At 36.6% G+C, this 102,413-nt stretch overlaps 9 protein-coding genes across 12 annotated transcripts; 3 read left to right on the top strand and 6 right to left on the bottom strand.

Annotated features, from left to right (window-relative positions):
* The first annotated feature begins 207 nt into the window (after nt 1–207).
* On the top strand, nt 208–3,186 carry myl10 (myosin, light chain 10, regulatory). Its single transcript, XM_079410908.1, has 7 exons — nt 208–260; nt 739–825; nt 917–992; nt 1,520–1,624; nt 1,847–1,925; nt 2,040–2,088; nt 2,232–3,186. The coding sequence occupies exons 1-7, from the start codon at nt 258–260 to the stop codon at nt 2,334–2,336; spliced, it is 504 nt and encodes a 167-aa protein (XP_079267034.1). The 5' UTR covers nt 208–257; the 3' UTR covers nt 2,337–3,186.
* Nucleotides 2,511–20,398, bottom strand: col26a1 (collagen, type XXVI, alpha 1). The gene is made up of 14 exons (XM_079410906.1): nt 20,017–20,398; nt 18,185–18,307; nt 17,959–18,062; nt 7,647–7,708; nt 7,442–7,571; nt 5,801–5,908; nt 5,605–5,724; nt 5,109–5,192; nt 4,969–5,012; nt 4,669–4,731; nt 4,529–4,564; nt 4,264–4,308; nt 4,089–4,164; nt 2,511–3,790 (listed from the first exon to the last, which is right to left on the bottom strand). Exons 1-14 carry the CDS (start codon nt 20,157–20,159, stop codon nt 3,672–3,674), a joined length of 1,257 nt encoding a protein of 418 aa, XP_079267032.1. The 5' UTR covers nt 20,160–20,398; the 3' UTR covers nt 2,511–3,671.
* A 142-nt stretch (nt 20,399–20,540) lies between these two features.
* On the bottom strand, nt 20,541–23,980 carry bcl7ba (BAF chromatin remodeling complex subunit BCL7B a). Its single transcript, XM_079410907.1, has 6 exons — nt 23,825–23,980; nt 23,148–23,223; nt 22,907–23,009; nt 22,630–22,803; nt 22,130–22,209; nt 20,541–21,803 (listed from the first exon to the last, which is right to left on the bottom strand). The coding sequence occupies exons 1-6, from the start codon at nt 23,914–23,916 to the stop codon at nt 21,717–21,719; spliced, it is 612 nt and encodes a 203-aa protein (XP_079267033.1). The 5' UTR covers nt 23,917–23,980; the 3' UTR covers nt 20,541–21,716.
* A 799-nt stretch (nt 23,981–24,779) lies between these two features.
* Nucleotides 24,780–29,438, bottom strand: LOC306865918 (transducin beta-like protein 2). 3 transcript variants are annotated; one of them, XM_079410769.1, is made up of 9 exons: nt 29,403–29,438; nt 28,952–29,272; nt 28,666–28,781; nt 28,127–28,311; nt 27,886–28,037; nt 27,655–27,781; nt 27,266–27,418; nt 25,989–26,370; nt 24,780–24,962 (listed from the first exon to the last, which is right to left on the bottom strand). In XM_079410769.1, exons 2-9 carry the CDS (start codon nt 29,073–29,075, stop codon nt 24,960–24,962), a joined length of 1,242 nt encoding a protein of 413 aa, XP_079266895.1. In that variant the 5' UTR covers nt 29,076–29,272; nt 29,403–29,438; the 3' UTR covers nt 24,780–24,959. The 3 variants fall into 3 exon arrangements, with proteins under 3 accessions (XP_079266895.1, XP_079266896.1, XP_079266897.1); XM_079410770.1 differs by having other exon boundaries at nt 24,785–24,962; nt 28,952–29,203; nt 29,403–29,419; XM_079410771.1 differs by having other exon boundaries at nt 24,800–24,958; nt 25,975–26,370.
* A 934-nt stretch (nt 29,439–30,372) lies between these two features.
* prdm15 (PR domain containing 15) lies at nt 30,373–50,429 on the bottom strand. Its single transcript, XM_079410133.1, has 24 exons — nt 50,365–50,429; nt 49,243–49,282; nt 48,987–49,080; nt 48,266–48,419; nt 48,036–48,188; nt 47,768–47,870; nt 47,443–47,691; nt 47,188–47,338; nt 46,562–46,683; nt 46,340–46,434; nt 46,126–46,213; nt 45,562–45,729; nt 45,263–45,357; nt 45,046–45,177; nt 44,736–44,879; nt 37,630–37,793; nt 37,466–37,545; nt 36,921–37,040; nt 36,657–36,788; nt 35,689–35,772; nt 35,428–35,603; nt 34,161–34,241; nt 33,833–34,036; nt 30,373–31,423 (listed from the first exon to the last, which is right to left on the bottom strand). The coding sequence occupies exons 2-24, from the start codon at nt 49,271–49,273 to the stop codon at nt 30,884–30,886; spliced, it is 3,360 nt and encodes a 1,119-aa protein (XP_079266259.1). The 5' UTR covers nt 49,274–49,282; nt 50,365–50,429; the 3' UTR covers nt 30,373–30,883.
* A 169-nt stretch (nt 50,430–50,598) lies between these two features.
* On the bottom strand, nt 50,599–63,273 carry c2cd2 (C2 calcium dependent domain containing 2). Its single transcript, XM_079410456.1, has 14 exons — nt 62,251–63,273; nt 62,020–62,115; nt 61,631–61,750; nt 58,765–58,863; nt 58,493–58,609; nt 58,135–58,252; nt 57,282–57,390; nt 56,926–56,990; nt 56,397–56,512; nt 55,979–56,135; nt 55,698–55,802; nt 55,393–55,520; nt 54,675–54,945; nt 50,599–53,122 (listed from the first exon to the last, which is right to left on the bottom strand). Exons 1-14 carry the CDS (start codon nt 62,506–62,508, stop codon nt 52,893–52,895), a joined length of 1,989 nt encoding a protein of 662 aa, XP_079266582.1. The 5' UTR covers nt 62,509–63,273; the 3' UTR covers nt 50,599–52,892.
* A 774-nt stretch (nt 63,274–64,047) lies between these two features.
* tex14 (testis expressed 14, intercellular bridge forming factor) lies at nt 64,048–76,474 on the top strand. 2 transcript variants are annotated; one of them, XM_079410454.1, is made up of 30 exons: nt 64,048–64,211; nt 64,479–64,670; nt 64,765–64,879; nt 64,976–65,141; nt 65,390–65,511; nt 65,833–65,917; nt 66,181–66,314; nt 66,447–66,563; nt 67,216–67,339; nt 67,430–67,608; nt 67,781–67,929; nt 68,031–68,221; nt 68,461–68,569; nt 68,696–69,237; nt 69,440–69,513; nt 69,658–69,749; nt 69,853–70,047; nt 70,350–70,447; nt 70,764–70,871; nt 70,998–71,097; nt 71,197–71,272; nt 71,594–71,745; nt 71,844–71,995; nt 72,991–73,171; nt 73,269–73,421; nt 73,500–73,581; nt 75,009–75,095; nt 75,234–75,313; nt 75,903–75,963; nt 76,121–76,474. In XM_079410454.1, the coding sequence occupies exons 2-30, from the start codon at nt 64,541–64,543 to the stop codon at nt 76,164–76,166; spliced, it is 3,900 nt and encodes a 1,299-aa protein (XP_079266580.1). In that variant the 5' UTR covers nt 64,048–64,211; nt 64,479–64,540; the 3' UTR covers nt 76,167–76,474. The 2 variants fall into 2 exon arrangements, with proteins under 2 accessions (XP_079266580.1, XP_079266579.1); XM_079410453.1 differs by having other exon boundaries at nt 64,056–64,211; nt 65,372–65,511; nt 76,118–76,473.
* A 4-nt stretch (nt 76,475–76,478) lies between these two features.
* Nucleotides 76,479–80,730, bottom strand: LOC306865703 (SKA complex subunit 2). The gene is made up of 7 exons (XM_079410455.1): nt 80,683–80,730; nt 78,846–78,935; nt 78,594–78,770; nt 78,244–78,318; nt 77,505–77,547; nt 77,243–77,375; nt 76,479–77,088 (listed from the first exon to the last, which is right to left on the bottom strand). The coding sequence occupies exons 1-7, from the start codon at nt 80,710–80,712 to the stop codon at nt 76,962–76,964; spliced, it is 675 nt and encodes a 224-aa protein (XP_079266581.1). The 5' UTR covers nt 80,713–80,730; the 3' UTR covers nt 76,479–76,961.
* Nucleotides 80,731–88,801: 8,071 nt separating this feature from the next.
* On the top strand, nt 88,802–101,205 carry LOC306865585 (sodium/glucose cotransporter 1-like). The gene is made up of 15 exons (XM_079410287.1): nt 88,802–89,090; nt 90,024–90,095; nt 90,851–90,955; nt 93,155–93,214; nt 93,433–93,537; nt 94,018–94,123; nt 95,437–95,517; nt 95,611–95,822; nt 97,789–97,924; nt 98,411–98,518; nt 98,620–98,770; nt 98,869–99,037; nt 99,529–99,744; nt 99,873–99,978; nt 100,269–101,205. Exons 1-15 carry the CDS (start codon nt 88,956–88,958, stop codon nt 100,481–100,483), a joined length of 1,977 nt encoding a protein of 658 aa, XP_079266413.1. The 5' UTR covers nt 88,802–88,955; the 3' UTR covers nt 100,484–101,205.
* The last annotated feature ends 1,208 nt before the right edge of the window (nt 101,206–102,413 follow it).

The following is a 102,413-nucleotide window of genomic DNA, read 5'->3' as shown; positions in this document are numbered from 1 at the left end:
AGGACGCTCCAAATGATCCCAAGATAGCAGAGCCCACAAACTCTGATCGCATCTGTCTGTAACAATAACTGGGGGGTGCAAGAGCTGGGCGATTCTCTATATGGCAAGTATTCTTGTATTGTTCCTCCTCCTTTGTCTAAACATAGAACAGGTGGGCCGTCAAGCCAATTGTGCCAATATATAGCTGGAAACCAACAATGTCTGAGTGTCCCTCAGGCTTTTGAGACCAAGAACAGAGTAAAGAGAAACTCTTCACAATGGTAGGCCTGCGTCTCTTTGCTTTTGAACTCTTTAACATAGAAATGCTGGTGCAAGTGAACGCTGTTGTTTTTCAGACTGAGAGAATGTCTTATTTTATGTTAAAAAGTACGTCTATGGACGGGTTTATATATTTGTATCTTTAAAATTGGACCATTTTGATTAGTTTTGCTTCCATGTAGCTTGATCTTTGTCATGAGAGCAACTTTGTTTTAATTTTAGTAAGGTTTAGTAATCATTGTCTGTTCCATTTTGTGTTGATTAAATTTGTGATGTACTTGAATCGGGACACTTTTTGAGAGTTCTCTACTTCTATTTTGTGCCATTTTTGTTCCATTTTGAGTGGTTAAAATGGCACAAACATCTTAGAGGGTCATGTAATTTCTGCATGAATTTTAAACTTTTATGTGCTTCAAAATTGCATTTAAAAAGCATAAGGCTGCAATTAAATAATCTAAACCACTTTTGCTTGCTTTCCAGGCACCAAAGAAGGCCAAGAAGAAGGAAGCTGCCAGCTCCAACGTGTTTAGCATGTTTGAGCAGTCACAGATCCAGGAGTTCAAAGAGGTTGGTCATTTCTAGGATTCACTTATACTTAAACATTTTACTCTAGCATATGTTTAGGGACTTACCTCTGTAAATCTGAATGCTCTTCCAGGCTTTTACCATCATGGACCAGAACAGAGATGGCTTTATTGACAAAAACGACCTGAGGGACACATTTGCTGCTTTGGGTGAGTGAAGCCACACTGAATGACTATATACAGTGTAAATACTGGAGACACTGAAGCTAGGTATCTGATACTTAAAGACATTTATCCTATTGAACTAACATGAGTATTGTTTTAAGGATTACAGTGGCCTCTCTTTAGACCCCTACTGAATGCCTCAGATTACAACACTATGTACCAGTAAAAATGCTTTATTTTATTTTTTTATAAATAAATGTAACAATTTTAGAAAAGGTTTAAACTTATTTATTTTATTTTTTCAAAATCCTAAAATCCTTTTATTTAAAGGTTTTATTTAAAAACCGACTTTCAGTGTGGCTTTTAATGTGGACATTAATGTAATTTTTCCTTCAAAATATGGCAATGCCCCCCCCCCCCGGCCTTGTAATCTGGTATCATAACTATTTAATTGCATTGAACATCTACGAACATTCCAGTTAACTCTCACTCCATTTGAACTATCATATCATACATCTACAACTATCATACATCTGTATTAATGTATATCTCTGTATGTGCATGTTTGGCAGGACGTGTCAACGTTGGCAACGATGAGCTTGATGAGATGCTAAAGGAAGCCTCCGGCCCTATTAACTTCACCGTCTTCCTCACCATGTTTGGAGAGAAGCTCAAAGGCAAGGTTCAAATTTATCAGAATTGAAATGATAATCATGCTAATGAGGTGCAAATAGTTGCAGAACCCAGCAGATATCAGGCACACTGCATACTGATATCTCAATCATATAGTTGAGCATCAGAAGCTTGGATTTTGAATGCAACTTCCCCAAGAAATGACATGTATTAGAGTATATAATTACAGAATAATCAATAATCTGTTACCTTTCTGTGACCGACAGGTACAGACCCCGAGGAGACTATTCTCAATGCCTTTAAAATCTTCGACCCAGAGGGCACAGGAATCCTTAAAGGAGAAGAGTAAGTAGATTTATGCAAATGTACAAATGTCTCAGCACATCAGCGACTTCCGACTTGAAACAATCTCATTGAAATGCACAGCATTTAATATATTTCTTGTGATTCTCCTCACAGAATCAAATATCACCTAATGTCCCAAGCAGACAAATTTACTGAGGCTGAGGTACTAGACTTTCCTTTCTATCTGTCTGAGATAGTGTCAGTTCAAAATTTTATTTGAAAATAAATAATTTAAGTGTACTATTTAATATCAAAATATATAACCGTTGAATGGATTTTAATCATGATTTTTCTAAATTTACCTAGGTAAGCCAAATGTTCACAAACTTCCCCTTGGATGTGGCTGGCAACCTGGACTACAAAAACCTGTGCTACGTCATCACCCACGGAGAGGATAAGGAACAGGAGTAAAAACTACATTTCCCATGTTTCTTCATGTTTGTTCATGTTCATTTGTGTGTTGTCTTCTCCTTAAGCTCTGTACCCGCCTTTTGTCAATAAAGAGATAAAAAATCAAGTTAGTCTAGTTACAGTTGTTTTAACTTGCTCAGATAATCATAGACTTTTCAAATAAATAAATATTTTCCCCATTCATTTTATTTATTAAAAAGAAATAAATCAAAAAGTCAAAGCAAAATACTAGCAATCAGGTTTTAGGTTCTCAATAACGTAAAACATCACCAACAAACATTTCTTTCTTAACACAACAAGAAAAAGCCCAAGATTCGGAAAGATTTCGCTCCCTCCCGAGGAGATTACAAAAGCTCAAACGCAACAATAAGCTTAAAGCCACACTGGCGTGTTGAACGGTGCTCTGCGAACAAGGTCAACAGGGCCTTTTGTGTCTCTCCGGATATTCAATGCAGCCCTATTAATAGCAGCCCTTGGTGCCTTCTGCCATTTGGGGTTTTCAGCGAGCCAATGATAGGCTTTATGAATAAAAACAGGTGAGCAGAGGTGTAAACACAATTTATTGCATTTTCTATGCAGACAAAGGGTTGAATTTGGTTTTAAAGTTCTATTCTAGTCTATTTTATGCTTGCTGTGAGTTTTGAGATGGGAATTGTTTTTATACAAAGCCACGGCTAAGGCTGCTATATATAATTATGTGCATGAGGGTTATTATAGGTCATCAATCAGAAAACAAAAAGGAAATGACAAGAAAAACGGGGCCTTTTTTGTTTTCTTTATGACAAAACATTTATTTTCAGCCTGAATGACTGCGGTATTAAATCATGCCACATAAAAACCATTAAGAATTGAATAGTGTCAAGAATGCTTTTTTTTGTATAATCAAGTATCATCTTTGTTGATTAATTAGCCCAGACAGCCTGCCCATCCAAAATCCTCACTTTTACTACAGTATAATAAAAGAAATGAACTACAGTATAACCAGACTCTCATAATTTACTCTTACAGGCTACTGAATACTTCAAACCAATAGCAAAAAGCCCACTTTTCACCATCCAATCATTTCCTAATAGCTAAAATAAAGGCCAGCCCTTGAAATACATCACATTGTGGAAGTAAAACGGGTTGTGAATGGCAATAAAAACATATTTTTGATGGGTAAATACAGTGATTGCAAAATGTAGAAAAAACTGAGCATAAAATACAAGTAAATAAAACAGAAAAGATCAGTGCCACTCTTATCATACTCATAATACATTGAGGGAACAGACAGGAGATAAAGACCTTGTGGTCACAAGTGTTTGTTATTTACTCTCCATACCCAACAGAGTCCAGCTACTCTCTGTCTGAGGCAAGAGGAGAGGAGGGTCTGGCAGCGCCACCATTTTTAGCACTGCCTGTTAGCATGAAGTCCGCCAGGAGATCTATTCCAGAACCGGAGTCCAACATAGTATCTGGGCAGAGCAACGAAAGGAAAGAAACAAAAATAAAGGGAAATTTGTTGCATGACCATGTGTCTAAATACAAGCAGTTGGCTGTATATTTTGAGTCCTCTGATGTCATTTTGCATTCTTAAAAGCAATCTATCCCCATGAAACCTCAAAGTCATTACTAAATAATTGCAACACACGCTAACCTCTCTGGCAGCAACTGCTTACGGCATGAGATCATAATGGTGCTCTGGAATCCAACCACTCTCTAGTTAGAACTTATAACTGGAAATCTAGATTAATATTAATCCATAATTCTCACCATGAATGCCGATCATGTGTTCTAGAATGAGAACCCTCTCGGCCAGAATCTTTAGTGCTTCCCTCAACTGCTGCACCTGCAAGAATGCGAGACTTTAGCATGTAACAATAAATCATCATAACTGCACAATCAAAAACTCCAAAACCTTCCCAATTTTTTAAGGCACCGGCCTTACCTCTGATGGAGTCTCTCCCGGCTCACCTTTAGGACCCGGAACACCCTATTCACAACATAAGAAAATAAGAATAAAGTAAATTTTTATAATAATACATTTACAAATAAATATATAACCTTAATTATACAAATTGATTTAGAATATAAATGCATCCATTTATTAAAAATTAGAAAATAAATTATGATAATAATAGGTAAATAAAACAAGCAAACAAATGAATGAATGAGCTGTGAAAACAGAAATCCAATCCACTATGTGCACTCACAGGCTGTCCTTGCTTTCCTGTTATTCCAGGTGGGCCCTTTGAAAACAGAGTAATGTAATCTAATTAGCTCACATAAAAACAACCATTTATTTTATCCAAAATGCAAAAGGCATCAGATTAGGATGCTAAATTACTCTTACTCTTTCTCCTGGATCTCCTTTGGGTCCCCTGTCACCTGGTGTGCCTGAAAAGCTTAATGCAGCCTATGATAAATATGAATTAATTGGTATACTGTGCCTTGCACATCTATACATGTTGTCCAATTATTTATTCCATACATACTGTAAATGCATAGCATAGAGCACATCAGATAGATAGATAGATAGATAGATAGATAGATAGATAGATAGATAGATAGATAGATAGATAGATAGATAGATAGATAGATAGATAGATAGATAGATAGATAGATAGATAGATAGATAGATAGAATGACTTACATTTTTCCCTGGAGCACCTGGGTGTCCAGGTGGTCCGGCAGGCCCTGTTCAGCATGTATGGATAGAAGATTAAGTGTGTGAAGAAATGGCTGGGTAGTACAAGATAGTGCTGTTATGTATGCTCTGAAATTCTAGCGTACCTGGTGGACCAGGAGGGCCGGAGGGCCCAGGAGGACCAAGAAAAGCCTGCGGGTCACGATAGGCAGCAAAGTCACTATCTTCATCTGCAACATGTAAGATATGAAGTGAAACTACTGAACATACTGAAGTGAAAACAAATCAGATGTACTATTATTCAGTGGGATATGGTGCTCAGGTTCTGCTTTGGGTTATCCAGACTCACGCTGATTCACAGACAGCTAACAAATGACTCTGATTAACTGCTGACAGACAGAAGCCAACCAGACCCTTAAACTGAGCCAGATCTCCGAGAGGTTTATTAAAGCTGATACTGTGGGAATGCTGTCATCTTATGGTCAAGGTGAGAATAACAGGTTGCTGCAGTTTTTGCAAAGACTGGATATAACAATAATTGAAGCATTTGACATTTTCTTTCATTTAGTTACACATTATTTTAATGCCATGAATTAATTAAAGTGATAAAACAGCATGTTTAATGTGGACTGTTGTACTCACACTGGGCATGTTGTTTAGCTGTTAGAGTGAAAACATCTCCCCTGATGGAGAAGGGCCCTGGGGGCCCAGGTGGCCCAGGAAGGCCTTGTTCACCTGGTGGGCCTTGTAGCCCTTGAGGTCCTGTAGAATAAACAGGGGAGCTCAATGAGGCAAAATGTTTGTTTTAATACTCCCCATCAAGGTAAGGAGATCATACCTCTAGGTCCTATAGGACCAGGTTTTCCAGAAAAACCCATATTTCCTAAAGGTCCAGGAAGCCCAGGGGGACCTGGCGGCCCAACAGATCCTGGTTGTCCTCTTGGTCCTGGAAATAGTTCAAGTGGTTTAAGTATGAATTATAACTCTGAATTCTGAATATGCATGTATGTCTATATATATATATATATATATATATATATATATATATATATATATATATATATATATATATATATATATGCAAACTGCCGCTCAAAAGTTTGGGATGTTATTTTGTGAAATATTATTGCAATTCAAAATAACAGTTTTCTATTTTATTATACTTTAAAATATAATTTATTTCTGTGATCAAAGCTGAATTTTCAGCATCATTACTCCAGTGTCACATGATGCAGAAATCCTTCTAATATGCTGATTTATAATCAATGTTGGAAACCGTTGTGCTGCTTCATATCTTTTTTGGGACCTGTGATATTTTTTTTAGGATTCTCTGATTAATAAAAAGTTGAAGAGAACAGCATTTATTTAATAAAGAAATTTTGTGTTACAATATACAATACTATTCAAAAGTTTGGGGTCAGTACATTTTTTCTATCTTTTTTTTTTTTTAATTAAGAAATTAATATTTTTATTCAGGAGGGATGTGTTAAATGAATAAAAAGTCATAGTAAATACTTATATTGTTAGAAAAGATTTCTATTTTGAACAAATGCTGCTCTTTGTAACTTTGTATTCATCAAAGAATCAAGGAAAAAAGTATCACATGTTCCAAGAAACAATATGAAGCAGCACAACAGTTTCAACACTCATAATAGATCAGCATATTAGAATGATTTCTGAAGGATCATGTGACACTGAAGACTGAGTAATGATGCTGAAAATTCAGCGCTGCGTCACAGAAATATATTCTGTTTTAAAGTATATTAAAATAGGAAACCAATATTAGAAATTGCAATAAGATTTCACAATATTACTGTTTTTCCTGTATTTTTGATCAAATACAGCCTTGATGAGCAGAAGAGACTCCCTTAAAAATCTACTGATCCCAAATTTATACGCGACTGTGTGTGTGTGTGTGTGTGTGTGTGTGTGTGTGTATATATATATATATTATATGTGACCCTGGACCACAAAACCAGCCTTAAGTGTCAATTTTTCAAAATTGAGATTTATACATCATCTGAAAGCTGAATAAATAAGCTTTCCATTGATGTATGGTTTATTAGGACAATATTTGGCTGAGATACAACCATTTGAAAATTTGGAATATGAGGGTGCAAAAAAATCTAAATATTCAGAAAATGACCTCTAAAGTCCAAATGAAGTTCTTAGCAATGCATATTACTAATTAAAAATGAAGTTTTTATATATTTATGGTGAGAAATTTACAAAATATCTTCATAGAACATGATCTTTACTTAATATCCTAATGATTTGTGGCATAAAAGAAAAATCATACAATGTATTTTTGGCTGTTGCTACAAACATACCCCAGCGACTTAAGACTGGTTTTGTGGTCCAGGGTCACATATGCACTTTTTATCTTATTTATCTAAATAAAATGTAAACAAATATTTAAAATGTATAAAATTACACATCCTATAAAAGAACAGTTACCAACAAATTATTTTCTTTTCACCTGGTCGGCCAATGGCATTGGGTGTTATTGGTGAGGGGTGTGTCCTGTCCACCTCATTATCAGCTGTTCTCTCAGGTGATTGGCTGGGCTGAGGGAGAGGGGGTGCCTCAGCATCTCTCAGTAACATTATCTGTTAAAAAAAACAAAATCTTACTATCTTACCACAACTAGTTAATACAAGAGGTTGCCTAAATTTCTGTCTTACCTGAGCTTCAACAACACTCAAGCGCTCTTTGATGTCAGCATAACCAGTACAGTTCATGCACTCTAAAAGGATGAATGCAAAAAGAGATGTCAAGGTAACATGAAGTATGAAAGCAGACAAAGGGGAATTTCTAACCATAAAAAAGTGATACAGCACAGAGTGAATGGATTAAGCAAATGCTATAAATCTCTCAGCCATCTGTTGTCATAAATCAAATCTATATGATCTTTTCAATCTAAAGCACGTTTTTGCTGTTTTTGCAATATTATAACTGTATACTAGTCAAAGTAACTGATCTGAATAAATTCATATTGTGCTTAAAATTCCAATGATCCTTCCAGAGTCACAGACTTGTACTTGTCCCAAAACCTAAGTGTGAAACCAAAATAACACTTGTATGATCAGACTTGCTGCTTTGTGAACAACGAGAATTTGTTAGAGACAGTAAATGAGTTGAATTACATTTTTGGTTAACATCCCTCCCAGGGGGAAGAATAAGGAACAGGAAAACCAGACGCTGGCAAGCCATGAATTTCCATTTGCATGGAATCCTAGTGAAGGGAAATATCTCACTCTGGGTTTCCCCAAAATTCACCTTTCTCATTTGAGAGAGATGCTCTTCATAGCGCTGGTCAGGGTGAAGACAACCACAAGGTGCTGGATCTCTCTATGGAAGAAGACAGATCTTCCAAGACAGCAGAGATTTGGGAATTATTTGGCGTGAAATGAGATGATGATGAATGGCAGGTGATCTCTAAGTGGTGACATTTGAAATGCAATACAGCAAATTTTTACCTAATGATGAGATTAGAATTTAAAGATCACCAGATGATGAGATCAGAACAATACACTAAATAAAAAGTGTTTGAAATGCAGTGACTGAAACAGGTTTACTTTAATGCACAGATTAATTGCCATTCCCATTTTACACATAATTTGATGAATGCTACCATTCAAAAGTTTGGACTCTGTAAGATTAAAGAAAAAAACAAAACCCTCTTATCCAGCAAGGACATGTTAAATTGGTCAAAAGTGACAGTAAAAACATTCATAATGTTCTTTTGAACTTTTTATTCCTGATAGAATCTAGAAAAATATGCATCACGGTTTCCATGAAAATATTAAGCAATATTAAACTGTTTTCAACACTGATAAGAATAAGAAATGTTTTCTTGTGCAAAATCAGCATGCTATAATGATTTCCAAAGGATCATGTGACACTGAACACTAAACACAATCCATATTTGCCATTACAAGAGTAAATTACATTTAAAAATATATTAGAATAGAAAACAGTTATTTGAAATAATAATAATATTTCACAATACTGTTATTTTCACATCATGTATTGTATTACGAAGGCTTTATGAGCATAACCTAAACCCTCTTTAAAAAAAATGTAGCAACCCAAAACTTTTACGTTTTTTTTTGGACATTGAATGTGATAAAATGTAGAACAGGACTTGATTTAATCAGGAACTAAACACAGCTTAAAAACAAATAAATCTACTAAGCAAAAAATCCTTAATTCATAGGAGTGGGTTGAAAACACAGAAACAGAAGATTACATTTTGAAAGACATAACCTGACACTGGTCAACGTGGGTAGTTAATCAACCAAAGTTAGTGCTTTTTTGACTGCTACTCCACCAAAACTGCACTTCTAGTTTCTTTCAATGAAACATTTACAACTACGTGCTTCATCATCTGCTCTCAATTGACTGCAATGGGTCACAAGCATGTCACAGTGTCATCAAAGGACAGTTTGGATGCCAGACCTCATGAAGGGTCATTAGCTCATTCCATAAAATGCGAAGGAACAAATTTGTCACTCTTCACCACAATATACACATCCACCAGAGCAGAAAAAGTTGATATGTCTATGTTTTTCTGGATGGAAAGACATAAGGATTGTATTAAAGGGTAATGCAAACTGCACGTCTGGAAACACCAGTGATGGTGAACACAAAGGATGTCATTCACTCTATATCTGTTTTGCTCAGAAAAACACTAATTCTGTAATATTTACTTTGTAGGGACTCCATGGCACTGGGTGATGTATGACAGAAGACTCTGTGCAAGTTAAACCGCTGCTGAAGTTTGGCAGGCTATGCAAACGCAGAATGAAATGTTCAGCTGTCTGACATGCCTCTTCTCCTCATGCCTTGGCCATAACGCACAGCTCTGCTGGAAACCGGACTGCTCTCAGATCAGTGGACAGCTGAACATAGGGGTATTCTGGAAAAACACCCGAATGATGAGCTGTAAAGAAGCACAGCACAATGGGATCTGCAGATACTGAGCCTCTATGAGTTTTGCAGATGTGAGAGGGGCTTTAAACTGGCCAATTTTGGAACTAGCACAACAGTTTTATTAAAACTGTCATGGTTAATAAAGTTATATAAACACGTGCCAGTGCGGACATCAGTGATGTATTGATGTACCAAACCAGAGTGCGACTTGTGTCTTAGGAAAAGTACAAATACACAAATCACACATGCAAGCTGACCACATTAAGACTCCACACCCATTAACAGCATTTTGGCAAAGACTGATGGGGCTTTCAGAGATTGGGAAGACACAAGATACTTTTGCATGTTCTCCTGGGTGAATACAGTTTATTGGTAAACTGCATTTCAGACAGAATGGGAATTAACTGTATTGTCAATTCTCTATATCAACATCATCAGCCTTGGCTTCTGCTGAATTCATTATAGACTTATTAGTAATGATCTTCAGTCTCTATATCTGCCCTCAAACAAATACTTTGGGCACATGCATTGCAGAAAGATTGGTAACTGCATGCCTTTCCTCTTTGAGATTTATTGGCTGGGAAGTTTATCCCCCTAAAGAGCATAGTATATATTGCAGACTAAATATATCTAATTTCAATGCACTTTCACGTAATTCCAGAAGTCTCCATTTACTTATTTGGTTTGTGAAGGACCTAACCTCTAATAAACTAGAGCCCCCAGGTGCTACTTAAAAAAAAAAACACAATAATTAAAATTGGATTCTTGTGGACATTTCATTTGATACAAAATATCACTGGGAGTTGCTGTCTATTGAAGATTGGAATACCATTGTGGATCTGTTACAGCTGTTGAGCCCAGCTGCAAATACCCTACCAGACCTTACAGCGTTGCTTTCTTGCATTTGTTTAATTTATCATGTTCATGTTTCTGATCTATTTACATTTGTGTTACCGTTTTTAGACTATTATGCATAATCTACACTCTCCTAATTGTAACCCTGGCCCACAAAACCAGTCATAAGTGTAAGTTTTTCAAAATTGAGATTTCTACATAATCTAAAGCTGAATAAATAAGCTTTCCATTGATGCATGGTTTGTTAGGACAATATTTGGCCGAGATACAACTATTTGAAAATCTGGAATCTGAGGGTGCACAAAAATCAAAATACTGAGAAAATTGCCTTTAAAGTTGTCTAGATGAAGTTCTTAGCAATGCATATTAATAATCAAAAATTAAGTTTTGATATATTTACGGTAGGAAATTTACTAAATATCTTCATGGAACATCATATTTACTTAAAGTCCGTGTAAAGTGATATTAAAATATGTGTTCTGAGTTTGTCACACAACAGAAAAAGGGTGTTATTAACCACCCAGCCAAATTTGAATGATTAAAAAACCCGCCAAGTAACTAAAATAAATGATCAAAATCTTTGAAAAATAAGCAGGACTCTCAAACGCTGGGGGCGTGTCCGCTGTCGGCGCTGAAACCACGCCCACTCGCGAGAAAGCGGCCGTCTCTCTAAAACCTGAATGGATGCTACTGATACTACCTCTAGTAGCTTAATTAGATTTATACAGCTATACAAGTTTGAGCGAGCAAGTTCGTTAATTAATTGTAGACGCGCGTCAGCGCTGCAGTGAGTTGAAACCTTCTCGTCTCAAAGCGAGCGCGGCTCATGGTTGCTTAGCAACGGCAAACACCACGAGAGCGCGAGCTCCGGTGCGCTTTGAAAGAAGAGAAAGCGGTAAAGCTCGCGTTTCTAGACGCGAATTGTGAACGCTCCATGTTTTTAAATTGTATATATTCTGCCACATATTGATGTCTCTGGGCTAAGACCCAGGTATCCATTCACCCTAGAACCGTCCCTGCTTAGAATCTGTATATCGAACATCACAGACTTTCAAAAAGAACTTGACCTCTCAGCAGTTATATAGTGTTAGGGGCGGGGCCACGCTCGGTGGCTCCACTGCGTCATCGAGCCACCGTTTTAGCCCCGCCCAAACAATCCTGAACACAGAATTGGTGAAAAACTGTTTAATGGTTTAACTCCACAATTCAGTATTACATAGTTCAGAGTCTTTGTAATGTGTTTCAGCAATACATTTCTAACATGTGTAATGTGTTTAGAGACAATTCTCAGAATTCTCTTTACACGGACTTTAATATCCTAATGATTTTTGGCATAAAAGAAAAATGGATAATTTTGACCATACAATGTTTTTTGGCTATTTCTACAAATATACCCCAGCGACTTAAGACTGCTTTTGTGGTCCAGGGTCACAAATGTACAAAAGCTGTCACTGAGGTGGTACATTTTAAAAGCTATTAATTAAATGTACCATTTAGGTACTGATATGTATACTTTAGGCATAAATATGTACCTTTAAGGTCCAAAAATGCATTCTTTATGTGTAAATAAGGTACATAAATGTACCTTTTGAAAGGGTACTGTCCTAGTGAGCTTTCATACTTTATTATTTCCCCTAAAAGTGTATGTTGTTCTTACACTGGCAGGAATCAAACAAGTTTGGGAGCCCCAAAACAGCCTGGTTATAAACTTTCTTCAAAATATCTTCCTTTGTGTTCAACAGAACAAAGAAATTCATACAGGTTTGGAACTACTTGAGGGTGAGTAAATGATGACAGAATTTTCATTTTTGGGTGAACTATCCCTTTAAACCCCCAAAAGGAAGTCAAAACTTCAATGTAACAGAAGTCTTGGTACATATATTAAACAGTAACAGAAAAGTGACCACAAAAATTAGATCACAAGTAAATCAGTTATAATATATATGAATAAATTTACGTAATTTACTGCATTCTTACAGATTAATTTAGGTACATCAACAATAAACAGAAGCAGTTTGTTAAAAAAAAAAACTGGCTAAGTAAAGAAACTGTTGGCAACAAAAGACATTTTGAGTTGCTTAAAGGCTAATTCTCACTTCACCCACAGACGTCGAGCAATGCAGACAATCACCAGATTACAGTATGTCACTTCTTAGACACTGCACATCCCGCCAAACAACGACTGAACATGTTCAGTCAGCGAAAACAAGCATTGGCTGATGCCAACAGACGCTGGCAGGGAGAATACAAAATCCACTGAACTTGTTTGTTGGCGTCTGTCTGTGCAGTGTGAATTAACTTTAAGAGGACAAAATGGCTTGAAATAATTAGTTATCTTCTTATATTCTTCATGGGTTAAATACAATTTTGGGTTCACTGCCATACAAGCTAACCTAACGAACAGGTAGACTTCATTGGCATGAGCATCTGTGCTCCACCGCAGAAATAAGATGATCTCACCCGCTACAGGCAGCTGAAGGGGCTGGAGTACACGCGTCCTCATCAATCATGAGATACCACACCACAGACATCCCATTTTCCCACAGCCACTCTCACGGCTAGGGGTACTGATCACAATCTCAATTTAAAGGAATTTGTATAGCAGGTGATAGATTTGAACCTCTGCCAGGCCTTCTGGAAACCTGGTATGGGGGTAGTAAGAAAGACAGCTGGAGCTGACTATGTATTTAGATATAGATAAGACTTTAACCAGGGCATTATGGGAAGTTCGAGTACCCAAGTAATTCTGCTGATGGGAATTGTTCCCATGAATGACTAATGCCTTTAGTCTAGCAATCAGGGTTTAGTGGTTGGGATCCAGGAACCCCAAGGGAGCCATAATATTATGTATTAATGTAAAATGAATCAGTTCATTTTCAAGACCCACAACTTTTTGTTTAGATTTCATTTTAAGGATAGAATTCCTCAAACCACTGTTATTTGCACTGTGAATATAAATTAGACTAATTAAGTGAAAAAAAAAATTAGAGCCGTGGAAAATGGTAAAAAAAAAAAAATTTAAGGAGACAATATATTTTACAAAATGTGTTTTCTGAGCTGTTAAAGTGCATATGTTGAATTTAGATAAAATATGCTTAAAAAATTTTAATATATGTAATCAGATGTGTAATATTTACTAAGAAATGTGCTTTACAAACGCATCTTAACTGAATTGAAAATATTTCTTCTCAGCTTCTCTATAATAACGCTAATAGTGGAAAAAGGAACCACTGTCTTATGCTGTATTATGCAAAAAAGACAAACTTTTCTCAATAATCATTTTATAAAGTAGTTCAATAGTTAGTTTCAGAAATTGTCAAATTTTAATGTTTTTATTATGTCTTATTTTATCAAGTCTATTATGTTTCATAAGTCTATAATGTTTCTGAATAGCTATTTTCTATTTTAATATACTTTAAAATGTAATGAATTTTCAGCATCATTCTCCAGACTTGATCCTTTAGAAATCCTTTTAATATGCTGATTTGCTCAAAAAAATAAAAAAATTAAACGATAATGTGTTATCAATCTTGTGTTATATATCAATCGAAATTTTACACCAAATCCAAAAACATAACCAAGTCTTATATTAGATTATTGAGGATTTTTGATTTGTTGCATGCTATCTCTGGGAGTTGCTGTCTAGTGAAAATTGGAATATGGTCATGGGACAAAGGATCTCTTACAGCTGTCGATCCCAGCTGCAACAACCCACCCACACCTCAACAGCTTTGCACCAGTGCATTCCTTGAAGTTTACTCCTTAGTCAAACATAAAGCTATCCTTTTCACATAGTCAAACACAGCTGATTAGAAAATCCATGTTCTTGACATACTAATATTTATTGAGATGAAGAGAGGAACTGGCCTCAATATACAAGGAATGCTTTAATGAACAAAACAAAGTTAACCTAGGGAGGGACAGCAACACAACGTCCAGCATTTCACTGACTAATCTAAAGGATGGGAAAAGATTTCTTTGTCTGGGATGCATTAATGAACAAACAACTTCATCACACTGGTATCTTTTAATACAAAGCACACAAATTTATGACACTGTACATTCCTGAAGGACAAAACATCACTAAAGTGGTTGAACATGACCTCAACTAGTCACAATTCTCAATAACTGTCAAACTGAGCTGAATAAACATTCAAACCACAACTCCAGGGGAGCATGAATCAGTTTAAAAGTTTCTTATTGCATTTCTGTTTACATTCATGGCTGGATTGTTCACTCTTATAGTTGGCTTGTTCTTAAAACCAAGCTTTGAATCCTGCCAGAAGATAACAGAGAAAGCGTAAGTCTGTGTGGTAAGACAGCGGTTTCAGTTATGGTCATCGGTCGAATACACACTGTTACCACTGGATGACAGTGAAGACCAATCAAAATGAAGTATTCTTATGAGCCGTTCACACAGAAAGCATAGTTGCAGTTTCTTATAGCTAGTAGAATGCCTATAGTGGACTATCAAAATAAAGTGTTTTATTTATATTTTTAGTTATGTTTTTATATATTTGTATATCTTCTTCTTGTTTTTATAACACTATACTTATCATTTAACCCTTGCATTAAAATATTTGTGTTTCTATTACAGCTGCTGCTGGAGTAAATTGGATATGCTAAAATAATATTTGCTATGATCTCCTATTTACCAAGCATGAATAGAAGTTTACCCTGCTAATGTTTATTTCCACGCTCCAAAACCTGGAAATATAAAAAGGCTCCATAATAAGTGAAATCAGACACAGCATTCTTCGTCGCCTCATTACACATGACAACTAGAAATGTTGGGATTTCACACAGACTGACTTTGACCTAACTTGAGCTGTTTGACTGAGTCACAATCCAAATTCCAAAAATATGTTCTTAAATAAACCAAACACAGAGGGGCCTGAGACCCGGGGGATCGACAGCCTCAGGCTAAAGCTATGAGCCCAATGGAGAGGGATGAAAGGGTGGGAGGAAGGAGGAAGGGATGGGGAATGAAGATTTCTGATTTATTTACTATGTCAGAGATCATGGCGCCCTTGGATTTGACCCAAACTAAATCATCTTCATCTCACAGGGGATGATCTGAAAAGAGACACTGCAGACGGGGGGACCATCCCCATCCAGAAAAACATGGGAAAGTGTGTCATGGGTAAACTATCCCTTTTGGGTTAGAAATTATTTGGACTCTTGTGACCTCTACCACAACTTACTGTACTATGTCAATTGAATCAAAACGAATCAAAGCACTGTCTCATTTCCTCAATTCAAAATATTTTCTTTCAGCTATTTATTTCAGTGTCAATTCTGTATTTACGCAATATATTTGAAGACCCAGAGCTGTGCTGGTTTTGATTATGATTATCTCTCAAGGATAGATACAGCAAAGTGAGTCAGTAAGTGATAATATTCATACTGAGATCTATGACTTTTGATTGAAATTTTGTATGGCAAATCTGAGCATGCTTTGTAACACAGTCTTACTTTCTCCTGGTTAATGTAGAAACATGTTTTTGGTGTTCATATAGCGAGAAAGGAAATACATCCTAACGGGGATATTTTTATGACACATTTACTTTGAGATTTCACCCAGATGCTTGATTTCCACAGTCAGACCAGCTGATGTCACTCACATTCTCACCCACACAATGAAAGTAAGGGATCTTTCCTTGTTGCTAAGAGATTTACATTTAAAAAAAGAACCACCCACCAGTTCGTTTTGGGCCACCAAGCCATGCCTAGTCAAATGTGAGTGGTGTTCGCCCCATGCAAATGTCTTGCTAGATGCTTGGCTGTTCTGGGTGGTTGCCAGGGTGTTACTATGTGGTTGCTAGGGTGTTATGAGTGGTAACTAGGGTATTCTGGGTGGTTTTTATCTAGCATTTAACTTGCTAGCATACACAAGTCAAAAAAGGCCAATCAATAAATCCCTATACCTAGGTATTCAGGGTGGTTGCAAGGGTATTGTTAGGAGGTTGCTAGGTTGTTCTGTTGGGTTTCTATTAGGGGCAGGGGAGGGCAGTGCCACCTCAAAAAACTGGATGAGAAAAAAAAAATTGTAGTATAAAAATTACAAATATTATCATTAAAAAGTGTATAAATCACTTGTTTTTCTAAAGAAACATTGCCCAACAGTCCGCGTCTCTCTCGCCTCCACTGAGCCCATTGAGTGTTAACAGACACCCTAAAGCGAGCCGTGAGTTTGGTGGGGGGTAATTGAGAATGAATGGGGGAAAGTCACGTGAGAAGAGGCAATGTCTCTATCGCAATATGATTGGATATGTTCGACTGTGATTGGTTCATGCAATAAATCCCGTGTTCTTGCGTGTTCCACAGTCTGAATAAACAATATAATGGCGTTAATAGGAAGACTAATTAAAAAAGAAAGTAAAACTCACACACTTAGATATAACAACTTTTACACGGTTACATCAAAATAAGACTTGAAATGACCCAAAAACTGTGGGAGCTTTTAGTAAGTAATCAGTAAGTAATCAGTAATTACATTTGAAAAAATCTGGGAGGCATCCTCATTTCAGATTGCTTGCTTACACAAGTGATCATTTTCAGTGTGTCTGAAATCGCGTACTGTTTGAGTAGGTACTACATTTGAATTAGAACCTACTTTGTGAGCGTTAAAAAAATAGTACATTCTATATAGTATGAATATGGGTAGTATGAATGAAATTCTAGTAGATGTACTACATCACCATGTTGTTACAGTCATGTGACCTACCAGCATCAGTTGCATCGCTTCACGGCCATTCATTCATCCTCTCTCCTGGCCTCATGGGATAGTAAAGTGTCCATCAAATGCATACTTCAGAATGATACAAGACGTAGTAGGTGATACGGGTACTGTTTTTCAGATCCTATGAATTCGGACACACTACTGTGTTTGCATATGATTTTTCACGTAGGATATAGTAGGAAAGTATTCCGATATTGGAGCATATGTTTTGGGTGTTTGCTAAGGCATTGCTATCCAGTTTTCTAAGTGGTGTTTATGCAGTTGTTAGGGTCACAAGTCAAAAGAGGCCAACCATAAAATCTCTATGATAATTATGTTATGTTTTGCTTGTCTTAGCAAACATCACTAATAAATGTCTATGTAACTGGCTCACAACATCTAATAATTCCTTTGTCTTACAGTCATTCAAATGATTCGGAAATGCTTCAGTGAACTTGAGATCAGCAAAAAATGAGCTCCCTCACCCTCTCTGCAGTCTTCTCCATGGAATCCTGGACAGCATCGCCATTCCAGAGAAGTGATTTTCCTGTAGGTCACTCTGTACACAGGTCTCACCAGAGTTCTGTAGCTGGGAAAATACAGAGAGGCAAAACACGCACGGAGTCTGTTAGCTGTCGTCCAAGTTAATGTGAGAGTAGATGGCGGAGTATAATCCAGTGTATACCATGAGATCATTTATTTTCTTTGTACCTGATGAGGTTTGAACACGGTCCAGGCCATCGGCAACTCTGAAATAGTCGCTGCACAACAGTCTCTGTCCCATTTTGTGTCTGGCATGAAACGGTCTTCTGTACTGTATACTGGCACCAGTTCCTTATTCGTTCCATGTTGAATAAATAATAACAATGAGAATAACAAAGACCAGACCAATCAGAATACAGCAAAGTCAAGAATTAAACTGAAAAAAAAATCCATGGAGAAATTAATGCACAAATTTATCAGACAACAAGGAAATGAAATCACGGAAAGTAAGAGATGTAAGTAGAGAGCTTGAGATTTCCTTTTTACAAAACTCAGATTGATGGCACTGCAAAGCAAACAGTTACGTGGCTTCAATAGTTTTAGGGTCATAATGTTTCTTCAAGAATCTCCTTCACTTCAAAAGCGGGATAAAATACAGCACAGTGGACTGAGAAGTCCTCTGAGAAACCCTCTCAGTGGCACAACCATATCTTTTTTCTTTTACCGCAGGAGACCGATTGATTTATTCTCTCGACATTCATATAACACCCAGAAGAGTCTGACAGACATTCTTGAAGAGAACTAAAACAAAAAAAACAATGTGTGTCTGCATCTGCATGCTTTGCTTCTAAACTCAATATGGGAAACGTCCCTTCTGATACGTCTCGGATGATTCAAAACATCCCAGGATTGTGACCCTGCACTGGTCATTTCATTATTCAAGTCATTATTCTTACTTTCTTCACAGGACAGACTGTGATGAGTTGTGACCAGACCACAGACACACAAGCTCCACATGTCTAGACTAAAGAGCTTAACCTCAACCGCACGTTAACTATAAAATATTGTGCAGCACTGTTTTTTGGGAAAATGAATGTTTCATTTTTAGCATAAATCATTTTGGCTTTGGTTTGGTTTATGCTTTTTCTGGGAACTTAAGCAGGGGCCTTAACAGATAGATAGATAGATAGATAGATAGATAGATAGATAGATAGAAAAACCATACAAATAGATAGATAGACAGACAGAGAGACGATAGATAGATAGATAGATAGATAGATAGATAGATAGATAGATAGATAGATAGATAGATAGATAGATAGATAGATAGATAGACAGACAGACAGACAGACAGATAGACAGACAGACATGATAGATAGATACAGACAGACAGATGAGACAGACAGACAGATAGAAACACCAGACAGACAGACAGACAGACAGACAGACAGATAGATAGATAGATAGATAGATAGATAGAAAAACCATACAAATAGATAGATAGACAGACAGAGAGACGATAGATAGATAGATAGATAGATAGATAGACAGACAGACAGACATGATAGATAGATACAGACAGACAGATGAGACAGACAGACAGATAGAAACACCAGACAGACAGACAGACAGACAGACAGACAGACAGACAGACAGATAGATAGATAGAAAAACCATACAAATAGATAGATAGACAGTCAGACAGACAGATGAGATAGATAGATAGACATGATAGATAGACAGACAGACAGACAGACAGACAGATAGATAGATAGATAGATATACCAGACAAATATATATATGGAATGACAGACAAAAACACAGACACAAAGTATGTATACATATATTAAGAATGTATTTAGTTTCAGAGATGTTTACATATGTACACATGCAGAAAAGTTGTTAGCCACTAGAAATAAAATTCTGTTGAATTAGATAATAATAGAATTGTTTAACTATTGAAAGTTTTTCGAGATCTTAATCCATAATTCTGCAATACAATAAGGCTTTAATCAATCAGTTCGATCAACCAGAGACATTCCAGTCGGTGACAGGTTTACCTGTTGAGTGTGTTTGCTCCAGTGCTGTGTTCAGACACTGTGTGCTGCAGTCTCACTGGAACCTGATAAACTGCTGCTGAAGCTTTAAAAGCACGAAAGGAAAACATGAAAATACAAAGAAGTTTCCAAAATCCCTCACACATGGTCCGACGTTTAACAGCTCTTCCCTTAGTCCCTGTGCTTTATCTGATGTTATCCTGCTCACACGAGCTGTGTTAAACAGTCACTGACTAGAGTAAAATACAATCGCCTCCTCTGGAGTAAAACGCTGGCTATGTCTCATAACCTATTTGGCTGACTATCTAGTACCTACTACATCATAGTCTGCATTGCCAAAAATGCTGCAGGCGTCTAGGTACTGTGTAATCTATATGCCAAAACCAATACAGGGAGGTCTAAAATACAACCAGAAGGGGAACATATGTATTTAGTTGATAACAGATATTTCAAACATTCAATGATGATACCTGAGGACATATTAATGTTATATAATATATTATATATTAAAAAATAAAAAATAAAATAGCGAATGTAAAACAATTTTTAATGAAAATTGTGTTTTAGCGCCACATGCAGGTCAAACGTAGGGTAACACCACAGATATTGAATCTCCATACATTTTATGTTTTGAAATATTATTACAATATAAAGCAACTGTTTTCTACTTGAATATATTTTAAAGTGTAATTCCAAGTAATGTAAAATGGTAGCATACATTATTATTTTTAAAGAATAATGACGACAATAAATATTGAAAATGATCTTGAAATGTCTAAAATTTTAATGATATTTGCATTAAATAACAATACGACTGCTTCATCAACTTCAATGTGCCCACTAGACCAGTGTGCAAAAAAATAAAAATGTGGCATAAGAAACAGTATTTTTAGGGGTGTCCAACAGAGACAAAAGAGTAAATGTTCAATTACTGCAAAAAATGAGAGTTGGAGGCACTACAGACCCTGAGACCAGTAAAAGCAGAAAATATAGATATCATTTTTAAGTGTAAACTTACAGAATTTGATTGAAGATCAAGCTTGTTGAGTCACTGTTTATTGTTATTAAAAGGGAATGGTGTGGTCTAATGAGCTTATCTGTGCATAAAGCGTGATGTGTTCAATTATATTTCAAGTACCCTTTAATCGTTTAACTCGTTATTTGTCTTTGTTTTGGAGGACATTTTCTTTAGTCAACATGAAATTAGTTTATGGCTTTCTTTTTTTAACAAGCATCACATTCTAATGACGGTAAAATAAAACTCTTAGCATTATAATAACTGTAACAGCAATTTCAACAAGAAGGGCTTTATAGTGATAGTACATTCATTCATTGTCCCTGTAAACAGGAATGTCTAGTCAATAGTCTGGCTTTTTTGGTTGTGGCCTATAAATGCTGAATTAATGCATCATTCAGGTTATGTCAGAATTGGTGTAGGAGATAACAATTCAGAGATTCGACTATGAGATCTTCAAAAATGAACAATAATTCTGACATGACCTGAATGGAAGCATATTGTGGGAGATGCAAAGATTTGTAAATCCAAAATGTTGTAAAGTGATCCCATGTGATAATAAATATAGTGCTTTTTTGATGTCTGGTCCATATTGTGTCTTTTGCAGCAGTTCTAGGAAGGTCAGTGATCAGTCTGGCTGATTATCGTTGCCCAGTGTACAGTGTGTGTGTGTGTGTGTGTGTGTGTGTTAGCTAAGAGGGGCCGCCTGGATGACCGAGACCTGCTCGGTACAGATTCTTTTCAGTGGTGGGGCTCCACAACTGTCCTCATCCTCCTGCACTCAGAGAAAAAGGAACAATGAATTATTAATTAGTTATTAATTTCACTAGTACAAAAGGTTTAATATAATATAAACAGTAAATAATAAATACAAAATAAATATAGTAAAATAAATAGCAAAAAATGTTAAAAAACATTAATTATATATTTTAAATATTATATATAGGTATTTATGTATTTTTTTGTTTCTGATATACAGCACAAAAAAAAAAAAAAATTAATTTGAAAGAAAGCAAGGTTCACAGCCCAAGGTAGAGGAACTGTCCCAGCATTCATGCTTTATTATGTAGAACCTCTGACTAGTTTTGTACAGTTTTGTACCGGAGCAGTGAGGGGTAAAAGATCTTCTTTGATCAGTGTTGGCGGCTCATCTGCAATCTCACTTGACTGCAGCAGTGGCTCTAGAAAAAAAAAAAAAGTTATAATTTTCAAAAGTGGGTCAACTGACGAAACGATTTCAGTGAACTTCTGTCAAATGTGTAGTTTTGGAGATAAGAGCAAAGTGTATTTGTTCAGATCACAATCACAGTGACACAAAGAGGGCAAACAACTCACTGGGAAATCTCAGGTTAATATGACTAAATATTTAAGCAGAATTCCTAAAATTACAAGCTTTATATACTGGATATACCTTTGGAAATGTGTAATATAATTATAAATGATAATATAATACATAAACAATAAAAATAATTAGTAATATAATAAAATATAATTACTCAGAGTGTAACATAAAATGATCATAAAAATGTAAAATATTTAAAAAAATAAATGAATGAATCTTTCAGCTCTGAGATTAACGTTAAACTTTCATAAAGTCTCACCTTCCATGATTTCTTGGCCGAGGGTGGGCGGCTGTGGGTCATCTGTACGGTAGTCTAGACTCTGAGGTGCAGGGCTGACCGGCTCACTGGGCTGTGGACTGGAGTTATTGCTGCTGTCTGCAGCTACTTTATGCTGGTACGAGTCGGACAGAGAACTTTGGTTGCTGTTTTCATCTGAAAAGGCAGGAGGCAACCAATAGAAGATAATAATTTGACAAGCAACACAATTTTGGAATGATTTCTGGGTGAACTACGCCTTTAAAATACAAATGTTTACCTTGAAAGTCTAGCAGTACAGAACAGGAGTTATCAGATGACTCCTCCGTGGGAAAAGTTTCCCGTTGCATCTCTCCACCCACAGACACTTTGCTCTTGTCCTTCTAAAATACATCAGGTTACAGATACAGTAAATATAGTGAAGGAGTTTGGAAAATCCTTTACAGATGTCGATCTAGTGTATGAAATTAACTCTCAATCAATTAAAACCAAGAGAAATCAACATCTCAGATGTGTCATACCTCCTTTGTGTCCACCACAGGAACCCATTTAAATATTCTTAATGACGTATCTCCAACTGTGACCCATTTCTTCTCCCTGAAATAGAGGAATTGTGTAACAGGTTTCCATATACATGACTTGAAAGCTCTATCAAGTTTCCATGTTAAAAATGCAACCATGCAGAAAAAAGCACTTATCAAGTTTCCAGGTGGAGAAAGTTTAAAGGCTGCTTTTTTCAGGACATGTGGGATTACAAAGTCCATTTGTTGATGAGTTGAACTCTATCCAATATCCCCATTTATTTCAATCACAAAAGCGCTTGGTTTTTGCTGGGCTAAACCCTGAGTGAATGCTTGGATTAGTCTTTTGCACAGTAAATTAATAATAGAATTAATAAATTACTAAACTAGTAAAAAAAATAAAAGAATAATAATATAATTTATTTAAGGTTACTGGCAGTCCTAAATACTACGCTTCTTCAGGACATGAAGAAACCTTTTAAAAGTCCTCTATAGACCCGCCTCTTTTTGCCACTTGTCCAATGAGAAAAACAAAGACAAGCGCGCTGCCATTGGCTGTCTCTTGTGTCAATCAAACCGCATCCTTTATAAAACTCCTCCTCCTTTCCGACTGAAGTTTCTCTTTTGAAAAACATTTCTCTCTTTGAAAGTATCTTGACGCCTCCCGTCATACTCACCATCTCCGTACTCTTTCGATAGCCGCCATCACTTTCTTAAAGTCATCTTTAGCGCGGCTTCGGGTCTCCGCGCGGACAGAGCGACCCGACATTTCTGAATTTTATCAGTACTCTACTGGAATCGTGTCGGTCTCGCAGTCTGCCTTCGCTAATCTCGCGAGAACTCACGACTCCACTTTCCAGAGCTTCTTGACAGGTCCCACCTACTTATCGAGGGCACAGGTGGCTGCTGTGGCTTTTCTTTGTTAACTTTAATATAAGATGAGTCATATATACCTCTCAACGACCGATGAGTAAAAAACTGTACTTATTTATAACTAAAATGCTTTAACATACTTCAAAAAGGTTATAGTTCACTTCAAAATAAAAGTCTTCTGGGTTAGTTCTTATTTATTGCTTTAGATGAATTAAGATATTAAAATGTGTTATAATTACTAAAGTTAATGCCAAATATTACGTTAATCTTTAGGACAGCAATGAATAAGATAAAATAAAAATCAAATATAAGCTTTTTTGTTTGACATTTAGATTAAAAAAAAGTTATTTAATCGTTTATATACTTTTTAAACTTTTAATGCTTTCGAAATAGCTGATAGTAAAGGTGCTTTGATGATAAAATATTCCCAGTTCAATATGCATAGACAACTAGAAGTAGATAATTATAAAATGTCAAATATAATGCAGTGTAAAGGCAAAACCGTGACTAAATATTTTAAAAAATTTAGTTATCAGATTATGATCTGTCTTTTGTCAGACAGGTTTAGCTCAGCTATGCTTATTTAGAATAAATGAATAAAAATATTTGTATAAATAACATTTGTTTTAATTTCCGTATGACTGCATTTAGCCTATGTAGGACACTATATTTCCCGTCAAAAGCGTAAACGTCACCTTTAAAGCCACAAAGAGATGGCAGTAGAAAAATCAGTGAAAGAGGAACAAATGTAATTGACAAACACTTAAAAACACCCAATTTATTCAATAAAATCAGTATGCTAAAGCAACTTAATTTTGAAACCAAAAAAAGAGAGACTAGATTTCCAGTGAAAACAAATCAGCTTTTAGTTCTTTGTTGCATCCAGCACTGTGTCCAGAGCATTCTGAGCATCTGTTATCTGCTGCTGGAGTCTCTGTCTCACTTAGGGATGTAACGGTATGAAAATTTCTCATCACGATTATAGTGACCAAAATTATCACGGTTATCAGTATTATCACGATATTGTTAAAATGTGCTGGAGATGTTCAAAAAGTACCGAAACATAAATCACTTCACCAAGTTTCATACTTAAAAATCAACAAACAGCAAATAAAATGACTTTTTGTTTGCATAATCACTAAAACAATAACATTACCAATGAGGTCTGGATTTTAAATGACAACTTGACTGACACCAGTTTAATAGCATGTTCAAATAAATAATGTAAATGTTCAAATAAAGCTTTGAAAAAGTTTAACATAAAGGTAGACCACACATTTCAGCCTTTAAAGAAAAGGGTTAAATTAAAATGATAATTAATAAATGATTATATGTATTTTACCTGCTCCATAAATAATTCTATATAGCTTATCTGAATTGTTTAAATGTACATAAGTTTGTTTTTCATCAACCGGTTAAAATTTACAGCAGGTCATGCAAATTTGGTCAATTTTTTGGCCAGACAGAAACTGCACACAGACTGAATGTAAATAAGTGTCTGTAAATCCACTCTCTGGCAGCAGGTGGCGCTTTATACGGAAAAGCTGAATTACAGCTGATTCCTGTGAACTCCGCGAACACTTCCTTTAGGTATTACATGGAGCAAAGATGAGAACAAAATGCCATCAAATCGTTTCTGAAGACAGTCTGAACCTTCAGAGGTACATTCATATAATTAATTCATTGATATATTAATTTGTATAATTCCCTTAGCACTCTTTTAAAACCTCCCAGCTTTTCCGCCCTATTTTCACTCAGAACGAAACTACTGTGCTGCTGTGCGCACGTGAGACTGTTACTGAAAACTCTGCTTTATGCCGGACAGTATTTATTTATCGCGAGTTGTTTAAATCACGGTAATCGAATACGGTTTTAATGATAATTAAAATATGAAACGGTAATACTAACCGCGGGGAATTTTATCATGATTTATCGTCAAACCGGTAATCGTTACATCCCTAGTCTCACTCCATCATTTGAGGCTTTCTTCAGCATGGTCTGCATGTCCTGGATGGCAGCGCGGTAACCGGTTACATTGTGAAAGACACGAATGGCACGGTCCCCACTACTCACTAGGAAACGATTGTTGATGTCAAACTTCAGGTCGGTTATCTCTTCGCTGTGAACACCGTGAAACTCCTCCTCTAGTTCACCAGTGCTGGTACTGTACATGGCTATATCACAACCATTTGATATGGCTACTACACGACCGTCAGGAGACAGGGCAATGCGGCTCCCCTCTGACACCTGACATGGCACGGTCCGGAGCAAATATGGGTCCTGCTTTTTCTTATACTCCACATCAGTGTCCCACAGCTTCCATGTGCCATCTTTGGACACAGTCACCATTCTGTAACAGGCAGTGATAGAAATGTTATTAAAGGGTTAGTCCACTCAACAAAGAAAATTCTGTTTTTTTTTTTCTCCAAAAATTCATGTCGTTCCAAACCTGTAAGACCTTTGTTAATCTTTGGAACACAAATTAAGATATTTTTGATGAAATCCAAGAGCTTTCTGGCCCTACATAGACAGAAACGCAACTGAAATGTTCCCAGTTCCAGAAACGTAGTATAGTTGTTATTTTTGTTTTCATTGCACACAAAAAGTATTTCTTATAGCTTTGTGAAATTACAGTTGAACCACTGATGTCACTATGTTCTATGTTTCTGGGTCTGGGAACCTTTCAGTCGCTCTATGTAGGGTCAGAGAGCTCTTGGATTTCATCAAAAATATCTTAATTGGTGTTCCAAAGATGAATGTCATAATGGGGAGTAATTAATGAAAAATTTAAATTTTTGGGTGAACTATTCCTTTAAGTACAGCCATCTAAACCCAATGAAAACTAAAAATTTAATTACGTTTCTGCAGTGTTCAGAAGCAAGTAACAAAATTATTAACACACCTTGATATCATGTTATTAAAACTGCTCACTAATTAATAAGTGTTGTTTTTGTTAACTAAAACTATTAAAATTGCTAATTCAAAAAAAAAAAAAAAAAAAAATGAAAAACTGAATATTTATTACTGAAACAACTGAATAGAAATACTGAAATAAAATAAAGCTAAAAATAAAAATGACAGAAAATGACTAAAATTAAAATAAAATATTTAAGATAATTAAAAATATTAATAGACGGCATAATTAATATGAAGTATTAATATATTATATACTTATATGAATTGGTTATGATTGCATTTATATTATTATATTTTTTGTTCAATGGTAAAAGATGAGATGATCTTGCCTCCGAGAGTCATTGGAGAAATCAAAGAAGTAAACCCCAGCTGAGTGTCCTTTAAGGTCAAACGCACGGGCGACCTCTTTGAACTCCCCTGATTTAGCAAAGCAAACCTCCCACACCTTCACATCAGGGGTAAAGCCACAGGAAGCAACAAACCTTATGAGAAGGAAAAAAATATATCTGCATTACATCCATATTCTTTATTACCACTGATGCGCCAATGACTCTTTGTGTTGCAAAGAGGGTTTCATCAAAGAAAGGACATTAACATATAACACATTTAACTACATTAAAAAATGTCAATTCAGATTTCACTAACATAAGTGTAGACAATAAAAAAATATATGATATAAGCCCTTTAAAGACTAGAAGTTATATATATAAAAAAAAACCTTCCACACGGTGACACAGCCACATGCGAGTTGGTCATCTGATTCGTGTTAATAGTAGATAAAACCTCTCCCTTTAGATCCCAGATCACAATGGTGGTGTCAACAGAGGCAGACATTATAAATTTGCCTGAAATCAGAATATACAATTACTATTTAAGTCTAATGTAAGCTTGCTTAGCCTATATTCATCCCATTTAGTTTAGCTGCTTTTAATTACTAGAATCCACCGACCTGTCTCGGCAATTCCGATGTTGATAACGATCCCCTTGTGTTTCTGAGGGAAATCCTCCGAGGCAGCTTTGAAACTGAATGTCCCATCATCCTTTTTAATCATCTTATAGATGCGAATGGTCTCTCCATTAGCCAGCCAAGTGATAAACGCTCTAGGGACAAACACAAACCAGTCAGCAGCAATAACAGTTACAGAAAACTGTTAGATTTAAACAGCATGTTATAATGATGCCAAGTGTACCGAGAGTCTGGGCTGAAGCGGACGAGCGTGGCATGGTCGAACTCCACATTGGCCCGCAAACACTTGTGATCTCGATCCAGGAAGTCTTTGGTGCTCCAGATCCTGATGGTACGATCATTCGAGCAAGACGCAAGGTATTTTCCATTGCTACTAAAATCCAGACAGGAGACATTACCGCTGTGATTCTAGAAAGGAGAAATGAAATGCACAGAAATATCAATATATATAACTTTGACATGCACCTAAAGACAACAGTTTGAAATCTTCACATTTGAAACAACTTATATATATTATACAAGTAAACAATTACAATTAGAACCATTATGAAGCAAGGTGTGTGTAAATGTGTTTTTTAAAATGTCATTTTTCAGCAGCCATTAATGCAACGTTATCTTCAGAAATCATTCTAATATGCTGATTTGCTGCTCATTTTTTTATTATCATAAATGCTCAAAATATTGTTTTATAGAAATCTTTACTGTAACACGCCTTGGCAGTAGACGTGTTAACTATATCCTCGAGATTTAAGCACGAATCACCTTTAGAGAGGAAGCCAGTAGCTGGTGAGAGAATGTGCGCTGCTGCGGTTTCTCCTTACGGGGGCGCTGTTGATGCTTCTGCTTTTTCGAAGAAGCGTTCTCTGCATTTTCCTCCACTGTAACAGTATCCAGCAGTTTGATTATGAAGACGTGACTACTTTAAAACATAAAAACTAAAGCTATTTAAAATATCGGCGTGCTAGTGTGAAGAAATCAACTTCAAAGTTTAAGTTGCTGGCAGGTATGTGTGAGAGAGGCGCGCGCACACACACACACACACACTTACCCGGTGCACTGGTGTCTGTCTTCTGCTCCGATAATTCGCCTCTGTGTTTGCTCACAGCCATAGCCACTAACACAACCAGCGCACCTATCAGTAGCGACAGTGCAAAGATCGCCGCAAACTCCATCTTGGCGAGATCTGTGCCACGTTTCCACTCCTGACACAAGACTGGCTGTGTAGCTGCAGATCTGTCTTTCTCTGTTTTCTGTAACTCGAGTCGCACTTCACTCCAGTGACTCGCTGGCAGCTTGACTGCTGCAACACATAACCGTGCTCTTCACTGACTGTGTGCTTCAAACTTCTCAGGCTTTACGCGACAGTCCCCTGTATTCGTTTTGAAAATAGCACAACTTGTTATAAAAAAACATGTGCATGTAATGAAACCTCAAAATAGGGCAGGTTTCTCATAAAATTAACTACATTGTACGGAATCTAGTAACATGCGTCTACTCACCACCGCGCAGCCGCGAGATTCTCTCCGTCGTTGTGGAGCGAGCGACTTTGGTGAAGTTCGCGCTGTTAGCGCCGCTAGTGGTTTGGAGTCGCAGCAGAGCACAACCTCCTCCGTTTTATTTTGGATCGTGGAGGTTTTTAAGATAATCAGGCTCGCACTGACACCACGTTTGTGAAAAGCCTGATGATCATGTTATACCCAGCACTCAATTTAATTAGTGGCCTGGTCTGGATAAAATGAAGGATATAAATATTTCTTCATTCTGTCATACATTTCCTTTGTTTTATTATTATTATTCTTCTTAATCCTAAAAACTTTTTCAGATTGCTTTCTATATTTATTGCATTTGATTTCAGGTGTTGTGCTATTCAGTTCTATTCTGTCAAATGCAGACATATAGATAATATATAAAATATTATTCACAATAATATATAAAATATTATTCACAACAAATTCAAAGATTTGTTAGCTTTAAAGAACATGCATTAAAAACCTTTTTTTTATCTGTGATTTCAGATGGAAACCAAATATTGGGGAATAAAATGTATTTTATCCTTCAGGAGTACTATTTAAATTTAATAGTATTTATTGAAATGAATTTTATATCACACATTTCCTTTATTTTTTGTTTGTTGGGGGGGTACAATATTTACATTAGTATATATATATATATATATATATATATATATATATATATATATATATATATATATATATATATATGAAGGAGTTCATTTGCAAAAACAGATAACTTAGTTTTTAACAGTTTTCAAGAGTTGGGTTATTTTGATTAAGTAATAATAACTAAACCAAATACAGCTAACTAACACAATAAAAACATGATAACGTAATAAAAACGATGATTTAAAAAAACAAAAAAGTGATGTTTTTGCAAATAAACTCTTCATATGAAGTGCTTTTCATTTATAGTCTATCCATTAATACAAGTTCAACACAAATACAACCCCTCAGAGTCCATGCATGCATTTATTAGGACAATCCATTTTTTTTAAAAAGGAAACCAAAACTAGAAAATATTTCCAGTCAGCACTTACTATACAATCTATCCATTTATTACATTTATATCAATTCATTCTTTTTGACATCATCAATCCACAGGTGCTACAGCATGACTTCATACAACAAATATAATCTGAGTTATTATTTAAAAAAACTAAGGTCCCTACTTCCTCTTAAATCATAATCAGACATTTCATGCATTCATTTAAAAAAAATTAAAAAAAACTAAAAAAAAAAAAGAAGATAATCACCCTCAGGATCTTAATAATTTGTAGAAATTGTCCAGGGATTTTTAATAAATTAACAAAAGACTTGCGCTGCCGTTATTATCACAGTCAGACTTTCAACAACGAGAAGTGCTCAATTAGTAACAAAACCTTCCATCATATTGGTCCTAATTCTTAACCAACTTTAAACCAAAATTAAACCTTAGTTATAAATTATATCATATACCTCATTTCTCAGTAGCTGAACATCTGTGGTGCTGCGGCGGTCTGTTGTTGGGAAGGTCCTGTGACCTGCGGCTGAATCTGATGCCTTTGTTCTGGCAGTGGTTGTGGCTGTTCTGGGGGGGCCTGAGAGTCTGTCTGGGTTTCATCTATGGTGGTCGCATGAGCTCCGTCGGTCGGTGCGACAGGCCTCCAGGTTAGAGCGGGCTGCTCCAGCTGGTGGGAGATCGGGTTGACGAAGGTAGTGAGGTTGATGAAATGCGCAACCGGTTGTGTAGCGGCAGCCCCCGTGGATCCCACCGCCTCTGACTGGAGATCGGCCGGCCGGTTGTGGAGCATCGCCGAGCCGCTGACAGCATCGAATGTCACAGTAAGGATGGAGCTGTCCAGGGTGAGGGGGCGATCGCTTGGAGCGAGGTGGCCGACAGCGACGGGCTGCAGGTTGCTGAACTGTGCAGGAGCGGGTGTGGTGATGGGGGTCACGGTGATGTTGGTCAAACTGACCGAGCTGGAGGTGGCTGGAGGGGCGCTGGGATCAGCCAGCACTACCACCTGTTTGTGTACATTGGACAGAGGAGGTTATTCTATATAATCGAATGAAACCACACTTAAAATCAAAGTTGGATTTAAAGTCATGAATTGGATTTCACAACCTATTTTTCTTTAAACATTTTTTTAATGGTCAAATATTTTATCACTCAGGAATTGATTTGGTCTTGGGAAACACTACATACATTGACCGATATTAGAGATTTATGTAATAAATTGACTTAAATTTAAATTTAATAACACCGTTAAATGTAATCTTTAGTAAATCTCAAAACGAATATCCATTTTTTACAGTTATGATGCCTAAATTAACTTAAACAATTGATTTTAGTGTTTAATTTTTTAATTATTTGGGACAATAGAATTTTATTATCTGCCAATCATCAGTTTCAGCCATTACATAAAAACAATTATCGGTTTATCATCAGAATGTTCATATCGGTAATTGAATTGTGAGATGTGAACAGGATCATGCTCAATATGACAGGGAGCAGCATTATGGAAGTGAATAATGTTCATTTTTAAATGTATTAAATAAAATTAATTTAATAATAGTTAAATGTAATCTTCAGCAAATCTTAAAACGATAGCGTTTTTTTATACTTTACATTGTTATTAATTATGATCCCCAAATTCACCAGTAGCATTTAAAAAATGGATTTTAGGGTTTAATTTTTTATTTGTTTAGACAAAATAATATAAAAATAATAACAAAAGTAATATAACAAACAAAAAAATAACTCTTAACTAGTTAACTAAAATGTGAATTAACTTATTTAGACACATAGTATAGAATTTTTATTGAATTGTGAAAATCATAAGACCGGCAATGTGGCATTAAAGGGGTCATATGATGCTATTTTAATGATCATTATTTTGTGTATTTGGTGTAACAGAATATGCTGACATGCTTTAATGTTTAAAAAACACATTATGTTTTTAAATACTGTACATTATTGTAGTTCCTCTATGCCCCGCCTCTCTAAAACGGGTCGTTTTCTACAAAGCCCCTCCTTCCGACAAGTGCAGTCTGCTCTGATTGGCCAACTGACACAGTGCATTGTGATTGGCTGAACACCGCAAGCGGGCGTTGGAAATGTAACGCCCCTTTCCATAATCATGAGCTTCAGCTTTAAAAGTAAATATAAAGACAGTTAATAATGTATCTATAGAAAAACAAATCCAAGGCACTTCTTCCGGTTCCAAAATGTTAAAAAGCATTTATTCAAACATGGCTCACTCTAGAAACATTAAAGAAAAATCGCTAAAACACTGCACACTGATGCATTTCGGCCACCCAGCCTTCCCCAGAGTGTGTCAGATACAAAATTGATATTACATTAGTATGATAGTACATTATGCATCTGTACATGACTCATATCCGCCTACTTTAAGAATCATTGGTTTGAAAGTTGGAACTGGATCTATTAGAAAGGGCGATTTTTACAAAGGGAAGCTTTTTGGATTTTCAGCTAAAAGCCACCATCTTTCCTGGTTTGAATGAGGAATTAAGGCCGTTTCTCAAACGGAAGGCTGCATCCTCCAGGGTTCACATTTGTAGGATGCATACATAAAGAAGATCTTATTTTAGAATATTAACAGTTTTGACCATTATTCTTAGTTAAGTGTTCAGAAGCACCAGATTGTCTTAGCAAAGCTGGAATTTACCCTTTTTTCTTGCCTTCGTGCATAGCCAGCCTTGTACTCTTCTAGGTTTACGAAACTGTCATCCATAAAATGCGTTGCACAAATTCGAACATTTGGGTTGTGCTGTTGTGTTGTAAACAAATCTTGACCAATGATTCCTGCATCTACTTACGGAAGGCCAAATAAAGTGCTTTTGCTTTCACATAGAAACACACAGCGTCTCCCTGACATGACTGCATCAACACTACTGCGGTTACTGAAACCACGCCTTCTTTCTTCGCTTGAACATTTGGGCGGCATTGCGCAAATATTTCCACATCGTGACGTAGACATGTGGGGGCGTGTTTTAATGAGTCGTTATAGCCCGGTCTGGATCAGCCTTCTGTTTTTGTGGGAGACTTTAAGCTTTGTAACTCGTATCGTATACATGCACAAACAGCTACATAACACACTAAAGCAGGGCTGTCCAAACTCGGTCCTGGAGGGCCGGTGTCCTGCAGAGTTTAGCTCCAACTTGCCTCAACACACCTGCTGGGAAGCTTCTAGTATGCCTAGTAAGAGCTTGATTAGCTGCTTCAGGTGTGTTTAATTAGGGTTGGAGCTAAACTCTGCAGGACACCAGCCCTCCAGGACCGAGTTTGGACAGCCCTGCACTAAAGAAAAGGAAAACAAGGAATCGCATCATATAACAAAATAAATAAGGGTTGATTTTTACTTCATGTTGACTTGGCAAAATGCTTGTAAATAATTTCTGATAGAACAAACCTGTTGAATGCTCTGCACAGCAGAGTTGGTTTCATCTCCCACAGTGGTGGAGAACTCAGTGGTTTTGCTGGTGAAGTCACCGTACTCGTCTGAATCAGACAGCTCAGGCTCATGAGGCAGGTGTTTTGCCCTCTTCTTGGAGGGATTGGAGTTCCTGGAGACTTTTTCTGCACTGAGAGTGCCTTTCTCCAGAGTCAGAGCAGGCTGAACAACAGCGAGAATCCAAATCATGAAAAAACACATTCAAATGTCTCTCATGCAACACTATCCTCCGTTAATTTTCATTCTGTGTCTATCATCACACAATACAGGCTGTTAAAAGACAAACCTGTGAAATACTGATGGTGGAGGCATCGACTGTTGAGGGTTCTTGAAGATCAAAGTCGCCCAATCGTACTGTCACAATCTGCTGAGATCACATGAAACTTTCACATCTTAGGTTTCCATAAGCTCAAAAATGTAAAAAAATATGAGATATGACAAAGTGAAATGAAAACATCCTTTAAATTCAGTGAGTATTTTGTCATTTCATAATCTTTCATTTTATTTTTCAATTCATTAGTTTTATTAAGTGCTGTCAAATGATTAATCGTGATTAATCACATCCAAAATAAAAGTCTTTGTTTACATAATATATGTGTGTGTACTCTGTATATTTATCATGTACATATAAATACACAAACATGCATGTATATATTTAAGAAAAATATGCTGTTTATAAATTAAATATATTTATATATAATATGAATTATATGAATATAAATGTATACATATTTCCATGTATACAAATATTTTCAAAATATACACAGCATGTGTAAAATATAAATATACACAGTACACATATACATTATGTAAACAAAAACATTTATTTTGGATGCGATTAATTGTTTGAAAGCACTAGTTTTATTTTAGTCTTTTTTACTGAATGTAATTTACAGTAAAATACAGTAAAAATATTATTGTGAAATATTATTACAATTTAAAATAACTATTTTATATTAGCACATTTCTTTGCTGCTTGATATTTTTGTGGACACTGTGATAGGCTAATATTCAAAAGTTTGGGGTAAGATAAAAAAAAAATACTTTTATTCAGCAAGGATGCATTAAATTGATCAAAAGTGGCAGTAAAGACAGCATGTAATTATTTTACTCACTAAGACAGCATGTAATTTATTAAACAAATACATTATTTATTTGATGAAAATGTATAGATAGATATTTTAAAAATTACCATTTTAAAAAATTTATAGTTTAGAATTGACAAAATAATGTATAAAATGTTTTAAATGTATAACAAGATTTATCAATACAAAATACATGAACTATGGTTGAATTATTTGATGTAAATATTTTTAAATTTATGTTTATACATTTTATCTGAAGTGACATTTTCTTCCTCTATGTTAAGTGCATTGTTAATATCTTGTCATGAATTTTTTCTCTCGTCATACATACCAGTGTTTTAATTAAACAATTTAATAATCATCATTATATCATCTTAATTCTAACTGACAATATCAAAAAAAAACTTTTTCCAAAAATAATTTGATCACTAATGTCATTAACCTTCGAGGCGTGTGGTAGTGTCTCACCTCGGGGTGTTTGCGGCGCATGTGGCGGTTCATGGAGGCGCGTGTAGAGACTTTGGTGCCACACAGGTGGCAGCTCTGAGCCTCCACCTTCTCATGGGTCAACTGCATGTGTTTCTGCAGCATATACTGCGTCACATACTTCTTGTCACAGACGGCGCAAGAAAACGTCTTTCCAACTGCAAAAGAGAAACAGATGAGAGTAAATATCTGACTGTTTTCCTGTAACTAAACCAAACTCTATAATAATTCATTAAATTGTACCTGTATGAATAAGCTTGTGCGTCTCCATTGTGTTTCTCTCACTAAACGTCTTCCCACACAGTTCACACATAAAGTCCTTTGTGCCTGCAAGAATACATTATTAGTGAAGTGAAGTGACATACTGCCAAGTACGGTGACCCATACTCGGAATTCGTGCTCTGCATTTAACCCATCCGACGTGCACACACACAGCAGTGAACACACACACACACACACAGCAGTGAACACACACACACACACACACACACACACACACAGCAGTGAACACACACACACACACACACACAGCAGTGAACACACACACACACAGCAGTGAACACACACACACACACACACACACAGCAGTGAACACACACACACACAGCAGTGAACACACACACACACCGTGAACACACACCCGGAGCAGTGGGCAGCCATTTATGCTGCGGCGCCCGGGGAGCAGTTGGGGGTTCGGTGCCTTGCTCAAGGGCACCTCAGTCGTGGTATTGAGGGTGGAGAGAGCGCTGGACATTCACTCCCCCCACCTACAATCCCTGCCGGCCCGAGACTCGAACCTGCAATCTTTGGATTACGAGTCTGACTCTCTAACCATTAGGCCACGACTTCCATTAGTGCTGTCAAATTATTAATCGCGATTAATCGCATCCAAAATAAAAGTTTTGTTTACATAATATATGTGTGTGTATTATGTATATTTATTATGTATATAAAAATACACACATATACAGTATATATTTTGAAAATATTTACGTTTATATTTATATTCATATAATTTATATAAATATATAAACATATAAACATGTGTGTGTGTATTTATATATTGATAATAAATATACACAGTACATACACATATATTATGTAAACAAAAACTTTTATTTTGGATGCGATTATTACGATTAATTGTTTGACAGCACTAATTATTATACTTTGAATCTTGTTTTGCAGTACATATCTAGACTGTTGCTCACCCGTGTGTCTTTTGTAATGCTTCAGCATGTTAACTTTCTGGGCAAATTTGCGGTTACACTCTTTGCATTCGTATTCTTTAATTCCTTTGTGCAGCTTCATATGATGCCGTAGAGCATGTTTTGTCTTCATGCCTGGAAAACACAGACAAATATATGTACTCATCCCATAAATCTGTTGCTTTTGGAATCATTTATGGTTAAAATTAAACCACAGCGTCTCACATTATTATGTATTATGGGATAAAGAGGGATAAGTGTCCGTACCTTTCCCACACTCTGCACACAGGAAGTCTCTGACGTTGTCATGGACTCTCAGATGTTCCTTTAGCATGTCTTTCCTGGCGAATGACTTTCCACACTGATCACAGCAATGGCTCTTCACTCCTGCGGTGGCAAGCGGGTTTAGCATTTGAACTATGTCTTGTATATAAAATTAAAGGGATAGTTCACCCAAAAATGAAAATTCTGTCATCATTTACTCACCCTCAAGTAGCTCCAAACCTGTATGAATGCCTTTGTTCTGCCGAATTTTGAAGAACGCTTGTAACCAGACTGTTTTGGGGCACCATTGACTTCCGTAGTAGGAAAAAAAATACTATGGAAGTCAATGGTGCCCCAGAACTGCACTGTTTCCCACAATCTTCAGAATATCTTCCTTTGTGCTCAGCAGAACAAAGACATTCATACAGGTTTGAAACTATTTGAGGGTGAGTAAATGATGACAGAATTTTCATTTTTGGGTGAACTATCCCTTTAATTACACTGCACTTAATTCTACCTGTGTAATATATTGGTAAAGCTAGACTCACCTGTGTGGATGATTTTGTGCCTCTCCAGGTTGCCGATGCTGTTAAAAATCCGACCGCACATGTCACACGGATGAATATATCTGCGAAGAAAGTAGTGGAATTTAACTCTGCTACAAAAAGAAACCTCACAAGGTTACAATCTGTGTTTAAAAGTTGTGTCTTACTTCTGCACTGCAGGATCAGGCAGGTGGTCTCGGTGGATGACCAGGTGAGCGTTGTACGTGGCCTTCAGAGCAAAACGGCGGTTACACATGGTGCAGTTGTAACCTTTTTCCTTATGCATGTCCATTATGTGTTTCAAGTAGTCACGACCCTTGGCGAATGTCACCTGAGAAAGTTGATAAAAAGTGGGGGAAACGGAGAATGTTTATGAAATGTAAATAAATGATTTTGCTAGGAATATAAAATCGCACTGATTTTAATGTTCTTTCTATTTAGCCATTAAAAGTTTTCTGAAGTGATTTAACTATTAATTTGTGGCAATACTAAAAAAATGTTCATGGAAACCTATGCATGATTTAGTATGCGTTAATATGTTTTATACATTTACACATTTCTTAAATTATAATGTGGAAGCATGTGACCCTGGACCACAAAACCAGTCTTTAGTCGCTGGGCTATATTTGTAGCAATAGCCAAAAATACATTGTATGGGTCAAAATTATAGATTTTTCTTTTATGCCAAAAATCCTTAGGAAATTAAGTAAAGATCATGATCCATGATATTTTGTAAATTTCCTACTGTAAATATATCAAAACTTCATTTTTGATTAGTAATATGCATTGCTAAGAACTTCATTTGGACAACTTTAAAGGCAATTTTCTCAATATTTTGATGTTTTGCACCAGATATTCAAATAGTTGTATCTCAGCCAAATATTGTCCTATCATAACCATACATCAATGGAAAGCTGATTGAGCTTTCAGATGATAAATAAATCTCAATTTAGAAAAATGTACCCTTATGGCTGGTTTTGTGGTCCAGGATCACATATGTTGTTAAATATGGCTGTTCATTTCTATTGTTTATATAGCGGTGCATATAAAATGAATATTTTTATTTAGATTATGACTGTTTTTTAATTCTTGCAATAAACATTTATTTAATTTGCAACAACTAATGAAATGATGGTTACTCATTAAAAAAATAATTTCAAAGCAAAAAAAATAAATAAAAAAATTAGACATTAATGCCAAAAGGCTGGAAATTTTAAGATGTCCCAATATTTAATCTAGGGATGCACGATACTGGATGTTTGCCGATATCCAATATGCCGATATTTTTCAACTCATTTTGGTTGATACCGATATATTTCCTTTTGTTTGGAAACAAGTCTCTCCTGTGCAGAAATGATAAGCAAAATATTTTTAATTTTGGTTAGTTTTTAACAAGAACTTATTTATTAGAATTAAATAAATAATAATGGAGGTTTTTTAACAGTACACCGAAGCTTTGAAAATAACTATAAATAAACTATATATCAATCGCTGCATGCCCCCCCCCCCCCCCCCCAGAAAGTTGCAGTGTTAACCCTAACATTTTATTTTAAGATTTAACATTTGTAGATGGTCTAAAACAAAAGAGTTCTGAAAAAAATCTGAAATTTTTTTAGAGCTCATGATTTGATTAAACATATTACACATTAATGAAGAAATCAGTATATATAAAACTATTTCATTTACAAGTGTCATGTTTGTGATTTTTTTATTTATTTAAAATAAAAAAAATTAAGCTATAGCTTCTGACCATTAAATCAAAACATACTCATTATGACATTATTTATGACATCAATTACTGCTTTATTTAATCAGAAACAGTCTAAATGTTATTTGCGTAGACTATTTAATTTTTAATTGAATTGAAAGTAGGCCAACAGCGCCCCCTACAGATTAAAACTCCTTACCGAATGGGGTTAGGATCCGGGGGATACACTGAACCCGTCATTCTGTACTGCTTTCACAGATCCAAAAGAGTGAATCTAATCGTCATTCAGACAAAACTTTGCTTCAAGAATGAGCCACACTGCTGACGTGATCGAATCACTAGCACACCCTGAGCACATGTGAGTTAACGTATTTCACTTATCGGCATAATGTTTCATATCAGGACGATGCCGATATTTACATTTAAAGCCATTATCGGACAGATCCGATATCGTATATCCCTAATTGTTTTTGGGAACGAAAAGTGAGGGTGAGTTTTATTTTTTGTTAAGAACTGTTTATTGAGTTTTATTTTTTGGAACAGTAGTACAAAACAAAAAGCAACTGTACAAATTTAAAACCCATCCCACCCCTTGGTAGACTTAGAAAATAAATAACAAAATAAATAATAAACACATTAATTAATATTAATAGCTAAACAAATAGCTAAACAAATTTAAACAATAAAATAATTTTTACAAAGATTTTAGAAAAGACGACATGACATTAAAAGCTGAATGCCATGAATTTACAGTTTTCACGTTAGATCCATGTATACGAGAAGTAGAGAGTTCCACTGAGATAATGTCCAACAAATACACCGTCCAGGTTCTTCTGTCCATTGTGTGAGGAGGATCCCAACGGTTGACTAGCAATTTTTTTGCTGCTGTGAGAGCAGCTAATAGTAAAGACCTTTGTTGGACGGACAAGGTGAAGTCCCAAAAGTCATTCATGAAAAAATGGCGGAGCCAAACATATCTCAGTACTCAACAAATATGATAGGTCCTGTGAGAGCGGAGTCCAAAAAGGTGAGAGAGAGGGGCACTCCCAAAAAAATGTACCTAAAACTCCTTGGGAACAGAGATTACACTTAGGAGAAGACGACAGATTCATATAAAAACGTTTCCTTGGAGTCACGTAAACCCTATGCAGCAATTTCCAATGAATCATTTGGTGATTAGGGTTTTTAGAAGACAATTTAAACATACCCCATACCTGATCGGAAAATAAAACATGCACATCCTCATTAAGATCCTTAGCCCAAACAGTAGTAATAGATAAAGGTTTGTATGAATGCTCAAGAAGAAAGAGGTAGATGACTGAAGCAGAGGAGGGAGATTCCTCAGAAGGAAGGATTAGTTTGTGCAAAGGGTCAACAGACAGTTGATAGTTCCAAGGCACCCCATACGCCCGTCGGGCCGATCTAATGCACAAATACATAAAAAAGGAGGTGCCTGGCAGATTATATTGAGTTTTTAAGATTCTGGAAGGATTTTAAACCACTATCATCATAGATTTCTCCCAGAGTGTTTACTTTATTATGAGTCCATTGCGTACAATGAAATGGAGTACTGCCTGACAAAAGGTTATTATTGTGGAAAATAGGCGAATGTCTATGCCATTTTGTAACTAGTTGTGAACATCTTTCAACATCCCTCCATGTGGAGAGGAGATGGGTTACAATGGGACCAAACCGAGATTTACACTGCCTAAACCGAACTCCCAGAAAAAACAAGATGCTTCAATTTATACGGATAAACAATAGATTCCTCGATTGCTCTCCAAGACCCTGAAGCGTCAGGATCAAACCAAACTGCTGAAGGGTGGAGGGAAAAGGCTTGAGCATACAGTCTAAAATTAGGGAAAGAAAGACCTCCATGTAATCTACATCGTTGTAAGGTAGTCCGTTTAATACGAGGACGTTTCCCATCCCATATATACCGTGAAACACATGCATCTAGTTTATTCCAGTAGCCAACCGGTGGAGCGAGAGGAATCATGGAAGAAAATAAATTAATACGTGGGAGAACATTCATTTTAATCACCGATATACAGGCCTGAAAAAAAGTAGGAAGACGAGACCAATTTTCCAAATCTGAGGATACTTTGGCTAGAATACCATTATAGTTTTTTGAGACGATTTCCTGCAGGGAAGGAAAAACATCTATCTCCAAGTACTTAAAAAGTTTTGAACCAATGGAACAGATATAGAAAGGGACATGGAATCAATTTTAGAATTGAGGGGAAGTAAACATGACTTACTCCAATTAATTTTAAACCCAGAGAGAGATCCAAAATGGTCAAATAAATTCAACACACGAGGAATAGAATGTGACAGCGTCTCCAAAAACAATAAGATATCATCAGCAAACAAAGAAATATGAAGATGAGTATTCTGTATAATTATTGGAGAAATAGTTTCAGATTGTCAGACCGCTTGAGCTAAGGGTTCCAAGGATAGGGCAAATAAAGGAGAAAGCGGGCAACCCTGACGAGTACCTCGGTGTATAAAGAATGGGTTCGAGCGAACAGCACCTGTGAGAACAGTGGCTGCTGGATTGGCATACAGAACTTTTATTATGAAACTCGATCCTAGACCCAGATGCTGTAGAACCGCCCATAAATAGTTCCATTCTAGCTGATCGAAAACTTTTATTTGAATTAATAATGATATAGCCTGCGTAAGTTATCCGAAGCGGAGCGAGATTTAATGAATCCTGTATGGTCATGATGAACTAGCCTATTCATAAATTTCTCTAGACGACGAGATAGTACTTTAGCATATAATTTAACATCAGTCCCTATCAAAGAAAGTGGCCGGTAACTAGAACAGGAAGTCGGATCTTTATCTTTTTTTAAGATAGAAGAGAATTTTCAAGAGAGAAATAACAGTTATATTAATAGATGGGTGAAATGAGCCTCGAGTAACTGAAAAATTTATCATATCTAACATGAGGGGGCCTAAATCCGAAATATTAGCAAACTTTTCACTGTTGCGTAATCTTAAAGCTAAAAGGTGGCTTGGTCTACTCCCTTGAAAATAATAATTCTGCCTGGATCTTTGGATCAGGAATTCTGCCCTGGATCTCAGTAATGAATTGAGTTCGGACCTAACCGCCATGATTTTACTGAGTGTATTGTCTGAGAAACAACGCTGATTATCTCTAGTCAGATTCTGGAGCTGTGATTCCAGTTCAACTATCTTTTTGTGTCGGTTTTTCTGAAGGAAAGAGGCATATGAGATTGAGTTATTCCTTATAAATTCTTTAACTGCCTTCCAAAGTGTTTGAGGATCATTCACTGAACCTTGGTTAATTTCAATAAACTCAGTAAATCTATTTCTTAACTGACTGCAAAAATATTCATCCTGTAACAATTTAGGGTTAAATCTCCATCTAGTTGCACGAGATGGCCGAGGGATCAAAGATAATCTGCACAAATTTCCATCATGATCCAACAAAGATAAAGCATCACGAACAGCTGAAGATAAAGAAGTAGAAATTAAAATATAGTGAATTCGCGAATAGGATTTATGAGTAGCAGAAAAGAAAGTGAAAGACTTAACAGAAGGGTTTAATAAACGCCAACTATCCACCGAGGATGAGGTTACACATTGCCGAAGTTTATCAGAACACAAAGCTTGAGAGTGTGATTCCTTTGCTACAGATCTATCTAGGATATGCAACATTACAGAATTCATATCTGCACCCAATACAATTTCAAAATCTGAAAACTTCAAGAGATAGGTTGACAAAACAGAGAAAAAAGTAGGGTCAGGAATACAATGGGCATAAACTGAGAGAAATATATTCCTATTCTCCACGATTGTTTTTATGTGTGTTATTCTACCATCTATATCACAACCTTTCAAAAGTCCTCCGGACCAATATTAGGACACCCTTGGTTTTAGTATCCGAAGAGGAGTGAGATACCACTTCATAAAACTTATTGTTACACCGGTGTATATCCTCCTCTTTCAAATGGGATTCTTGAACTAACACGATATCAATCTTTCTTCTTCGCGAAAAATCCAGAAACCTGTACGTTTGTGAGGGCCATTTAGTCCATTAATATTACAACTCAGAGTATTAAGGTCAGTCATAGGTATCAAACAGAATTACTGCATTATAAAACAAAATACAAGTTTGAAAATAAAACCAGTTGAGTCTACCATTAAACCACCCCCCACCCTCCCCGTTACCATTCAAAAAAACATAAACACATTCCCGTGAACTATGGCAGATCAAACCAAGAATAAACCTTGATCTGCCAGCACCCCTTAATATGGTCCGTGGCGTCAACAAAAACCTGCACATTACTGTAGCACCAACATTTGGCCCCATAGTCACATATTGACTAGGTAGTATTTATATTTAAACAAAAAAAATACATTTAAAAAAAATAAAAATAAAAAAGAAGAAAAGATAGAAAGAAAAGAGAGATGTAGAATACAACTAAAACAAATAAAATATCATAATCAGTAAGCGATACTGTCTGCACAATGAAATATGAATTAAGAAGTGAACATTAAAGTGAACAGTGAAAGACACAGTCACCTGACCATTTAGAGCATTCTTCTCCTATTAGACAGCAAATGTCCAGCTGAAGTTCCCTGGGAGTTGGTGGATGAAAAGGATCTGAGAAAAACTCTTGCTTCTTCTGGGGAGTGTAGCATTTTAGGTCCACCTTGTTTGAGAATGACCTTCAGCGTTGCGGGATAAAGGAAAAAATTCTGGATGCCAGCGTCTCTCTCATCTCCTTCCTAACTGGCGCAAATGCACTTCTTTTTGCGATGACCGGAGAAAAATCTGGAAAGAAAGACATTGTTGTTCCGTCGGAAGTTTTCACCGGGGCATGAAGTCTGGCGGCCTGCAGAATGAGCTCCCTGTCCGTGTACCGCAGCAGTTTAAAGATGAAAACACGTGGTTTTGCGTGATCTGAGGAGAGCCTTGTGTACACGCGATGCGCTCGCTCCACTTCAATCTCTTTGTCCGCCAGAGACGGGAGCCACGTTGGTAGCAATCTTTTCAAAAAGCCCATAGGGTCGTCCTTTTCGGAACCTTCAGGCAATCCGACCAGACGGAAATTGCTGCACCTATTGCGATCCTGCAAGTCCACAACCTGTTGCTCGAGCACGGCAGCGCGTCTATCGTGATCTGCAACATCTTTCTTTTGTTCTCTCATCTGCCCTGTAAGAAGATCCAGTTTAGAGCATAGCGTCTGAACAACTGACATAACTCGTTCTGCATCGCCGTCAACTCGGTTCTTAGAGTGTCCTCAAAGTGTGTAACAGTGTTTGCCATCTTGTCCACCATATCGCTCGCGGTAGATTTCTTCTTAATCGGAGATGCTCATGGAGACAACTACTGCTGTTTACGACTGTATGCCATCAAATAAAGCATCACCAATGAATAAAACTTAAAACAAAACGAAAAAAAATCAGCAAAAAGAGGCCAAACGTACGGAGCTCTACTCAAGTGCGACTAGGTTCATGAGCACGTCACGTCACTCCCTCCATCGTGCATCCCTAATTTAATCAATAATGACAGTGGCGTTTCCTCTTTACCTGACATTTCTTGCAGCTGTATTTGTGATGTTCAGGATCGTTCTTCTCATCTTCCTCATCAGAGCTATCATCACTCTCCTCCATAGAGATGCCAATCTTCTTAATGAAGTCTTCTCTCTCCTGCTCATCCATTAAGGCGATGTCCTGAAAAATATGCTTTTAGAACTCAAGTGTAACATCACAAATCACCAATTATATTTCCATTCAAGCATGTAAATGCCCCTTAACAAAAATGCTTTTGATGGTGGATCCTATTATTCAGCATTTCCTTCAGGCCGACTAGTCATTCAGACATGCCAATATTCCTCACCTTAAAGTGAACATGAATGTGATCTCTCAGCACATCCACACGAAAGAATTTGCGCCCACAGATCTCACAGGTGTATTTCTTGTCCCCGTGGGTTAGTAAGTGTTTGTTCATGTTACTCCGACAGGAAAACACCTTGAATAAAAAGTTATTTTTTTAAATTCTGTTTTGCACAGAACTGGTATCAACATATTTGGTGTCACTGATGTGGGAAAGCCACCTTTCCACAAATGGGGCACGCTGAAGGCTCCTTCCTGTATTTGCTTCCCTCCTCCCCATTCGCTTCAAGCTCCTCTCGTTTCATGTTCTTCGGGCCTGTAGAAAAGCAGTGGGTGGTGGAAACCATTAGTGCACACACAGAGGAAGTGACATAATGGTTGATGATCTCTGCTTAAAGCGAAGGGCAAAGAATAAGTTAATGAGGCCTAGAACAGATGTGCAAGAACCATCTGTTCAATGGTTGTGCTTATTTGCTGATTAGATACATTTTAAACGTTACCAGCAAACTCAAAAACGTACCAACAACATGCCGCCTCTGGTGGTCTTGCATGACATCTTTGCGGTAGAACATCTTATTGCAGATTTCACATGCGTAGAGTTTCTCTCCATGTTTCTTTTTGTGCTTGGACAAATTACTGTTGGTGGAGAAAAACCTCGAGCATATTTCACACTGGAACGTTTTGTCATCTGCAAAAAGAGGAGAACATATGAAACAGATGTTGTGCATGCTGTCAAATACATATTTTATGCATAAATATATTTCTAAAGTGTGTATTATAACTCACAAAGATTAAATAGTAAATGATTAGGAACTGTTCATTTAATTAATTACATAATACCCTAATTAATCAGTCTTATCTGTTTTTAATCAGTGAATTAAATCGACAGCACTAAAAAGTCAATTGAGCAATAAATCCAAAAAAGTTATATTACATTTCATAAAATTTAATAATAATAATTACTATTATTATTTGTTTATTTAACATTTGCACACAAATATGCATGAATAGTTTAGAATAACAATTTATGGTGCAATGCTAAAATGATTTAATGAATGTCATTAAAATGAAACTTCTTCTTTACCTGTCCTGCAGTTATGAAATCTTAAGGCATTTTCCACTCGGAAGGATTTCTCACAGGTTGAACATTTGTATCTGTACTCTAAGTCAGGCTAAAAAACATACAAATACACAATACAAAAACACAGATTCATGTAAAATGAATGCATCTAGCCATCTTTAAATACGATTTTATTAAATCAGAAAACAATACGTTATTGGTTAAAAATGTGCCATACTTCATTCTTGCTGTGTTTGTATGATATATGTTGTTTAAGACTCTCCTTTCGACTGAACATCTTGTCACACTCGTCACACTTAAAACATTTATCGCCTGTAAACGAAGTAAACAGTTTAGATGAACCATAAAGCATATGACACAAAATGATTCAGCATATGGCACCTCTAATAACCTCAAAAGGAGTGTGATAAGTCATTTCTCATGACGATGAGAGATTTACCATGGGATCGGATGTGTCGGTTGAGGTTGCTGCTGTTCTGAAACACTTTACTGCAGAGGCAGCACTGGTAAACTCTTTTATGATCACCTCCCTGCCGCAGAGATCGCTTCCTCATACCAGGTCTAACAGACAAATAGGATAAAGAATCAATCAATGAAAAAAATGAATTTATTTGATCAAAAATACAGGAAAAACATCAATAATGTGACATACTATTATAAACTATTTTCTATTGTAATATATTTTAAAATGTAACTTATTCCTCTGATGCAAAGTTAAATTTATGCATCATTACTTCAGTGTCACATGATCCTGATTTGGTGCTCAAGAAACATTTCTTATTATCAGTGTTGAAAACAGTTGTGCTGCTTAATATATTTGTGGAAACTTTTTTTCAGGATTTTTTAAAAGAATAGTAAATTCATAAGAACGGCATTTCTTTGAAATGGAAATCTTTTGTAAATGTATAAATGTCTTTGCTGTCACTTTTGGTCATTTTAATGTTTAATGCATCCCTGCTGAATTTCTTTAAAAAAAGGAACTAACCCCAACTTTTAAACAGTCGTATATATGTGCTTTAAAACACAGAGGATGTGGCATAAAGGAATTCTAAAGGGTGTCCTTACTTCCCAGTGGAGATGGGGGAGCGTGTCACCCGAGATGTTTTGAGTAGTGGGCCGTCTCCAGCAACCACCCCTTGGACATCCAGCACGGACAGGGGAACATCAGGAGCTACAGTAGTGAGAGGCTGCTCACCGGACGCAGGAACAGAGGCTTCTACTAGATGGGAGGTGAAAAAACCCTCATTAAAACAATTTTCCAAGTGTTAAGTGCTTTAATAACCTACTTTGTAAGTCATACCCCTAAAATTCCCACCTCACCTTGAATAGAATCAGCTGGTCCAGGTTTCTTTGTTTTTGTTCGTCGTGGCCTGCCTTGTTTTCTGGTTGGCTCTGGTGGGGTGGGGGCAATGTTGGCTGTGTTGTATTGGGATACTGCCTCTGCAACCTGCTGGACAGGTGGGTCTGCAGCAGGCGCGGGGGTTTGGCAAAGCAGCTGGTCCAGGACAAGAAGGGTTCCTGTTGGTGGCCCCTTTGCCAGAGGGACTCCAGGTTTGTTGGATACGATTTCTGAAGACGCAAAGGATGAATTACTTCGTCCAACAGAGTTATACTTCACATTGTACAGACTCTAAAGCACACATACCTGGTGGAGGTGGAAGTACAGGTGGCCTAAGTATACGCCGATCCATTTTTTTGGCATAAAAAGCTCCATACCAGACTCTGAGCTCTGTTCCGGGTAGAACATCCTGAGATGAAGCAAATGAGAGAACTATCAAAATAAATGAGCATTTGAAGTTTAATAACACACCATAATAAACTAAGCTGTTTATTATTAATCTGTAACCGTCCTCACTATATAATCATAGTGTTATGAATGGCACAGAAGTGACTGAAGTGTGGTGTCAATTCACCTGTGATGTATTAAAGTAAACTTCATCATCTTGCTGGTATGCCGTCAGATTCTGGTGTTTGTGGTCTGTGGCAGGCCGAACCAACATCATCCAGTTACAGTCGTCTTCATTGGACGTGTCAAAACAAACCACTGAGCCGTCCTTTTGAAATATCTAAGATACACAATAGAGAAAACTTTATGTATAGGCCCATTTGGATAGGAGTGGTATATTGATGGTCTATTGTTTACCTTTAAAGGAAATGCCCCCTCCATCTGAAGGCTTAGAACCCTCTTGGCCTCAAACGGGCCAAATTGAGTCCTCTTAACCAGCCGACTAAGCACGAACACACCTTCTTTGCCCTCCTCAGCCGACCTGATCTCCAAGCTATCTGGTAAAGACGACCTGGAACATGGACAATGGACAGTTTAAAGTTAATATATTATATATATCTAAAATGAAGAAAAAAAAAAATTCCGTATGGAAGCATTAATTTGACCAAACGTGACATTAAAACTTATATAATGTTACAAAAACATTCTATTTTAAATAAACACTATTCTTTTCCATTTTTTTTCCTGATAAAAAAAAAAGCACAACTTATTAACACTGATAATAATGAGAAATGCAATTTGATCACCAAACTTGAATATTAGTATGATTTGTAAAGGGTCATGTGACACTGAAGACTGGAGTGATGGCTGTTGAAAATGAAGCTTTAAATTCATATGAATAAATTACATTTTAAAATATATTAATGAGTTATTTTAAATGTTAATAATATTTCACAATATTACTTTTTAAAAACTGCCTTTATATACTGTATTTGTCATAATAAAACACTGCTTATAAACACAAGACAGAGTGGATTTCTGGCACATATGGTCATCTAATTGCAGTCAGTGCACTCAAGGAGTGCCAAGAAACTCTCTGAGGTTATCTAGCCAGAAGCCACTCATCGCGTCCGCTCACCGTGCCCGACTCAGAACAAACGAGTCCTTCACCGTGACGACAGGCCCCAGCTCAGGACACTCAGAGTCATGGTACTGCCCGCAGTCCTCACACCCTGCAGGAAGAACAGTCACATGCACATATTACGCCACGTTCTTCAATAAAACAAGGACACCGCAAAAAAGTTTGACAGTGGCAATGAGGATACAGTTTTGCACTGTTACAATAATGTTGCATGCATATTCATAAACACCCGAGATTATAGTTGCATACTTACAAATAAACTCCTCTGGTGTCTGCCCTGCCATTCTGACACCCTAGAGATGATGCATAAAATATGTACATTAGTTTTACATTAGTGTAACAACAATTTCATTCATTTGTGGCATGGTGTCCTTATGAAATTTTGGCAAATTACAGAATAGCATTTAATGTTTTTTATTAATTAACAATTAAATGTAGATTAGTTCAGTAATTACATGACATTACTGTAAAAAATTACATATTCAAAATTATAGGCCTATAATACAGACAATTTTAAAAAAAAGTGAAACCATTTTCTACTAAAATTTGGATTTAATATCTCATAACTTTACAAAATACCTGGTTGTGTAACCATTCAGTAATGACTAAGTTGCTTAAACACATAATAACAAAAGACTACGTCAAACAACACTGCTAAAATGTCATTTTTATAGAAAGAAAGACACTTTTTAAAAACCATTTTTACTTCAGGTATTAAAATGCCACCACACAAGGTTTAAGTAATTTTTGGTATAAACTGGGGTTTTAATATATCTTTATAAATCTGGGCTAAAAATATGCACAAGTCTAGTATGTATAAAAAAGATTATATCATTATTATACTTAATAAAACGGTAAGTCCTTAAGATCTTAATGCAAACACATCATGCTAACACATTTAAATGCACTTTCCCATTCTAACTTTGCATTCACTGCATTGCTGTCAGTCAGCAGAGCCCAATACACAGTACAACAGATTTTGTTGATGCTCCCAAGATCAACAGTCATAACAAATGACGCTCTTAATCAACGCAGAACAGGGAGCAGTCCGACTGTAAGCAGCCAGGGAAAGAGTACAATACGGACAGAATCCGTGATTTGGGAAGATTTCAAACTGTAGCCGGGTTTTAACTCCGATCTCAGGCTGCGCTCGCTCTCTTTCAGCAATGCAAATGTAACAAAGAACAATCGGCATGGCGGATGGACTGGAGACGCAGCGCTCATCTGGAGCAGAGCGTTTGAAAGCGCAAAGCTCCAGAAAATGCCTCCGCTAACACTTTTCATGGCTACTGCACCCGTGAATGAAGAGCAACTGGGCATTTCGCTCAATGCGTTTGAACATAAACGCCTCACAAGTTTAGCATAAAGTCATTACCTGATTTCCAAACGTCTACACATTTAGTAAATCCTGACTCCGGGTTCCAATCCGCTCCAGAAACCGCGCAGGACCGGAAATAAGACCCGCGAAGGGCATTGTGGGAAGTGTAGTTTTTACACAAACACCGTACCCGCTGATATTTTTATTATATATTCCATCTGATTAATTCGATTATGCAAATACATTCATGCAAAAACAAAATGTCTTAATTTTGAAAGCCAAAAAAAGGGAATGTTCAGTCAGTCTTTATTGCTCAAACTATTAAAGATATATTAATGAACACAATTCCTGCATAGCACAGGCTGACATTAGTTATACACAGACATCAAAGTCTTTGTCACTTTCTCACAATAGAGTTGTTCAGTCATGGAGTCAATTTGTTGGCTAAGTGGGAAGCTAATTATTGGGTGTGAAGAGTAACAAGTTCATTACTTGTAAAGATTTACACATTAAGCAACACACATTACACAAACTCATACATGAAATGTGAAATGTAAAGCTTTACTGATATAAATACTACAACAGCGCTTCATAAACTAACATAGCGGTAGTCCTTAATATTTAGCAACACACTAGCCATGCATGTTTTAAAACGCACAGCACAGTAGCATGCCCATCTGTATTTTGTTATAGAACAGAACTAGTTCCTTCAAGTAATGACAGAATTTATTTTACTCATAAATCGCAAACCACCATTCTTAAACTGATAGAGAATTCTAGAGGCTTTTAAGTTCACAGGCCATACATAAGTGATTTTAATATTGCAGGTAAATGTGTTTTGGTGAGCATACAAATATCATTCACAATCACAACAATAATTTCTAAGGTCCTTCTGGTTAAGGAGGCCAATAACAAGACTCTTGTTAATGCACATGGATATATTATGATGATATGCATATACAGAGGACTGATGTGTTAGATGTCATTTAATGACTGGATCACCTCTGGCCGGCTAATTGAGCATGACAAAAATAAAATCTTCTTGTGCCTCCTTCCATTTCACTGGAAAATACCCCTTTCTTTTTGTGACACCCAGGATGCACATGGAAACACACAACAGACAAAAATCAAAAAACAAAAAACACACAACAGTAGTCCTCCCAAAATACATATTTAACAGCCAGACTGCTGAGGTTTCTTTCTGGCAACATTCAGTATGGACAGGCATTCAGGTTTCTTCTACATATGCAGTTTGAGGTCTAGTAAATGTCAAGCGGAGCCTGTTATTGAATCGACCATAACACAAATCCACTGCAGTTCTCCACACAGGCTCAACAAATGAGGTTCAAAATACAAACTTCTCATTCACAGCCATTTCAGCTGGCTTAAGAGTACAGGTAAAAGACGACTTCTCACTTTGGAAAATCTCATAAATCATGAACTTATTGATTAGCTAAATTATCATGCATTCTGGTCTTTCTCTATGGGGAAATGCCCTTGCTTAGTGTTAAAAAACTTTGGTACATTTCACACACTTTTTTTTTTTTTAAATGTGAGACATGGTGGTATGACTGTGGAAAAAGAAGTGAAAAATCAAACATGCATACACATAATTACACTGAATAATGTGTACTTAAAAAGGATAATATTTAAAATAAAATAACCTTTTATTCATATTTTCCCATCTCTGTTTTGAATATTTAGAAATTAAGATGAATAAAAAAAACAAACCTGGTTTAAAAGCGAACATATCAGTGCCAAACCAGAACATTTTAAATGTTATGCTCGGTTTGAAAATATTTCACTGAACAATAAAACTCACTATTCCCAGAGTCAAATTTGCTGAAACTGCAGATTTTTCTCCCTAACAAAATTAAAACTCCCATATTCAATTCACATCAAGACAGAGGTCTTTCACATAATTTTTAATAAACTAATTCAGAGCATCTTCACCACCAAACCTCACGGAATTCACTGCACATCCCTGCAAATGCATATGGAATGATTTCTGAGCATATAAACAAGTGCAAATCAAATCGTCTGATATTCCAGGATCCATCAGGTCACCAGAGGGTTTCCAGAAGGTTAAAGCTCAGGTCAATAGCAAGAAAGAGTTGTCCTCAAATCCCGCTTTGGTTAGAAGGCCACAAACGCAGAATATCTTTTGCATGATGATTAATATTTGCATAAGGTTAAATGACACCGAGTCATTTGGAGCGACGAAGAGAGTGAGTGCTCATTTGAATGCTGTGTTGTAAACTTTCTTGCATAAACACGCACATAAATTTCAAAGATGAAGGAGAATGGTGTCGACGGAGCGGTCAAGTAGGGAAAATGCCATGGGGAAAGTCTTCATGGAGCAGAACCAAGCTGAGAGTCATGAATAATGGAATAGGTTTTCAGGGGATCTGGATCATGGTGTTGATGAGAGTGATTGTTGCTACGCAGAGGTTTTGGCAAATATGGCCCAGAAACAAGCAACAACTTGCATAAAAGTTATGAGAATGAATGTGAAAAGGTGGATGATGGAAAGATGAAGAGGTGCAAAAGCTATTAGTTCTGATGAAGGCGACGGAGTGGGTAGCTCATGTGGGCGGTTCTCTCACTGTGCCGTTGGTTTTGCTCTTGCTCCTGGGCAGAAGCTTGCGATTGATGATACGCCTGAAGGTGGCCGTCCTCTTTTCCCTGTCGCCCATCATGGCCGCCTCGGGATGCTCCAAGTACTGCAGGTCATTGTGGGACTGGCTCATCCCCGGCTCCTTTCGCTGATGTCGCCGTCTGAAGAATAGCTTGGCACTCTTGTGCAGGAAGCTGCCTACAGGGGGCGCCAAACAGAGATGAAATCAATCAGACAAGCTCCCCAACATACAGTGCTTCACTGAGCCAACCTGGAGGTCAAACTCACCGCTCAGATCAACCGTGAAATTAGGAATCAAATAATCTTTACATTTTGTTGACCTCCATGAAGACACAGTGGGTGTGTAGGATTTCTGACGTAATCTGAATATGCTTGTGTCTTTTTCAGCTCTGAAAGATGCTACAATACGCTGGCTGCATCAAAAGTAAATTAGTTGAAAGAACACAAGCACACTACTAAAAGTACGCAAACATATTCCAAAGTGCTTGTTTTAAGAATTAAAGCAGTATAAACCAGTCCACACCAGCTTAGAGGTTCAGCATGGCTGAACCTCTGGATTTTTAAAGCTGTTTGGGTAAGTTATCAGCCAAACATCTCAATGGGCCAACAATGAAACCATTCAACAGCACAAAACTAAAACCAAGGGATGCCTCCAAAGATTTGAGATGCTAAAAGGCATGTCAAATCTTTCTCCATGTCCAAAAGTTAAGACTGAAACCACATGTTATTTAAATACAGGATAATAACTTTTATTACTCAGCTTATTATCGTGATGGAAGTGTGAAACAAATGCTGGAACATGGACTGGCTTTTTACTAAAGGGTTTGTTAACCATTTCACAGGGAAGTCTACATACGTTTACTACTATAGACTTCTCAAGAGGTCACTTACTCTTCCAGCAATAAAGTCTGGTTAGCACAGGTTTCCACTTTAAGATGGCAAAGAAAAAAAAACACAAAGTAATAAGGGAGAGGTATAGAGGACAAAAAAAGAAAGTGGATGTCATCAAATGTCAGAAGTATAGACAGAAAGACACTAGACAGTGCTGTAACGTTCATATTAGACACAAAGACAGAATTTTGTAACTCTCTGTTAGCTGTGGCATCCCAATAATAGACTCAATTATGATAGAGATTTTAAGAAAGAAATCCTTCCCTCTTCTCTCAAAGCTGGTTTACATAAAGCATATCAAGTCACAGAATAAACTACTTTTCATGTGAAGTTTGTAGAAATTAGAATCAAACTGACAAAAAGTGACAGTAAAGACACTTTCATGCTGTTCTTTTCTCTGAATGTATCACAATTTCCACAAAACTATTATGCTGCACAAAATATTGATAATAAATGTTTATCGAACTCTATACCAGTATATTAGAATGATTTCTGAAGGATCATGTGACACTGAAGACTGGAGTAACGGCTGCTAAAAATTCAGTTTTGCCATCACAATGTATTTTTGATCAGACAAATGTAGCCTTGGTGAACATAAGAGGTGTTTTTCAAAAATTCTAAATCCAAAATGTTTGAACGGCAATGTTAATGCAGGCCATTAACCTTGTTTTTCACATGAAGTCCTGTGACCACATTTATAACTCCAGTAAAACACTTTATGCAGTTTAAAAACGAAAAGAGGTTAAATACAAACTCAAACCCTTGCTCAGCACAATCTAAATGTTGTTGATCTTTATTCACAGAAAGCTCAAAGTTCATCCCCTTCCCCCCCCCTCACCTTTTCCTTTTTTGGAACCCGTTTCAGAGATACAGAGAGATGTTTTATCCGCATCTGGGTCCTCTCCAGCCTGGCTCTCCCAGTCCTCCACGTGGTCTGTGCCATTCGCACCCACCAGAGACTCTGTGGGTTCGAGAACACTGGGTTCTGCCTCTGTTTCTGAGGGTAACGCTTCACTGCTGTTGCCCTCAGAAGCTCCGGACATTGAAGCATCCATCGCAGCTGCGTATCCTGCCATCAGAGTCATCTCCTCATCCTGTGTCAGAGGGGCCTAGAGAAGAGGTTAAAAGAAAAGCCATAATTAGAAACTGACAATTGAAGAACTTGTTTTATGATGTAACATCATGATGTAATTTATGATTAATTTACATCATAATCACAATTTATGATGCGACTGTGATTATGACAGGTACCTCTAACTACCTGTAGATACAACATAAATGAATTCTGTTTGAGACAGGTAATTGATAAGTTTGGTAATTTTGTACTATATTTTGTATGAATAAACTAAAAATGCAGAGTGAATGAATAAGTGAATGAATATAATAACTGAATATTTACCAATTATATAATTTAATGTTATTAGTGTTTTAAAATTAACTAAGGTAATCTAAAATATCAATACAAATAAATAATATAACTGATCTGGTACCAATATATTGTACATGCTTACTAAATATGCATATATATAGGTCACTGAGTTTCTCTTATTCTGTACCTTGGTCACTCCTGAGATGATGATGGTGCTCTTTTTGACAGGTGATTTGAGCTTTTGTTTTGCCGACTCATGGAGCTGTCTGATGGCAGCTTCGGCTACAGGGTCGGTTCCATTTAACACTAATAACTCTGTGCAGGAAAACGAGTGAAAAATAATGTTAAAATGCTGAATGTAATCATTACTAATGTGGCATTTTGAATTTACACTTGCTCCTGGACTGCTGATGAGCACTTGCGGTATAGAAAGTGGAAATAAAGGAAATGCATTTAGCCATTTATGCCAACAAGCTTTACTGGAAATCCCACCTGTATCTGACGATGACAGGGCTTTGCTAACTTTGGCTCCGAGTAGTGACGTCTGCTCTGACACCCTTCTCTCCGCCAGCTTGTTTTTAGAAGGCGATCTGGATTCTGTAAAGAGGGATTTTTAAAACCAAACATGAAAATCAGATAGGAGATTTTGATATTGTGGTTTAGGAGATTGACATGACAACTGTAGTATCTTAAAGTTGGATTTCAAATACCCAAATAACATTCAGACCGCCTTCCTCAAAATCAACAACTGAATCAATGGCCAAAAAAGGTACCAGGTGCTAAAGGTCGTCCTGGCTTGCTCCTCACAGCAGTGACAGTGGTAACAACGGTGCCACAAGGCATCACAGTGCGGTCCATCTCCACTCTTTTAGTAGGGGCCGGCATGGGCATCTGCCAGCTACGCACCTCGCTGGGCTCCAGGTAGGTGAACTACACAGAAGCTCATTTAAGTTGGTAAACCGATATACAAATAGCATATTTAATTTGCCAATGGCTTATAATATAGGTCTGTGTATTAAGCTAGAACATGGCATTTTAACAAAAATGTAAGCTACTGTACATGTGAACTACATTATTTTGAAAAGCAAATGAAAATACATAAAGTATCTAATTTCTATGAGATATCTATGAGAATTAATTCTGAAATGTGATAAACACCTAGTTACACTGTATCATGATGAGATATTTTACCTCAGTAGTTAATGATCCGGTCACTTGATCTTTGGTCATGAGTGAAAAGGTCTGTTGACCTTTGGGGTGTTTCTTCACTAGATCAAAAGGCACAGATACCTGCCCTAACAAACCATCTGGGAGGACAACAGAGAATGATGCCTGATCAAATCAAAGTAATATACATTATTTGATCAATGTGTTTGCAAAGGAAGGCAAAAGTGACACCAAGCACACACAGACAAACACATTTCACTAAAGCTGTTACGAAATCACAGTGAAAGGCCAATGACATGAAGTAATATAGGCTGTCTCGTGTCTGTTAGAAGAGTTCAAGTCAAGATATTACCACAGTATCCTTCTATTAGCTCAATAAATCTACTACCTGTACTGCAATTTTGAGGCTCTTTGATGATTTAGAGAAACAGATGACCGAAAGTAGATTAAACTTCACAGATGACCTTCAAGCTTTTGCAGACCCAGATTAATGGATATCACTTTTCTGTTTTTATGCCGTTAAGCTGGTTTATTTTCGGTCATGTGGACTTACTCTCCAGAGGTTCGCCGTTATCCACAACCTGGATGTTCAGCTCTTTTGACCGGCCGCTAAGCTCACTGCAAAAACAGACAAAGACGAGAGAAAATAAATCATGCAGCATTTCCATTTAAAAAGATTGGAGAATGCCCCAAAACTGTCAAACTACAAACATTGTTTAAATCTTAGGAAATGCAGGCTGATTTGATATTTAGTGATTTCTTGAGTTGACAGTCTTGACCACGGTTTTGTTATATATATATATATATAAAATGCGTTTAAAAAAAACAACAAAAAAACATTTAATGGGTATAAATTAAGTTTGCATGAGCAGCTGAGGAGGGAGCAGATGGAAGTGGACCTGAACTCACAATATGAAGGGTTGGTCCCAGGCTGGGGTGGATGTGTTAGTCAAGACTGAACTGGTGACCTTCTGAGGAGGATCATCCAACTGAAGGATACACTGGGGATTCACGCCGCCTGAAACCAGAATAGAAATAGTTCTTTACCACGCACAAGCAATACCCTTCCAAAAGAAGGCCCATTTGCTAATGTACATTGAAATAAAACCAGGTATTTGTGCCAAAAGAAGAGATCTAGGAGTGTTTGAGCTAAATGACTAACGCAGAAAACGCTCTTTGCCAAAATGAATTATGCATAAAATGGATGAGAAGCCAGTTGTCTCAGTTAAGTGCCTGCTAGGCTGTAATAGTGACTTGGCTGGAGAGCAGCGGGACTATTAGACCACTTCCGGAAATGATTTCTGACCAGAAGGGACATCCTGATTGAGGAAAACACAGGCAGTAAACTGAGTAAGTTGTGGGGGGCGGTGCTTTTAGGGAAGAGTAGCCTGCACTTTGTGCCCGCAACAAAATGTCATCCAAATAATTGCCTTGATTTCTTCGATCCAAGCAATATGAAAACATTAGCTGAGGTCTGTGGTGTGTATGAGCTCCATCTAATAAACAAGACATAAGGGTGTCATGTGTCATATATTTAGAAATGGCCCATCACAAACAGCTGCCATTGATTGAAAAGATGCACAAGTGATATTAAAATGCTAAAAACATTTTCTCATTTTCTCATGCTGAAAAGAAATCTTTATCATCAATACATGTTTCATTTTCTTACATATTGCACACAGCTGTCTAAATGATTAGGCTAAATATTAAAGAGAACTGGAAGGACATGCATTCTGCTGGAATATGAGTGTGTTTCAGTGACCTGCAGCACCATCCTCCTGTTTGCATGTGACCCGGATGTTCTTCACTAATAGTTTCCACTCATGAGCTCGTGGGGGCTTTGGGGGTGAGGTCACCTGCAAGGTCTTGTTCCTTACTTCCTGTTAAAGAGGACAGAGGAAATAAAACATTATCACTCATAACATCAACAGTTACATCCTTTTCTGTCTTTTTCTCTCCATTCTGAGCAAATTCCAAAGTTATGTAACGTTCTGAATACAAGGCCTAAGTATAAACAAAATAGGGTTATAAACATTTATTAGCTTCTGTGGTTGATATGAAGTGTTTTAGAGAGGATTAAATGCTAATTTAATATTTAACACATTTATGCTGGATAGTACCTTGACTTCTGCAGACTCTGCAGGCCGGCTGCTCAGAGTTACGGATGCTTGAGCTCGACTCAAGACCTGTCTGAGCCTGTCGTTCACAGCGAATTCACTTAGACTCTCACAATCTCCCTGAAACACACATAAAGAGTCATGGGCATTCTGAAAAAATAAGCAGAAGTCGCCCTTCAAAAACCTACTGAGATTTACAAATGATGGAGTGTGCAATTAGAACCGCATTTAATTAGGATCATTTCTATCTCGAGTGGTTCGATGTGTGAATATACCTGTGTAAAACTTGGCGTAAGCTGCAAATTTGAGTCCAGGTGAAGCACCCCCCAGGAAATTTCCACTTCCTCGTTCACCTCTTTTATCTGTAAGGCCAGCTGTGCCAACAAAACACACACAAATGTTACTTTCAACCATAGACACAAAACAAGGGCTGATCAGAGCAGTAAGCCACGAGACACAGTGCAAAACTTCTTTTAACATGGTTTAACACAAGGTCTTAATTGTCTTGTTTCTTTCACCAGTCATGAAACAAAACTGAAATTTAAAATGTCAACCATGTAAAAAAAATGATAACATTGATTTATTTTTATAAATTTAAATTTTATAAATTTTCTGCATTTATTTGTGCATTAAATTGCAGCTATAAAGTGACCAGTTTATAATTAAATATTGCATTTGCACTACTGTTCAAATGATTGTGTCGGTCAGACAGGAAAAAACAAAGAGTGATTTTGTAAAATAAATATTATTAGAATTTAAAATAATAGTTTTTAATATAATATATTTTAAATTGTAATTTATTCCTGCGATGGCAAAGCTGAAAGTCATTAATAATAATAAATCACAACAAACAACTAAGTACGACTATTTACCATTGTTAACTTGCCGCATACAGGTATGTATATCAATTTCAGAAAAATGGTGCTTCATAAACCAAGCAAGGCAGAAACACACAGCGGCCAACAACAGAATAACATAACACTGCCTACTTCAAACTCACAATAAACAAAGGGTCCAGAGCATTCACATATTCACAACAGCTCATTGAGCCGCAGGGCCCACAATACATGGAGGAATGGGCTGTCATGTCCAAGCATGCCTGCGTTACATTTCTGAAGACTGAATTTGGGTGAAATGTGGAGAAGAAGAAAAAAAGACAGGACACCAAATTCCAGTCCAGTGCTCAAGTTCACTTCTAAATCACATGAAATTCTAAAGCCTGAAGAGGACGGACGAACTAGAAAACGTCACTAATGACCTACAGTGCAATATATATACACAGAACCTTCAATCAATCCATTTCAATCTGAACATGAAAACATATTTGCTTACAGTACTTGTAACTCTGCCAAGAGTTGGACCCCATGGAGTCACAATAAAAGTGTTATTCCACAACTTCATATGTGGCTGTGGGCTCTAGAGTGCACTGACCTCTAGAACGGAAACAAAAGCCCTAAATATACTGTTGTTCAGCCTACGAAGCCATTCTAACAACCACTGGGAGCTTTCCAGCAACCGGCCCTGACCAGCAAGAGAAACAGCTAGAAAATATGCAGTAACCACCTGGATTCCTCCAGAAAGAGGCTTGAATGACAAACAGAAAATGCAACTGCTTCTACAAAAGCCAGTATTCCGTATATACACTTGGCACATGTCTGGTATTCCATTCACAATCTAGCACTTGACCTGACTTATTTGAACAAAAACAGCCCACTTTGACAGAATACCACAGATCTGGGGGTGGATTCTGAAGGCATACAAGGAAACGAAAGATTTAACGACAGGTTTAAATGCATTTTGCCACTCAACGCACGTATGGCTAAAACGGGATCGGGACGACAATGAGAAACCAGGCAACTTATTGGTTTAAAAATAGCTGTAATGCAATTGAGCAAAGGCTGTGTGAGTTTTTAAACACAATGCATAGTCAACGGCTGCAGAGCAGAAAAGGCTGCATCTCTGCACACTGAAAGTTATTTTTACTGCCATTTGTAGCACAATATTAAATAATTGTCCAAGAGGTACAAGCTTTTCCATTAATAATTCTAGGCAGGATGTACCAGTGAAATTGCATGTTTCTGAGGCAGAGACATATTAACGGTGATTAAAATAAAGGCAGGACATCGAGCCAGTGCTCACGACCGAGGCACTTAATCTGATTCCCGCGGCGAATAAAACAGCAGAGTGAGTCACGCCCTATAAATCAAAAGCATTCGGGATGGCGCATGAAACGTTACATCTCTCACGAGCACACGAGGCATCTTATTCAAGAGCAAATGTGTTTATGCCTGATCCCTACTGGTATGTGACTGTACACATATAAAACAGTGTTATTTTTAACCAAACATATTACAAATCATTTTCAGCAAATTAAATAAAGCTGAAATCAAATAAAAATGTTAGAAGAAAAACCTATCTTAAATTAGAAATGTTACCTTGGCAGCTAACTGAAATACATTTACATAAAAAAATTGTGGAAACAAAAACTGAAATTGAAGCTATATAGAAATATATAAAAACAATCAAAATGACAATAATTACAAGTGTGGAAATATATTTTAAAATATTAATAAATAATATAAACGTATATAAATAATTCTAAAATAACTAAAAGGGGTCCCAAATGACTGAAACCACTAATAAAAAATGGTGTATTACTTTACTTCAATATTTTTTATTTCAAGTATAATATGAAAATGAAGCTAAATCTGACCTTTGCACAAGAGTACTTTGCGCTTATATTTGATAAATGATTTAGAAATAGTGCAGAATCTGATATACTTCTTATAATTTTATATCATACAGGTTTCAAAATCACAAAACTTGGTTTATTCCCTACTATAGATTTAATTTCCTCACAAGGCTCATTTCCTTCCCAGCTCAAACTGAATGTACAGCCCATGAGCACTGTGTTGATTTATCCAAGTTTGACTAAAATAACTATTTACTTTGATGGCAAAACACGTGACAGACTTTCCAAGAATCACAAAGAAGGAAATGCTTGTCTACTCCAAGAGAACGTTTAAAAAAAACTGGATTATCTGCCTCTTGTTTGACAATTTGCTATACATATGCAAAGCGCTTGTGTTTACCCAACCATCCTCAAGCGACACTAAGAGCAGAATAAACACTCATGTTTACCTGCAGACGAAGTGGAGATATCTTCACACTGTATCTCAGGGGGGTTTCTGAAGACATTGAGCTTGGTAAAGCACTGATAGAAAACTGCAGCTTGTTTCCAACCACCTGACACAGGACATTCTGCAAAAAGAATACAACTATGAGTAAGACGAGTTTGTCACTTTAAATATCCTCATGCTTCATCGGTCATAACATAGCTAATAATTTTTCTGAATCATCAAACAGGGTGCATGTCAAAATGAGAAGTCTTATAACCACATTTTGGTTCAAATCATCCAAACCTAAATACACTTCTTGTAAGCAAGCAGTGTGAGATTATAAAGACGTTTGGCAACAAACAGTTCACTCATATATGTTAGTGTGTATAAACGTACAAAGCGTGACCTTACTTTTTGACCGGGCGTTTTTGTAAAGCTTGAAATCCGGTCCACGGCCAGTTCTGATGATTGAACACCATCTTCTTCAAATGTCAGCTGAATCCCACTCTAATAAGAGGAACAAAACACCAAAGGAAAACAATAAGCAAAAGAGACCACAACACTGAAATTTTAGGAGTTCATATGTGCTACTTTATTAAAAATGAAGACTATACCTAGATATAACAACAACAACAACCCCACCTGTGATCTACAAGCTTCTTCATTGAGGCTCCTGAACCAGGCTCTTCTCCACTGACTCTTCCAGCTTTTCAGAGACAGCACCCAGCATAAAATCCCATCGGCTTCCTCAGAATCCACATGATTGAGAGACGTTTTCCCAACAGGAGGTTCGTTGGAAAAATACAGCACCAAGTATATAATCAAAGTGACAACAGAGGCCAGAAAGAGAGTGACCATGCAGAGCCACTGCCAGGAGAAAACACCCTCCATAGACGACATGATTCACTTTAAACCCTTAACATGTTTACCAACAGCCCTACTCCTCTCCCTTCCGCGTCCCAGCACAATAACGACACTTTCCGTCCTAGTATTGACTTATAAATCTCCTTCACAAACAGCAAAAATGAAAGGTCAGGGAGGGTGGAGGCTCGTAAATCTCACTTCAACCAGCACGACAGCGACAGACAGATGTGTTTTAACACAAAATACAATGATTAAATCAGACGTTTATAGCATCTGCACAACTACTGACACTAAGTAGCATTTTTAACACACGCCAGTTCACAGTAAACCGCCCGTGAATGAATCTGCGAGATTTTAACCGGATAACTCGTCTCTTGTCGGACACAGATTAAATATTTTTAAAATATTAGCGATTTTTAAAAATATATATACTTGATAACATAAATTAAAGATCTATTTTAGACAGATATTGGCTATTTAAAGACAACTCTAAATAGTGAAAGCATTAAATCCGGAGCATCCGAGGTGAAAAAGTTCCTGAAAATCCCCCGGCGTTGATGAGCCACGTACCATCACATTAGCCGAGCATTATCCCACAGAAAAGAGTTTAAAAGTGGCATTAAGTGCAGTTCTCATCTTCTCTAGCTGGTTTGTTCATCCTCCTGGGAGTGTATGGTGAAGAGAGGCAGAAACGGAGAGGATGAGTGTGTCACACACACCGCTGATTTCGAGGATTATTAGCTTTGCTTTGAGCTTCTGGTCTGGAGTCACCAGACGAGACAAAATAAAAGTCCCTACTGCAGTTTCCAAAATTATACAAATTGACGTGTTTATATTCAAATTGAATTAAATAATAGTAAATTGAAATATGTAGACAAAGTCAATCAATCAAAATTGTATTTGAGGTATACTATTATTACGGGGAATTTATGCTTGCTGAAAAAAAAAGACAAAGGTCTTGTGACATCTCTTCATTTGAACAATAGGCGTTTCTTTGTTTATACGCAAAAGCAGCGTTTGAATATGAAAATGTGCGACTTGTGTGCGTGCGTGGATCACTTGCTAAAACAATGGGATTGTTTGAAAACGTTTTTTTTTTTCTCAAAGTAGTATATTTAACGTTACAGTTCACCCTCATACAGTTGAATGCAAATAATAATAATAATAATAATAATAATTTGATATTTACTCACTGCTAACATTATTCACATTATTTACTCATTGCTAACATTATACAAACTGTAAATGTTCTGTTTTGTCTATCAATACTTAATAACAGAGCACCAGCCATCGTTAGATAACTTACACAAACCGATTATAACAATAAACCGATTATCTCAGACGAACCACTCACTAGGTTTCGACGCCTTGGCTTGAAGTAGACCTGCGCGGAGGCAGAAAACAGAAGGAGAAATAGTGCGCATTCTATAATATTTTTTTGCTACAATTACTTTCTCACTTTAATATGTATAGTATACGTAATTTCCACGTTAAAATAGTGAAACCATTAGTTAAAACACTGAAGTATCGATTCTAGAGAAATTAAACATTTGAAATGTCGATCCACCCAATAGTATTCATCCGCCATTTCCAAATGTCCATCGGAATCATGAGAGAGTGAAGCTCAAAAAATGCATAATATCGAAGAACCTATTTGAATTCCAATCTTTGTTTATTTTAAAAGCTGATTTCAATCGCAATTGTAATTAGTGAAGGTCAACTGAACTCTACCTGAACGGGTAAATTATAATTCGATAAATAGGAATAACGTTAGGCCTATTACGAGTTTGGGCTAATGTGCCCGCTTCCTAGCATAGATGTATGATGTTTACATTTAAATTTATGTTTGAGTGTGATAGAAGTCAGAAAGGTTATGTTTTCTTGTTAAACCTTTTTCTTTTTTCAACTTTCTGACTAAAGCCAATTGTAACTGCAACTGTAATTAGTAAGTAAACAATTATGGTTCGGCTTGCTATGCTAAAATTATTCAACCAAGCATATTTTAGTTTTCAGGTGAGGAAGAAATCTCTGGTTACTTCTCTTATTTGATCCATGGGACATCTGCATCATGACAGGGGTTCAGCCAATGCCCTGTCCGGTGCTCCTCGGCACTGTGAAAGGTGGAGGTTTATCAGCTCTTCTGCACAGATACACAATTGAGAAGAAAGTAGCAAAAGTGGAGAAGGTGCTCAAAAAAGGTTAGCATACATCAGGGGCTTTTCCAATTCGATTTTTATTTTTACAATGATTGTACATGTTTTATTAATACTTGTTATATTATGTCTTCCATAGGTGTGGGAGTTGACAGCATGAACCACCTTGGACAGACACCACTCTTTTGTGCGTCTCTCCTTGGCTTTGCCAGTGTAGCAGAGAAGCTTCTACAGTATGGGGCAAACCCAAATCAGTAAGGTCAAACCCATATATCCCATAATAAACCCACGAAGCTTGTTTGAATATAAAAATAGCATATTATCTCATGTGTGATGTTTGTGTTCACCAGTCGCTGTAATGATGGAAGTACCCCCATTCATGCTGCAGTTTTCTCCTGTAATCCCTGGCTGCTGAGTTCACTGCTGGATGCTGGCGGGGACCTGCGTCTCCATGATGATCAGGGCCGGATGCCGAAGGACTGGGCTGAGGCAGGTGCTCAGGAGAACAGTCCGAAGGTGTGTGCTGATTGTTTTGATGCTGCTTTGGTTCTGTATCAATAAAATGCAGCACCAGTGCAGCCTTAAACTTTGTCTTTGTAATGACAGAGTGTTTCATAATTACAATTGCATAGTTTCAATTAAATTTTTTAATTAAAACCTATTCATAATATTTTTTTAGTATAGTAGTAATTTCTTTGTATATGCACCGCAGTGTAAAGGCATCATTAGACCATTAATTCTTTCAGATGCTTGCTTTTCTGAAGAGATGTGAGTCTCAAATGCAGAGCTTGCTGCAAACCCATCCATCCAGGGATGCACGTACCACCCCGACCTCCTCAAAGACACTGCTCAGCTCTCCATCCCTGCTTAAGCTTATGCGACCTTGGTAAGATCTGCAGCTCTTCTCTGGCCATTCGTCTTTATCAGTCAACACTTTCTGTGTTTTAAGGCGTGAATACACGACTTTCAAAACCTTAACAGATTTTAAAACACTCAGAATAAAACACTTGAATACTTTGTAAATAGTTACAGAGAACCAGAATGCAAATGAGAGGAAAATATGTGCAAATATTATGTAGTGTTCTCCAGCCTTTAGTTATAGTGTCATTTCGAGAAAGAGAAAGAGACAATACCTAGAACAGTGATTCAAGACTTTGATTGTACAAAAGTAAAAGTAAAGTTTTTTTGTATTTGTCCTTCTCTTTAGGGCATCTGGGCTCACTCATGAAAATAAAATAAATTATAAGATGTCTGCCTGTGAGATGACGATGCAGTGTTTTGGCTATGGAAAGGTATGCATAAACGTTTTTTTCTCTCTTGCAAATATTTTGAGAAGATTAAACCTGAACACACATCACATTTTTTAGTAATATACATAAATGTTTTCATATTTATTAACAAACATGTTCTAAATCCTAGACTATGATTATAAGGATTATAAAATGAACATTCCCCTTTCCATTAGCATACCAAATCTACTAAACACAATGTACTTTCATGTTGACAGCTATTAATCGCATTGAGCTGTTAAGTTGTTGTTGTATAATCATTACAGTTATACTCTGAGAAGCCAGAGTTGGGTCTGGGACTGGCTGCTTCTGTGCCCTTGATAAGTGACAGTGATTTAGCTCAAGCTAACGATGAGCCTCTCAATTCCTTTATGTGTGGATCTTTCATACGTATGACCAAGTAAGACATTGTAATCAAGCCATGACCTTTTATTGAATATTCATGAAGTCAGAGGACAGATTTAAATGGATATACAGCATTTCCTTACAGCAAACGTAATCATTGTTTTTTTTTTTTTTAACTGCGCCTTAGTTACAGTTGGAAAGGATGTCGTGTCACTGTTAAAGAGCTGCATGATCAGATTTTGCAACACTATGAAGAACGTGATGGTCTCCTGGACCTGCTCATTTCTGAGCAGGAGTATTGCTGGTAGGATAATGAACACTCTTTAAAAGCTACAAAAGAGTTTGAGAGTGAACATATGTAAAGGACTGTTATTATTAAAAGTTGATTTAGGTGATAAGTCTTTCTGTATCATTTTGTAGACAATATGAAACATTATTTGCTGAAAACTGAATGAAATTTGTGAATTTTATCCAATTGGATTGGATAAAACATGATGGGCGTTAAGGATGTTGAGGTTAATATTATATTGGTTTTAATTTTTTATTTTTTTCCTGGCCCGCACAGCTGTTAATCAAAAAAGTAATTTTAAAACAGATAAAGATGTCACTTTGATGAAGGACTAAATTATTATTTTTAGAGTTATATATTATAGAGATAATGGAATCTGTTATTTTAGTGTCATTGAGATCCTATTATAGTTTTTTCTTTTTCTGGTTTGCATTTTAAATGTAATATTTATGTTTTAGTAATTGAGTTTTTAAGTTTTTTTTTTTTTTTTTTATGTCTGTACAGTTTTATCCATCTGTATTTCAGTTTTAGTTTCTAAAAACTAAATAAAAATGAGAAATTTTATAACATTTTATTTAAAGGGGAAAAGTTTAAAGTTTTTTATGTTTTAGTTTTAGCTATAGTTTTAGTTACCTATATTATATCCTGACTATTATATCCTGTGCAGTCAGCTGTCTCACCCCCACCTGCTGCTGCTGATGGCTGTGAGTATGTCTGTTGACCTGGACAGCACAAAGCTGGTCTATGAGAGAGTAAATGTGGGGTCCCTGTACAGCCTGCTGCACCAAAGGGTAATATTTGAAATTTCAAAAAGATTTATAAATGACTGAGAAGTGGTTTTATCTTAAAATGTGTTCATTGTTTATTTCCACACTCTGCAGCGGGATGAGTTTCCTCTCCTACAGCTGGTTGACCTGTTATCAGTGATGCTACAGGTGTGTGAGGTGTTAATGTACCTGCATGGCCGATCTCTGGTGCTCCGGGCCCTTTCCTCACACACTGTACTCATTGTGTACCCTGGAGTTGCCAAAGTTACGGGCCTCGGGTTCATTGTGCCCAGGTACACCGTTCTCACTAAGGGCACATACAGTAATAAAATATATAGACTCTATATATTTAACATAACTTGAATTTAGGAAATTGGTAAATTAAATGGCTTCTATTCATAATGGACACAGTATGTGATTTTCTTTAGTTGTTTGACATGCCTTTACCCTCTTTTCCAACTGCAGTGAGGGAACGACCCCCTACACCCCAACTCCTGTTCCTTTACCTCTCAGCCTTTTCAACTGGGCAGCTCCAGAAGTGATTAGATGTAGAGCATGTACAGGAAAAGCTGATCTCTATAGTGTGTGCACCCTTATACAGGAGATCTATACAGGTACCTTCATGCATGCGATGTAAACTGTAGTGCTTGTGTAATAGATCTTGTTTTGTGTTGCTAGCTTGCAACTTTTAAAGCAGTTATATTGCTTTGTGCAGATGCTTTGCCATGGGGCTCCACAGACCCACGCTGGATAAAACGGTCGGTAGAAGCCGGTCAGGCTCTGATAGCAAACCCTGCCGTGCCTGAGCCTTATTACCAGTTCCTGCAGGCGGGCCTCCAGCACAAAGCCCAGCACAGGACCAGCAACCTGCATGATTTGTGCTACAATCTACGCTGTTATATAAGGGTTTGTACAGTGGTCTAGTTCTGATACCGTATCACATAAGTATGTATCGGTGCACATGTAACATGCTTTATTTTCTGGATGTGCACTACTGTTCAAACTTTGGTGGGTGACATGATAGAAAAATGTAAAATTAGTAAGTGAAATTATTTAGGATATGTTATACAAGGTATTTCCAGATATAGAGAGTAATATACAGTATATCAGCATGAGAGTAAATGGTGCAATCTAATCTACAACAGGAGATAAGAAGCGAGAATACAAGAAGTGGATGGAACTCATGGTCAGCTCTTCAGAGCATCCCTGGATGGAACACTGACATTAATCAGGCGAGAGAGCAGGACAGCTCTGGTGAGATTTCCATTCATTCATGATTAGGGAAAGTTTTAGAGCATAGAAAATGATCGCTTTTGTGAGAAAGTGTCTGTTAATTTAATGCAGTACATTAACATAGTTTGTCCTATTCTTTTCTCTTAGTATATCAGCACTGCAGGACTGCAGTACACAATGAGATCCGGGAACATCACCTGGAAGGAATCTACAAAGAAGAAGAGGAGTCCACCACAGACACTGATGACCTCCACTGGGATATTTCGCAAAGTGACGTCACTGCTTTGCAAGAATGGCCAACTACCCATCATACTCCACTTTCTGAGCCACCTTGTTCTAACTATAGTGATACAGACAAGGATCTGGCAATTAGTCGCTCTATCTCAAAGCATACTGGCTCCATTGTTCTCAACCTTAAAGTGTCTCAGGTTCTTCTACAGCAGGCTGAGCAGAGTCTGGATAGCGTAGAGGCGGCCCAATTGGGTGTCCCATGCTTTGATGAGGTGGATGCTGTGATGAAGAGGGTGAACATGGAAAAAGAGTGCAGTAATGGTGTTGGGAAGGCTGTGGGGCCACCGTTTCAAAATTATATTCCCAACTGGACCATTAATGCAGATGAGGAGGTCAGTCAGTACAGCTCAGCTCAAGATGAGAGCTTCGAGAGCACATCATATCCTAGTAGTGTACAGGTAAGTGTGGCGTTTGATCAGTTTAATGTACCCTTGCTGAATAAAAGTATTAATTTCTTAAAGAAAGACAGAAACTAAACTAAATGAAAGAAACATATCACCAACAGAGGTCACCTACTAACAAAAAAGGAATAGCAATCAGTAAAGCTTAATGATTTAAATAATTTATAGAAAAAATATGAGGAAAAGGCTTCACTTACAGGAGGAGAACAGGGACTTGAGAGTTGAAGCAACAAAAAGAGGACAGCAACAGACAGGACATCAAAAGTCTGAGAGGTACAACAGTATAAGAGCATTAGCAGAAAAAGACTAATATAAGTCAAAAGGAGAATGATAGATGGATGGCAACAACAGGAAGGATATATATGAACAAACAGGCAAGAACGTGACAAAAAAAAAAAGCAAATCTCTTTTTTTCAGGTTACATGTGCAACATGGGTTGTCGGAGACTCAGAAAGATGGCAGACACCAATCTCTTGAAAAACACTTCCAATCAAAAACCTCATGGACCAGTGAGAGACAATAGCCACACCATTCATTATCTTCATGTGCAATTTATCCAGTTCAAAGACTGTCTTAGAGGTGTCATGTGACCTGTTGTGTGTGTCTGTGCAGGTGAGGTTAGTGAAATGGTGGCCCTAATGACACATGGGCGATTGGGGTTACCCTTGAGTGCTTTTGGCAGCAGTGACAGTGAAGACGTAGCAGAGCAACAGCTCCACCTACAGGACAGACATAGTGTGAACGGCTACCAGGAATCTGAGACCCAGGAAAGCACTGATCTGGAGCAACTATTCAAGAGTTTTGCTGGTAATAGAGCTGTGTCTGAAATTGCTGTTAAAGGGATAGTTCACCAAAAAATGAAATTTTGCCATCATTTGTTGACCCTCATGCTGTTCACCCTCTTGCAACTGTTTGGTTACCCATATTCTTCAAAATATCTTCTTTTGTGTTCATCAGTAGAAAGAAACTCATACAGGTTTGGAACTTTATGACAATTTTCATTTTTGGATGAACTGTCTGTTTTCATTTAGTGTTTTGTTTTGGTTCAATTCAATATTAAATTCCATCTTTTATATCTAAAAATGTGTTTAAATGCTATTTTATACCAGGTATTCAGAGTGATAGTGAGGAGAGCACAAATTACCACACTATCAATCATACTTTTGATGTGACCGATGGAGTGCTGGAGGCTACAAGCCAAACAGAGGTGATAAAATATGACCTTTACTTATTTTTGTTTTGTACCATTCATTAATGTTTCTTTATTTTTTTTAATTAAAACACAACCATCCACATTTACATAGGAACATTCAGTATTCTTTTTTACATGTAGAATTTTTAAAGGTACAGTAACAAAAACTGTGTTTTTTGTATAAGTCTGTTTAATAAGGCCAATGTGAGTTTAATAAATCGTCATTTAAGGTTGTTGTATGACTTAAACCTTAACATTATAGGTGGACTTCTAGAACAAAATGCTATAAAAATGCTAAATATGTACCCTTTAATGTATGTTGTGTAACAAGGATGAGGGACGTTCAGATGGCTTGGACTGTACACAGCAATCTAGCATGTTCTACACCCCCAAACATCAAATGTCCAACCACACATCATCTGGTGAAGAGCGCTCTCAGGTGAAAATAGGCAATTTTAGATATTTTTGGGACACTCTTTATATAATGCAAAAAAAGAGAGAAGATTAGGCATATGCCTTGAAAAATAAAAGAGGTAGATTTCCTCTACCCTTTATGTTTGTTCAGTCACTGAGCTCAGAGGACGAGTTGGACGTCACAGTGGAGGTGTGTCGACCCAGCACATCTCCAACAGAGGGAAAACGGGCTGGTGAAAACAGTCTGAGTGGTATGTAGATCAAAACAGCCTGCAGTCAATTGCATGTCCAGTTTTGTGGGTAACGTTTGTCTTTTTTATAACCTTTTTATGCCACCCTTTTTCATCTAGAATACCAGCTTGCTCAGGAGGACTCAAAGGAGTCTGAATCCATTACTCCAGTGCACAGGTGTATTCCTACCATCAGGTACAAGAAATAAAGCATCTACCACAAAGCTCAATAACAGATGATAAAACTCAGTTTATTGTAATGTTATTTTAATTAACTGTTAAGTTTTGGGGTCAGCAGTGGAGTAATGTCTGTTGAAAATTCAGCTTTGCTATCACAGAAATACATTCCTTTTTAAAATATTAACATCTTACCGACCCCAAACTTTTAAATGGTAGTGTATTTTGTTACTTTTGTTAAATGTATTTGTATGTACACGTATGAGTCTTTTGTTATTAAAAATGAAATCTTCCTTTGGCTGAGTCTGTACTCTGTGTTTTGGTAATTTTGTTCGATCAGTTGTTTGCCAGACCTGGCTGAGATTGCAGACCTCTCCAGCATATCCTGTTCACCAGCCCATCAGTTAGAATGGGGGGAGTCAGCTGAAGCCCTGCCTATCCCTCTCAGCAGAGGACATCCACCCTGTAACAGCACCCCACGCAGCCCAAAAGGTACAAAGTGTATCAGAAAAATGTAACATACAGTATATCAAGATTCAGAATAGGTTGTGTGGGTCAGTTTTCTAATTGTGAATGCGGTTTAATTCCAGGCCATAGGACACATCTTAAAGATGTGCAGGTTGGCACTGAGTCCCTTCCTCACCTCCAGAGCTTGTTGGATACGTCACCATGGGGTAGTACTCCGTCCAACACTGTCTGCACAGAGAGTTACGCCACAGTCAGCGCAGGAGACAGCAGCACTGTCAGTCAATGAATCATGATATTTGAATAATATATTTCTGTCAACAATCATATCCGTATCGGGCAATAAATGTGACTTTTTATGTTTTCCCCATCAGTCCAATAAGTAAAATAGACTGATGTACTGCTGACAATTTATACTCAAATAAACACCCCCGATTGTTTATACCAGTTGGCATAAATAATGTTGAACCTAAAATGTATACTTAGAGCCTGATTTTTTCCAGGGTACACAGGCATTTTATTTCTATAATCTTTGTTATACTTGTGTTATTTTTAACTTGCATAGTGTAAAAGAATGTTGGCGATCTATTAAAAATATGAATTAAAAAATAAGTTAAAAAGAATAAAAAATAGTTACAAATAAATACAGAAAATAATGAATAAATAAAAGTTGATGCAAAAATTAATTGAGCAATAATTAATTGATTTTGTTTTATCGTGTAATTTATTCCTTTATTTTCCTTTTATTTATTTATTTGATTTCTTATCTATCTATCTATCGAGAGACTTTTAAGGTGGGTGTTTTTTGATAATATCTTTGATCTATATTTCCAAAGTATGAATTGTTTTAGTTATTGCCCAAAATTTCAGTATCAGTGCATCTCTGATTTCTAATGTGTGACCCTGGACCACAAAACAGTCATAAGGGTCAATTTATTGATTTATACATCATCTGAAAGCTGAATAAATTAGCTTTCCATTGATGTATGGTTTGTTAGGAGAGAACAATATTTGGCCAAGATACTATTAACTATTTGAAAATCTGGAATCTGAGGGTGCAAAAAAATTTTAATATTTAGAAAATCGAAGGTTTTCTAAAAATCGAAAGCTTTTTAGTAAAGACAGTTTCTTTATATTATATTCAAATGCTTATTGTTGTTGTTTTGCTGTAGAAGCTTACATCTGATCAATGTAAATGTACCATTATCTTATTTTTGCATCAATATAATCACAGCTGAAGCATTTATATTGATATCCTGCTTCTCTTTTCAGACAAATGCCTCTGTGTCCAGCGTCCTGCAGTCTCCAGTGAAAATCAACATCTCTAAGGATGGAAGGGAGGAAATAGACTCTCCCTCCAGCGGTAATGCAGAGTTCACCACTGCCAGCTCTGAAACCAGACAGACCACTGAGACCAGCCAGGGCATCAGTGAAGAGACAGAGCATCCTATTGGTTTGACAGCTTGTTGTTCATTGCAATCACTTTTAAAACTTAATCACTGGATCTATTTGCCATGATGTGAGAATCTGTTTGTTTTTGTTTCTTGCAGAGAATAATGTGAGTGAGGAGGCAGGTGATGATGACCCCCTGGACTCTGAACGTCAGTGTGAGCAAGAGTCCTCTGATGAAAAGGTTTTTGGTGATGAAGACATTGCAGAGAAGTTGGAAGGGTGTGAGGGTGAAAACCCATGTCAGATACATGGTAGGACAGATCTACAGCAGGGCTGTGTTTTTGTTAACTTAAATTAGGAATTGAAGTAATATGCTTGTGTATTTTCAGACCATCATCCAGATCGCAACCCTGCTGATAATGCAAACCCTCAGAAAAGAGATAAGAGTCACAGCCTTGATGAAACTGAGAGGTAAAGCACCCAATTCTTTGCCATAGTAAAGGGATTTTGTAAACTTTGACACAGTGAGGACAAAAAAAGAAAAAACTGACATACAGTGTCCTCCATAAGTATTGGGACAGTAAAGACAAAATTGCTCTGTTGGCTGTGGAGTCAAGACATTTACAAATATGATTAAAACATGAATATGAGACAAAACTACAGAATGTCACATTTTATAATTGGGTGATTCAACACATACATGTTTTACCAGCTAAGAAGATCAGCACTTTTAGAGTTCATCCCTCTATCTGATGTGAGCATAAGTATTGTAACAGTTGCCTCACAGGTCTTTCTAAGTGATCAGCTGTGTCCTGTTGCATTAATTCTTCAGATATTAAAAGCAGGGAATGTGTCGTATCAGTTATATCCATTACTTCTGTATTCTGAATCATGAATTCGATGATGACACACACAAACCAGGATGAAGATGAGGGAGCTGACTTTGAGAGAAAAGCAAGCAATATGGATGCTAAAAGAAAAGCATGCCTTGGGTGTCATGGCATGGGCATGCATGGCTGCCTCTGGAACAGGCCCTCTCAACTTTACTGATGACTTAATGTATGATGACAGTAGCAGAATGAATTTGGAAGGGTACAAAACCATCTTGCCTACCAATATTCAAGAAAATGCCACCAGATTCATTGGGAAGTGCTTCATATTGCATCAGGACAATGACCCAAAACACCCTGCCAGTTCAGTCAAGGAATTTATAAGAGCAAAGAAATGGAAAGTCTTAGGTTGCCCAAGTCAATCTCCAGATTTAAATCCGATTGAACATGAATTTCAGCAGCTGGAGAGGAGAGTAAAGGCAGAAACTCCCCAAAACAAGCAACAATTGGAATTGGCTGCATTAAAGGATTAAAGTATCTCAAAGGATGAGACCAAGAGTCTGGTGATGTCTATGGGTCACAGACTCACTGCTGTGATTGTGATCTGCAACTAAATAATAGCTTTTCTTTCATATCTGCCTTATGTTCAACTGTCCCAATACTTATGCTCACATCAATGAGTGGGATGAACTCTGAAAGTGTTGTTCTTTTTATTTGGTAAAACATGTATGTGTTGAAACGGCTAATAATAAAATGTGACATTCTGTAGTTTTGTCTCAAATTCATCTTTTAATCATATTTGCAAATGTCTTGACTCCACAGTCAACAGAGCAATTTTGTCTTCACTGTTCCAGTACTTATGGAGGGCACTGTATATCAGAGTGAAATGGCTTCTGTTAAAATTTAGAATAGTCTGTTGGTTTTTATGGGGTGGATATTTATATATTTTAATTGAATCATTTAAATTTTTTGATCCATGTTAGTAGGTTCTATTATTTATTTTTTTCCCCTCTCCTAAAACTAAAATGAAGTTGCTTGTACATTGAAATGGCATATGAAATCTTGCAGGGCAAGCTCCACCCTCGATGAGGATCTACAGAGAATGTTTTTGGAAAGAGCCACAGAGCAGAGAAACCCTAGAGACCCAGGGTCCATGTGAGTGCTGAAGCTCCATGTTTTTCTGTCTCAAAAACCACCCTAGAAGTGTCTGGATTTTTATAAATAGGATTATATGTGTTCTGAATAATATTTTACTCTTAAATTATGTCATATATTAATCTGTACTTGGTCTAGCATGTCTGACTTAAAAGGAGAGGGGGATGTGAGAGAGGACTTGGGTTGTCCAGAAGGGGACTACATAGAGACAGCAGCAGGTGCGTGGAAAGAAGTCTTTTTCTAATCTCCTTTCAAGGGTTAGTACAGACCCCTTTTCAGTTAGTAAATACTGTGATGATTTTTTTGTGGGCGGAGCTTAGGTGGAGGCAGAAAGATTAACCTGATCACTTCTCTAACACTAGCTATCAAGATTTGTTTGCTTGTTTTTAACGACTGGAGAAAACATGATTTTACCTGAATATTGCCATTGTTATTTGAAAATGTTAACTTTAACGGACGAACGTGTAGCCGTAGAGTTTAGTTCCAACCCTAATCAAACTCACATGAACAAGCTAATCAAGGTCTTGGGGCCTGTTTCATAAAACAAGTTTACCAAATAAGCCAGGCTTATGTTAGTGTGTCTGACTTGTTTTTAACCAAATCAACTGACAATACGTCAGACTAACGGAAGTAAACCTGGCTTATTTGGTAAACTTGTTTTATGAAACAGGCCCCTGGATTACTAGGGCTACAGGTAGGTGAGGTTTTTTTTTTTTTTTTGGACTCTGCAGGACATCGGCACTCCACGATCGACGTTGCCAATCCCTGGTTTAACTGATTGAAGCCCCATTTGTTTTCTTTCTGTAGAATGTCTAAACAAGCTAGGAGAGAAGATAGAGGCAGCTGATCAGGAGAACCATCCTAACAGGTGCACATAAAGCTTAAAATAAAATGCATTTGACCATAGGAATACACTGCTAGAGTAAATTGTATTGATTATATTAGAAAACTCCTGCTGGCTTTCCTGGTTGAAAATACTCCAGAATTTATTTTTGTAATTTCATCGTTTAATTTTTTATTAGCAGAGTTCTTGAGCAGACACTTCCAGAGTCAGTCAAGCTGCACTGTTAAAGAGGAGCCGATCCTGATGTTTTGCATCTGAATTGTTCACATTTTAGCTGCTTAAGGCGGAGTTTGTTCTTTGTTGAATTTACTGTTTAACGTAAGAAAATGTTCCAAATAATAATAAAAAAAACTTAGCCTTCAGCTTTGTTCTTATGTACATCAACAGTTTGAGCTTTGTTGTTACTGTGGACCGTAACAAATAGATGTAATACATTTTTAAATTCTATTTGATGTTCTGATGTTGTTGTTACAGAAATGTATTGCCAGTGTCTTGTTGCATTCAGTAGCTTTTAAATAAAGGAAACATATATATAAAAAGACATTTTATTGTATACTTTATTGCATTACAACAGTAACCTAAAAAAAAGTGAATACACTGAATCTTACCATTCAAATACAGTCTCTTCTGCTTCACTGAGATCTGAAATTTTTATAAACACCTGTTTAACTTTACAAAAAATAGAAACTGTACAGCATAAGAGTTTATTTCTTATACAAACCTAATGATGCCCACAACAGGTCATGATACAATTTAATAATGGACAGAAAAATAGCCAAAAATAAGTTTAGTGCTTAAAGTCTGAAAATTATTTTCTTTTAAAATGTTTGCAATTCTGATTAATTGTTGATTATACTTTAACTTTATGGATGCAAAGTTTATGAAGTGTTCTCAAGTCGCCATTATTCTTGTTCCAATCAAAGCACAAGAAGGGTTTTACTTCAGCACAGAGGTGGAAGCAACTGGATGATTTACATGTTTTGGTGGGGTTTGTGTGTCTATTTTGTCCCCGTTTCTCAGTCTTATGCCAGCAATGACACAAGTCCTTTTTTATCCAGCTCAATGAGTTTAAGATGCTTTAAGGTCTTCAATGCAGAATCACTAACTATCATGTTCAGCTTCTTCATTCTCTGAGTGCTTATTGGCCCCCTGAAGAGACAAGAATGAAAATTTTTATATCAAATGTATTAGAAAACACTTTTCTTGGTATAAATCACAGTTGTCTTAAGTTACAGTACATTATCAGTCATGTTTGGGCTCAGGGTTAAAGGTGATGTGTTTGCACAAATATGACCAGACAAACCTGTTCTTATCTGAGAAGTACTCGGATAACTGTTTATAGAGTGTTTTGAGGTCATTCAGCTTCAAGTTACCACGTACACTCCGCGGGACAGTCTCAAATGTCCCCTCGGACACCTCGTCACACACGTTCTGTGCTGCAAGAAAGAGAGGAAAAAAAACAAATTACTACAATTATTGATACTGCTGTAGATGCTGATTACCTTTGACTGTAACTGTGCCCATGTTACAATTGCTTAATGCTGAAAGTTTTCTTCTGTCCTTACATTCAGACTGTGCTTGAGTTTGAGGTTCTTCTGTAGGCACAGCCTAAAGAAACAGAAACACATTCACCAACAATTACACCAAAGTAGCTTTTACCTCAAAATATTACATTTTAATAAGTACATGCAACTGCTGTTCAAAAATTAGAGGGAGCAAGATTTTGTTTAAGAAATTATGGATGCATTAAATTGATCAAGTGACCGTTGATACATTTAAATGTTAAAAATATTTCGATTGAAAAAAATCCTGTTATTTAACTTTGTATTTCTGAATAACTTTGTATTTCTATTCTTTGTAACTTTGTAATTCTGGAAAAAAAAAAAAAAAAAAAAAAAAAGTACCATAGTTTACACAAAAATATTTAGCAGAATAACGGTTTTCAAAATTGATAAGAAATGTTTCTTATTTTTATTTATTCACTTTTTAACGCCATGCCAGCATCAAGTCTATTTTAAGAAATGTTTCTTAAGCATGAACTCAGCATATTAGAATGACACTGAAAACTGAAGAAATAGCGACTGATAATTCAGTCTTGCAATCACAGGAATTTGTTTTTTTTTTTATTAAATTAAAAAAGTTATTTGAAACCGTAATAATATTTCACTATATAACTGTTTATATTTGATCAAATCAACGTAGCACTAGTAAACATAAGACTTCTTACAATATAATACCCCAAACTTTTGAACAGTAGTGTAGTTATGTAATTATGGTAATAAATAGCTTGACAAAATGTCTAACCTCTACATTTAATGCGGCAATGGATGAGCAGAGAAAATCTCTCGCTTCTTGTTCTTCTTTTGTCAGTGGAGGAACCTTGAACAAGATTTCCCATTAGCACATATACAGTCCGAACCCAAAAACCTCTGGTGGCCTCTTTCATAAAAGAAGTTTACCAAATAAGCCAGGCTTATTTCAGTTAGCCTGACTTATTTTGAACCAAATCAACTGACAATAAGTCAGACTAACTGAAATAAGCCTGGCTTATTTGGTAAACTTCTTTTATGAAACAGGCCCCTGGTGTAGTAAGATTAACATGGATTGTTTTGGTTTGTTAGATTTGGGCTGTTGTTGCACAACTGAACGACTACCTGCACATCTGCGGTGTCCTGCAGCTGTTGAACCAGCTGCACAGTGGTGTCCAGGTGAGCTCGTATCGAGTCCATGGACTGTTTCTGTTCCGTCGCGATCTCCTCCACCTGTGCACACAGGGCCGCATGCCGTGCTTTGATCGCCGACAAGTTTTCCAGCAACTGAACAGGGTTTCCCTGAAATCCACAACCACAGATTTAGAAACACAGACTCAGTCAGTATTTAACAAAAAAAAATGAATGAGAGCATACCTCAAATGTGCCCGCTTCTTTCACATTGGCCAAGAAGTCAAATTTCAGCCGCTTTTCCACATATTCTATATCAGCTTCTGCTTTCTGGAACTACAAGGACACAGATCTAAACATCATAATTCAGTAAGCATTCACAGGATTTGAATCGAGCGTTGATTGGCGTTTGTACGCTTTTAGTGGCCCATCTGAATGAGGGAAAACCTAAAACCTGAAACCCTATTAGCAATATTGCACTACTCTGAACACAGTGGACAGCAGAGGCAATACTGATAGGGTCCCAAGAATTAGGATTGGACATTATGACCTGTAAAACAGAGAAGACAAACAACCATATGCCAGATGAGACGGCAGGCGTACCTCTTTGAAAACTTTCAAACATTGTGCAAAGCTGCTCTCGGATGCTTTGACAATACTATTGCACTGCTAGCTGTCCAATACAGTAGTGCAATGAAGTCAGAGCACCTGTTAACAGCACTTGAAGTGGCTGGCCATGCGGTTGACCCTATCATTGAGAAAAATCCCTGGCCAATGCCCTTTTAACATTGCACTGCTTTAATAACTGGGTTATCAGTAGTACAATATAAAAGGGGCACTGGACAGACGGTACGCATTCAGGGCGCTCCATTTGCATGCTGAAATATCCAATCATGTAAATAATGTCAACAAAAAGCCTGGGAAGAAAAACAGTTGTCACATAAACATTAAAACATTGAGAAACAGATATGTTGATGGATCATAATAAAGGCAATTTTAAAAGTGAGTGTTTATTGTTATGGTATTTTGTTCATTATAGATATTTTGCATTATTTAATTTAATAGGCAACAGCCATAATTTTTCAGATAGAGAATTTATTATAATATAGAGTACATTTTTATTTTGTATTATTACTATACGTGACCCTGGACTACAAAACCAGTCACAAGTAGCACGGGTATATTTGTAGCAATACGTTGTATGGGTCAAAATGATTTTTTTTTTTATGCCCAAAATCATTAGGATATTAAGCAGCGATCATGTTCAGATTTTAAAATAGTTGCATCTCGTCCAAATATTGTCCTATTCTAACAAACCATACATCAATTGAATTATTCAGATTTTAGATGTATAAATCTCAATTTAAAAAAAAATCGGTCACATATAGAATTACTAATAAAGTTAAATTACTAATGCTACAGAGAGCAACACCTATCGTCTTCACTTCCTAACGATATTTGAACTCACGAAAAATTATATTAATGCATGTTATTATGGTTTTACTTAAACAATAGCAATATAGCTTTTATGCGATTTTAAATGATCAGTCTTTCAAAAAGCTAAACTTTTACGAAGAGGTCTGTGCGTCTTCCAGAAGCAATGGACACATTTTATTGAAATTGATATCAGTTAATAACAATTGCTACAATAACTTGGCGTGCACACAACCCCATAGTGTTTACAGATAAGGGAGATCTCTTGGAGTAAGTTCGGGATGCAGCGCGCAGGCCTTCGCCGAGATCAGCGCTTCACACAGCAGCCATCGAGACAAATCAACACTTTTCGGAATAAATGCCTTGGTTTCGATTCAGAATATGCACATTATAGTAAATCAATAATATTAGGGCTTTTTAGCAGTAAACACAAGTGAAAAAAGACATTAGCAATGGCACTAGTTAGCCATCCAGCTACATGTTTTTCGTAATTTTCCAACCTGAGGGAAATTTACACAACATGTAATTCTTCGTGTTTGTTCTACATTATGTTGTCTATCGTACAGGCACCTGTGCCACTAACAGTTAGACGCGTACGGCCGGTTTTCACTTGAAAACATCGTTTGGGTGGAAAAAAAAACCATCTTACCATCGCCTCCAGCTTATCAACTGTCTCCATGTTGAATAGTTTACATTGCTGAAGCGGCCCCGGAAATATAAAGCTTGCAGCAGACGCTAGGCCTTCTCTGATTGGTCAGCTGTCAGAGAGCGTGGAAGATGATTGGTCAGTTTGGAAAAGAGGCGGTATGTTTGGGATGGAATTCTAACGTACTGCCTTGTCGGTACTACACAGTGTTTGTATAATGCATATTATTTAAAATTGAGTATTAAACATGTATGCAGAATTCAGTGTTTTCTATTTATTTATTATTACTTTTATTTATTTTTTTACTTTCGGCAGTCTGTTAATAAATGCATGCATGCAAAAAAAATGTTTTATTATATTTCGAACAGAGTATACATACTCTATACTACATGATATGTGTAGTACACAAATATTTAGTCCAAGGCCTTGAGAATTAAAGGAAGAGACCTATTTTAATGTTCAGGTCAGGGTAATCATGCTCCTGGATGCTTAAACAAATTCAGTACTAAATTCAGAAACATATTTCTGTATTTTTCTGGCAGCTATCGATCATGTTAATTATTTTGTTTTGCACTGTAAAATTTTTATTCATAAAACCAAATTTCTCAGCACGTTACTGTCCCGATACAACACAAGAGAAGCGAGGAGACTAGGAGTAAACTCAAAATAACCAGTCTTTAATCAAATCCAAAAGAGCATAACAAGGCAGGGCAGAGACACACAGGAAACAGGCCATTGACGTTAATACACTAGACTAAGGAAAACACAGGGCTTAAGTACACTAGGTAATTAATAAACACAGGTGGAACAGAATGAACATAATGAACTAATCAGGGAACATAATCAGGGAGAACTGAAACAGGTGGGACTAAATTAACTAAACAAGAACAGCAAAAGGAACAAAACCAATTAAAGCTGCAAGCAGCGATGAAAGGGCCCTCGCACCCTGGCTCACCGCCATCCCGTGGCCATAGGAAAACAGGGAACAGCGGGCAATATGCTTTTAAAGTGGTAAATATAGGAGGAATATGAGAAAGTCATTTATATGTGTCAAATTTCCTGCTGCCAACAGGAGGCGCTATGATTATAACTGAATATTGGCATGATGTCTTCAAGCCAGGATTCCTACCAAACATGTGAAGTTTGAGGCAGCCTTACCTAAAATAAAATCTATAGATATACTAAAACAGTTCAAGCATATCACAATGTTTAAACGTTAAACCTAGATAAATCCTAGTTTGTGCGGAGAGTGGAAGCTAAAGCGCAGCACATGGAGGCACCAGCGCAAGCAATTGCATTTTTTTTCAATGGAAACAATTTAGGCCTACACCGTAATTTTTGCTCATAAAAGTAAGAGTAATATATCATTCGGAACTGTAAAGGGTCTACTTTTATTTGTGTGCACTCACAATAAACAAAACCTTTTATAAAATATCTAATATATAATAAAGAAAACAATGATGCGCTTTCTTGAACAGGAGTGCTTCACAAAATGAACCGAAAGTCAGCGAATACATGCCTCACAGACATGATAAATATATCTATAGAAAGCTTTAAATTACTACTTAATGGAATAAATCGAAAATAAAAACTTTCATTATAATCTGTGAAGATGCACTTCTCTCTAAAGGCGTGTCTAATGAGGAGATGGCGAGTTTAGCTGCATCAAAATACAGTATGTGGGCACAGAGAGAGAGGCAAACGTAATAAAGAATAAATGTACATTTTGCATGTTCAGAAGTAGTGAGGTGCCCTGTCCTGCAAATAATGTAAACAGGCTTGTGTAAGTAAATTGTTCAGTTCAAAGAAAGCAAAGTAATGGGAACCTGGAATTTCTATGTTCTTTTTTTCATGGGTCTAATAGACATGAACAAGTTCTTTGAAAACCATCTATGACCTTTGAAACATGTCTGGTTTTCATGCTCTGTTAACTGGTTTCACTAATAATAAACATATATTGCATAAAGCATCCATATTTGTCCATGTCCATGTTGATTAGAGCATTAAAAACTCAAAGTATTCATTTAAGGTACATTTAGAACAGATAAAAATGTGCGATTAATCGCAAGTTAACTCATAACAATAATGCAATTAAATATTTTAATCGATTGACAGCCCTAATAGTTATAATTGGCTGGTTTTTGGCATTGCCTCAGCACCTGCTTTATGGCAGAGGGCTATGGATCAAGTGCTTCAAGGCTGCCCTGGTACTCAATGCTACCTCGACGACATCATCGTGACAGGTGAAAATAACAGTAGCCATTTGGAGAACTTGGCACGCGTGTTAAAAAGACTGGGAGATTACGGGCTACATGCAAGACATGACAAATGTGAGTTCTTTAAGCGCAGCATCACATACTGTGGACATCAAATCGATGCAAATGGCCAAAATAAGGGTCCTGACAAGTTGAGAGCCATTGCAGAGGCTCCACCACCAAAAGACATCTCACAATTGAGGTCGTTCCTGGGATTTGTCAATTACTACAACAGGTTCTTGCCAAATCTAGCTACTGTTCTTCATCCTCTTAATGCCCTGTTGCAAGCAGGAAAGAAACGGATGTGGACAAAGCAGTATACAGAAGCTTTTGTGGAAACAAAGAGACTGGTGATGTCAAATACATTGTTGACTGATTTTGACCCCCATCAACAAAAAATACTATCAGCGCCGCGACGAACTGACTTTGGATCGGAGGTTGCATCATGTGGGGTTTGAGTCATTATACCTCCTAAGTTGCGAATTCGAGTCTTGGAGGAGCTACATGTTGGACACTTAGGAGTAGTCAAGATGAAGTCACTTGCTAGAAGCTTTGTATGGTGGCCAGGAATAGATCAACAGATCGAGCAGTTTGCCATGCATTGCTCAGGATGTCAACATGTTCAAAAGATGCCAAAAACAGCCCAGTTACTCCCTTGGGAATGTCCGGCTTCGCCATGACAAATGATACATGTTGATTTGGTCTGAAGTGTTCAGCATGACCTTCACAACTGCTTCTCAAACATTGACAGTACTGAGAGAACTTTTTGCAAGGACTGGTGTGCCTGAACAGCTGGTGAGTGACAACGAGCACCATCACAAGATGGCACTGTAATTCCCTGTAATGTGCCACAATCACCTGTTCTTGCCTGTGAAGAGAGACCTTACCCGTGTACGGAAACCTCCAAACCATCTGGATTTATAACTGAAAAAAAGAGAAAAAGATTTCATTGAAACAGTAGTTATTTGATTGTTACATTTATTTTTGTAAAAGAAAAAAAGTTGCATTGTTTATTTGTAAGGAAATAGTTTGAGACTTCCTTATTTAGAGGGGGGGAAATGTAGTGTATTGTGTGAGACAGCATAGAACTCAAGAACATATATATTAGTTGGCCACACTTTGTTTGTATTGATACGGAGTTAGAGTTTTGTTGGGCATCCTTTTCTTGGAAGTTCTCCTGCTTCATCAAATGCCTGCACAGGTTTAGGCTCTTTATTGGGTTTCATCCCGCAACAAACACAACAACCAGTTATTTGGTCAATGTAATCTTGGATATTTAGAGATTGACCAAAGTTTTAGATTACAACCCGCAAAGAACTACGCAAGTATAATACATTTACGGTGTACGTTTCTGTAATTATAGTGTACCTATAAAGAACGTACATGTGTAGGTATAAGGGAACAATGTGTTACGTTTCGGTAATAAGAGGTAACAACCAGATATGCAACCTGCAAAGAACTGCGTAAGTAAACTGAAGTTACAGCGCAATTTATATGCGAAAATATGCGACGTTTGGGGAATAAAGTGTGACCCTGGACCACAAAACCAGTCTTAAGTGTCAATTTTTCTAAATGAAGATTTATAGATAATCTGAAAGCTGAATAAATAATCTTTCCATTGATGTATGGTTTGTTAGGACAGGACAATATTTGGCCGAGATACAACTAGGCTATTTGAAAATCTAAAATCTGTATAAAGATTGTTTATACAGTAGGTCATACATACATTATATATCAGGTTATATAGCAATAAACATGGTGACTGTTTTATTTAATTCAAATATTGTTTGAAATTTACTTTAGGCCTACTGCTGGGTTAAATGAACCCAAAATGGGTTTTTAAAATCACACACAATATGACAACAGGCAACAGATAATAAAAGATAAAAATACAGTTCATAAAAAACAAAGCAACTCCATACTTATACAGCTTATATAGTTAAACCAAATTCTTAAAAGAATCTTAAAACAAATTTAAGATTTTGTTCAATTTGTTCATGTTTTCCACTGACGAAGTTGAACTATTATGGCCAAACCATCAGGCCAATAAACACACAGTAATACACACTGAAAGTCAAGATTAAACACTGTAAAATGTAATAAGTTGACTTTACTTATAAAAAGTGAGGAAACCGATTGCCTTAAAATTTCCAAGTAAAGTAGAGTATTAATGTTTAGTTGACGTAACTTAACACAATTTACGACTGCCCATACTATGATGTGTTCTGGATGTGAGGAAAGGATAACCTTTTCAGTGTTATGTGAACAGTGGATGCAATTTGTTTGTGCCCAAGAGTGAATTGTTAATTTTTGTAAATTCATGCAATATTATTATGGCAAAATGGGCATGGTGAATTGTTCATTTGATAAATTTGAATTGAACTATTGTGTACATTTTGATTGTTTCTTTTAAAATTATGCTGCAGTTTGTGTGTTTTCTTTTTTAGATTTTCATTGAAATGTTTTCATTTTCATTTTAAATCTTGTGATTAAAGTATATTTCATGTAAAATGCCCATTGTCACAGACTCACCAGCCACCTACACTTGATCTCAGTCACCAAATGACTGATTACGGACACCTGATCCCACTCACCATGCCCTATATCAGTATACTCACCTCATTCCCTCGTCGGCGGGTCTCAAGGTTGCATACCTTTCTTTGCGCTCACCACTTCTTTGGATCCCCGTGGCTCTGTGGCTGTCCCTGGAAGAATTAAGATAAGGACTGTTATTCCTCAGTTTTATGAGCTTCAGTGACTGTTTATGTTTGAACTTACCATTTTGAGTCTACCCTCAGTTTGTGATAATAAAGAAACTCTGAATCGTTCTTCCCTTGTGTGCCTCTCAATCCAGTTGTGACACCCATAAGTTTCAAACATAATTTTTTTAATATCATAAACAGAAAATAAATCGCATAATACAATGATACAAATAACTATAAACAATTATATTACACAAGATTAATGTTTTTTAAATGGTTAATATATCATTATAACATGCATACATATGTAAAGTACGACATTTTGTGTGTAATAAAAGCAAATGACCTCTTTAAAACCAAAGGTGGCGCTACTCTGTTAAGAACATATGCTCCGCCCCTCACTTCCAGTTCTGTGATTGCGGTTCTGAAACTGCTGGTGCTGAGGGGTCTGCAGCTGGATATATCTCGGCTTTACTGCTCATCAGTCACTCATCAATGTTGTGAGAACATACTCAGACAAAACCCTCCAGTTTTAAAAGAACACACATTAGTTTCAAAAATTTCTCTCCTCTTCGCTTCGATTAGTTTTCTTGTATTTTCGATACATATTCCTCTCATGAGGACTGCAAACACCGACTCGGATCCGGATCGGTTTCCAGTTCGCACTCACCACATTCAGTGGTCCAGTTTTACAGGAACACACTCCAGACAGTTTCAAAGTTGTCCCTCGTCTGTGCTTCGATTCTCCTATTTTTTCCACACATGTTCCCATCTTAAGCACCACAGACACGGATTTAGTCGCACACAGAACCACTCGCTTATGAACTCGCTTGACTTGCTGCATGCTCTCTTTCACGTCCTCCACATTCAGCATCATAGGGTTACTTATTACTGATATCAACCCAAATTGAGATTACCAGTGTTTTTTATATGTGTAGACTATAAAAAAAAAGTGCAGATAAGTTTTTGCTAAATCGCTTGCAAATATAAGATTGTTGTTCGGTCATACATACCAGGTAATATTAGAATGGGTACCCCTTAGTTTCAAAATACTTACAGTATAAATAATTTGTAATTTTACAGGTTGTTACCCCTTTATTCCCCAAACGTTGCATATTATTCCCTTTTACCTACACAGAGGTACTGAAGAGGTGCACTATAATTACTAAAAAGTTACGCTGGAAATTCTGTTTACGCACGATGTAGGTCGCAGATTGTAATCTAATTCTAAAGCGTTACCTAATCTTGCTCTTTTTGATTATGTAAATGTTCTTGCACAGATGCCTTTAATCGTAAATAGACCATAAATAGTGATATGCAGGAGTTACATTGTATGATCAATTTATAATAGTATAGTAAAGTAAATAAGATGAAGGCCGTGTAGAAGGTTGGGTGTTTATGATAAGACCTTACATCTTCAGATAAATGTTCATGGCCGTGATGAGATACGACTCATAGGAATTTCAGGGGGATTGTTGAGGAGCTGATAAAGCCAAAGTTGTATTTGTCAACCAGACCGTGTGTCACATGATCTATTTTTAACTTAAATCTGTGCACCTTTAAAAGTAATCTATCACTGTCTGGACTAAAAAATAGTTTTTCTGCTGAAGAAGAAGTATCATGATATAACCAACAAGACATGCATGCATCTACTATCTGAACCTGAAAATGTTCAAGCCTTGATTGGTTAATGATTGATCCTTCAGCCACGCAGTGTGTTGTAGGTCTCTAAAGTATAGCGTGGTTATCACATGAACTAAAAGATAGTGGTAGAAATTCAGGCAGTTCACTTGGTGATACACCCAAGAATGACGACTTAACAACAGACATCATATTTAGTCATTAGTAAATCTTACATTCAAGCCTTATAATCATGTTTACACTTGCGGCTAAAAGTGCTACAAATCCATTGATTCTGATTGGATTGGTGCATTGCAAGTATGTGGAGGATATATATATATATATTTTTTTTTTTTTTAATGAAATGAAAACATTGTTATGTGGTTAAAAGTTGAAAAATGTTAACTCTTCCAGAATTTAAGGGGTCAAGATTTGGCTGATGTTCCTGTTAGCTCCTGCTAACACATGCCATAACCCTCTCTCCACTGACAAACATGCAAAATAGCTTTGTATTTCCAAAAATATTGCAATTGCAATTGCAAAGTTTTATTATATTATGTTTATGATTATTTTTTAAATTAGTTTATTTATTTATTTATTTGCTGGCTGTAGAAACAGTAGTTGCTATAAGGTCTTGGGTCTTATGGTCAAATTAACTGTCGCTCTTGCAGGGAAAATACAGTCATTTCAATGGTTAATTGTGCAATATGTTTCACGCAAATTTGCTTTGATGACTAAGAAAAAGCTGCTTGGTTTGTGTAACCTGTGCTACATACATTAAGGTCACCAGAAGTGCCACTTCCCCGGGACACGTTCAGCACAGGATTTCTATATTGCCTAGCTAAAATAACCAGGAGTTGATTGTTTGTGTTGTGCCGACTGATCGTTGTATGACATCAAAGTACCGTGAGAGCTATAAAGCAGAGCAGACGGCTCTATTGTGGAATAATATCTTGTTCTAGCTAATCAAAACAGCCTTCCTTAACCCATAAGTGCTATGCTAAGCTAGTAAGCTAAACTGTTAGCTTGCAAACTAAGCCTGAAATGTTTAATTTAACCATTTTTACCTATGGTAATTTAATGTGTTATGCAATTATGACTAAGAATAAACAGACTATAAAGCAGTTTTTGGTATAATCAGGCACTGAACAGAATACGTTTCTCACCCAACAGAATCACTTAAGGATATCCAGTAAATGCTCATGAACCCTAAATTTCATTTGTCATTTTCACTTTCTTTTGTCTTTAAGCTGCAATGCCATGTAGCACCCCAGGGTGTCCTTATAACCAATGTTACAGTGTGTACACTAATGTTTGGACCATAGTTTGCAGTAGTGAATCTTTACAGGCCTAGTTGACTTAGCGAGACACAATAATTAAGATGCAGGTGATGTGGCTGTTGAAATGTCCTCTTAGGCTTTACAGGAACACAGTCTCACACTTCCTTCTAAAACAAGTTGATCATTAATGACTCTCAATCTCAGATTTTTGACAACTCTAAGTCACAAACACACTTTCAGAATTAACTCAGAGAAGGTCACACCCATCTCTAGATGCTCATATATAAGTGAACATGTGCACATGCACCTACGATCAGTCACACACCTGCAGGTGAGCGTCTGCATCCTGGTGACTTTACCATCGTGTCAGAGAGGGACGCAGTGTGCTGCTCCACCGGCCCCCTTCGAAAACCATCAAAATGGGTGAAGATTATTTTGGATTCTCTTGGGTTCGCAATGAGAACAGAAGAAATTTCACCATATATGTTAACAATCCAGCGGACATCTCAGTGATAGTTATCTATTTTCTGGTGGTTCTGGCTGTGGGAATATGGGTAAGTGGTCAGTAATTTCTATCCACCTGTGAAAGATTTTTGTACCATTGACAGACTTTGTTAACCTTGTGTCAACATATGTAATGATTGTGTGAGATAAGTCTAAAGACAAAATGAGGATGGTGACTGATTTCACAGAAAGTCAATAATAAAATGCATTTTTGCATGTTGTTTTGAAAAAAAAAGTCAGAATCCTTTAGAAAAACAGATTTTTAAAATACTAATACTAATACATATAATATAATTAATATGCAGTTTTTCAAGTTGTTTTGTAAAAAATTCTAAATTTAATCTTTGTTCACATCATCTATAAAATATAATATAATGCATTTTTACATGATATTATTTGCATTATAATATATTTGCTTTATATAGCATCCCCCCCAAAACAAACAAAATCCTTTAGAAAAATGTATTGCTCCAATGTTAACTTTCTTGTTATAATTCTTCATATGTGATTGAAAGTAATTTTTATTGGTACTTGTATTAGTTAAAAACTTCATTTTTAAAATTATTTACACATTTTTAGAAATTAATTTCAATTTTTTTACAAATTTTGTATACAGTGCATTTCAGTATTGTCAAATCAACATTAGAAAGAAACAGTAACAACACAACACTTTTTTTACACTGCATTAATTACTTTACTTTATTGAGGGCATTGACATTTCTGGGATTTTGGGATTTTTTGTGGCATTTTTCTGTCTGTATTTGCCCATCTGAAATCCATATAATTTTAAAACCTCTTTCAAACATATTTAATCAAACAACAAACAAAGCCACTGAACACCAATCCATTAACCTTCGAGTCCATAAATGTGATGTGTTTTTATGGAATGTGTCTGATCCTTGTATAAACTAATATACAATTTTGTCTAATATTTTAAGTATATAAAAGTGTATGCTGAATTTAATACCTCTTTCTGTCCAAAGGCAATGGTACGGACCAATCGATCCACAGTAGGAGGCTTTTTCCTGGCTGGCAGAAGTATGGTGTGGTGGCCAGTAAGTAAATTGACCAAATGGTGCTTTAAACCTTAAAAGCATCTTGTTTTGTACTCAGAATGTGATGGACATTGACGAATTGAGATGGCTCGATCAATAGTGATCAATCATTGTGCTAAATGTGGTGAATTTCTGTCGTAATGTGCTACGCAAGACTGAAACAGCCGTAAAAGTAGGAGCTGATTATGTATCTATCAATAGCATGATGCGTGATTTCACATTATCACAGATATGGCATGATAATGACCCTAATTGCCCCTCCATTTCAGAACCCTGATATCATGATAGGGTGAATGAAATCTTTTATGGTGCCATAATGCACTGATACCAGATGCAACCCACAATTCATTACAGCTGAAAATACTGATATGCTTTGCCAATGTAGTTTTTATGGAGCTGTCGTGCTTTGGTCCATGCTAAAGTTTTCACCTTATACCCAATTTTTAAAGGTTTTTATTTGTTATTACAAAGTTCATTGCTGTAATTGTTGTTGTTTGAATTACACCTCTGTTCAGAAGAAGCAGTGTTTATAGATTATCATTATGGTGATTGTATTGCCAGATATATTCAAACAGTAGACAGTTAATATATTCTGTAGCAATACAGTTCCCACAATTACACAATTACAGTTACACTTTTGTAACTTTTAAAAAGTGTAGCAGATCACTTACATTTAATTTTCTGTTCAGTTCAAACCCTTCTATGAATATCAAATGTGTGTATATAAGTAAATATATTATTTACCCCCCCCCCAGATTGGAGCTTCTCTCTTTGCAAGTAACATCGGAAGTGGGCATTTTGTGGGAATAGCAGGAACCGGAGCAGCTGCTGGTATTGCTATTGGAGGATTTGAGTGGAATGTATGTTAAAAATCATTATAACTATGATATTTTAATATTTTTGATATGTGGCAGGAATGTTTTAGCCTACTATTTATGACTATAGGCCATTAAAAAAGAAAAATAATATTCTGTAAGTACAGGTCCTTTTCAAAAAATTTGCATATTGTGATAAAGTTCATTATTTTCTGTAATGTACTGATAAACATTAGACTTTCATATATTTCAGATTCATTACAACACAACTGAAGTAGTTCAAGCCTTTTATTGTTTTAATATTGATGATTTTGGCATACAGCTCATGAAAACCCAAAATTCCTATCTCAAAAAATTAGCATATTTCATCCGACAAATAAAAGAAAAGTGTTTTTAATACAAAAAAAGTCAACCTTCAAATAATTATGTTCAGTTATGCACTCAATACTTGGTCGGGAATCCTTTTGCAGAAATGACTGCTTCAATGCGGCGTGGCATGGAGGCAATCAGCCTGTGGCACTGCTGAGGTGTTATGGAGGCCCAGGATGCTTCGATAGCGGCCTTAAGCTCATCCAGAGTGTTGGGTCTTGCGTCTCTCAACTTTCTCTTCACAATATCCCACAGATTCTCTATGGGGTTCAGGTCAGGAGAGTTGGCAGGCCAATTGAGCACAGTAATACCATGGTCAGTAAACCATTTACCAGTGGTTTTGGCACTGTGAGCAGGTGCCAGGTCGTGCTGAAAAATGAAATCTTCATCTCCATAAAGCTTTTCAGCAGATGGAAGCATGAAGTGCTCCAAAATCTCCTGATAGCTAGCTGCAATGACCCTGCCCTTGATAAAACACAGTGGACCAACACCAGCATCACTGACTGTGGGTACTTGACACTGGACTTCAGGCATTTTGGCATTTCCCTCTCCCCAGTCTTCCTCCAGACTCTGGCACCTTGATTTCCGAATGACATGCAAAATTTGCTTTCATCCGAAAAAAGTATTTTGGACCACTGAGCAACAGTCCAGTGCTGCTTCTCTGTAGGCTTGACCTGGGGAATGCGGCACCTGTAGCCCATTTCCTGCACACGCCTGTACACGGTGGCTCTGGATGTTTCTACTCCAGACTCAGTCCACTGCTTCCGCAGGTCCCCCAAGGTCTGGAATCGGTCCTTCTCCACAATCTTCCTCAGGGTCCGGTCACCTCTTCTCGTTGTGCTGCGTTTTCTGCCACACTTTTTCCTTCCCACAGACTTCCCACTGAGGTGCCTTGATACAGCACTCTGGGAACAGCCTATTCGTTCAGAAATTTCTTTCTGTGTCTTACCCTCTTGCTTGAGGGTGTCAATGATGGCCTTCTGGACAGCAGTCAGGTCGGCAGTCTTACCCATGATTGCGGTTTTGAGTAATGAACCAGGCTGGGAGTTTTTAAAAGCCTCAGGAATCTTTTGCAGGTGTTTAGAGTTAATTAGTTGATTCAGATGATTAGGTTAATAGCTCGTTTAGAGAACCTTTTCATGATATGCTAATTTTTTGAGATAGGAATTTTGGGTTTTCATGAGCTGTATGCCAAAATCATCAATATTAAAACAATAAAAGGCTTGAACTACTTCAGTTGTGTTGTAATGAATCTAAAATATATGAAAGTCTAATGTTTATCAGTACATTACAGAAAATAATGAACTTTATCACAATATGCTAATTTTTTGAAAAAAAACCTGTATTTTTGCATATAAAGTAAACTACACTATGACTAGAAACAATATGATATTTTTATTGATATAATTAAAAAAAACAAAGAACTAATATTTAATCATTATTTTTCTTTTCAACACACAACAAAAAATTATTACAAAATTGTATTAATTAAAAAAAATAATAAGCATTATTATAATAATTATTATTGAGGTAAGCTATTAATAAAATATTAAAGAACAAATGAATTGGTGTAATCTGTGTTATTTTAGTATTATTTATATGTTATTTTACTGTTTATTAAGATTTGGTATTTAATTTTTCATATTTTAGTCATTCTTATTTTCTTAGATATTTCCATTTAACTTTGTTTTTTTTATTTGGGTTTTAGTTTTAGTCATACTTAATTCATACATTTTTCATCTTATTTATTTTAGTTTCATTTAAATGAACAAAAATGATTTTAATAGATTTAGTTTAAGTTAACAGTAACAACACTGATGACAATGAGTCTAGACAGCATCAAACCGATGGACTCTTTTTCATTTGTTTCCTCAGGCTCTTGTTGTTGTGATTATTCTGGGATGGCTCTTTGTGCCCATCTACATAAAGGCTGGGGTATGCTAACATGTCTTCCTCCTCAACCACATTGCAGAACAAAGTTTTTCACATTTTCTAACACTGTAAAGCTGCTTTGACACCATCTGTATTGTATAAAGCACTATATAAATAAACATGACTTGACTCAAATATTGCTGACTTACACAACATGAATGTGCCAACCACTTTATCTTTGCGTTGTCATTTTTATGACCCTTTATTCTCTATATCTGCAGGTTGTGACCATGCCAGAGTACCTGAAGAAACGCTTTGGTGGGCAGCGGATCCGTATATACCTCTCCGTGCTTTCCCTGTTTCTCTATGTTTTCACCAAAATCTCTGTGAGTCCAAAATCTGTCCCTTACAGAAAAGTACTGGTATCACATGGTAATTGCGTGGTAGTTTGAGAGGTAGCTGACATACAATACTTGAGATACTCTGACACACCATCAGTAGTGTACCATGCTACATTCAATCGAAAATGATTTTAAACAGCATTTTGATACATCATTTATAATTATTATGAATGCAGACTACATGGATTATTTGTAATTAAAAAACACAAGGTCCTTATTTCTGAACTAAATTTTTTTTTTATGTTTGTCCAGTCCTGTTTACGTCAGATCTTCACTAAACACTGGTTGTAGTCGGATAGTCGATTTGAAATGGCCGTGATGTCCATGTGGAAATAGCTTTTATTGCCATATGTAGTCAGACTAAAGTGGGTTTATATTTCAAAGATAAGGACCTTGTTTTGAAACGAACAGTTCAAACATTTGCACCACTCCCCCGTTTTTTGTTCTTTTTTTTTCATCTTTTAGGCGGACATGTTTGCAGGAGCCATTTTCATCAACCAGGCTCTGGGACTAAACATTTACCTGGCCGTAATTATTCTGCTGCTCATTACAGCTCTTTATACAGTAACAGGTCTGTTGACTGGAAGACTGCACACTTTAAACTGACACATTGCACATATTCTACATCAGTGGTTCGCTCTATATATGTAGTGGCCATATATAAAATAGTAGTACATATTAAAGGAATTTAGGGATGTAAAATTTTTATATGGACTGAAGTTTTTTTTACTACAACAGAGACTGAAGTCCAGGGTTGTAGGACCACGCAGTGGGCTGCTTATTGTAGCGTGATGTGTATGTGTATGTGTTATGGGTAATTGCCCATACTGACAATAGATGATAAGTCTGTGCAATTCAAACTTTAATGCACTGCCACTTTAAACTTCTGCCATCCCCATGCTCTGTTGTGTAATAGATTTATCTCAGGGACAAACCAGCCCAACAATAAACTGTAAGAAATCAGAAATCATCCTACCAGCTGTAAATGTTTACATGAGCTGTTTGTATGCTTCTGTGAATGATAAAATACAGTTGCTAAGACTTTAGAGGCCCAAAGAGCCCTGCCTTGCAAACCATTTCTGAAATAAAATTCATTTTGTAAAGTCAAAAATATCATGGCGATACAACTGTCCTGATAGAGAAAAAGAAAATGTCATTATGAGAAATCTCCTGCTACTGCTACTTGTTAATATATATATATATATATATATATATATATATATATATAAAAAAACATTTGTCAGCCAATCCAAAGTCGTGTGGTGCAACCAACATTTAAAAAAGTACAGAACAAAACATAAAACAGGATATCATAGAGAACCCTTGCAGACCCCCATTACTGTGGGTGGAGGTCAAAGTTTCTTAAAATATCAGATAATTTGATATTTTATGTTAATTCACCCTCATGAAAAAGAAATTTCATTTAAAAAAGAAAAAATCTTTTGGAAATAATATATTGTATTATAGTATAGTGCGAAAAAAGTATGTGTGAATTGTTTTTTAGTCCTTTGTCTAATGCATGTTAATTGCAATTAATTTAAATTGATTTGTAATTAGTAATGATTAAATTGAATACATTTGACAAATATATTAACTTTAAATGTAATATCAAATATCACACTACAGTTAAAATGATATAATCAAGTCCTTTAGTATGTTAGTCAACACAAAAATAAGTGTACTTTAAAGCAAGATAATGATTTTAAGAAACAGCCTTATTTCATTAAATTGAAAATTTTCTTGACAATGTTATACATGTAAAAAATTAAGTCATTAATTAAACCGACACAAATGCCAAGCGTACATTTCTGCTATCATATTTTTCTTTCCCTTTCAGTTGCTCAGTTGATTTTCAGTGATAAACCTTCACGGTTTCTTTAACAGGTGGTCTAGCTGCAGTCATCTACACTGACACCCTGCAGACCATCATCATGGTTGTGGGTTCATTCATTCTTATGGGCTTTGGTACGTCTGTTCCCTTTTTTGCAATATAAATGCTTTGGATAAAAACCATCTGCTCAGTGAGTACTTGCTTCAACATCAACAATTTTCTTGCAGCGTTCACTGAGGTGGGAGGCTACGAGAACTTCAAAGACCGATACATGACTGCAATCCCGTCAGTGGTGGGTGTGAACATCAGTGAAAAGTGCTACACTCCTCGCGCAGACTCCTTCCACATCTTCAGAGACCCTCTCACTGGCGATCTGCCCTGGCCTGGACTGATCTTTGGTCTTACAATCCAGGCCGCCTGGTACTGGTGCACTGACCAGGTACTGATCCATTTATCAAGACTACTGACTAAAAGGTCGCTCACACCAAGGATGATAAATATAACTATAAAGATTTAATAATCATTCATAATAATTGTACAAGAGTAGAGAAGTCCATACCACATCTGTAATGATAACAACACATGGGAACAATATCATTGAATTCACTTTCAGAACATTTTTTTAAGTTGATGAACAAAACATTGCCAGCCAATTAGAATTCACCTTGAGCATTTAAAGTGGCAGACGTGTAATATATGTATCATTATAGTTATCATTCTTGGTGTAAATGGGCCAAAAATTTGTTCCAGCTAACAAAAAAGTTTTGAAAACATTATTTCTGGATGTTCTCTGAATATTCAAAACATTTTTTTTTTAACTTTTTTTTTTTTGGTTATATGAATTTTAAGGGAACGTTCCATCATGTGAACATTTTGAAACAAGTAGTAACGTTTAAAAAACATCCATCTGAAACATTCCTGAAAGAAGTTTCATGACCAATGTATAAATAATGTTTTTCTGCTAATGTTTTAAGATCATTATTAAAACCAGAAAACGTTCAAATAAACATTCTTTTAACGTCACAGGATGAAGGTTTGTTCACATCATGTTAGCCAGGTTCTAAAAAGTTCCCTGTTAGCTGAGTGGGTGGTGACAACTTTCTCGTGTTATTTTTTTATAATATTTCAGGCATAAAAAAGAAGTCTACATGTCCAACACATGGAAAGGAACAGATATTCACACAAATCTCTTCTGTGTCCACTTTAGGACCACGAACTGCACTTTTATCTTGAGTTTCTCAGGATGAACAGTGTGCTTCTTGTTTTAGTCAGAGTGAGTCTAAGCTTAAACAGACATGCTTTTATTTAGACCCCAGATTAGTCCCCACTGAGTATGATAAGACATACAAACAGCCAACGAGAAGCAGAAGCATAAATAGACATGGTTAAGTTAAACAGCCCATTAGCAAGACTCATAGTTCTTAAGCTTATCTGTTTCAGACTCCCATGTTTGGTTGCCCTAGATTTTTAATTGAGTGATTTAGGACACATTAGCCAAAAAAGATCCATATTTAAGCTTGAAATGATGCATGGAGATATAAACATGTTTGGGATTAATGGGATATTCTTTCTGTGACTAGAAAAAATGAGAAGAGTTTAATGTTTAATGAAGGATTTATTTATTTATTTATTTATTACATGATATCATTTCTATTTAATCTGCAGATGTTTGTTTTGACGAACAGTATTCGGTATTTGTACTCTGGCACAAACAGCCATAAAAGTTTATCATAGTTCGTAGTTTACTGTATAGTTCATATAGTTCACTGTTTTATTTGCATCTGCTTTTATTTCTCTATCATTCTAAATAATTTAAACCCAGGTTGCCAGATATGTTTTAGATGGCGAATCATGATACCGAAAATATATAATATAAAAAGTATAAGTATAAATACAATTTTCTACTAAGACAAGCAGAAAAAATCCAAAGAAATGTTTTAAAACTGGATTGATAATGATAAAGACTGTTACATTGTTTCAAAAGATTTCTCTTATTCAAATAAATGCTGTTCATTTGAACTTTCTGTAAACCAAACAATCCTGACAAAACTTTTGGTTTCAACAAAAATATTACAACTGATTTCTACATTCATAATAAGGAGAAATGTTTCTTGAGCAGCAAATCGTCATATTATAATGATTTCTGAAGGATCATGTGACACTAAAGACTGGAGTAATGACTACTAAAAATTCTGCTTTGATCACAGAAATAAATTACAGTTTAAAATATATTGTAATAGAAAACAGATTTTTTTTTTCAATTGTAATATTTGCTTTTACTGTGTTTTTGATCAAATTAATGCAGGCTTGGTGAGCAAAATGTCTTTCAAATAAGTGGACTAATCAACTGTGAGCAGAGAAATGTTCCTCTGGGTTATTCACACAAACTCTCCACCTTGTTTTAGGTGATTGTGCAGCGCTGTCTGTCTGCCAAGAACCTGTCTCATGTGAAAGCAGGCTGCATCCTGTGTGGTTACCTCAAACTTCTGCCCATGTTCCTCATGGTTTTCCCTGGCATGATCAGCAGAGTGCTTTACCCAGGTGAGAAACACTGACACCAACCTGGGTGAGAAGGGTGATAAACTGATTAACTATTTTGTATATCAACAAATTATGTTGACTGAATCTTGACTGAGTAATATATGGGGAAGTTTAAGGTTTGATTAGTCTCACACAAGTAGAATTTTGCTCATTAGTGTAAAGTGTGATCCACTTTTGTTTTCTCACAGAATATGCTAACAACTTATTTTAACACACAACTAGTTACTTAGACAAGCCTGATTAGCTAGTGTCTGATTAAGCAAGTATACAAATAATACCAAAATAACACTGGTTTCTTATGACATTTCAGGGCGGGTAAATCTGCAATTTATAATTCCATAACAATCACAGAACCAAATAATACCTTTAAATATAAGTAATGTGCAGCCATTTTTGTGACATTTTTTGAATGCATGCACATCAGAAGGTCAGTGAACAGTCAAAGACTATTAGTTAAATATTTTTTTCTCTCTGTGTGTGTGTCAGATGAGATTGCATGTGTGGATCCAGAAGAGTGTGACTACTACTGTGGAGCCAGTGTGGGCTGCAGTAATATTGCTTATCCGAAACTAGTGGTGGATCTGATGCCAAACGGTAAAGAATAATCCAATATTTCTATTTCTGTCTCTTACATTTCTAATAGACTGATTTATTTGGTGATATGGCTCTAAACTGCTGTGTGTGTGTTTATGAAGGTCTCAGAGGGTTGATGTTGTCCGTCATGCTGGCCTCTTTGATGAGTTCACTCACTTCCATCTTTAACAGTGCCAGCACACTCTTCACCATGGATATTTACACCAAGATCCGCCCCAAATCCAAGGAAAAGGAACTCATGATCGCGGGGAGGTATGTTTGTGTCTGTTTGTGTTGGGTACTGATTTTCTGAACCTGTGAGCAGAAACTGAGGTGAATAGGCTCTGAGAGGCTTGTGTTCATGTGTGCAGGGTGTTCATGCTGTTTCTGATCGGCGTGAGTATCGCGTGGATCCCCATCGTTCAGTCGGCTCAGAGCGGGCAGCTCTTCGACTACATTCAGTCCATCACCAGTTATCTGGCTCCACCCATCGCTGCTGTCTTCATCCTTGCCATTTTCTGCAAGCGAGTCAATGAACCAGTGAGTAAAATCTTCACATTTCATAGTTTTGTAATACTATAGTTTCCATTTTACTAGTTTGAATTTTTAGGACCGTATAAATCATATAGTCTTTTCACACACAATCAAAATTTTGCTGATGATTATTATGTTGCTTCACAATGTGTTAAAAGATGCTAAAGACATGCTAGCAACGTGCCAAAATGTTAATATTATGCTAAAACATCCTAGCTACTTGTGAAAACCATATATATGTACTTTTCTAAATGTTTTCTAAAAGTTTTTTGTGGTTTCTATAAACCATCTGCCATATTGGAACAGTCAACCCAGGAAATAGCTCATTGTAGTCCCTACCAGTCGTAATTGTAGGCATTTAACAGACATTTAAAAGATAATATCTCCTTATTTCAAACGTTCCAGCCTGGCTTTGTCAAGCCAACATCATGTTTGTCATCAGAATTAGTCATCTAGTTTTCTATCTTTTGACACATGTTGTTGATGTTTCCTCACAGGGTGCTTTCTACGGGTTGTGTATTGGTCTTTTGGTGGGTCTGGCACGTATGATAACTGAGTTTGCCTACGGCACGGGCAGCTGCGTGAGTCCCAGTAACTGTCCTACGGTCATCTGTGGTGTGCACTACCTCTATTTCGCCCTCATCCTCTTCACCCTGTCCTGTGTACTGATACTGAGCATCTCCCTTGTGACTAAACCCATTGACGACAAACATGTAAGCTCTTCTTACAGCTAAATTATGAAGTTCAGAATACTTTGATTAGACTTTTTTCAAAAGCATAATTTTTGCTCACATTTTCTCTGTCACGGACCCTCATTCTGTGGCCCCTTGTTGTTTCACAGCTGTACAGGCTCTGCTGGAGTTTGAGAAACCGCACTGAGGAGAGGATTGATCTGGAAGATGATGACTGGACTGATGATCAGGATTCAGATTCTATGCAATCAGAAGGTACGTCTCCATGATCCACCAAATATGTACCATAAGATAGCACTCACTATTTTTGTATGCAATATGCATCACATGGCTCAGTGAACAGACTGCGAGTGTGCCGTCTGATGCTGAGACTAGGTTGGGGCCATAATTAGTTGATTAGATTGTTGTTCTAGGAAAAACAAAGGATGTTGATTCAGACACATGCCTTACTTGTGGAAATCATGTTGCTCACATAATTTTAAAAACACAATTACATACTTTTAAAAACACTTAACAAATGTTTCTGTTTGTCTCTCGACCCGCAGAGGTGCACAATGATCCAAGCTGTTGGAAGAAGGCCTACAACTGGTTCTGCGGTTTTGATCAAGGCAATGCACCTAAACTGACTAAAGAACAGGAGGCAGAGTTGAATTTGAAGCTCACAGACACCACTGAGAAACCTCTATGGAGAAACGTGGTCAACGCTAATGCTATTATCCTCCTCACCGTCTGCGTCTTCTTCCATGGTTTCTTTGGCTGAAGATCACAGCAGTATCAACTAACTCTGTTAAGGATATTAGAGCTGTATTCTGTGGACAGAAATGTTACCTTATCAGTAACAAGCTAAACATGATTAATATGATTGTAAGAAGTTACGAAAGTTCCTCTTAAAACACTCCATGCTTCCTTATAATATCCTCCACAAAAACTTCCTTACTGCTGCCTACTGTTTTTTATTTGATGGCAGGAAGTAGAGTAAAAAATATTTTTGAGTTTCATCTTAAATCCAAGACCAAAACTCATAATAATTTCCTTGTTTTTCTTCCTCGTAGTCATGTCAAATCTCTCTTAGCTGCTACAGTATCTAATTTAACACATGCCTGACAGTTTTTTACTGTACATTTGACAATGTTTATCGCATGTTCTTCCTTTATAACTTTAACATATTACAGAGTAATAGTTTCAACTAATAATATGAAGTTTGAGTCAGCTTTGTTGTTTTTTCCCTATGAAGTCTTCTGATGCATTATGATCAAATCAATGCAAAGCCTTTTTCTGTGCCATTTTTAAGATGCCTCTCATCTACCAAACTTATTTTTTTTCCTATTATATTTTGGTCTTACTATTTGGTAAGTTTTGATTTTCTTGTAAGTATATTTTTGCCTAGGACAAACAAAGATATTTAATAACATTCATAGTTTTGCCATGGTATATATCTTGTACTCTGTAATATATTAATTTAACATTTTCTGTCTATATTGTAATAAAAATGAATGAATTTTAGTATTTATGTTTATTAAGATGCATGCTTGAAACAGAAGCATGTTCAAACGTAACATAACACTGAAAATAATGATAAACATTAGATTAGCGTCATGCGTGCAAACCCTTTCAAAGATAAGAGCTCAGGAGGAACGTTAATATTTAATTTAGCGTGAAGATACTGTTGATATATCTGAAATCAAAGTCCAGGGCCACTGGTTTCCTTCAGCAGCTCAAGATACAATGAGTGATCTATTGGTGTGATTCAATTATTAATTACCCAGAAGATAAAGGAAACATTAATTTGGTAGATGATTTTCGTATTTTAGAAAATTAAAAGTGTAGAGTGTAATCTGTTTACAAATTTCATAGTTATAACCAGAGCTGGGTAGTAACTGATTACATGTAATCTGGATTACGTAATCAGATTCCAAAAATTAAGTACTTGTAATCAGAGTAAATTACATTTTAAAATACTCGTAATCAGACTACAGTTACTTTTTTATGGATTACATGATTACATATCACACAATATCAATAAATTATTCATAAATCATTGATTCCCCCTAATTTCTGTTTTTCATCTTTTAAATGGTCCTTTCTAAAATAGTCTACCGAATATATACTTATTATATATGTATAAATAGTCCAGTCTTGCAGACATTCACACAAAGATCAGTCATTAGTCAGGAAATCATTTCAGGTTTAAGAAGGGTTTCAACATTGCATCAACTACTGATGAACACATTCATTTTTATTTGAATTATTACTCTGTATGTTTTTAAACCATGTATTATTAATTATAACTAATTAAAATGCACATATTCACGTTATTTCTTAGATACATGTAATGCAGGCATTCCAAAACTTTTTGTCATCTAAACCTTATTCACCAAATATATTTGGTTTAAGTACCCCTGAGATTTTAAAATAAATATTTCAATAATTAAGTAGCACATTTGCATGTTCACGGTTTCTTTGATGTTGATTAATGATCACATGGCATGCAGGTAAATACAAATATTTCATCTTTTTTAGTAAGTGTTTTATTTAAAACAAAGACTATAGAAACACAAAGACTGTTCACTCCTATACTTATGAATGGGAGAAACTGCAACACGCAATATGGAGGAATAGTCCCACGTTCTAAATGAAAGAGTCAAATTTCCCAAAGAAACCTGACCTGCCAATCCACATGCACAGTATAA

This window comes from Barbus barbus, assembly GCF_936440315.1.
Source record: "Barbus barbus genome assembly, chromosome: 47".
Taxonomy (NCBI): domain Eukaryota; kingdom Metazoa; phylum Chordata; class Actinopteri; order Cypriniformes; family Cyprinidae; genus Barbus; species Barbus barbus.
Note: the sequence above shows the minus strand (reverse complement) of the source record. Positions and strands in the feature narration are given on the sequence as shown.

Excerpts from the sequence above, each read along its gene's own strand:
- myl10 (XM_079410908.1), top strand. Across the intron at positions 993-1,519 it reads GGACACATTTGCTGCTTTGG|GACGTGTCAACGTTGGCAAC; the intron begins GTGAGTGAAGCC and ends CATGTTTGGCAG. Across the intron at positions 2,089-2,231 it reads ACAAATTTACTGAGGCTGAG|GTAAGCCAAATGTTCACAAA; the intron begins GTACTAGACTTT and ends AAATTTACCTAG.
- col26a1 (XM_079410906.1), bottom strand. The coding sequence starts at position 20,159 with ATGTGTGAGGGATTTTGGAAACTTCTTTGTATTTTCATGTTTTCCTTT. Across the intron at positions 5,909-7,441 it reads CAATGCCATTGGCCGACCAG|GACCAAGAGGACAACCAGGA; the intron begins GTGAAAAGAAAA and ends AACTATTTCCAG. Across the intron at positions 4,165-4,263 it reads CGGGAGAGACTCCATCAGAG|GTGCAGCAGTTGAGGGAAGC; the intron begins GTAAGGCCGGTG and ends GCATTCTTGCAG.
- bcl7ba (XM_079410907.1), bottom strand. The coding sequence starts at position 23,916 with ATGTCGGGTCGCTCTGTCCGCGCGGAGACCCGAAGCCGCGCTAAAGAT. Across the intron at positions 23,224-23,824 it reads ATCGAAAGAGTACGGAGATG|GGAGAAGAAATGGGTCACAG; the intron begins GTGAGTATGACG and ends CCTCTATTTCAG. Across the intron at positions 23,010-23,147 it reads CTGTGGTGGACACAAAGGAG|AAGGACAAGAGCAAAGTGTC; the intron begins GTATGACACATC and ends GATGTATTTTAG.
- LOC306865918 (XM_079410771.1), bottom strand. The coding sequence starts at position 29,075 with ATGGAGTTTGCGGCGATCTTTGCACTGTCGCTACTGATAGGTGCGCTG. Across the intron at positions 27,782-27,885 it reads CATCGGAATTGCCGAGACAG|GCAAATTTATAATGTCTGCC; the intron begins GTCGGTGGATTC and ends TTCTGATTTCAG. Across the intron at positions 27,419-27,654 it reads GCTGTGTCACCGTGTGGAAG|GTTTGTTGCTTCCTGTGGCT; the intron begins GTTTTTTTTTAT and ends CCTTCTCATAAG.
- prdm15 (XM_079410133.1), bottom strand. The coding sequence starts at position 49,273 with ATGGCAGGGCAGACACCAGAGGAGTTTATTT. Across the intron at positions 47,339-47,442 it reads ACCAGCTGATTCTATTCAAG|AAGCCTCTGTTCCTGCGTCC; the intron begins GTGAGGTGGGAA and ends CCCATCTAGTAG. Across the intron at positions 35,604-35,688 it reads GCACAAGCTTATTCATACAG|TTGGAAAGACGTTTTCTTGC; the intron begins GTACAATTTAAT and ends TCTCTTTTGCAG.
- c2cd2 (XM_079410456.1), bottom strand. The coding sequence starts at position 62,508 with ATGTCGTCTATGGAGGGTGTTTTCTCCTGGCAGTGGCTCTGCATGGTC. Across the intron at positions 55,803-55,978 it reads AGGACGACCTTTAGCACCTG|AATCCAGATCGCCTTCTAAA; the intron begins GTACCTTTTTTG and ends CCCTCTTTACAG. Across the intron at positions 54,946-55,392 it reads TCATCTCAGGAGTGACCAAG|GCCCCTCTGACACAGGATGA; the intron begins GTACAGAATAAG and ends CCTCTTCTCTAG.
- tex14 (XM_079410453.1), top strand. The coding sequence starts at position 64,541 with ATGACAGGGGTTCAGCCAATGCCCTGTCCGGTGCTCCTCGGCACTGTG. Across the intron at positions 65,918-66,180 it reads AGTGTTTTGGCTATGGAAAG|TTATACTCTGAGAAGCCAGA; the intron begins GTATGCATAAAC and ends TAATCATTACAG. Across the intron at positions 71,996-72,990 it reads GCGCAGGAGACAGCAGCACT|ACAAATGCCTCTGTGTCCAG; the intron begins GTCAGTCAATGA and ends TTCTCTTTTCAG.
- LOC306865703 (XM_079410455.1), bottom strand. The coding sequence starts at position 80,712 with ATGGAGACAGTTGATAAGCTGGAGGCGATG. Across the intron at positions 78,771-78,845 it reads AAGAAGCGGGCACATTTGAG|GGAAACCCTGTTCAGTTGCT; the intron begins GTATGCTCTCAT and ends TGTGGATTTCAG. Across the intron at positions 77,089-77,242 it reads TACTTCTCAGATAAGAACAG|GGGGCCAATAAGCACTCAGA; the intron begins GTTTGTCTGGTC and ends TTGTCTCTTCAG.
- LOC306865585 (XM_079410287.1), top strand. The coding sequence starts at position 88,956 with ATGGGTGAAGATTATTTTGGATTCTCTTGGGTTCGCAATGAGAACAGA. Across the intron at positions 90,096-90,850 it reads GAAGTATGGTGTGGTGGCCA|ATTGGAGCTTCTCTCTTTGC; the intron begins GTAAGTAAATTG and ends CCCCCCCCCCAG. Across the intron at positions 93,538-94,017 it reads ATGTTTTCACCAAAATCTCT|GCGGACATGTTTGCAGGAGC; the intron begins GTGAGTCCAAAA and ends TTCATCTTTTAG.